This window comes from Vigna unguiculata, chromosome 10, assembly GCF_004118075.2.
Source record: "Vigna unguiculata cultivar IT97K-499-35 chromosome 10, ASM411807v1, whole genome shotgun sequence".
In the NCBI taxonomy this organism is placed as follows: domain Eukaryota; kingdom Viridiplantae; phylum Streptophyta; class Magnoliopsida; order Fabales; family Fabaceae; genus Vigna; species Vigna unguiculata.
The window spans coordinates 5,757,578-5,890,225 of record NC_040288.1 but is presented as its reverse complement, the minus strand read 5'-3'; the positions used below and the strand labels follow the sequence as shown (position 1 = coordinate 5,890,225).

General features: G+C 36.2%; 8 protein-coding genes and 1 non-coding gene across 14 annotated transcripts; 6 read left to right on the top strand and 3 right to left on the bottom strand.

Annotated features, from left to right (window-relative positions):
- Positions 1–39,602: 39,602 nt before the first annotated feature.
- LOC114167537 (TMV resistance protein N-like) lies at positions 39,603–43,598 on the bottom strand. 2 transcript variants are annotated; one of them, XM_028052640.1, is made up of 6 exons: positions 43,035–43,598; positions 42,196–42,945; positions 41,889–42,090; positions 41,465–41,791; positions 40,613–41,341; positions 39,603–40,353 (listed from the first exon to the last, which is right to left on the bottom strand). In XM_028052640.1, exons 1-6 carry the CDS (start codon positions 43,541–43,543, stop codon positions 39,907–39,909), a joined length of 2,964 nt encoding a protein of 987 aa, XP_027908441.1. In that variant the 5' UTR covers positions 43,544–43,598; the 3' UTR covers positions 39,603–39,906. The 2 variants fall into 2 exon arrangements, with proteins under 2 accessions (XP_027908441.1, XP_027908440.1); XM_028052639.1 differs by having other exon boundaries at positions 41,889–42,945.
- Positions 43,599–49,824: 6,226 nt separating this feature from the next.
- On the bottom strand, positions 49,825–51,540 carry LOC114165140. The gene is made up of 3 exons (XM_028049807.1): positions 50,837–51,540; positions 50,527–50,716; positions 49,825–50,439 (listed from the first exon to the last, which is right to left on the bottom strand). The coding sequence occupies exons 1-3, from the start codon at positions 51,538–51,540 to the stop codon at positions 49,825–49,827; spliced, it is 1,509 nt and encodes a 502-aa protein (XP_027905608.1).
- Positions 51,541–52,479: 939 nt separating this feature from the next.
- Positions 52,480–53,681, bottom strand: LOC114165139. The gene is made up of 2 exons (XM_028049806.1): positions 53,146–53,681; positions 52,480–53,062 (listed from the first exon to the last, which is right to left on the bottom strand). Exons 1-2 carry the CDS (start codon positions 53,679–53,681, stop codon positions 52,480–52,482), a joined length of 1,119 nt encoding a protein of 372 aa, XP_027905607.1.
- A 15,985-nt stretch (positions 53,682–69,666) lies between these two features.
- Positions 69,667–73,600, top strand: LOC114165787 (TMV resistance protein N-like). 4 transcript variants are annotated; one of them, XR_003599783.1, is made up of 5 exons: positions 69,667–70,244; positions 70,335–71,421; positions 71,506–71,772; positions 71,897–72,627; positions 73,067–73,305. XR_003599783.1 is itself a non-coding variant. In XM_028050369.1 (4 exons), exons 1-4 carry the CDS (start codon positions 69,748–69,750, stop codon positions 72,185–72,187), a joined length of 2,142 nt encoding a protein of 713 aa, XP_027906170.1. In that variant the 5' UTR covers positions 69,667–69,747; the 3' UTR covers positions 72,188–73,261. The 4 variants fall into 4 exon arrangements, 3 of the variants coding, with proteins under 3 accessions (XP_027906170.1, XP_027906171.1, XP_027906169.1); XM_028050369.1 differs by having other exon boundaries at positions 71,897–73,261; XM_028050368.1 differs by lacking the exon at positions 71,897–72,627 and having other exon boundaries at positions 69,668–70,244; positions 73,067–73,600.
- A 1,949-nt stretch (positions 73,601–75,549) lies between these two features.
- LOC114165789 (TMV resistance protein N-like) lies at positions 75,550–79,501 on the top strand. The gene is made up of 5 exons (XM_028050371.1): positions 75,550–76,107; positions 76,199–77,282; positions 77,364–77,621; positions 77,725–78,452; positions 78,913–79,501. Exons 1-4 carry the CDS (start codon positions 75,623–75,625, stop codon positions 78,175–78,177), a joined length of 2,280 nt encoding a protein of 759 aa, XP_027906172.1. The 5' UTR covers positions 75,550–75,622; the 3' UTR covers positions 78,178–78,452; positions 78,913–79,501.
- Positions 79,502–81,181: 1,680 nt separating this feature from the next.
- On the top strand, positions 81,182–82,898 carry LOC114165138 (disease resistance protein ADR2-like). The gene is made up of 3 exons (XM_028049805.1): positions 81,182–81,901; positions 81,999–82,719; positions 82,854–82,898. The coding sequence occupies exons 1-3, from the start codon at positions 81,417–81,419 to the stop codon at positions 82,896–82,898; spliced, it is 1,251 nt and encodes a 416-aa protein (XP_027905606.1). The 5' UTR covers positions 81,182–81,416.
- A 7,642-nt stretch (positions 82,899–90,540) lies between these two features.
- Positions 90,541–90,649, top strand: LOC114167984. The gene has a single exon (XR_003600583.1). It is a non-coding gene; the product is annotated as a small nucleolar RNA R71 (small nucleolar RNA).
- Positions 90,650–93,343: 2,694 nt separating this feature from the next.
- On the top strand, positions 93,344–95,624 carry LOC114167615 (probable disease resistance protein RPP1). Its single transcript, XM_028052723.1, has 3 exons — positions 93,344–93,808; positions 93,887–94,606; positions 95,089–95,624. The coding sequence occupies exons 1-3, from the start codon at positions 93,617–93,619 to the stop codon at positions 95,536–95,538; spliced, it is 1,362 nt and encodes a 453-aa protein (XP_027908524.1). The 5' UTR covers positions 93,344–93,616; the 3' UTR covers positions 95,539–95,624.
- A 26,537-nt stretch (positions 95,625–122,161) lies between these two features.
- Positions 122,162–126,175, top strand: LOC114167150 (TMV resistance protein N-like). 2 transcript variants are annotated; one of them, XM_028052126.1, is made up of 5 exons: positions 122,162–122,723; positions 122,832–123,915; positions 123,999–124,259; positions 124,367–125,095; positions 125,573–126,175. In XM_028052126.1, the coding sequence occupies exons 1-5, from the start codon at positions 122,656–122,658 to the stop codon at positions 126,026–126,028; spliced, it is 2,598 nt and encodes an 865-aa protein (XP_027907927.1). In that variant the 5' UTR covers positions 122,162–122,655; the 3' UTR covers positions 126,029–126,175. The 2 variants fall into 2 exon arrangements, with proteins under 2 accessions (XP_027907927.1, XP_027907928.1); XM_028052127.1 differs by lacking the exon at positions 123,999–124,259.
- Positions 126,176–132,648: the final 6,473 nt, after the last annotated feature.

Here is a 132,648-nt window from a genome sequence, read left to right as displayed (position 1 = left end):
AGGTGGTGTGTCGCGACATTCGCGTCAATAACGGAGGTCTGTTGTCGTTCGTGTTCTGCTACAGGTTGGTTGATTCCATGGTGGTTGAATGGACTGGCGTGTGTTAGACCCGAGAAATTTAAATAATTAAATAATTAATTATTTAATAAATGCGGGTAGTAGAAGCCTTTAAGGCATTTAATGTGGAGTGCTATGATGTGGAAAAGTACTAGCTTAAATGGTTGATAGTACTTTATTATGTGAGAGGACTTAGGTTCGAGTCCTATGTATGCCAATTGTATATGGTTGTGACTTGTGTTTTTTTGTTGTTATATATTTAATGGGGTTAGTGATAATGTAGTTCTAAGATTAGAGGAATTATCACAAATATGAATTGGTTGTGCAATTGCCTTGTGATTGAGTGATTGTGGGTTCAACCCTTGTTGAGAACAAATTTATCTGCTTATTTTTGTTAAAATACTGGTGGTCTGAATGTGAAAGGGTGAGAAAACACTAGAGGCAAGGGGCAGCCAAGGGAGTTGGGAAAAATAGCCCATAATGGTCTATGAAAGGCAATTATAGACATTAAAAAGGGTATTTTCGTTTTTTTTCATTAACCATAATTAAGGACCATATAAAAAGACAAAATAAGGTAATTATGAGGGTTTTGAGACTGAAAAACCCAGAGTGCTAAGAGGAGGACGAAATTCATAGGAGAAAAGGGAATTGGGTTGAGAGAATAGCTACTTTTTCGTGGGAGAACAAAGGAAGGTTTTGGGTAGCACAAAGCTAAGGCTAAAAGACCAATTGAAGCAAGGAATTTCAGGTTAGGGGAGCTCTGTTGCATGTCTATATGATTACGAATTTCTATGCCCTCTGTAATGCATGTATGAAACTGTTTGGCTATGAATTTTCGTGTTATATGTGATGTGAATTAGGGGTTGGGGTATTTTGATAGGGTTTGATCGGAATTCTTACCAAATTGTATGAATCAGATAGGTTACTGCATTTTATGGGTTGTTACACTAACACAAAAAAAACCCTATAACGTCACCTATATAACGTCTGCCCAAAAAAGTCTCACGTTAAAAATGATCGGTGGCATTTTTGTAAATTAATTGACTTTTTAAACGTCTGCCCATTTCAACACAGACATAATTTAACGTCTGACCCACAGTACCCTGACGTTATGTAAAAATTAATGTATGAGCACTCTGCCCCCGACTTAATTTAACGTCTAACCCACTCTGCCCCGACTTAATTTAACGTCTGACCCCTCTGCACTGACGTTAAGTAACGTCTGACCACGCAGCACCGACGTCAATTTTTGGGTTTTCTCTGCGCGAAACGCAGAAACCCTATCTGTTTCGTCGTGCCACCAATTTTTCGCGAAGCTTCTCCGCCAGTGACCACCATTTCGAGCTCCTCCAAGTAATTTTCGAACGTTTTTCACCACCAAACTTGTTGGGATTTGATTATGGATTGATTTTAGGTGTTTTGAACCGAATATTTTCCGTTTTCATCCCCATTTGCAGTGTTTCGCGATCCTTCCCGTTGACGACCATTATTCTGACCTCCTCTAGGTTAGTTTCGAACATTTTTCACCACCAAACGAGTTGGGATTTTATTGTGGATTGATTTTAGGCATTTTCAACCGAATATTATGTGTTTTCTTCCCTATTTGCATCGTTTTGAGATTATTTTGATTGTTATCTCTTTTTTCATTGTATGTATATAATTGCTTGTATTTTTTTATTTACAATTATAATTTTTATCTTAGACTATTTATTTTTTTAGTTTTTTTGGCCTATTTCTTGTTTTAGTTGAATTTTTATAATAATATTTGTAAAATTACGAAATAAAATTATACTTATTGTTATTTGTAAAATTGGACTAATGGTATTTGATTTTTTAATATTATTGTTGCATTAGTTTTTATTTTATGTATGTAGATTTATTATGGATTCATTGTGGCCCAAGGTCGATCTTCCGTATATGGATTCATTGAACCTCAAACCATTCAACCTTCGGGAAACTCACATGAATGGTTGAGTCAAATAGAGAGATCTATTTTGCGCCATACATTGATGCGTATGTGTTTTTGCTAGTAATATTTTATGAAGTATTATTAATTATTTCTGGTAAGTATTTGTGATTGATGGTAACTATCATTGGCAACTATGTGTCATCATTCCAAGACAATGCACGGTTATATGATTTTATTTATGCCATAGGAAGATTCCACCTGCTTTGAAAAACATGTTACAAGAGTAAGTATTACTTTTTCTCAATCCTAACCTATGTATCTACTTAGTTATAAAAACTAACATATGTTTTATGTTTCCAAAATTTCATTATAACTGTGAGTAAGCCTAGAGGCCAACAACTTAAAGTATTATATCCAAAGGTTAGAACTCATTCAGTTTAAAGTTATTAATTTCTGTATGTCAACTTATGACTTTGATATCTATTGGAAAGATGAAGTTGATACCAATTAGAACTCCTTTCAAAAACTTTTTTGTATAAAAATATCATGTTGAAACTTCTAGATTGGTATTATTTATATTAGTTTAGAATATAGGTTGAAACTTAAGTGTTATTAGATATAATTGTAACTCCAGAATTGTGCTGAAATTATTATGAAACTGTTCTGGAAATTTGCTGATTTTCAGGTGTGGGAATGTTGTAAAACAGCCAAATTTAAAAAAAGTAGTAGTTTGACGTTTGGTGGTGCTCTGACAAACGTTATTGAACGTCTAAGCTTACCATGGCCGACGTTATTTAACGTGTGTCAAAGCCCAACAGAAGTCAAACTGCTTTGTTTTTCGAATCCATATAGCGCAAAAATTGACGTCTGCTACTTTTGGCCCCGACGTTGGATAACGTCGGACCCCTATTTTTCGACGTTATTTTGACGTCACCCAGTACGACTTCGGTGTTTGGGCAAACGTCAAAGGTCGAAAATATCGGACGTTAAAAGGCTTTTTTGTGTTAGTGTTATGGTTTAAACTCAATGAAATTGGAATTGTGTTGGTTTGTATTTATGCCGTAAGTGTTGTGCCTGTTTCCAAATTGCAAGGTATGGGTTTTTGGGATATGAATTAGGCATGGTTTCTGGTTTTTCATGTGCATAATAGTGAAAATGTATGGTATACTCGCTTGAGCGAGCAAGGCTCACCTAGGCGAGAAAACCAGAAATACGAGAATGGTTGTACGCGAGCATCTCGCTCAGGCAAGTGTCTCTCGCCCAAGCGAGAACCCGTAAGAGTTGTGTGATTCTGCTTGAGCACCTCGCTCAGGCAGAGGGTTTTATTATTGGGCGACTGTGACTCTCGCTCAGGCGAGAGGTTCTCGTTTAAGCGAGAAGTCGTGCAGGGTTTTATGGTTTGGATTAACTCGCCACCTAGGCGAGCGTTTTGGTGTTAGGCGAAGGACGAGCTCGCCTAGGCGAGTAGAGGCTCGCTTAAGCGAGGCTTCGCTATGAACCACTATGTCACGCTCGCTCAGGCGATGAAGTTTAGCTTAAGCGAGACAAGCCTGGTCGCTTAAGCTAAGGCTTCTAGCCTAATCGAGTTTAGTGCAATTTGTGTATATAGTTTGTACACATTGATGTGAATGTGGATCAAGAGATGCTGTACCATGAGCGGGTAGGTTAATGGATGGTGGTTAACATGTGATGGTATGAGCGGGGAGGTTCATACTCAATTACTCTCATGTAGGGATACGAGTGAGGTAGGTTCGTATGTTCTGTGCTCACAATAGAGAGATGCTGCACGCGAGGAGGTGCGTAGCTAGTGGATCACATGTGTTGGACTATGGGCGGGCAGATCCGTAGAGAAGGACTACGAGCGAGGAGGTTCGTAAAGGCAGGACCACGAGCGGGCAGGTTCGTCTGAGCATCGTTAATCCTGAGTGCGTGGCTAACTTTGTTGTTAAATTGGAGGTTGAAAAACCTTAGGGGTATTAAGGATGTGACCATGGTCTAGCTATGAGAATATAATTGGGTGCATTCATATTTTTTCATTGATATGTTTCTTATATTCTTTTGAGTTCACCCTTTCTGTTTGTGTATGGTGATGATCGTGTGATTCGTTACACGAGAGCAGATGATGATACAGGTGATGCTGAGGGTGCTCATGCGACGGAGTGTGGGCTAGCTGGGATTAGAGCTAGGGATATTACTATTATTCTTTCATTAAATTTTGAAATTTTGGAATTGCAACGACATTATGATTTAATTTCACATAAATTTTGACGCGTGTTTACACATTTTAAATTTTCCACTTTGGGAATAATAAAACTACAACTTTTGAATTTCACTATATATATTTGTTTATTTTAATTAAGTAATATTTCTTAGGGATGTTACAGCGTGAGGCTGCGGTGGTTGACAAATCTGTATGTGGCGGCAGCGTGAAGAAATTCAGGTTGTGCTTCAGTTTCGGTTCGCACATCTGAGGCCAAAGTCATGCCCTTTTGACCTCGCCCTAATATGCCTCGGTTTTTTAACTGGGACAAAATACCAAAAACAACCAGTGCCAAAAGTCCTTACTACACTAGTGAAAAATATTTTTAAATGAAAGTTAAATTTTATCTTGTTAAAAATAGGCTAATGTTATTTATTAAAAATACACAAATTATGAATGTCTAAAACAAGCTAAATAAAATATAAATATCCTTTTATTAATGAAATCACACAAATTAAGTGAAGTCAATGTGTATTTTTCAATACATTTCCACTCTAATATCAAAAATGGAAGACATAACTTTTCACTCTTGTCTTCTCTTTAACAAAAATGATTGTTTTAATTTTAAATTATCTTGTTGTTCAATAAAAAACTTATCAAATTAATTACATTTATAAAACTAAAAATTAAAATTTCACATTTATGATTTGTGTTAGATATTGTTTGATATTATTAAGATATTGTTAGATATTGATAATCATAATATCAAACAATATCTTCTATTTAATCTTTTATTTTCAGTTAATCTTTTTACTTGTACCTCTCTCTATTATAAATAGATTACCCTATGTGTGGTTTATACACAAGGGAGATTAATCTCAATCCCTATTTTCTTTATTCTCAACATGGTATCAGAGCTTAAGGTATCTGCCTCTGCCTCTACCTTTGCCGCAGGACCTTCGTCGGACCTCCACCAGACTTTCACCGGACCTTCGCCGGACCTTCGTCGGACTTCCGCCGGCCCTCCGCGGGACCCCGTCAGACCACCACTGCCAGACCTCCGTTGCTGGAGTGCCAATTCTGACTGGCAACCTCAAAGTCGTGCCTCCTTCATGGCATCTTCCGCTCCCTCTTCCCATTCTGAAAACTCTTCTGGTGTGTCTGACCCGTCCATCTACACTAACTATGTTAATGTACACTTATCCATTGACAAGTTAATTGGCCATAATTAAGCCACACGGTCATCAGACGTCCGATTATGGCTTAAGAGTCAGAGGTATCTTGATCATCTTGCCCCGAAAGCCCCTACTCTCACTCTTGCTGAGAACGACCGTTGGGAAACTATTGATGCTCAATTATGTGTGGTTCTCAAGGGTACTCTTGATCCTTCGTTAAAGCAACTTTTTCGTTCCTACGAAACATGTGCTCAAATCTGGGAGCATGCCAAGTTATTATACACCAATGATACTCAACGTCTCTATGGTGTCTGTTCTAAATTTGCAACGCTTATTTCTTCTAAACATCAAGACTCTATGACTGATTATATGGGCAAAATTCATGCTCTCTTTCATGAATTCAATGAATTATTGCCTCCTTCCCCCGACCCTGCCACGGAGATCGAACAACGCTCAAAGTTCTTCATGCTCGGAGCATTACACGAGCTTGCTGATAAATATTCACATATTCGTGATCAAATTTTGGGTTCCCCGGTTGTCCCCACCTTAACTTCAACCTGCTCTACTCTTTTGCGTGTACCTGAACAACCTAACACTGATACATCTGTTTCTGTTGATGATTCTTCTGCATTGGTATCTCACCGCGATGACCAAACTCACCCTCGCAAACAGGGAAAAGGGCGTCCTAAGTGTGAACATTGTAGCAAGCTCGATCACAAGATTGACAAGTGTTATGCATTACATGAGTGTGAACATTGTGGCAAGCTAGGTCACAAGATTGACAGGTGTTATGCATTGCATGGATGTTCTCCTCTCTCTGCTGCAGCTATTCAAACTGACCTTTCCCCACCTTCCTCTACTAGGGATACTCCTTCTGTTTCACCTGATACACCTGCTATGTTCAACAAATTTCTCAAATGGTATAAGGATCAAGAGTCTTCTAGTTCCACTACATCTATCGCTCACGCAGGTACATCTTTTGTTGGTCTGACTCGATCTTCTTCTCTTGGTCCTTGGGTGTTGATTCAGGAGCCACTGATCATATTACTGGTAACAAATCTTTGTTCTCTTCTTTATCCTCTCCTAATCATTTACCTTCTGTTACACTGACTGATGGTTCTAGAGTCTCATCTCATGGTGTTGGCACTGTTAGACTTTTTCCTTCTTTGACCATTGATAATGTTCTTTATGTCCCTAGGTCTCCTTTTAACCTGTTATCCATCAGTTGTCTAACTCGTTCTCTTGATTGTGTTGTTTCTTTTACCCATAATTCTGTGTGTTTACAAGACCGGAGTTCAAAACAGGTGATTAGCAGAGGATGTGAGTCTCATGGTCTTTATCATCTTCGTCCCTCTACACAAGTTGGTGCAGTTATGGAGTCTCCCTCTCTTATTCATGCTCAGTTAGGTCATTCAAGCCTTGCCAAGTAACAGCAACTTGTCCCTGCCTTATCCAAGTTATCTCATTTGGTGTGTGATTCATGCCAATTAGGCAAGCATAGTCGTACTTCCTTTCCTCGTAGTGTCATACGTGATGCTTCGTCCCCTTTTGCCTTGGTTCACTCTGACATTTGGGGTCCTAGTCGCGTTAAGTCTACTTTAGGTTTTCTATATTTTGTTACTTTCATTTATGATTATTCTAGATGTACTTGGTTATTTTTAATGAAACATCGTTCGGAATTATTTCATATCTTTCAATCTTTTTTTAATGAAATTAAATCTCAGTTCGGTGTTTCTATTAGAGTTTTGCGCAGTGATAATGGTCGTGAATATCTTTCTCATTCTTTCAAACAATTTATGTCTTCTCATGGTATTCTGCATCAAACTTCTTGTGCTTATACTCCTCAACAAAATGGTGTAGCTGAACGTAAAAATATACATCTTATTGAAACCACTCACACTCTTTTAATTCATGGAGAGGTTCCTGAACATTTTTGGGGTGATGCTATTCTTACTGCATGTTATCTCATTAATCGCATGCCTTCTTCGGTTTTAAAGAATAACATACCTCATTCCATTTTATTTCCTCATGACCCTCTTCATCCCTTACCTCTAAGAGTTTTCGGGTCTACATGTTTTCTTCATAGTTTTAGTCCTGGTCTTGACAAACTTTCTCCTAGATCACATAAGTGTGTTTTCTTAGGGTTTACAAGATCACAAAAAGGATACAAATGTTGTTCTTCTTTTCTTAACCGTTATTTTGTATCTGCAAATGTCACCTTTGATGAGTTCTCCCTTTATTTTAAGAGTCAAACTTCACCTCTAACTCCATCTAGTCCTAACAATTCTTCTAATACCTTTAATGTTCCTCTTGTTTGTGACCCTCTTACTGTGTCTTCTTCACCATCGGTTCTTGCTCCACAGTCCGCTTCTCCACCATCTCTTCAGGTTTATAGTCACCGAAACCGATCACAACTACCACTATGTGACTCCACTCAAGTGCCAACTGCTCTGTCTCCTCCGGCTCTGACACCTTAGCCTGACCTTCCCATTGCCCTCCGAAAAGGTATGCGTTCTACGCATAATCCCTCTCCCCATTATATTCCTTTGAGTTATCATCGCTTGTCATTACCTTTTTATACATGTCTTTCCTCTCTTTCTTCTGTGACCATTCCAAAAACTGTTCGTGAAGCTTTATACCATCCTGGTTGGCGTCAGGCCTTGACAGATGAACTAAGTGCTCTTCATAACAGTGGAACTTGGGAACTGGTCCCGTTACCATCTGGGAAATCTGCTGTTGGTTACAGGTGGGTGTTTGCTATCAAAGTTGGACCTGATGGTACTATTGATCGCCTCAAAGCTCGTCTTGTGGCCAAAGGTTATACTTAAATTTTTGGGTTGGATTATGGAGATACTTTTTCCCCCGTGGCAAAGATGGCTTCTGTTCGTTTATTTATCGCCATGGCTGCTCTTCAACAATGACCTCTCTATCAACTGGATGTTAAAAATGATTTCCTCAATGGTTATTTGCAAGAAGAAATCTATATGGAGCAACCTCCTAGGTTTTTTGCTCAGGGGAGTCTTTTGGGATGGTATGTCATCTTCGCAAATCACTATATGGCCTAAAACAATCTCCTAGGGCCTGGTTTGGAAAGTTTAGCAATGTTGTTCAGCAATTTGGTATGACTCGGTGTGAAGTAGATCATTCTGTCTTTTATCAACACTCGAGTGCTGAATGTGTTTACTTGATAGTATATGTTGATGACATCGTTCTTACAAGGAGTAACAACCATGGCATCTCTCAGTTGAAACAACATATCTGTCACCATTTTTAGACAAAAGATCTTGGCAAACTCAGATATTTCTTGGGTATTGAGGTGGCACAATCCAATGATGGTATTGCTATATCTCAAAGAAAGTATGCCATGGATATTCTAAAGGAAACTGGGTTGGTGAGTTCAAAGTCTGTTGATACACCCATGGATCCCAATACTAAACTTTTACAAAATCAGGGGAAGCCTATATCTGATCCTGAGCAATATAGAAGATTAGTTGGAAAATTGAATTATCTTACTGTTACCCGTCCTGACATTTCCTTTGCAGTCAGTGTGGTAAGCCAATTTCTTAATTCCCCATGTGAAGATCATTGAAATGCAGTCATTCGTATCTTGAAGTATATTAAAAGATCCCCTGGAAAAGGATTGTTATATGGTTCTAATAACCATACAAGTGTTGTTTGCTATTCAGATGCTGATTGGGCAGGATCTCCTTCTGATAGAAGATCTACATCTGGGTATTGTGTCTCCATTGGTGGTAACTTGATCTCGTGGAAAAGTAAGAAACAGAGTGTTGTAGCAAGATCCAGTGCAGAAGCAGAATATATAGTTATGGCCTCAGCTGCCTGTGAACTTGTTTGGCTCAAGCAATTGCTTCAAGAGTTACAATTTGGAGATGTTACTCAAATGACACTTGTGTGTGACAATTAGGCTGCTCTTCATATTAGCTCTGATCCTGTCTTTCATGAGAGGACCAAACACATTGAGATTGATTGTCATTTCATTCGGGAAAAGGTTATGTCTGGAGACATCAAGACTGAGTTTGTTAACTCGAGTGATCAGTTAGCAGATATTTTTACTAAGTCTTTACGGGGGCCTTGAATTGATTATATTTGTAACAAGCTTGGCACATACGACTTGTATGCTCCAGCTTGAGGGGGAGTGTTAGATATTGTTTGATATTATTAAGATATTGTTAGATATTGATAATCACAATATCAAACAATATCTTCTATTTAATCTTTTATTTTCAGTTACTCTTTTTACTTGTACCTCTCTCTATTATAAATAGATTACCCTATGTGTGGTTTATACACAAGGGAGATTAATCTCAATCCCTATTTTCTTTATTCTCAACAATTTGAAAGGGTTAAGTGTAAGATTCTTTTTTTTTGCCCTAAAAAGTTAAAGGGGCCTAGCCTTATCTGTTGGGCCTAACGGCTGGCCCATAGAGTATCCAAGATCCCCTTTCAGTCTCTTCGCTTTCCATTTTGCTCACTTTGCCAAAAACAATCACTTTACTCATATCCTCTTTCCCTCAACAGTGCTCTGCTGGGGTTTGGATCTCATTCGTCTTCAAGTTAGCTTAACCCCATTTTGTGCTCCACATAAGTAGTTTTTCAGCTCATACTATTTCTTCTTCAGCATGATTTTCGTGGTTCCAACTAGGGCTCACTGTAGTAACCTGTCTTTGCTCTGGTGTTATTGTTTCTAGCTCACAAAATTGTTCCTGGAGCTTTGTGCCCTTTTTCTTATGCCTACACCCCTCGCAATAGCTTCTGTTAAGGTAAGGGAAGCTAGAGTTTTTGTGTTTTCTTTCATATCCGTTTGCTTTAGCTTTGTTTTGTGTTTAAAGTGCTTTGGTGCTGTTGTGATTGCCTTGAATATTGATATATGTCGATTGTGCTTCGAATGTTTGGCAGTTGCATGCGTGAACAATGGTCGGAGCTGGTATTCTCGCCCAAACGAACGTGCCTTGCCTAGGCGAGATTAGGAGAAACTTGCTCAAGTTTTCTGCTCGAGTTGTCACTCAAGCAACGAGTCTTCATTTTGAGCGAGTAATCTCGCTCAGGCGGGGAGGTCTCGCCTAAGCGAGAACGCACAGAAGCCACTGTTCCCCTGTTCGAGCTTTCACCTAGGCAAGAAGGGCTCACCTGAGTGAGAAAACCTCTCTCGCATGAGCGAGGACTTCTAGCCTGAGTGACACTAGGGCAGGTTTGTGCTCTAACTCTGATTGGTTTTCTGATGTGGTTGCTTGCTCGCCTGATAGAGTGTTTTACCATAAAAGCCTGATGTATGATTCCATGTATATTGTATGAGATTAAATGGGGATGAGATGTTGTTATGTTAGATATGAAATGGAAAGTATGAATTTATTGGTTGGTTGGTTATAAATATTGGCATGAGATTGGTATGCATGATAACTTTATGTTTAGTTGGTGATACATGATTTTGGTATGGTTTAGGATGTAATTCCATGAATATCTTGGTGAGATCTCATGGTGGTGCCTCATGGTTAGGACGTAATTCCATGACCCTCTTGGTGAGAGCTCATGGTGGTGCCTCATGGTCAGGACGTAATTCCAAGATCCTTTTTGGTGGGAGCTCATGATGGTGCCTCATAGTTAGGACGTAATTCCACGAAGGTTCGTGGTGGTGCCTCATTATATAATCTAGTAAGGATTTAAGTAAGGATTGCATCTTGAAACTCGATAGAGTCAGTTAGTCTAACGTAGAGTGTACTGACTCAAGTGGTAGGAGAAGCAAAAGGCCTTAGTCTTTGGCAAGATAATGGCCTTAAATGTTTGAAGGCTAACCTTGTGCATGGTAGGGTGAAACCCATTGGCAATGGCTCTGCAGAGTAGTAGAGGCCACCACAAGTTCAAGCATCCAGTGAATAAGAATAATTATATGTATCCAGATAATTGAGTCTTAGAGTCTTGCATCATATGCTATCACATGTTTCGTTGATTTACGCATTTTTGACTTCTAAATTTTATGCCATATTGTATGATAAAAACGTTTGTTCACTCTAGCTTACCTTTCTGTTTGTTTGCTTGTCTTGTGTGTGGTTTTCTCCTTTTGCGATGATCATCAATTTATTGATGTGAGCAGATGTGGGAGCTCCTCGTGGTCATCAGAGTGATGGAAACTCTACTACATAGCTTATTTTGGGTCGGATCCTCTTACTCCGAGTGTTCTTTTACGCTTGTGACCTCTGTATTATCTTGCTCATTAAGCGTACTTTTTGGATACTGTTAAACTTTTGTCCCATTTTGTAATGGCATTGTGGTGTGCCTTAGTTTTTCTTTCCAAGTTTTTCGGATAATTGTATGGAGTGACACTTATACTCCATGGTTTCGCTATTTTTAGTATATCCCATGTGATGTTTCATTTAATTAAGCGTATTTATTAAATGGGACGTTACATTTATGGTATCAAAGCGGTCATTTCTTGAGTTTGTGGACTTGTGTGCCTGCTTAACTTTCGTTGTGTCTTCCTAGTATCATTAGCTAAGTTTCTTGCCCAATCAAGTCGGACTGATGATTTTTTGTGTGCCCAGTAATATGGCATCTCCTCGTAGAAATCCTCAACCTCTTTAGGGTGATGCACCAGATATCGCAAGGGCAATGGAGTTGATGGTGGCAGTCTTGACTCAACAAAGTAATAATATGATGTAACAACATGAGGCGTCGATGTAATGCTAGGAAGCATCGATGGAGCAGTAGCAATTGATGATGTAGTAGATGAAGGCTGTAAGGGTGGCTGTTGAGGCTGCTCATCGGCAACACATGGAGGCCCTCCGACAATTGGAGGAGAACAAGACCGTTGCCTCTATTTACAGCCCTGAACCACGACCTCCACCTCGGGAATGGAGTTTGAAAGACATTTTGAAGAACGACCCAATGAAATTCAACGACAAGACCAGTCCTGATGCCGCAGACTAGTGGTTGAAGGATATGGAAAGGATCTTCGAAGCAAAGATGTGTCCATAGGAAAACAGGTTGGCCTTCTCAGTGTACATGCTCACCGGGGAGGCAGAACACTGGTGGGTAGCATGAAGTCAATCATGGAGGAGAGGCAAGAGGCAATCACGTGGGAAGTCTTTAGGAGGAATTTCCTCTATGAGTACTTCCCCGATAGCGTGAGATATGTTAAGGAGGTGAAGTTCCTCCAACTGACCCAGGGGAACAAAACCGTAGCAAAGTATGCATAGAGGTTTAAACACCTTAATCGTTTCTACACCATACCGCTAGATGAAGAGTGGCAATGCAATAAATTCGAGAATGGTCTTAGGGGAGACATTTGCTTGATGGTCTTATAATATGCTTGATCATGTTGAGTGATGATATAATCATAAAATTATATTAAATATCACGAAACATGAATTGGTTGAATGGTTGTACATTAAATTGGCATTACATGGTTATGGGTTCGAACCTTGGTAACTCTAAATTAAACTTCCTTTTTGCTGAAATTAGTTTTGGCATGAAGGTGAAAGGGTAGAGAAAACCCTAGATGAATGAGCAGCCAAGAGAGGCTGGGAAAACAGTCCATAAGTGACTCTGAATGACAATTAAAATCGGTTTTAATCTCATTTTCATTTTCCTTTAATTATTGTTAATTAAGACACCATTAAAAGACATTCGTTGGTGCACGAAATTAAGGAAAAATAATGAATTAGAGGAGCTAAATTGAGGTGGTGCTAAGGAGACCATTGGTGATCAAAGGGAGAGCTCTAGCATTTGCGTTTTAAGCAAGGAAACCAGGTTAGGGGAGCTTTTTGTGTTAATTGTGTGTTTGATTCTGAATGCCATGCTAAATAGAGTAACTTTACGTGTTACCTTTATTTTAAATTCGATTGGCATGCTAAATAAAGTAATTTCATGCGTTGATTATTTTAAGTCTGATTTGCATGCTAAGTATGGTATGATTATGTATGAATTGTTGTATTCCAGTTAAAGTTGTGGTTATGGGAAATTACCAAAAACGAAATTTAATTTTTTAATGGTAATGTTTATTATCATTCATTACTCCTTTATGGTCCGTTTTTCAGCCAACCTTGGCTGCCCATGCATGCAGGTTTTCCTTCAACTCTTCACATTCAAGCCAAAACTAACTTTGGCAACAATAAAGTTTAATTTAGGTTCTCCAAGACTTGAACCCACAACCATGTCAATATCAAGTCATGCTAAACCATCAAGCCAATTCATGTTTCATGATATTTAATATAATTCTATGATTATATTATCACTCAACATGATCAAGCATATTATTAAAAATAATAATAAATTAAATTACACACAATTGGCATACATAGGACTTGACCAAGTCCTCTCACACAATTAAAGTACTCTCAACCACTTGAGCTAGTACTTTTCCACGTCATATAAATCAATAATTAATGCCTTAAAGGCTCTCACTACCCGCATTTATTAATTATTTATTTATTTAATTATTTAATTTTCACGGGTCTTACAAGTGACATTGGCTTCGGTTCCCAATGTGAGTTGTACACATTAGTTGATTATGTATCTCCCCCTCAGTTGGTGTCCCATGGGAAGTGCTTTGAAGGTTCCACCATGTTACATGGTGAATGTCTCCCCTCTCATTTAGTAAAGATTATGGTGGAGACGGTATGTTATGGTGATGTTGCAGTTTCTATACCGACATTAGAGGTGGAATTTACTGCAAGCATGAGTACAAATTCAACTTTGATTCCTTGGGATGCCACTACTTTTGGCAAAGATAGCGAGTTGCCATTGTTCATAAATAAAATTGATTTGATGGAGATCATATTAGGCAATAAGGACATAAATGTGTTTGTTCTATAATTATGGATTATGCAAGTCAATAATTTTTAAATCATTTTTAATCGTTTCCTTCTTAGATATTAAATGTGTGTTTTCATTATCAAATTAGGTCCTTACATGGTTTGAGTGTGGAAGTGGGAAATGATGACACATATGGGTTTATAGACCCTCATTTCATGACTCTAATGGGTAGCAAGAACCCTGGACCAAAAACGTACATCACTAATTCCATAATGTAATGAAAAAAAAATATTTACATTGCTCCATATATAGATTGGTAACTATATCCTTATTTTTCATTGCATAACGTATAGATGTTGTATTTTAAATATATTTCAATTAATTTTCAATGCATTTGTCATTGGCATCTGCTAGTTGTATCAATTCCAAAGCGTACTGCTTTATGGTTTTGCTCGTCATAGACCTCCTCCCCCTTATTTGAATAGCATAATTGATTAGTAAGTCTTTTTTAGGAAACTCCTTCCATTATACACTCAACTAGAATATACAATCCCATGTGTTCTAACATTGTTTATGCTTTAGTGCTTTTAATGGACAAAGTATATTGAGTGGTAAATCGACTGCCAAAAACAAATGGGTCACTTTTAGTATTATCATTTAATTTAAATATAAATAGTTTTACTATGAGTGTAGTGTAATAAACAAACTGGGATTTATATCTAAATTTGATAATCTTCATGCCCTTGTATTAACTTCTCCTATGCTTTTGTAGAAATTCAATGACCCAAGACCATTAGATTCAAGAGCAATAGCTTATGTACAACAAGCATTGACAAAGTATTTCCTACCTAGAATTAGTGAGTTTAATTTAGTGAGAATTAGAGCTAGTTTAGACTAATTTTGTCATATTATTTATTTGTAATTTTGTTGGAACTATTTGGATTGGAATTTTGTTGGAATTATAAGGATTTGAATTCTATTGGATCTTTTTTGCATTACAGGTTCGGGTTAACACGAAAAATCAACATGATATTTAACAAAAATGAGTCACATATAACGATGGTGTTTACCATAATCGTCGTTATATATCTTGTTTCAATGACAGCAAGTGCACAAACCGTTATAGACTACACTATTTTAATTTTCACATACAGCAAATATACAACTATGGTTAGTGTAAAACCGTCATTGATTCTAAGTGCTTTCTATAGTTGAAAAGAGCTTCAATGACAACGGTTTACACCGTCGTGGTTACAGTAACTGTATAACGATGGTTTTTTAGACCCATCGTTGTTTTGAACTATATTTAACGACAGCTACTTCAACGATGACTTTAGAACCGTCTTCACAGGCCTCTTTTAACCATTGCCAAAGGACCTTCCTATAGTAGTGATGGTTTTATTGTATTTAAATTTGTTGTGTGATAAATGAAGTTGTTGAAGATATTTTCAGCCATAAGGGAATCATTAATGAGTTTAAACTTCTTGAAGATGTTGATAGTCCCCAACAATGGCACTTCTTCAAGTTTTATTATATGCTTAGTTCATTATCTCATATTTGGTGTTTAACTCTTTGAGATAAACTTATTTATATGTATTGATATGAAGTAAAAGAACTAAAGTATTTCCATTGCTGTGTGAAATGTGTCTAATGTTAAATAAAATTGCATTGTTTTTAATATTTCCATCATTGAATTCTTGGACAATTTTACAAAAAAAATTAGGCTAAATTGGAAGTAGTGGATAAATATTGTCTTTTATGTTGTTTCTTAGTTACACTAAATCTCAATTAGTCTTGGTTTCTGTTAAATATACAAACTATAATGATAATAGTTTACTTGGACTATAAATGTATTATTTATGTGTTTGTGGTTTATTAATTATATTTTTTTTCATTATAAAAAGGAAGGCCAATGGGTTAGCCCTAGACCATAGGGTTTTGTGGATATTTTGGCCTTACAGGCTTTTTCAATAAGGGATTTTTTAGCTTTGTGAACTATTTTTTGCCCCAGCCCATGTGGGCTAAGGTCAAGTCCTATGAGATGGGCCAAATTGACAAGTCTACACTAGCCTGATAGCCCGTCTAGGGATGGAACGACTGCCTTTTTTGACCCGTGTTATGCTAACATGTAGGCCCGTCCCGACCTATTTTTAACAGGCCGAAAGTGGACTAGGTCAAAACATGTCTGACTAGCTTGTTTTGCTACCCATAGAAAGGAGGGACTAAGTCCATTACTTTTGAGAGTAAGGGAACCAAACATAATTAAATTTTCAAGTAGGTACCAATTGCAATTTTTTGTTATAGTTGAAGGATCAAAAACATATTTAACTCTTGAAAAAAAACTAAAAAAAGATAATAATTTTTAGATATTTTATTAAATAAATATTTGTATAATTGTCGGCTTAGCGGACACTAACTTTATTTCTTTTTGGTATTTATATTTATTTAAGTTAGTTTCGGTTTAGCAGATACTAGTGGTAAAATAAAATATTAAAAATAAATAAAGTTAGTGTTGGTTGAATGGTCACGAATCTCATTTATTTTTAATATTTATATTTATTTAAGTTAATGTTTGCTACATATTCTAAAATTTGTATGCATTTCTTCATATTGAATATGAACGACATACTCAGTGGTGGAATTTGACAAAAAATTTAGGGATACCAAACTATTTTTTATATATAAATTATTTTTTCTAATTAAATAAATTTCCTCTATTTAAACCATTTTCATAAAGTGATTCTCGTATGCATTTTTCAATTTATAATCTTTATAATTCATTGAATTAACGTAACATGAGAATTATAATTTCTACTCAAATTCAGGATTATTAAACTAATTCATTATGTGCAGTGGAATTCGCAATGCAGTCCAAGATACATCCATACAATATTGTTAAATAGTTAAATATGGTAGAAGAACAAAAAATTGTAGAGAAGGAAAAAAATTATTACCTTTTTTGTATTCTTCATAATGCTCATGAATCTGAGAGCAAAACATTCGTCCAACAGAGAAAAACTACAAAAAAATAGCCAAATATGGTAGAAGAACAAAAAACCGCAGAGAAGGAAAAAAGTTGTTACATTTTCGGTGTTCTTCACAGTGCTCATGAATCTTAGAGCAAAACATCTGTCCAATAAAGAAAAACTAAAAAAAACATAGTTAAATATGGTAGAAGAACAAAAAATCACAGAAAAGAAAAAAAGTTGTTACCTTTTTGGTGCTCTTTACAGGTTCTCATGAATCTGAGAGCAAAACATTTATCAAACATTGAAAAACTACAAAGAAAAATAGTTAAATATAGTAGAAGATCAAAAAATTGCAGAGAAGAAAAAAAGTTGTTACCTTATTGGTATTCTTCACAATGCTCATGATTTTGAGGGCAAAACATTTGAGAACAACTACAAAGAAAAATAGTTAAATATGGTAGAAGAACAAAAAATCGTAGCGAATAAAAAAAGTTGTTAATTTTTTGTGTTCTTCACGGTGCTCATAAATCTGAGAGCAAAACATTCATCCAACACAGAGAAACTACAAAAAAATAGTTAAATATGGTAGAAGAATCAAAAATCACAAAGAAGAAAAAAAGTTGTTACCTTTTATGTGTTCTTTACGGTTCTCATGAATCTGAGAACAAAAAAGTCATCCAACCGAGGAAAACTACAAAAAATAGTTAAATATGGTAGAAGAACAAAAAATAGCAAAGATGAAACAAAGTTGTTACTTTTTTCTTTTTCTTCACAATGCTTATGAATCTGAGAGCAAAACATCCAACAGATAAAAACTACAAAGAAAAATAGGTTAAGTATAGTAAAAGAACAAAAAATCGCAGAGAAAAAAAAGTTGTTACCTTTTGTTAGCAAATGTGAATAAATTTGATAAAAGCATAAAATAAAAGGATTTCATGAGGCGTGTAAAAACATTGCCCTTAAAGAATTATCCGCAGTATATGCACAACCCCCCCCCCGGGTACAACAAGAACATCTCAAATATATCCCGAGAATAACAGAAACTAGCAAGATAAACTCTTTAAAGAGTAAGTAACCCATGATATAAGAAAATAGAGAAAAGAAAGAACTAACAAGTGACTTGTTTTTACCCATATGAACCTTATTCATGGGATCTTCAATCACAAAGGTTGGGTTACCATCACTTGTTTGTTTCAAGTGGCTTAAGTCTCATTCCCCTCGATGTTTCTATATTTCTTCTCAAGGTTTTTGTCAAAGGATTCGAAAAATTTCATTCTGACTTCACCTACTCAATGGAAATTATTCCACTCTTTAGCTATAGCTATTAGCGATTGAAAATCAAAATGTCTTTTCATTCATAGTGGAATGTTAGCTAAGAAGTTCGTCAACTACTCAGCTTCACTATCAGCCCTTTCAAGAACAACATACTCACATTTCTTGTTGATCTAACAATAATTGTTTGTCTGGCTAATCTTCATGAAATCACACTACCCCCAAATGTGAACCTATTACCACTAATGGATTTTGTATCATCTGAATCAGAGATTCAGTTAACATCATTATACCCTTCTAGTACAATAAGGAAATCCACTATATTCAATGACATATTCCATTGAATCTCTTAAGCATCTCATAAGTCTCAATATTCCTAATTAGAATATTAAGTGTATCTTCTCAATCTACTTACTACCTAAACAACACCTGGTCTAGAAAAGACCATCACAGGTAGTAAGCTCCCAATTATCTAAGCATATTGAGGTTGAGAAAATAATCTCCTCTATTTTTCTTTAATTAGTATCATAAGAGATATTCACTCATTTATAATTTCCAAACTTCCTAAGAAGTTTCTCAAGAACACTTTTGGGATAGTAATACTATCTTTAAAAAAAATCACATGGCTTCATCTAGAAACAACTTATATTTTAGAATAAAATTCTAAAACAACTTAGTTCTAGAAACTATCAAATTGCATATATAAATTATTATGTGAAAAGCCATATCCCAAATAGTTATTTCCTTTGAAAATGGGTTAAATTCATTCACACATTTTTTTTTATTTTTTTAAATAATTGAGTAAACTTATCTAACCACCACAATCTTAAATATTAATGATTGGCAAAAAAATAAATACTTGATCATATCATTCGTCGTATAGCTTCATCCTTGAAGATGAGCTCTCACGAAAGTCCATTCCAAAAGCCCACTTTGATCTCAAAACATTATGGACCAACCTTGCACCTTAATATTATAGACTTTTAGTTTTGAATATATGCCACTTCCGTAGAATGCACACCCATGGCCCACCACCATTTCTTCAAACAATTAAATTTATTCAACAAAGGGACCACCAGCACCCACCAGCATATGCCTATCTTCATGCATTAAAATCCTTCTTTTTTTTCGTAACTTCTCCTTTTTCTTAGGCACTTCAGTGGCAGTTTATTCTTCATCTAACGAACTCCATGCAGTAACCGTTCATCACGTTGCCATTGGAGACATTGTCCACCGCAAGTACATGAACCATCTCGGGCAAGTCTCCATGTTGCCGCCTCGCGTTTCGTAGTCACTAGTGACGACGCCAGCCAACACCGATCAGCATTAGAAGCTCCATCGGCTTGACGTCGCCCTCTGGTTCACTTCACAAGAAGAAATCTGCATCACCGCCTACAACCGTTGCGTCAACGTCCACCCTTGTCGCTTTAGTCTGTTAGAGTTGTTGTCTTTTTTTCTTACGTGAGAGGTACGAGCGATGGAGTTGAGATCATTGGGTTTGGAGAGAGCAGTGGAAGAGTTGGCATTGGAAGCGGGGAGAATGCGGAGAGTGAGGAGAATAAGAACAAAGAAGTAACAGGTGATGAGCAGCGATAACGTTAGCGTCCACCACGGCCTCGACGATTTCCAAATCCGAGGTTGTTTGGTTTTCATCATTACGAAGATCCTGAATGAGTTTGGCAATGGAAGAGGAGATCATAATTTGATTTGAGGGAAGAGGAGAAAGTTGATTGGTTCAGTTTTTGGGCTATGTAATGTAAGACTCTGTCTTATGTTCTGTTCTCTTACATTTTGTGGGTTGTGCGTCCGTTTTTTTCTTCTTCACATCTTTCATTGAAGAGAAAAGAGAAGTTATGGTATCACAGACTTGCAAACGTGGCAGTGAAAAGAACAAAAATAATAATAAGGAAGGAATTTTTTTGTTCGGTCATGATAAAGTGCGTATTTATACTCGCACCTTGCAGTATCAATGTAATCTTAGCCTTAATTGTAATGAACAATATAAAGGAAGGAATTGGGTATGATAGCAACACATTATGGGAATCAAATCATAGTAAATCAGAGCACAAAATCAATCCCAAATTAGTAATATTGATTCTAACCATTAACAAATCAGAGCACAAAATCAATCTCAATTAGTAATATTGATTATAACTATTTGAAAAATATTTTTTCTAATTATTAGAATCATATCACTAATTTCTCGTCCAGTAACAAGGGTAGAAATGGTAGAAAGCAGGTTGAGTTATTGGGCTCATGAGAAGGAGTGCGATAATTAATAACAAATTGGGCTCTTCCCTCTTTATTCTTTTTTTTTCTTTTTTTTTATCTCTCTTTTTTTCTTTTTTTTTCTAAAATTAAAGTTTGAAACTCTTTGAAGAAAATAATGTTTCACATTTTTTTTATTTTGTTTTGAAAATAAATTTATTTACTCGGACGAAATTGGGTGTTGACAGCTGCCCCTCTTTACTTAGATTTTACTAGATAATATGAAAATTTGATTTTTCCATATTATCGTAATAAAAGATAAGTAAAGATAAAAACACTAATTTCGTTCGAGTTTCCAAAGAAGACGAATTTGAAGATAGACTTGACCATTCAAAAGGAGATGGTCTGCATCTGAAAGGAACTAGGTGACCATTACCAAGTAGAGGGTCCCAATTCGACACACCTTTTTTTTTACTTTTTGAAAAAAGATTATACCAATCCTGAGGAGAGGGTCTATATCTAAAGGATTCAACGACCATTACCATGTAGAGGGTCATCATCTGACAAAGGAATCAATGACCATTGCCTCACAGAGGTTCTTGATGTAAAGAGATCGACGACCATTGCCTTGCAAAGAGTCTTGATGTAAAAAGATCGATGACCATTGCCTCGCAGAGGGCCTCGATGTGACATAAGAAATCAATGACCATTGCTTTGCAGAGGGTCTTGATGTAAAGAGATCGATGACTATTGCCTCGCAGAGGGCCTCAATGTTGAGAAAAACCATGACCATTGCTTTGCAGAGGGTCTTGATGTAAAGAGATCGATAACCATTGCCTCGCAGAGGTCCTCGATGTTGAGAAAAACCATGACCATTGCTTTGTAGAGGGTCTTGATGTGACATAGGAAATCAATGACCATTGCCTCATAGAGGGTCTTGATGTGAACATAAGGAAATCAATGACCTTTGCCTTGCAGAGGGTCTTGATGTATAAAAGGAGAACATGAATTTTTCTTTTGAAGTGTCGACAAACACCACGTGAATGCCTAATGTTTTTTAGACTTAAACAAAAAAAATCATTGCTAACTTTTTTTTAAATGATTTTCAATGATTTTGTGGAGTATGATGGATGATTTGATGATGCGTGACATGTTATGATTTCTTTTTGAACATATATGATGCTGCATACATGGATGCGTGGATGTATGAGTGAAATTTGTTTTTTTTTCATTTTTCCTTTATTTTAATTTGAGAGCAAGGAAAACTAGGCTTTAGAGGCTAGATAAAAAATTGTGAGGCCAGTCAAAACTGGGTTTAGAGGCCAGTGTGGAAACTGAACTTGGGGGCCAGTGTGGAAACTAGGCTTGGGGGCCAGTGTGGAAATTGGGCTTGGGGGTCAGTGTGAAAATTGGGCTTGGTGGCTTATGTGAAAATTGGGTTTGGGGGCCAATGGAAACTGGGCTTGGGGGCTAGTGTTGAAATTGGGCTTGAATGTTGACTATCAAGAAGTTTGAGTTGACCATGTAGTTGCTTATTCATGAAGTTAATGTACTCAATGCATATATGGATGATGGCTTGGTATGATGCATGAAATGCCTTATGTATGAATTTTCCTTTCGCATATTTTTGAAAACAAATTCGAATTAATCCTCATTTCATTGTTATTTCGAATTCATGGAATCATTCTACTTAGAATATTTTTACCTTTTTAAATCATTTCTTTGGTCTAATCAATTTATTAATAAACACTTTTTTAATCATTTCTTTTTGAAACACTATTTGAAATGACATGCATGGAATTACAAAGGGTTGAAAAGGCTTGGATGAGGTGATGAAGATTAACTAGGGAGTTGCCCCAATTTGAATTGGTCTCAGGCACAAAATGTGTTTGGGTTTTCCCTAGTTATTGATGATATGAAGGAAATGATGGGGACTTCAAAAAATTGACCCTAGTGTGAGAGGCTATGATGGTCTTAGGGTGCAAAGGCATGTTTGGTTTTTCCCAATTGAGGAGGTGGAAAAATGACGTGGTCTTTTCACAAGTTGTCCCCAATGTGATCACAGTCTTCAATGTAAATGAATGCCCCAATTCAAAATGAATGATGGGAATATATGAATCACAAACAAAGTGACTGCCCCAGTTTGGGTTTGGGATTGATAAAGATGAATTATGTAAAGGTTGGTCAAGGTTTAGGCTTAGAGCGGAGGATACTCTAGGAACAAAGATGGAGTTTCATGAAGAACGAATTGAAAGAGGACAACCCAAATTTGACCAGATTGCTTGATTGCCTATGCTGATTTTGAAAACATGTAAACCAAACATAAAATGCCCCAGTGTTTAAAAGAAAATCTCTGAACACACTTTTTCAATCCCTTTTTTTATATTTTTTTATAGAACAAACCTGTTAGCAAATCAAAATTTTTCTCTAAATTATAACCTTCGAAAGACAACAATCAATCTTTGATCTGTGTGGACTTTATTAGACTTGTATCGTGGCTAAGGACAGGGGTATGAAAGTAAATATTAGTGAAGGTCCAAAAAGTGATGTGAGGGTTGTTTCGAAAAGGATATTTGAAAAATGTTTCATTCAAAATTTGTTTGACTTCTTTTTGTTACCTTTTGCTTCTCTTCTTCTATTTTTTTTCTTGATATAACAATTTCTTTTTTTTTCTTTTTATATATTTTTGTATTGGGGAACTACCATTTGGATGAAATAAATGCAAACATCATGTCAACCTTTAGTGGAAGGGTGATCCTTGTTTAGGGTAATTTGAAAGAAATTTTTTGGAAGGCTCAAATTGGGTAGCAAAGGATAATTACTTTTATTTTATTTTATTTTTTTTGATAAAGAAACATGGCCACATATCATTTCAAATCATGGTTGTTTTCCTCAACAAAAACTTTAATTCAGAGGAAAATAATTTAGTTCATGTAACCGGATGTCCATTATTTTGTTCTTTTTTTTTCTTTTTGTTTGCCTTATTTTTTGCCTAGACTGTCCTTTAAAGTTGTTAGTCTAGCGAACTTTTCTTCCTTTTTTGTTTTTTTTTGTTTAGGGTAATTAATCTAACACTACAAGAAAATGTCTTATTAGTAACCAATTTTAGTGACTAAAAGTTGTTAGTCACTATAGTGACCAATTTAAATACCAATTTAGAAAATTAAAATTTATTGGTTACTAAAATAGTCACTCATATAAATAAAAAATTATAATTGGTCACTAAATTTGTTACTAATTAATTAGAGAGCAATTTAGTAACTAAGTTATTTTGGTAGCCAAAACTTAGGTAGCTAATTTTTAATGACCAGTTTTCTTTGGTAGCCAAAACTATGGTAGCTAATTTTAAAAACCAATTTAGTGACCGATTATAATTTTTTATTCATAATAGTAACTATTTTAGTAACCAATGATTTTCTTACTTTGTAAACTTGTATCTAAATTAGTAATTATAGTAACTAACAACTTTTGGTCACTAAAACTGGTTACTAATAAAGCATTTTCTTGTAGTGTAAACATATATGATTAATAATTCAGTTATGTAAACATCACCATCATGTCGTTAGGGATATAGAATGCAATTCTGTTTTCGACTCTTTTAGTATATTTCTACGATGTTTGGAAATACATTCGCGAAGCAACAAAAGTAAGAAAGTGTGAAAATAAAAGCAAAATCACTTGGTTCATTGATTATAAAATTCAAAAGCTTATTGATAAGGTCATGTACTGTAACACCCCATTTAATTAATATCCGTAATTAAAGGAAATGTCACAACAAAATAGTAGAGTAGCGTAGTCTTAAAGTTTTCACAAAACGCCTTACGATGAACCAAGGCATACAACGATATCGAACTAAACAAATAAAGAAATTTAACTGAAATGGATTGGAAGTTTAAAGGACAGCCAATACATGGGTCGTGGCCCTAAAAGAAAGCTCAGAGAAAAAGAAAATCCAACCCAGATGGCTAAGCAACGGAATCACCGTTCCCCTGTTGACCGCGAGGACCTCGCACATCTGCTCCCATCAATAAATTGATGATCATCGCAAAAGAGAAGAGCCACACACAAGACAACCAGACAACAAACATAGTAAGCTAGAGTAAAACAATTCATCAAGTAGTTATATGTCAATACACAATCCAAGCATTTCATATATCATCCAAACATGTTCTGACTTTTCGAACAATACACTAGACTCTGACTCGACTCATCCGGATACATATAGTGTAGTCGGATTCAGCGGATGCTTGCACTTATGGTGGGTACCTCTGCTCACCCCCGAGCTATGTGTTACAAGTGTTACAATGAATCAATTTCCCTCACCACAAGGTTAGCCCTTAAGAATTACAGGCCTCTTGTTACTCTCACCACAGGAGTCAGTCCGCTCTAAGTGAGACTACCTTACTCCTTAGAGTGTCAGGATGCAACCTTACCTTGAATCCTTACCAGACCATATAGATGGGGCACCACCATGAACACCCACTAACAGGGGCCACGGAATTACGTCCCGACCACTGAAGCGCGACCCCAGAAGTCTCACCTAGAGACTCCAAGGAATTACACATTGACACTGATCAATCATAATTCAACAATAAGAGAACACTAATCATGCTTATGATTTCATACCAACCTCTGAAAATCAATCCTCATTCGTATCACATGTTGAATCCATACCACTAGGTATTACCACTCCATGAATATAGGGCCTCACCTCATACCAATACCATGCCTCTTTTATTTCCAACCCACTCATTAATTTCGCATGCCAAGATCCCTCAATCACATCTATCCAATTTATAATACAGAGCATACCATGCATTTCATTTCGCAAATTTCATCCATCATACAAAATACATCATAAATCAACAATCCAATTATCAATTGAAGAAAACTATCCAACCGACAGCAGATCTCGCTCAAGCCAAGAGCCCTCGCTCAGGCGATAGGGGTGCTCTCGCTTAGGCGGTAGACCCTCGCTTAGGCGAGATCGCGACAGGTGCTGGGAGTTCTCGCAGGCTCGCTTAGGTGAGCCCTGCCTCGCCTGAGCGAGACGACCCCTCGCCCAAAACTGAGGTCCCTCGCTTGCGCTAAACCATAGTAGCGTCCCAAAGCTTTCACTCCTCCTCGCTTAGGCGAGTGACTCTCGCCTAAGCGAGACAGTGCCTCGCTCAAAACCAGAGCTCTCCGCCTGAGCGAGGGTTCGCGAAATCCCTGGTTTGCTCCTGCAAGTCTCGTCTGGGCGAGTTACTCTCGCCTGGGCGAGAGTAACAGACCTCGCCACTGTTTCACCTGCAACAGTCACATGCTTGCACCCAAATAATAGTACAAGGTCGTTCACACATTCATCACAATCATATAATTCTATCATTTTTTTTTGTTTGGTGGATCTTTTTCTCTGAGTGCTACTTATTTTTGTTATATTTTTTTGTTTGATGAATGTTTTGCTATCAGATCTACTTTTGTTATATGATGAGATTGGTTGGATCGAGGTTTTTTATTAGATCTGGTGTTCGATGTATATTTTGTTTTCATATGTTCTTTTCTTTTGGTTGATGTTTTGCTGTGAGATTTTTCAGCACCTTTACAAATACAACGAAGGTAACAACTTCTCATGTTCATTATTTTCTTTTTTTACCATCTTCTCATATCTATTTTTGACAAGATGTTGGATCGCTATTTTTGTCTCAGAGCTTCTTCATCACCTTCACGAATAAGAATCAAGTAACAAGTTCCCATTTGTTTTCGTTCTTTTACCATCTTCTCAGATATACTCTTTTTTTCTATCATTTTTGTGTTTGATGGTTATTTTTCTCTTAGATCTACTTTTTTTTCTATTATTTTGTTTGAAAAATATTTTGCTTACAGATATACTTTTCTTTGTTCCGACATTGGTTGGATCAAGATTTTTTTCTCAAATTTGTTGTTCGAGGGATATTTTGTACACATATCTATTTTTCTTTTGGGTTATTTTTTGTTCTGACTTCTTCATGACCTTCACGAATAAAAGAAGGTAACAAATTCTTATTTTTTTACGTTCTTTTACCATCTTCTCAGATCATCTTTTCTCATTTGTTTTCGTTCTTCTACCACCTTCTCAGATCTATTTTTTTCTATCATTTTTGTGTTTGATGGTTATTTTTCTGTTAGATCTACCTATTTTTGTTCTATTATTTTCTTTGATGAATATTTAGCTTTCAGATCTACTTTTCTTTGTTGCAGATATTGGTTTGCACGAGTTTTTTTCTCAGATTTGTTGTTCGATGGATATTTTATTCTCATATCTTTTTTTGCTCTGAGATTCTTGATGACCTTCATGAAGATCATTTGTAAAATGTTTGATTTTTACTGGACTAAAATCATTCTTCTCTTTTTTTAAAAGTTTTAATTTTTCTTTTCATTTATGTGTTGTTGTTTTTTATGTGGGGTTTCTTTTCTCACATCTTAACTTTTTTTTTGTTTTCGAGATGAATGAAATCTTCAAGAAGGAGAAAACTGAAGATCTCTTCAAAGCCAAAGGCAAGGCTATCAAGCACGAATAACGTTCTTAAAAGGTTTATTTTTCTTCATTTTTATTTTTTAGATTTCAGTTTCAAAACTTAATATTTTTTCTACCATCTTTTTTTTTCATAGGTAAGATTTTATCAGGATGTGTCTTCAGTTTACCTCTTCTTTTTTTCACATTCATGTCTTCTCGCATCCATGTCTTATGTTTTTTCCAGTTTGATTTTCGATTTTCAGTTTGTTTTTTTATTCATTTTTGTTTAATCCATTTAAGTTTCGGCTTGGATCATACTCAACTCACTGTTTTTGTGTTCTTCTTCATTCATTTGTCAAAGTTGAAGTTTTTCATTATTAAGATTTTTTCTTTGCATTAAAATCAACTTACTATTTTGTATGATTTTCTCCAATCTTTTTATTTATTTATTTTTTTCAACTACGATTTGTTTAAGTTAAGTTTTTGTTTTTTTTTCCATCTTCGAATATGGTACTTTTTGTTTAACCCATTAAAGTTTTATTTTTTATTATTAGGAATTTTCTTTTCTTCAATGTTTTTTTTGTGTTTTTTGCTTTTTTTATTTATTTGTTTTTTGTTTGTTTTAGGTTATGCTTTATGTGTACATCTTCTATGATTTCTATTTTTTGTCTTTTGTTCTTCCAAATTTTCTTCTTCACAGACCACACTTGCAATACTTTTTGGATTTGGATGGATGAATATGGTGGGTGTTTGAGAAGAATGAGGAAGCCCAAAGGTGTTTGTTGAAAATGCAAACATTTATACAATTGCTAAGAACATAAGAGGACATAGACCTATGTGGGAAAATTTAATCTTGGTAGAACATTTATGTTTGACAGATGTCATAAAAGCACACAAACCAATGCAAGAAATTTAATTTTTGAGCAAAACAATTATGGTGACAAAGGTTGGAAATGATGTGTTGGAGAAGACATGTATTGGAAGATACAACATTCATTTATTGTAATAAGAGAGTGTCATGTCCCAAAAAGAACATAATTGGTGGTTTTCATAATTAATGTTTTGGAACAGTAAGTATTATAAGATGATATTTTAGGAACCTTTACAAAGTTTTTTGGAGAAAGTAACTATTGTTTTTAAAATAAATTAAACTAAAAATGGTAATACAATAAATTAATTAGGATTGGTGTGGAATTTACAAAATATTACACGATATTTACTAATATATTTTGCAGTCTTGAGAGTGAATACTTTCAAATATAATTTTCATATTATCTGATACAATAATATTTACTGTTTAAGAATTATAATAGTGAAGTAAATGGAAATCATAAACTACAATTTATTTTTAAAATAAATGCAAATCGAGGTAAAATCTAAATTTTCTAAATTTTTCAACAAATAAAATTGAAATGAAGCTCATGCTTCAGTAAATATTTATTAAAGTTTAATAAGTTAAATCCATGAATGAAATATATTTGTTTGCTTCCTCATTCCAGAACTTTGTCCCATGTTTTAAAAATTTCAGAGTACAAAAAAGATTTATAATTTAAAATTAAAAGAATACATAATGAAAACTAACAATATTTTATATAAATATTAATAGTTTCTCCTTTTTTATAGACAAAATTAGTTATTTTTTAATTTTTGTTTTAAAAATAATATTACATATTACACTTTTTTTTGAATCTGATCAATTAATAATTTCTTATTAATAATAAATGTAAATAAAATTATTTACTTTAAATACATTTATTTACCAAATTAAAAATTAAGACTTTTGTTTTTTTTACTTGGCTTGTTGGATATGCTTTTTATACTTTTCAAAAGATACTTTTCATCTTTCAAAAATTAAAAGATGAGGAGAATAAGAACAAATTTTCAATTTTTTTCAACACTACTTTCAAGATAAAAATTTTGTTAGTATTGATGCACCAATATTTCACAACCAAGAGGGGGTGAATTGGTATTAACAAATTTTGCCCAGTTTTAGCACTTTTGAAATTGTCTTGATAAAATACTTTGCTTTTGAATCAATTGAAATAGTGTGATTTGATGCTTAATGTTTGGAGCATTTATACTATGACAAAATATGGAGAGAAAGAGAGAAACCACACAGAATTTTTATACTGGTTCGATTCTTAAGAATCTACATCTAGTTCATCTAGCAAACCACAGCTAGAGATATTCACTATATCACAAGAATTTCAAGATTTACAAATACACTTGATAAATCTAAATTCTAAGATAAAGGAACACACACGTAAGGCATCCACACACTTGCACAACCACACAACAGCAAGGCTATCACACATACACTTGCTTTAGACAGAAAACAACAGAAACAAACAGTTTTAAACTGTATCAAAACACAAGAACAAAGCCTACAAAATGGATTGAGTACACCTTTTCCAAGACTGAAATTTCTTCTTCTTGCCAAGTCAAAATTGAATGTGTCTTGATAGAATTCTTCAAGAGGACCTTCCAAGATAGCTCCAAGAACCTGTTTCACACTTCTCTTTCTTTCTTTTGATTCAATAGATTCTTTTTCAGAAAGTGCAGAATCTGTTTTTATATAACAGCTGCAATCAGGCACGAACCTAATCGACTACATTAGTTGGCTAGTCGACTACATTAGTTGGCTAGTCAACTATCGGGAAGTGCAGAAACTGTTTTTATATAACAGCTGCTATCAGGCACGAACCTAGTCGACTGCATTAGTTGGCTAGTCAACTATCAGGGCAGCAGATTAACATTTTTAGATTATCACACACATGTCATGTTAACCATTGTCATGCTATTATGGACATCATCAAAAACATTTCAGATACACTTAATCAGCAACAAATTTGTCTCTTCCAATACATCTTTATAATTAATTAGCATTAATTATGAATAAACCAACAACTTTTTTAGTGTCTCAATACAGTGTTATATTTGAATTTATTGTATTATAATTTTAAATGGAAAATGTTTTAAAAAATCTACATACCTTGTTGAAAAAGTTTTATACTGGCTCCAAAAATCTTCTCACATTCCCATAGAGTAAAAGTCATTTTGAATGACCAAAATCTCTAATAGTATCTAATCTAATATATAATTATATACAATTGCAAAGCTAACAATACTGTTTTGAGTTCTCATGTGCATTGTCCCAAAATATACATAATTGGTGATCTTCATAATTAATATTTTGAAGTAAATATGACAAAATAACAACTTTAGAAACTTTTACAAAGTTTCTTGGAGAAGATAGCTAATTTTTATAAAATAAATCTAATTAAAAATTGTAATATAATAAATTAATTAGGATTTTGTGTGAAATTTACGGATATTACACGACTGAAATATTTTGTAGCATCGAGAGTGAATACTTTAAAATATAATATTAAATCTTATTTGAGAATTTTTATAGTGAAGTAAATGCAAATCATAAACTATATTTTATTTTTATAATAAATACAAATTATAAAGGCATAATCCAAGTTTTTAAATTTTTGAACAAACAAAATTAAAATAAAGTTCTGACTCCATGAATTTGTCTCATTAATGATAACATAGACTTTAAAATAATTCAAAGTAGAAGAAAGATTTATAACTAACAAATATTTTTTATATAAGTATTGATATTTTCTCCTCTTCCATAGAAAAATTATGTATTTTATTAATTTATTTTAAAAATAGTCATTACATATTATACTTTTCTTAAAATCTGATCGGTTAATAGTTTCTTAATAATTAGTAACAATATTAATAAATGCAAATAAAATTACTTACCTTAACGATATTTAATTACCAAATTAAAAATTAAGACTTTGTTTTTTTTTACCTAGCTTACTGAAAAATATATTTATATTTTTCAAAATCTACTTTTCATCTTCCAAAAATATAAAGATGTTAAGAAGAATTAAAACAATTGTCCAGTTTTTTCCAACACTACTTCCAAGGTATATTTTTTCAACCTCTCAAAGAACTTTTCAGTTTCTTCCAACGCTACTTCCAAGATATATTTTTACAGCTTTTAAAAGATTATTTTCTTTGTCATTAAATAACATTAAATATTAGAAACCAACAACTTTTTGTTTTTCTCATTGCAATGTTATATATGAATTTATTGTATTAATATTTTAAATGGAAAATATTTTAAAAATCTACCTACCTTTTAAAAGAGTTTTATACAGTTTTCAAAAATCTTCTTAAATTTCAACGTAGCTTGTTGAATAAACTTTATAAATCAACACTTACGTCTTTCACTATAAATGTCAAAAACATAAAGAATAAATGGAAAACTTTTCGTCTTCCAAGAATTTTGCATTTTGAATTATGACAATTTATTATGAACAACAACAATCATGATTTGTGGGACTCAATGATGTTAGGAACAAGGAAATAAATGAAAGAATAAAGGAGAAAAAAATAGACGCAGAGGATTTAACGTGGTTCGGCGTACAATGTGTATGCCTACATCCACGACTGCACTAGGAAGTATTTGTATTTCTGGTATATCTTAAAGCTTTACATAGAGTCTCTTATATAGTAAAATAGAGAACCACATCTCATTATTCTAAGCGATGTGGGACTAAATCAGGCACCATAATACTAACAATTATCCCACATGGGGTTTGATTTACATTACCACCTAGTGTAGTGCCTTCATCATCAATTTTCTCGAAGGCCAGTTGAGGTAATGCAAAGCCTCAACTTAGTTGTTGTGACAGTTTTGTTCAACATATCAGCTGGATTCTTTGCACCTAGAATCTTCAACAAAATTAAATCTCCATCATTTATCAAGTTTCTGATAAAATGATACTTCAATTCAATGTGTTTGCCTCTGGAGTGAAGAATTGGATTTTTAGCAAGACAAATGGCACTTTGACTATCACTGAACAATGAAGGTTCATCTTGCCATTTTCCTAATTCTTTTAGAAGATTCTTCAACCATATCATCTCTTTTGCTGCTTCTGAGATAGCTATAAATTCAGCTTCAATGGTTGAAAGGGAGACTCTTCCTTGAAGTTTGGACTTCCAGCTGATAGTTGTGCCACCCAACGTAAAAATATAACCTGTTGTGCTCTTTCTACCATCCAAATCTACATCAGAAAACCCCTGTAAAGTGAGATTACTTCTTTTAAAGGACAAACGCATCTTTGAAGTGCCCTTCAAATATCTCAATATCCACTCCATGCCTTGCCAATGCTCCTTTCTGGAATTGGATAGAAACCTACTCACAACTCCCACTGCATGTGCTATATCAGGTCTGGTGCAAACCATAGCATACATCAAGCTCCCTACTAAAGATGCATATGTCACTTTAGACATGTGACATATAAGAATAAAGACCCATATACCCATTGCCTTAAGGTTTTGGGTTGAGAGTGGTGTCAATGACTTATGTGGTTAGGCTCAGATCTCATTGGTGTTGTATCTCCCAAGTGAAACCCCCTCCTTGTAAACCTAACAAGTGGTATCAGAGTCGATGGTTAAAACCGGTTCAGACGAGTGCAGTATAGTCCTAGTATCGAAAGTTTTCCTGGCAAGGGTCCCAGGTAAGGGTTCCAGGTAAGCGTGTCCCGTTAAGAAAAACGGCGGTACAGAAAAGGGCAGAAAATGAGTACTTGTGGTTGGGAATGCTTCCGCTGGAGGGGGAGTGTACCAATGTGGTTGAAGGGACTCACCCTTGAGGGGGAGATTGTTAGGAATCCAAGTGTGAGTCTAAGTCCCACATTGACCAGAAATGAGAAAGTAGAGCACTATATAAGAATAAAGACCCATAAACCTATTGCCTTAAGGTTTTGGGTTAAGAGTGGTGTCAATACCTTATATGGTTGGGTTCAGGTCTCATTGGTGTTTTGTTCTCCCCAGTGAAACCCCCTCTATAGTCCTAACAAATGAATCATGAAGTATCAATCAAACATATAATTAGATTTTAAGACATTCACAAAAAATATTATTTATCAATTTTAAGTATATAAAAAATATAAAAATTTTATATCATCATGTTGTTTTTTGAGATATTATATGCTTCTTTATTTATCGTTAATGATTAATACAAAATGCAAAATCTTCTTCTATTAATGTGCTTGAAAACTGATTGATCTAATATTACTTATTATGGTTGTATTCTTAACTTTATATCAATTACAGTTTTAAAATATTGCATTGGAAACCAAAATCTTCTATTAATGTGTTTAAAAACTGATTGATATAATAGTACTGATTATGGTTGTATTCTTAACTTTATATCAATTTATGATTAAATTTAAATATTAATTTAAGAATAAATTTATATTTATGTAGAATTAATGTAATATTATCATTTTATATTTTTATATAATATTACATTACATTGAATTTATATTGGAAACTAATTTTTTTCATTTAATGTCCTTTGAAACCGAACTTTTCTTACAGTTGATTTTTTTAAACACCAAGCAGTGGATAATATTAGAGAATATATTCCTTCCGTGTGTTTTTAGAATAAATTTCAAAATTAATTCATTGAAAATAAAATTCTTTTTAAGTTATGAAAAATTAATCATAATACATATAATAATATTAATAAATTTTAGATTCAAATTTGAAATCGTAATAGACAGTAAAAGAAAAAGAATGTGATAACAAAAATTAAATTTAACATTTAAAATGAAAAATGAAAAATATATATAAAAAGTTAATTTTTGTAATAAATACTTTAATATTTGTGATAAAAATATATAAATTCAAATATTCAAAAAATTTGATAACCCACAATGATATAATAATATATTATAAAATATAATAATATGTAATAATGTAAATATAAAATATAATAATATTAATATAATTAAAATATAAGGTAAAAAATAAAAATTATAAATTTTTAAAACTTTTAAAGATATGGAAATAATTAACTATTTTAAATTCAATATTATTGGAAGATTAAGATTTATATTGTGAAAATTGGAATTTGAAATCTATACAGTAACATTTTCTCTAAAAGCAATTATCAAACTGAAACTTTAGAATGAAAGTGATACTATTTGACTAATTAAACCAAAAATATACCAATAAAATTTGAATTCTAACATTCAAAAAAAATTGTAAAATAGTGTAGGTATTTTAATAGATTCTTAGAATGTCTCTAAACAACTTTCAAATACTTTTAACTTATAAGAAAGGTTCGTATTTAATATATTATCAAAATCTAAAAAATGATAAATTGAAAAACTTTAATGGAAATACATTAATATTCATAATTAAAATCAATAAAAGTTCAAAATATGATATAGAAAATAAACAAGTAATATAATATTTAGGAGCAAAAGCTTCTTAATAATATAATAATATATTAACATATTAGTCCTAATATAATAATAATAATAATAATAGTAAAAATAATTAAAATATGGTGTAAAATAATAAATAAGTAATTGTAAAATTTAAATATGAATTTTTAAATATTTTTAAATAATTTTCACATATTTTTGACATTTTACACAAACTTAAACAATAATTTAAAAAAATAATTTTTATAACATATACATTAGTATATCATTACAAGTTAAAATTATACATTCTTAAAATTTTCAAAGATATAAAAATCACTAATGATCTCGATTTCAATATTTTTTTCTAAATTAGGATATATATTGTCAAATTTGAAATTCAAAATATATAGTAATAAAGTTTGAATTTAAATTCTAAATTTTTAAAGCTATAAAATATGGGAGCAAAGTTAAAATTTGAAATTCAAAATCCAAAAAAAATGTGAAAAAAAGACTCCAATAGAAGAGTCTACCAAATGTCTAACCTTTGTATTTTTGCATAGTGTACTATTTATATTTGTCTACATAGTCTACATTTTGTACGTTTTGATTGTTTACTATTTATATTTTGTTTGCAGTTTAACATTTGTATTTTTAAAGAATCTACTATTTATATTTAGGTGTAATTAGTCGGATAATACTCACTTTTGTTTGGATATGTCAGTTTGATACTCGCTTTTAAAAAGGTGTCAATTAGGTCCTAACTTTGGAAAAGATGTCTCAATCAGATCCTTTTGAGAAAAAAAATATTAATGTCATTAACGGTGTCGATATTTAAAATGACTTACAAGAGTGAAAGGAACCTAATTGAGACATTTTTTCAAAAGTTGGGACTCGATTTACACATTTTTGAAAGCGAGTACCAAACTGACAAGTCTGAAGAGATTGAGTGTTATCTAACTAATTAAACATTACATTTATATGCACGATCTATCATTTGTAGCTTTATATCGTTTACTCTTCACATTTTTTGTATCGTCTAATGTTTGTATCTCTATTAAGTCTACTCACAATTTCTATATCGTCCATCATTTTTATTATAAGAGAATCAACTATTACATTTTTCTACATTTTTTATTCAATATTTCATTCAAAATTAAATTTGATTTCTTAATTTTAATTAACTAAATCTTAATATATTATTTAAAATAGTTATATATAATACATTTTATTAAAAATATATATAAATAACTTAAATATATTTTTATCATAAAATCAATTAAAATATTATTATTGAATTTTATAAAATAAAATTTATATTAAATTTAATTATACTTTTATAATTTCAAATTAATTTAATAAATATACTATAATTTTTAATTTTAAAATTCGATATCACGTGCAATGCACGGGTAGAAATACTAGTGTATATATATATATATATATATATATATATATATATATATATATATATATATATATATATATATATATATATATATATATATATATATATATATATATATATATATATATATATATAAGGTTACTTAATTAATTATGAATATTTTAATAATTTAAACGGATATGGAGATATGGTGGGGACGAGTTTCGCTATCCCATACTCATCCCCATAGAACAAAATTCATCCCCATCCCCATACCCAAATCCAACAGGTATCAAACTTTTGTCCCATCCTCATCTCCATCGGGTAACGAGTATAATCTCGTAACTATACCCGTACCCGTTTTCTTACTACTTCAATATTAATTTTAATTAATATTTATAAAATAATAAAAAATTACGGTGAAGGAAACATGATATTATCAAATATTCAATTTCGATATCAAATGTAACGCCCCATTTAAAATATAATATAATTAAATGAAGCATTACACAAAATTGTAATAGAAGCAAGGTCTTGGAGTATAAACACTACTCCTTACAATATCTAAGGAATACTACGATGCCAAAACAAGACAGGGTACAAAGTCTAACAATAATCAAACTGAGATTAAAATATGAGTCAATACATGGGCCGTAGCACTAAGAGAAAGCCCGATTAAACGGAATCCAGCCCAGACAGGCTATGCAGCGGAATCACCATCTCCCTATTAACCACAAGGATTTATCGCATCTACTCACATGAATAAATTGATGATCATCGCAAAAGGAGAAAACCACACAAACAAAACATACAACAAACAAAAGGGTAAGGTAGAGCAGAAAAATGGTTTATCATACAGTTACATACAATTTCATAGTTCAAGATGCATATGTCAACCAATCATGTTATGACTTGCACACAATACACTAAGACTCAGACACGACTCATCCGGATACATATAATTAGTCAGATTCAGCGGATGCTTGCACCTGTGGTGGCCTTTACTGCTCTACCGAGCTAATTGATCTAGTGTCTCATCCCCCACACACAAGGTTAGCCCTTAATGGGTTTCAGGCCTCCTGCTATTCTCACTACTTGAGTCAGTACGCTCTATGTGAGACTAACTAACTCTTTATAGTGTTAGGATGCAATCCTTACCTTGAATCCTTACTAAATTATATAAATGGGGCACCAACATGAACTCCCACTAAAAGGGGTCATAGAATTATGTCCCGACCAACTGAGGCACCACCATGAGATCTCACCTAGAGATTCATGGAATTACGCCCTAACCAAAATGAGGCACCACCACGAAATTATCATGGAATTACGCCCTAAACATACCAACATGTTCCATTCATCAAAATAACATCCATGCTCATACCAATTCCATGTCACTTTTATAACCAACCATTCCATACTCAATTCATGCCAAAATCATGTTAACTCATCATTCCAACCCATACAATCAGATCTCACATGCATATTCAACCAATTCATGCCTTAACAGGGTAATACAATCATATTAGCAAGCACTAACCAAAGACAGAGGAAGAACAGACACCGAGCAACCACTTACACCAGTCTCGCTCAAGTCATGGACCCTCGCTCAGGCGAAAGGGGTCTTTCGCTCAAGCGACAGGCCCTCGCTTAGGCGAGACTACTAATAGTGAGGGTTATTGATTTCGCAAGTGTGAACCTCGCCACCCCTTGCCCAAAGGTGAGGTTCCTCGCCTGGGCTAAGACTACAGCGACATGTCAAGGTTCCCATGTGTTCTCGCTTAGGCGAGCCCTTCTCGCCTAAGCGAGATGTCACCTCGCTCAAACGAGAGCTCTCCGCTTGAGCGAGAGCTCGAGTGTGAACCTGGCTTGTTTCTGCAAGTCTCGCCTGGGTGAGAGCATCAGTTTCTCGTCACTGTTTCCCTACAAAAACCACACATATGAATCCAGACCAACATACTAAGGCATTCCATGCATTCATAGTATCATACCAACCATAAAATCGTAAAATATCAGCAAGACAAACAGAAAGTCGAAACACACGAGTAAGCCCTAGCTTCCCTTACTTGAAAAGGGTGAGCAAAGGACTTCGACACCAATTGCGGAGCGCAACAGCTCGAGGAACAAACTTAGAAGTTGGAAAAAAATAGTGGAACAGTAAAGGAACAGGGTTACTATGGATCCCTAAATGGAAATATGAAAATATGATTTAGGGAGGATAGGTATGAGCTGGAGAATGACTTACAGAACGAGATCGAGTTTGAGCAGACTTGGTCTAGATTGGGGTTAAACCCTAGCAGAGCACGGTTTTGGGAGAGAATAGGGAAACAAGGTGGTTGTTTTCTGAAAGTGAGAAGAATGAGTGGGGTTAGGGTAGATTAGGATCTTTGGTTCCCTATGGGCCAACCCTAGGTCCAACTGATAATAAAGGCAGAAATGTAAGAGGGCCTTACATCAAATACTTTGAAATAAATTATAATTCTTTACATTATAGATTAGAATACCGATTTGCAAACATTAATGAAACTTAGTTGATAAATTTAAAAATATTTTTAAAAAATATAAAAGGAAAATAAATATTCAAACTAAAATATATTTTAAATGTTTGTTTACTTCAATTTTTTAAATTCTAATGAATCTCTTTTTTATTATCTAATAAAAGTGTTAATACATCACTTGATCAAAATTATGCAAAGAACAAATAATAAACATAATAATGAAATTTTGACATAAATCTTTTATCTTTTAAACTCAATTATATGTTGGATGGTGATAAAAAAATATTCATAGCAATTACATTAAATTTTTATATTGTAGTAAATAAAAGTTATTTATATAATTATAGTAGAAAAATTACAGTATGATTAATAATAAGTTAGAAAATAAAAAATAATTAGATAAAATATATCGAAATAGTATCCTACATGATGAAAATAAACAACAAATAAAAATATTACAAAATTAACAAATGTGTGTCTTTGAAATGATTTGAGAGACTATTAAAAGAAATCGCACAAAGGAAAATAAATGTATAATTAAGGGTATGATAAGATGAAAAATACCTCATACATCTTATAAAACTTTTATAATATCAACATATATACTCAATAGTTGAGAAATAAGAAAAATTGTTTTAACGAAACAAAAAAGTTCTTCAAATGAAACAAAAATTAATAATAATAAATAAATAATTTTATTTTATATTATCTAGTAAGTGAAAGGTTTATGCTATTAAATATTTAAATTGAAAGTATTAAACATTCTCATACGAAAGGAAAATATACAATATATGCTAAGAAAATTATGTAATATATGTCTATTTATACTAATACCTTTTAATATTAAAATAATCATTTCTCACTATTTTTAAACCACTGTCACTTTTTAAAACGTCATTTCCTAGGTTCTTCCAAATAACGCAAGAATGTGTTTGTAGTTTTACTTCTTTTTTTAGTAATGAAATAGAAGATTTGAGAAATAAAAAGAAAGATCATTTTTTTCTTCTTTAAAAGAAAATGAAAGTATTTGAGTTCTTATATTCTAAACATTCTCCACAAATATAAAAGAGAAAATAAAAGATCTTTTTTGCATGAGAGCAATGAAAACTCATTTATAAAAATTTATTATACTATGAAATTAATATATCTTCAAGTTGGTAGGACCTACATATATTTTAATATGGGCAAGTGCCCCCTCTCCCCTCTATTTTTTTTTAAATTATTACCAAATATTAGAAAAATTATTAGTAAAAAAATATAACTAGTTAAAAACTGAAAATTGAAAAATTATAGTGAAACTTATATACAAATTTAAGTGAAAAAAAATGATAAACTTAAATTGAAGAAAAAAAATATTTAAGTGATATACAAACAAATAATAAGTGTAAAAACGTTAAGTGATATATATTAAACTTTGTTACACTTAGTCTTAAGTAAAGGTATGAAGCTACAGTAAAACGAAAACAGAGTCTAACTAGAAGATAGCAAAACAAAAGCCGAACAACATCTGCCTTTATTTCGTAACGCATATCTTTTTCTTTGAGAGGAATTCTTGATGGGAAACACAACGCCAGAGTGAGAAACATGACTAAAATAAACATGAATTTCTTAACTGTAAGCTATACTCTAAAGTAAAACATGGAAAGGATGAGAAAATATAAATAGCAATCAAGAACACCAGGATTAATTCCATAACTAAAGTGATGTTGCTGTTCTGAAGGAAGATAAAAGATTCTCCAAAAGTCACATTACAACTTTCTTTATGAATCTAATGAGAGAATGTTTTGGCTCAGACGCTTTTTCCATGTTCTTTGATTCACCACATATCAGATAAACAGCTGTGTTCTTGACCACCAATCCATTACCAAAATTCACAAAAATCTCCACCGTGTCTCCAGATTCTAAGTTTGACATTATACCATGCCAATCTTCATCATTAAAGCAAATTATTGTGCCATGGTTGTGTATCTGGAATGTGCACTTTGAGTAATTAACAATTAAGACAGTAGTAAATTCAGGTTCAATGATTTTAGGAGTTGATAAATAAACAACACATAAAACCATTCCCTTCATGTCACAATCTTGAGGCACAGTGAAGGAAACAGAGTGTCCCTCACCCATATGCGCCAAACAATAAGGATCATTGACAACTGGGAGAGAAACATCACAAGACTCACTGCTTGCCAATACCTGTACCATAAGATAAAAGGCTTCGTCATTTGTCTAATATTTTCTATTCAAATTGTCTTCTGTAATCATTTTTATTAACATTAAAAATTACAAAGTGGGCATTTATAATCAAACAAAGAACAATGTATGTAGTACATAATCAAAACGTACCAATGGTAATTATTCTAAACAACTCTGATTAATACTTTTGTTCTGTACATATCATTATTATGGCAAATGATAGTGAAGGTAAGAAACAAAGGCAAAGCTAGAGAAGAACCTCATATATGTTATCGCCGACAGCATTGAAGAATTGATGGTATGCTCCAACACCAATCAAAGAACACCTGAAGTGCTGCTTTGAAATTCCTGCTTCTGTAATATTCGCAAAATATTCGACCAAAATATTTTTCACTTGCTCAGATAATTGAAACTCGGTGTCACATGCTACCAAAACACTTCGAAGATTGGCAAGGGTGCTTAGCAATGGTGCCATATCATCCCAACTATTATCCGCCATATCCATGCAAAACGAATGAATACAAGATATGGGATTCATCGTTGGCGACATCCAAGACCCAATGATAGAAGGAAAAAGATTACTTGATAATCCCTCAAATCGATGTAGGGATATGTATCCAATGCTTCTTGAGCTTACAATTGAAAAAGGCACTTCTTTCACAGCTGTATTTTCAGCAATTAGAGTTATCAAGGATTCCATCTGCACTAAATCATTTTCCATTTGGTCAATCATGGAACAACCAGAGAGAATGAGAGTTCTTAAAGATTTCAACTCAAATATCTCTCTTGGGAGATTGCTTAGACTTGTACAGTCTTTCAAATTTAGCAGTATAAGATTGTTGAGTGATCCAATAGATCGGTGTACTTTGCGCAATCTTGAACAATGTTTCAAAATGAGTTGTTCAAGACTTGGTAATCCGGAAAAGTCGGGAGTTTCTTTTAAATACTTGGAGTGACTAAGATTAAGGACTTTTAGCCACCTTAAAACCTACACCAAGATGGTTTTTTTGACAATTATTAGAGAAGAAATAAAAATGAAATGAAACAATAGTAGGTTACTATTTAGTTTTAGTTAGTCTTTGTGTTTTAGGAAATGGCAAGTAATTAAAACCTGTGGTTTTTTCCAGACGAGTCGAAGAAGACTGTGTTTTAAATCAATCCCTATTGCATCATGCACATAAAATTTTCTATGAAGGTATTCTGACGGAAACCCATGCACAATGGTCCATTTCAGTTTCTGTAAAAGGTATTCAGAATTTACAGACATTCCTACTTCATCCCGTTTCGGAGAAAACCTCTTATTGGCTTTTGTCCCCTGTGATGAAAAGAGCAAAGAACTGATCCATCCTAGTTTTTTATGACGGTACTGAGAATTTTCTGTCGGGTGTACTCTTCTGAAGGGATCTTCCACGGGCAACCACTGCATGTTTTGTGTTCCCTGTGATGAAAAGAGCAAAGAAAAAAAAATGTATTGCACAAGAGAAAGCAAACATTTTCAAAAGAAGTTTCAAACGATATATAAACAGAGTTCTTACATATTTTTTATCCTTATCAAACCAGAGTCGCCTGTTCTTCCCAGGTTCCTTTACAGAAATTGTTATTCCCATTTGTTGTAGCAAAGGATGCATTCCCAATTTGTTGTTCTTCTTAATTTTTATGAGGTTGCGCTCCATGAGAACTCTTATTCCAATATCAGCGTTTACTCCCCAGCCATTTAGGATCTTCGTAACATAGCCTCTGCCCTTACCAACAAAGAAACAACATACATCTAGGAATAAATTTTTTTCCATTTCATTGAGTAAAGCGTGGAAGATAACTTCAAATTTCTGTTGAACAGCATACTTGCGAGTGTCCTCTAATCCAAAAATTACACGTTGCCATTCTTCTTTCGTCCTTTCAAATAAACTACTTCCAATGAGTTCAAGAGTTAGAGGTAGTCCTCCACAATAATTAACTACTTGTTTTGCAAGGTCGTCGTATTCTTGTATTGGTTTTGCTTCTCTAAATGCGTGCCAACTAAGAAGCTCAAGGGACTCATTTATGTCCATTTGCTCTACCCAAAAAACAGTTTCAGTTTGATATTCACCCAGTAGCATTTCCTTTTCTGCTGTAATGATTATTACAGTTCCTTCACTGAACGAATGACGATATTTCAGTAGGTTTAAAAGTTCACAAAAGTAATACACATGGTCAAGTACAATTAGCACCCTTTTCCCAGAAAGTCTTTCCTGAATCATAGTTCTCCCCACATCAACGCTAGGTATCTCTACCTTTGTTTTTAGGACATCTAAAAGAAGTTGTTCTTGTAAACGAAGATCCCTTCTTGTTCCGCTAAGTTGTTCAATATCTTCAATGAAACTTTTCATCCTGAATTTACATTGAATTTGATGGTAGATGGCTTTAGCAAGGGTGGTTTTACCAGAGCCTCCCTGTCCACATATCCTTATTGTACAAACTTCCCTGGATTTACTATTTATAGTTCGAATCAGATCTTCCACGTGAGATTGTAATCCAACTGGAAATCTAGTAGCTGACAGGACTGGTAAATTAAGAAGGCTCTTAACAATTTTGTCCACTAGTTCAGCATCACTCCTTCAAGAGTAGCAATTATAGAAGAAGTCATGTATTACGAAAACTAAATCACAAGCTTAAAAAAATGCTTGATTAAGTGAGAGATTTACCTGTGATTATTCTCGTCCCATCCAAAGAAATTTGCAGCTTTGGTGAGTGCATAGCTCCACCTGGACATGGCATCCTCCAGTTGTTGTCCTGAAAATGTTTGTTGTGCAGTTGCCTTCAAGGCTTTTCCAAAATCACCTTTCTGAAGACGTACATCAGATGGCTGGATTTCGTAATATACGGGCAGAACATGTCGGAGATAAGTTTCATGCCATTTGATTATTTGTTGAAGCTGATTAAGACACCAAGCAGATTGAGAATAGGTTTGGGTGAAAACAACAATGGCTACCCGACAGTTCTTGAGAATAGGTTGTTGGATGTGAGTTGCCTTCACTGAATTCTGGTGGTGAAGGAAAGTGGAGATTCCAACAGAAGTGAGGACAGAGTCGAGATGAGAAACAAATTTTCTGTGGATGTCGTCTCCAGTAAAGTTGATGAGCACATCGTACTTCTCTGGGAGTTTGTATGAAGAGGAGGAATTATCCATGGAAAGGAATTGATGAGAGGTCATCAAGAGGCAGAAGAGAACTCAATACTGCAAGACACTGAAGGAGAAGAATGCATCTTATAACAATTATGTTTATTTTCATTCCAAGTTGCGGTTAAATATTTTTCCTTAACTTATCTATTTTTATTTTTGTCCCTGAACTTTTATTCTTACCCTTATAGATACTACATAGTTTTAATCTTTTATTTATAAATGTTGAATACAGTGTTAACACACATAATCAACGGCGGAACTTACCCCCATTTTTTTTTATATTTATATAGTTTCATATAATTTTTCTAAAATTTAAAATTTTAATTTTTTAATATATATTTATATTCTAATAAATTCTCATATATTTATATTTATAGGTGAAGAATAATTTTTTTTTCACATTTTTTTTAATTTTATCTTTTAAATAAAAATAATTATTTGATTAATACTATTTTTTTATTTTATTATTTTTAAACTTAATTATTATAAATGAAAATTAATTATAGTAAAATAAAAATCATTTTATATTTAATTTTATATTTATAATGATAACAATAATTATAATTTTATTATTTTTTATTATCACAAAAAAAGTAAATACAATATTTTTATTAGTTCACATAAAAATTTTGGAATTATTCTTTTGATTTCTATTTTTATTCAAAAATAATAAGTTGGTCATCAAATTTATTTTAGTCTCAATTTGATCGTGATTTTGGAAAAAATAATGCAATTTTATCATTTTTTAAATAAATTTCTTGAATCGGACCAAGTTTTTTCATCAAGATTAAAGTTGTGTATAAGAATGGTTTGTTTCTATGGTGTAATTGACATAATCCTAGCATAAATTTTGGTAAAAAATTCTTGCCCACTTTAAGAAATTTAACAATAAAAGATCCAATTACATCAATTTTTAAAAAAATCAAAACCAAATTGAGACTAAAAAATTAGACGACAAATTTGATATTTTTGGACAGAAAAATTGACCAAAAATTATAATTGAACCAAAATTTAAGCACCACACACATATTGACCGAAGATCCACCATAATCACATTTAAAATTCTCTTTAATTATTGTAATACTGTTAAGTCAACATATATATAATTTTTCTTGGTCAACAAGTCTTGGTCACATTTTTCTTGGACTTATTTTATTGCATTACGTGATACGCTATGGGATTCGTTATTCATTATCAGTCATGATATTGACTTTAACGCGTAGTATTGGCTATTATCTTGACTTTAACAGCTCGCTTCTTTTCTTATCCCATCTTATTTGCTAACCTCTATCAATAAATCTGTCAAAGAATTGAGATACCAGCATTGAAGAGTCTCCATAAATTGCTCACGACAAAATGAAGCATTTTTCTATCAGGTTACTTGCTTTTCAGTAATTTTATTACCCTATTTTTCCTCTGTCAATTCAACTCCAAACACTGCTGTTTCGGGTGTAGAGACCAAGCATCTACTGCGAACCACTTCAATTTTACTCATTTTTCCTTTACGTCTCTTCTCTTCGCAATTTGCTGTAACTTCTTCATCAAGAAACCTTCCTCCTTGCTCGATCGGTTGAACAGACGATCGAGGTACTTGTCTAAAAGGCTCTGATGCTTAAGTCAGTTGATAGACCGATCGGTGTATAAGTATAACTGATGTAATAAATGCGAATTCAAGATTCTCACCAACCTACCTCTAGGCCCTATTTATAGTTTCCGGTGTGGGCCTATAATTAGAATTCCTTAATCATGGCCCAATGATCCCTTAGTCATGATTACTGACTTGTTTAATGTTAATTAATTCAGCTGGCTGGCTCAGATTTTCTGTTTGGCCGATCGACCGATGGCCTCTTGGCTAGGTGGGTTATCTTCTCTGAGTTTAACAACCTTCAGTGAACATTTAATCTATACGGCCGATCGATTGATGATCATATGTAATATACTTCGCGAATCACCTATGGGGCTGCTCGACCGATGGACCTATATAGGGTAATGCGTGGTCTATCTGGGGACCGATCGACCGATGGTATCTTATGAGGTGACGCGTGATTCGTTTGTGGGACCGCTCGATCAATGGTCAATGGGTTCGCATGGTTTTTGTGGGCCGATCGACCGATGGTTCTGTTTCATATGAGCCCTCCTAGCCTAGTTCGATGGACTAGAGGATTGTGCATTGCCGATGGTCCAATGGGACATACAGTACACAAGCCCTCCCAACCTTAAGTGATGGAGAAGGTGAAGCTAGAAGGTTTGCAAAGACTGTTGCACCGATAGGCCGAGGGGGTTCCCTGACAGTTATTTGGCTTCGTAGATCGTGCCTGTCAGTTGGGATGCGAAGCGTTGCGATGTTTGGATTGTTGATCATCACGTGATCGTTTGGCCCAGGTGCTGCCACGTGTCCCTAGACCTTTCTATAAATAGATGTGTGTGGCTGTCGTTATTTTCATGCTTTCTTTTCTTTTTCTACCCGAGTCACCGATCGTCCTTCTCTTTCTACACGTAATAATGGCTTCTAGTGCGTCGAGTTCAGACGGGTCCTCCGGTGGGGCGATCGAGGTATCTGGGGGCGGCGGGTCGGTCTCCGCCCTGTTCAGTTCGTCCGACGAAGGGACGTCGCTCGGCGGGGTGTCGTCTTCAGCAAATTCTCCCATCCAAAGTAATGATGGTCGTCCAACCGAGGAGCCGGCCGATGCAGCGGTAAATCCGACCAACGCTCCAGCAGAGAGTGGAGACGTGATCAGTATCGACGTCGCCGACGAGGGGGAACTGGCCAATCTACCGGTGGTGTAGGGATATGAGTGGGCACCATATGAGCCGCGTTCGCATGAGACGAGTTTTCGATGGGGGAACGACCTCGGGGACTTGGTGGAGCGGACAAAGGATTTTGGAGACGAGGTGGAGGACGGGTTCCTCCGGGTGAAGGTTTGCGCGGGCAACGAGAGGGTGTGCCATGGTAAGGAAGGAGCGAAGCTAGATTTTTTCTATGTCTACGCTTGCTTCTTCCACGATTTGGGCCTGACGGTGTCGTTCGCCGATTGGCAGATGGCGGTGCTAAAGGAGATCAGGTGTGCTCCTACCCAGATACACCCGAACGCCTGGGGGTCAATGCAGGCCTTCGCCGTCCTCTGCCGAGCGGCCGGTCTGACCGCCACCATGCCGCTATTCCTGCATTTCTACAAGACCCGACCCACGACATCCAAGGGTTGGGTCTCTTTCCTTGGCGCGAACAAAAGTTTGTTCAGCCTTTACCTTGCTTCGTACAAGGGTTTTAAGATCAGTTTTTTCAAGGTCTCAATACCTGGTCGGGGCAGGAAGTATATTTTTGATGAGGAGAATCAGTTGAAGTTCCCCCTCTATTGGACGCAGATGCCCTCGCCAGTCGATCCTTGGACAGAGGACCGGTTGACCCCTGCCGAGCGGGCCGACCTCGTCGTTCTCAAGACTCTTCCCGACAAGATTCCACCGAGGCCGCTGATTCAATGTCTCCGCTCTCCGGACTTACCAAGGGCGGTTTATGGTTAGTTGTTCTGATCTTCCCGATCATTTTAGGGGTCGCATTAACTTATCCAAATTTCTTGTTTGTTTGCAGATATCATGGCTCGTACGACGGTCTCCAATGTTGAGTTCATAGCCCGTGCGAAGACTCGGCGAAGGGACGATGATCCAGCGAATGACGTTGCGCCACTCCAGAGCGTCCAAGGCGATCCTTCGACGGCCCCCTTTCCTACAACCAACGCGCCGACCGGAGCCTCGGGTGTCGGGGCTAGGCCTCGAATAGTCGTCATCCCCCCCCCTCAATACCATTCCTGCAACCACAGTGGATAAGGGGAAGAAGACGAAGAAAGACGACTCCCCCGCAGGCCGCTCGTCCAAGAGAAGCAAGAAGGCCGAGGCTTCGGGATCATTGGCCACTACCTTCCTCGGTAGCGAGGTTCGGCTTGATGAGAAGGTCTCCTTCCACTTGGGCCCTCGCGTGAAGGACATGTTGAAAGACGTGTCTGAGGAAGTGGCTTTGCGGACGGTCGGGGAGCTGAGTATGAGGTTGTCTGCGATTTGCACCAAGTTTCCAAGGGCCGACCGAAGCAGGATTGATAGCCTGGAGAAGGAGCTCGCGGTGGCCAAGGTGGAGTTTCAGGAGGTGAAGGCCTCCGCTTCAGACTTGAAGACCCAATTCGATCGGCTGAACGTTATGAAGGCCGAACATGCCAAGTGTGCCGGCCTACTCAAAGCTGTCGACGACCAGGTGAAGGAAGAGCAGCTGAAGGCCAAGGAGGCGGCCGACGAGCTGCGCAAACTTCATAGACGCTTCGACGACTTGTCCTTGGAGCACCTGGCTACCGTTGGATATGCAGAAGAAGGCGAAAGAGTATCAAGCCGAGCTGCGCATCGCCGACGAGCAGGTCTTTGCTCAGTATGAGACGGGTTTCCTGAACGTCGTTGAGCAAGTCGTCTATTTCTATCGCTGCTCCCCCGATCGGTTTGACGTTCACTTGGGGGTTGTTGACGGGAAGCTGGAGAGGGTTTACGAAGCACACGATGAAGCGACCATTCCAGCTCCGACCTCCGCTCCTCCTGCGACCGATTCTTAGTTGTATATCTTAGCTTTTGGATTTTTTGTATATTTTGATATAACCGATCGAGTTCAATCGACCTTGTGGTCGATCGCGCTCGATCGATTATTAGGCCATTTTTTGTCAAACAACTATATGTATATGGCAAGCATGTTTTCCTTTAGCTATATCAGATTTGTTTCTGTTTATTGTTGTCAGTGGCGACCGACCTCTCGTGAATGTTCAAGCGATCGGCCTTGTCTATCCTTATATTGCTTGCGTCGAATACTTAGGGTGGTCGGCCCATTTTATCTTGGTTATATTCGTGTTAATGTGCGGGGCCATCGACCTTTTTCTTTTAAGCTAATTGTTGGGGTGATCGACCCATCTTTTAATAGTTTCGTGTCGAGCAGTGAGGATGATCGGCCCCTTTTCGCGTTTAAAATGTTTGGGCGGTCGGCTCATGCTTACCTTTATTTGATTATAGCACTTTTTGACTTTCGTTGGTTCGGCGTACTTGACTTGGTTTAATTGCTGTGCTTAAGGCCCAAACGGTCCAGCTTCATTCTTATGCATTTATTTTTAACCAGTTTAGATCATTGGCGTTGTGCCTTGATCGTAGCCGACAGCTCGTGTCACTTATTTTACCCGTAGGGTTAGCTAGATCGCTTGGATCGGTGCTGACCGAGCGGGGCTTCCTCATGGAAGCCCGCACCTTGATCGGTCAGGCTTTTGCTCGGGTCCCGTAGGGAGCCCCGTTGGTTAGTTAGTTGGAGTTGCATGAACCGCTTGTTTTATTCATAGTGGCATCAAATGTAGTACATTTTTAAATGCAAAGTGTTTCACGTGTTTGGTATTTCCCTGCCGCTCAGGTATTCTAGCTGGTAGGCTCCGTTCTGTAGCTTTCGGTTACGCGGAACAGCCCTTCCCAGTTCGGCGCCAGCTTTCCTTGTGCTGATTTCTTGCACGCTTCATTGGTCTTCTTCCACACCAGGTCTCCTCGGATGAAGCTCCTCGGTTTCACCTTTGCATTGCTCCTTCTTGCCACCATTCTCTTGCAAGCTTCAGCTCGCACGGCCGCTCTTTCTCACCGCTCGGTCGTCCAGTCCAACTCTTCTCGCATGCGCTCGTAATTCACGTCGAGGTTTTGCATTTCTCGTCGGAGCATCGGTTCTCCTACTTCAACTGGCAGCATAGCTCCGTTCCGTACGTCAGATTGAAGGGGGATTCTCCGGTAGTCCCATGCGGGGTGCACCGATAGGCCCAAAGGATCTGCGGTAGTTCGACCACCCATGCTCCCTTAGCTTCTCCCAATCTTTTCTTCAGCTCTGCCACTATGACCTTGTTCATGGCCTCGGCTTGACCATTAGTTTGAGGATGCTCGACCGAACTGGTTAGATGGTGTATCCCTACTTGCTTATAGAAGTTCCTTAGCTTTTTGTCGATGAATTGCTGGCCGTTGTCGGTGATGATGGTGTGGGCCATGCCAAAACGGCAGACGATGTTCCGCCAAACGAACAAGTGGACCTGCCGAGCGGTGATGTTAGCCAAGGACTCTGCTTCGACCCACTTGGTGAAGTAATCTACGACGACTAGTATGAACTTCTTCTGCACACTACCAATGGGGAATGGCCCGACTATGTCCATACCCCATTGTGCGAACGGCCATGGGGCCGTTAGGTTGTGCAGCTTGGTAGGGGCTCTCTTGATGTCGTTCCCGTGCGCCTGACAACCTTCACATTTTCGTATCATCACCTCGCAGTCCTACTCCATAGTTGGCCAGTAGTACCCCGCCTGGAGTATCCGTGCCTTCATCGTTCTTCTGCTGGTATGCATCCCACAAACGCCGTTGTGGACCTCGTTCATGACGTAGCCTGCTTCTTCCTCTGATAGGCATTTAAGGAGCAGCACAGTGAACCCTCGCTTGTACAAGTCTTCTCCGATTATGACAAATCGGAGCGCCTGACGCCGCTCGATCGGCTTCATATCTTCCCCGGCGTCGCTTCTCCTCAGAAGTTCCCAAAACTGACTTCTCCAGTCCGCCGGCCGGTCGACGGCTGAGCATTCTCCCGCCGAGGGCATCATCAAGGTTTGCCTGATGATGGTCTTGAGATGACCCTTTTCCTTTCCTTCTGCTAGCTTGGATAGCCTATCAGCTCGGGTGTTCTCTGCTCGGGGTATGTGATGAACCGTCACCTCCTCGAACTCTTTCATGGCTTCGACCACCTTGTGGTAATATTGCAGTAGCAGATCATCTTTGACCTGATACTCCCCTTGCACCTGCCCGACCATGAGCCGTGAATCGGTGTTACATTTCAGCCTTCTTGCTCCCAAGTCCTTCGTCAGCCTCAGACCAGCGATCAACGCTTCGTACTCTGCCTGGTTGTTCGACACCTTTAACTTGAATTACAGGGAATGATCGACCGTGAAGTCGCCTGGTCCTTCGATGACTATCCCCGCTCCTACGTTACATTTGTCTGAAGAGCCGTAGACAAAGAGCACCCACGTCTGTTCCTGATGGGAGGCCGATCCATGGAGTTCTGCCGCGAAATCTGCCAAGTGCTGCCCCTTGACGGACCCCCTCGGCTCATACTTGAGGCCGAATTCGGATAACTCTACCGACCAGGCTATCATCCTTCTGGCCAGGTAGGGTTTTCTGAGTATCTTGGCGATGGGATGATCGGTTCAGACGATCAATTGATGGCTCTGGAAATATTGGCGTAACCGACGTGCGACCGTCAATAACGCCAAGTCTATTTTCTCTACGAACAGGTACCTGGTCTCCGCTCCCTGCAATACCCTGCTGATGAAATATATTGGTCGCTGCTTCGGGTTTTCCTGCACCAGCGTCGCGCTGATCGTGTCATCCGAGACAAACAGGTATAACTGCAAAGGCAGTTCCTCCATCGGTCGGCTCATTATTGGAGGGCTACTGATCATCCCCTTTATCTGCTGGAACGCCTCTTCACACCGGTCGTCCCACTTGTCAGCGGTCTGCTTCTTCATGATCTTGAGGATCGACCTTATCCTCTCTGTTAACTTTGGCAGGAAGCGTGCGAGGGACGTCAGACGGCCGACCAACCGTTGGATCTCCTTGAGGATTTTGGGACTCCTCATCTCAGTGATCGCGGTGCACTTATCAGGGTTGGCCTCAATCCCTCGGGCAATCAGCATAAAGCCCAGGAACTTACCGACCGGTACTCCAAATACACATTTCTCCGGATTGAGATGCATGTTATACTTGCGTATTTGGTGGAAGACCTCCTTGAGGTCACGAGCGTGGTCCTCGGCTGTCTGCGATTTTACGACCATGTCGTCTACGTATACCTCCATGGTTCGACTGATCTGGTCTCTGAAAACTTGATCCATGAGCCCATGGTACGTCGCCCTAGCGTTCTTTAGGCCGAACGGCATGACCTCGTAGCAATAATTAACCTTGTCGATGATAAACATCGTCTTTGATCTGTCCGGACTGTACATCGGGATTTGATTATATCCTGAATATGCGTCCAGAAAACTCAAGAAGTTGTGTCTGGACGCTCCATCGACGAGCCGATCGATGCTGGGTAAGGGGTGGCGTCTTTCGGGCACGCTTTATTGAGATCCGTGAAGTCCGTGCACATTCTCCACTTTTCGCTCGCCTTCTTCACCATCACCACGTTCACCAGCCATGTGGTATACTTTATCTCCTTTACGAACCTCGCCCCCACCAGCTTCTCCACCTCTTCTTCGACCGCTCGTCTCCGCTCCTCCCCCATCTTCCTCTTCTTCTGGGTGACCGGTCGTGCCTCTTTGAAGATCGTCAGCTTATGGGAAATAACGTCGAGATGGATGCCCGGCATGTCGGCTGATGACCATGCAAAGAGGTCTCGATTCTCCAGGATGACCGTGCCCAAGAGTTCCTCCTCGTCCGGCTTCAGAGCCCCCTATCTTAGTGACTTGGCCCGGTTGCGTCCCAATCAAAATCTCCTTGGTATCTCCGCCAGGCTGAATCTGATCCTCCGTGTTTGTTCGAGGGTCCAGATCAGTCATGGCGACTTCCGATCGGTGTTGTTTTCTGGGGTGGCTGTAAGGAGCGATCCTTAACCCAGCTGTGTAGCACTGCCTTGCGATCAGTTGGTCCGCGTGCATGGTGCATATCATCCCCTTGTCCGATGGGAACTTCATGGCCAGGTGTAGGGTGGAGACGATCGCTCCGAAGGCGTTCAGACAAGGTCTTCCTAGCAAGACATTGTAGGAAGTGTTAGCTTCAACCAAAAGGAATCTAACCCTTACCTCCTGACCGTCCTTCCGCGAGCCGATCCTGGTGCGGAGATCCAGGTAGCCCCTCGTGTCTACCAGCTCGCTGGGGAATCCGACGATTTGTTCGTTGTAGGGGACGATCAGGTCTTCAGACAAGTTCATCCTCTGGAACATTTTCTAGTACAAAATGTTGACAGAGCTTCCTTGGTCTACCAGAACCTTCCCAATCCCATACTTCGCTACTTCGATGGAGATGACCATCGGGTCATCATGATCGGGGTCTGGGGCTTTGAAGTCCTCATCGGTGAAGGTTATATGGGGCATCGATCGCACCTTCTTCTCCACCAGGTGGACCGATTTGAGCGCTCGGACATGTCTCTTTCGAGCAGACGAGCTCGATCCTCCTTCAGCGAATCCTCCCGAAATGGTATTGATGTAACCCCTTAAGGGTTTATCTCTGCTTCGACTGCGACTCCTCCTCGGGCTTCGGTGGGCTCTAGACGACTCTCTCCTTCGCCTATCGGGCTCCCGCTCTCGCCTCTTTTCCCACTTAGCTGGGGCCTGTCTTCGTGCCAGGCTTCTGTTCCTGATCGGGCTTCGCTGGGGGCGGTCCTGCTGGATGTATTTCTTCAAGTGCCCTTGGCAGATCAGCTCCTCAATCTTATCACGGAGCGTATGGCACTCTTCCGTTGTATGGCTGATTGTCCGATGGTACTGACAATGCTTGCTCCCATCGGCGTCGGGAGGTGGAGGTTTCTTTCTAGACGCTGGAAGTGAGTCGGTACTGAAGGCCTCTTGCAAGATCTTCGCCCGGGGAACGACCAAGGGGTATACGTGGTGAACTTGGGTGTTTTCTTCTCGTTGGGCAGAGCAAGGGGTTTGCTCGGTCGGGGGGCGCTTTTATGTGAAGCTGCATCTTCCTTCTCCCTTTTCTTCACCCTAAACTCCTGCATATCTTCCATCTGGATGAACTTGGTCGCTCGCTCCCTCATCTCCTCCATCGTCTTTGGCTTTTTGTGGCTTATCTTATCCGCGAACACACCCGACTGCAGACCGTACGAGAAGTGATGCCGAGCGATTTTGTCGCTAAGGTCTTTTATCTTGACCGACATGCGATTATACAGATCGAGATAACTTCTCAGTGATTCCCCATCCTCCTGGCGGATGTTGACTAAGTTATCCACCGTCAGTATGGCTGGCCTCAAGGGGGCAAACTGCGTGCTGAACCTGGCTTTCAGAGTGGCGAAGGAGTCGATGCTGTTAGCCGACAGCTCGGAGAACCACTCCAACACCTCTCCCGTTAGAGAGGTTGAGAATACGCGACACCAGATCGGGTCGCTCACTGCATGAAACATCATCTGGTGGGTGAATACCCGCATGTGATTGTCAGGGTTTGTCGTGCCGTCATACTTGTCGAAGGTCGACATCTTCCATCTCTAGGGCAGGGGGTTTCCAGTATGAACTGAGTGAAGGGAAAACTTCCTGAGGCGTGGATCGGCTGCCTGGATGGGTGGCCCCCTTCGTTAGCCCCGAAACTCTCGGCCATTGTGTGGGGAGCATTCCCTCTCGACGCTTGCGTTCTCTCAACCTGCGCGGGCTGCAATTGCTCTGGTCTTGTGGGGGGAGTCGGCTCTCCGCCCGCTCGGCTTCTCGATGCTGCCATACCCTGCTCAAGCGGAGCGGGTCGGGCACAGTGTGGGTTGAAGGGATGGCCTCATCCTTTCGCCGAAGGGCGACATTCTCCTCATGCAGAACTTGCATCTGCACTTCGTAGTTTCTCTGCATCTCATCCATCCTCTGCTGCATCGCCCTGATCATCTCTCTCGTTTCTGCCTGATCGTCCGCCATTCTTCATCCGTCCGCGTTGCTGGTTCAGTTTTTTGTGGTCACCATAAGGGTATAAGGTCTGTAGTATACTGCTTGGCCCCACGGTGGGCGCCAAAATGTTTCGGGTGTAAGGACCAAGCACCTACTGCGAACCACTTCAATTTTACTCCTTTTTCCTTTATGTCTCCTCTCTTCGCAATCTGTTGTAACTTCTTCGTCAAGAAACCTTTCTCCTTGCTCAATCGGTTGAACAGACGATCGGGGTACCTGTCTAAAAGGCTCCGATGCTTAAGTCAGTTGATGGACCGATCGGTGTATAAGTATAACTGCTGTAATAAATGTGAATTCAAGATTCTCACCAACCTACCTCTGGGCTCTATTTATAGTTTCCGGTGTGGGCCTATAATTAGGGTTCCTTAATCACGGCCCAATGATCCCTTAATCATGATTACTGACTTGTTTAATGTTAATTAATTCAGCTGGCTAGCTCATATTTTCCATTTGGCCGATCGACCGATGGTCGCTTGGCTAGGTGGGTTATCTTCTCTGAGTTTAACAACCTTCAGTGAACATTTAATCTATACGGTTGATCGATTGATGATCATATGTAATATATACTTCACGAATCACCTATGGGGCTGCTCTACCGATGGACCTCTATAGGGTAACGCATGGTCTATCTGGGGACCGATCGACCGATGGTCTCTTATAAGGTGACGCGTGATTCATTTGTGGGATCGATCGACCGATGGTCCCTTATGAGGTGACGCGTGATTCGTCTTTGGGACCGCTCGATCGATGGTCAATGGGTTCACATGGTTTCTGTGGGCCGATCGACCGATGGTTCTATTTCATATGAGCCCTCCCAGCCTAGTTCGATGGACTGGAGGACTGTACGTTGTCGATGGTCCGATGGGACATACAGTACAACTGCTTTTGGTTTAGAAACCGAGATCACGAGAGCTCAATTTAGTTTTCGTCAATTTATAACATTGTTTCAATGTCATTTTGTTACGATAAAAGACCCCTATTTACTTACCATAAGACCCTTGTCGGTTTTGTTTTGCCTCAACCCACACATGGGTCGGGGCTGTGGACTAGACTAAATTGATAGTTCTAATTATTGGACCTTTATCTTATTTTCGAATCGATGATTTCAACAATTTCAAAAAATTGAAATATCTAATAATTGAATTATTTTATCTTTATTTTTTAAATAATTAGTTTGAACAAAGTAATTGAAATGTTTTAAATTTCAATTTTCTTGTTTGGAAAAAATAAATTAATTTATATTTTACAATAAATTCAACTCTACCTTTGAGTTTAATTGAACTTAGTTCAATCTTTAATTTGATAGGACTTCGCTTGACTTTCCGTTTAAGTTAACCTTTGGCCTAACTCAACATTCAGCTCGGCTCGACTCGATACGACCTTTGGCCCGGACTGTTCAGGATCGACCTCTAGCCAGGCTGATCCGAATAAACCTTCGGCCTGGCTCGATTCGACCTTTACTTCGACCTAGGCTGACAGTCTTGACCTTTAATCTGAACTAATTTGTTTCAACCTTTTATCCAACTCGACTCGACTCATTTAACCTTTGAACCTTTTTTTATCCTAATCAATGAAACTTTTCACAACTTGAGGAGTTTTGATTTCCTTCTGTTTTGAATGAATTTCAAATTCTACTATTTTAATTATTTGAAATATTTTTTTACAATTTCTAAATTTATAAATGTTATGTTGACTTTAACGTGTAGTATTGGTTATTATCTTCACTTTAACATTACGAGGTTCTTTTCTTATCCCATCTTAGTTTCTTACCTATATGAATAAATCTTGTACTTATAGCACTTCTTTTTGTCACCTCTATTCTTATTCCTCATTATTTTCTTACCTTTATGAATAAATATTGTACTTATAGCACTTCTTTTTGTCAACTCACTTCTTTTTCCCCTAACTTATCTATTTTTATTTTTGAACCCTTATCTTCTATTTTTTATCTTTTCGTCCTGTACTTTTAAAAATGCTCTTTTTAAACATGTTGTATGGTCTTATTATGAATAGTATGTTTCAAGCATTTTCATTAGCAGGTACGTGAAATATTTAATGAGTGTCCCTACAAAAAGAAAATTCCACACCACGCGGTGTGCTGGTCAAAGTAATGTAATTAATATTAATCTTATTAATATCACTTCAGTTTATTGGTATTATATATCCAGTTTTGAGGCCATCTAAATTAGGGATGTCAACGGAGCGGGTAGGATACGAATAGTAGCTCCCCCTTACTTTATCCGCTAGATAAATATTTGTCTCGTACCCGTACCCATATCCGTCGGGTATCCGTTATGCGGGTACCAGCCTATTTTTTTCATATTCGTGGGTAGCCACGGGTATCCGCGGGTATTTAAAAAATTATTAAAAAATAAATATTTAATTATAAATTCAAATAAAATAAAATAAAATAAAATGTGTACATCCTATTTAATAGTTTTTCACACTATCAAACAAAACATTATATCCTGATCAGACATAGCAGATAGTAGGAATAACAGTCATACACACATAGTATGTGAATCTAGTACAGTCCTCAAAAAAGCCACATCTATATATACAAGGTAAGAGTAGGTGGAAAAGATACTAAACTACATAAATCCCAAAATGTACAACATCAACCTATAACTACAGCGGACACTCCCTGCAAGGCTCCAACTCCTACTCAGGAGGGGGTATTTCCATTTAGTTTCTGCTCTGCTCACACCAACCATAGATGATCATTGCAAAAGGATAATATGCAAAAGCAGACAAACACAAACAAGAAGGGTAAGCTAACTGAAATGAGAAACACCAATACATTTCACAATTAGAAATATCATTCATAGCATGTAATTTAATCATAAGTTCTAGACTCGATATCCGGATTGTGTAAGCGACGTTGGAGCTCTTGGTGACTTGCACCTGCAATAGTTCCCAGACTTTGCAGAGTCTGGACACATGGAGTATTCACCCGACCGTTCCCAGGGTAAGTCCCCTTCACGTCTAGGACTGGATCAAGTCCAACGACGAGGACCTCCTGCTACTCCTCACGACATAATCCATTTTGTTCTATCTGAGCTTGAATGATTATTGGAGTTTCAGGATACCAACCATTATAGATTCCTCACATCCTTACACACACTACAATTCCACTGGGATTTCCCTTGAAATTCCATTTCAACCTCAACTTCTAATAATTTATATTCATCCAATTTAATCATATAATACATAAATGGTAGCATTCCAACCACACAGGGTCTAAATTGCACAGGATGCATTGAAACATACATTTCCGCTAATGAAAACAGAATTTGAACACCACTACTGCAGTAGCTCTTGCTCAGGCTAAAAAGTATAGCTTAGGCGAGAGGTCATCTCGCTCAGGCGAGCCAGTCTCGCCTAGGCGAGACACTAACAGTGGCAAAAAAAGAAAACCTAGGCGAACTCTCGCTCAGGCTAGGCTAGTTCGCCTAGACGAGATCGTCTCTCGCTCAGGCGACTCCAGCTCGCCTAGGCGAGACTTCGCGCAGGAATAGAGGTGCGTCTCCTGGTGTTTTCGCTCAGGCGAGCGTCACTCGCCTAGACGAAAATACCAGGTCACGAACCTATTCCCACATGCAGTGGATCAGTTTCCTCAAGCACAAATCAATTATTCACCAAATCATGCAATTCAAACACCAATTCATCAATCAAACACGTAATTCAAGCTCATCTACGGATTTTCTATTCAATTTAAGAAGAGAGGTTAGCTTCCCTTACCTCTATATATTTCTAACTGGCTAGAATCCTCTCACTCAAGAGCACTTCAGTTGTACCACCTAGTGAGCTGGAAATGCAGGTTCAACGTATGAGAATGGTTCCCAAATTAACTCAGCAGGAATGGGGTTCTACAAATTTTGAATTAAAGAGGACTGTAAAGGTTGGGAGTAACTTACTTGGAGGAAAAGGAGGAATTGTAGCTAAGAGGGGAGATCCTGAACTGGCCTCAGGTTTGGATTCTGCAACTGAGGGAGAGTGATTCAGAATTCTTTTGGTAGAGAGAAGGCATAGGAACAGGAGAGGGAGAAGGTGCAAGTGAAGTGTAAGGCAGTTCTGTGGTGTGGGTGGCAAAGAGAAGAGAGATTTAGGGGCTGAAAATTTGGGGTTCTCACAAAATGCATCACTGCCATAAATTTTAAATAAAGTTTAAATAAACTTAAGTTCATATAAGTCCAAATAATTATAAAAGTAGATATAAAATGACTTCAACACAATGAAAATTCTTTAATTAATGTTTTGATCAAAAAGTCCACTTTCTCCAATTGATTCCTAAAAAATAAACAAAATAAACAAATAATAAAGCCCAATTGTCACGTACCAAGTATTCTTATTTTGATTCCATCATTTGACAACAAGCATACCATAAACATTATTATCTATATAAGATTTGATGTATATGCCCAATTTCAAATAAAGGAAAGAGAAGAATGTACGGGTGTACTTGGAAGAAGACAACGTACCAATACTTGAAGTTTGAAGAATGAAGACAGAAGACAAGATGTGCAACTTAGAAAAAATTAGGCCAAAATGTTTTTTTACTAATATATATATATATATATATATATATATATATATATATATATATATATATATATATATATATATATAAGGGTACTTTTGTGAATTAAAGTTTAGCGGGCACGGGTATCCACGGGTACGAATACTATGATACCCGTACCCGCCCCTTTAACATGCGGGTATCAAAAATACCCGTACCCACGGGTAGCGGGTATCCATTTTTAATATCCGTTTTCTACCCATTGCGGGTTTTATCTGCGAATACCCGCAAGTACGAACTTTTTTGACATTCCTAATCTAAACCCTAAATATACACATTTCATTCCACTTTTACGTATTTCTTATTTTTCTCCAGTACATTTTTTTTATTTAAGTTTCTAATTTTATCTTATATGAAAAAAGAAACTATTTAATGGAATTTAGGAAATTATGTGAGATGAAGATGCAAGTGATGTCTAAAATAAAAGAAATAAGGAAAAGAAAGTATTTTAATTGGAATACTTCTATCCTTTGTTCGAATTACCCTATTTAATATGTATTTATAATGAGAAAAAGACAATTATTATAAAAGACTCGATAATAATATTTTAGGGGAAAACCTATCACACTGTGACAAGTATATAAAACTTGAATTATATATATATATATATATATATATATATATATATATATATATATATATATATAATATTTTTCTAGTCAAGGTGTCAGATAATTCTTAACTAAAAATAAAAAGAAAGAAATATTTTTAATCCTAGCTTAAGACTTGCTTAGGTCAAAAACAATATCTCCTTTGACCATGGGAGTAACATTCTTATTTATAATAGAGTAATCAGTTAGAAATATTATAGATATACATAATACATAATAATCTTAAAGATAATCCTCAATATCTTCCTAAATCTCAACCTCAATATCTCATCAACCAAACTAAATAATAACTAAATAATTACATGTCTTATCTTTACAACCTTATTTTAACAAATCGACCCATCCTAAAGACTACCGACTACATAATATCAATCCTCCCTTATCCGACCTTATGACTTCTTCACCACCATGTCGACTTTAAGATGATGCAATTCTTCTACATTGTTTCACCACCATGTCGGCTTTATGACAATGTACACTGCCTCTCTACTATGTTGACTTTATGACAATGCAATTATCCTACACCTCTTCACCACCATATCAACTTTATGTCGACGTACACTTCTTCACCACCACGTCGGCTTTATGATGATGCAATTTCTTTCACATCCCCACCCCTCGCTTTATTAACGTTAGATTATTGACGAGTACATAACTCTCCAACTTCCTGAATTTTCACCTTTCAAAACGAGAAACTCAAAAGTTGTCGCATCATTAACTACTATCACCATTTTCCCACAATTCATCACCACGATTCAACTACCCCTGCCACGTGCCTCAAATCCCATGGCCCCTTTTAAAACCTCAATCTGCACGACCATTTTCCCATTCACTTCATCTTCTCACTCCTTCAGTTCGTCTTTGCCCTAGTTGTCTCTTCCACTTCCTATTTTTGCATTCTCAATCTCCTTCCTCTCTACACCTACTTCTGCTATCACATTTCCCTTCCAGGTATTTCCTTATTCTTTCATGCTCTCCACTTATGTTTTCCACTATCACTTATCAAATACTTTTCTGATTATTCTCCTATGTTATTGGTTGTTTCTCTGTTGTGATTGATTTCGCATTCCCTCCCATGATTCATGCTATAGTTTTGCCTCTTTAAACTATGATTTTGTTATTTCATTTGCCTCACCAGACATTCCCTTTCCAAAAACTACCTTCTTGCATATTTAAGGTTAGAAACCCTCATGACCTCCTACGACCCTTTATACACCCTTGGGCAGCTCTTACCCTCTGCCGGGAAACTTCTTCCATGACCACCTCCACTAGAATTAGGGCGTTTAGTGTAACATCCCTGGCGCACCCCTCCTCGGGCCCCAGAGGCTGTCAGGTTACTACAGCCCAATGCACCCCAACCCCTCACCCTTCTCCGTCCATTCATACTGGGTGGGTTGTTGCCAGTGGGAATCGAACCCCCAACCTGACCTTTAACACCTCTGGCACACCAGCAGATGCTACCAGTTATGCTGCAGCGCAACTGGTAGCATCTGCTGGTGAGCCAGAGGTGTTAAAGGTCAGGTTGGGGGTTCGATTCCCACTGGCAACAACCCACCCAGTATGAATGGACGGAGAAGGGTGAGGGGTTGGGGTGCATTGGGCTGTAGTAACCTGACAGCCTCTGGGGCCCGAGGAGGGGTGCGCCAGGGATGTTACAAAAAAAGTGCACTTTATGATAACCTACAAAATAGGGGTGTTGAGGTAGGCAGCAAAGTTTGTGTCATTTGTCACTGTTGCGATGAAACTGTCACACATTTATTCTTTAGTTGTAGGATAGCTGCACGTTTATGGATAATGTGTGATTCTTGGTTAGGACTCTACTCAGTACATCATAATTTTGCTGAGATTCATTTTCTCCAATTCGAACACCTAGGATTAAGTAAAAGTTGCAATATTGTTTGGAGATGTACGTGGGTGGCAACAATTTGGAGTATTTGGAACCAAAGGAATAATATCATTTTTAGGAATGCAAAAGTAGATGTTGAGGAAATGTTTTCTTTGGCACAAGTTAAAACATGGGCCTGGATCACAAATAAGTACCCAAGAGCATCTTTTTCGTATTCGGACTGGTGCTTATGCCCAACCACGTGTCTAAAATCAATGCGACTCTAATCATAACATCTAAAACTCCATTGATCTCTTATGCATGTTTTGAAAAGCGTAATGAGTGAGTTGTCACCATTATGTGTCTTTATGTGTTTTGTTTTTGCATGATGTTGTGGTTTTTTTGTTGTGGGATTCTTGGATATGGTTTTTTTTCATGGTTGTAGGATTATGTCGACGATCCATTGAAGACCACAAAATCTACAATGAAAAGAATTGAGACTATGTTTGATTCAAGTATGCATGGAGGACTCTTTGAATAGATGCTTTTGGCATTGTTATAGAAAAGGAACTATAATGTAAAACTTAGTCTTCAATGGGATTGTTGTCATGATAATGTTTTTTTCCAGCATCATTTAGAGAAGGAATGGTATATTGTTGCCATTTGTCTTTCTTTTTGTATATATTACGTTATGTATGGGTTGGGACAACCCAATTGTCCCTATTCAATATATTTTTTTGTGCTGATTAAAAAAAAACCCATCAAATACCCATTACACACGCAACCCTTGCCATCTTCATTACGCTCATCACAACATCATCCTTTCTTCTATCCTTCATTCATCTCATATTCATTTCCCCGATTCCACAATTCACGAATACACCTTCTCCGTTTTTTCTCCTCCCAAAGTCCATCGCCAACTCATTCCAGCACCAAACACTCACGCCTCATCTTACACTATTGTTTACACCCAACACTAAATAGTGACACAGAGGAAGGGATAGGAATATTTGCAGACAAGTCTTTTAAAGAATGACGTAATCCTGATTTCTCATTATGAACGAGAATACGTAGGACCTTTGTCAATCTTTGTCGGGCATAAAAAATTACAAAAATATCTGTTTCTTTTTATTATTACTTGTCTATTATTTTTGGGAAAAATTACATCAACTTGCTTGTATAATTAAAGGTACTGTCCTCGGGCAGGCATGGTCGGGTGCTAAGATTTTTCTTATGCGTAATCGACTCCTAGATCCAAAAATCTATTTTTTTTTCGTAGACTTTGCTTTAATCTTAAGGCTTTTCATAATTCTAATAAAAAACTATGGTGACGATTCCAAATCTTTTTTGAACCCGTTTCTTTTTTATTTATTTATTGTCCCATCACGATTCTGATTGTGTGAAGATAATGCATAAATATATATATATATATATATATATATATATATATATATATATATATATATATATATATATATATATATATATATATATATATATATATATATACTACTACTACCTTGATTTTGCATAAGTAGTAGATCAGAAAATTGTCCTTCATCAAATTGAATATTTTTTTGAATCAATTGGGAAATTGAGTTAATTGTTAAGGGCCTCCATTAGGTATGAAGGTCATGCATATTAAAGTTGGTTGGGGATGGTATTTGCATTCAATAGTGAGGCTTTTATTAGAAAATTTTACGTTGCAGGGATTGGTCTTCCAAATACGAACGTTATGGGAAATTTTTAAGAAATTGTTCCTTCTACTCAATCAATAAACTCTTCCAACTTGAATTTTCTTAAACTTAATTTAATAGAAAGATAAACGAATGTTATTATATTTATCATTTTAAATAAATGGTGATAATTATTTCTGGATTTCTATAAAACACTATAACGATTGTCTTTGAATGAAATATATACCCTTGATAAATTTGTTGAATGTTTAAATGATTGTGTTATAGTTCGATTTATTTATTGAAATAACAATAATGATTTTTTATTTATAGCCGTTTAATCTATTTTGTAAACCGCGATTATACCAAAGAAATAGACACTCCACCACTAGCTGCTTAAAAGAGACTTTATCTTTTACTTCTTTCAATTTTCTAATGAAAATTCAATTACAGAATAAAAAGTTTATAAAAACATCCTTTTCTCGGTTTTAGTTTGACTAATTGTAAATGAAAAACATAAAAATGTTCGTTACGTTAAGAGGATTAAAGGATAATATAATCTAAAATTATACCTCTTACTACTATATCAATTTCTCAGAATTTCCCATTCAAAATTTTGAAAGGTGATGTTTACAAACTAAAAACTCTTATTATAATATTATTAAATATTGGTAGCTGGTGTCATTGTTTGTTTGAAATCAAAGCTGCCAAATTTGAGGGTTTTTTTGTTTGGTTTGGTAAGCTTTATTGTGTGTCGTAATCAAAGGCATTCCTAGATTTTAGTATCAACACCCAACTGCCAGATGCCTTGATCACTTCCAAGTTTTGATTTTGCACGGAACAATTCTGATTTCTTACTGTTAATGCAAATTAAGATGCAAGATGAAACCTCATTTCTATGAGACCTAGGGCTTAGGAGACAAAATGTCCAACATAATTAATAAACACTCAATCACCTAGTTCTTTAGCTTTCTCTTGCGTTCTCTATAAATCTATTAATGGAAGGGAAGACATTTCGCCTGGAGTTCTTGTTCCGGTGTTCATTACGGTTATTTAAGAGGTTGACTCTAATGTTGCTGTTTTTTTTTAACATATGTAATGATTAATATCTGAAAATACCTTATACTATGTGTTCAGTTTCTGTTGCTCCTGTTATGCGACTGTGAGTAGAGTTGTAGGTATTATCCTCCGTTGCTGACGTTTCACATTCGCAGGTTCTTAATTTTAGTCCGAGTCTATGATTTTCTTCTTCAATTACTTATAATTCTTCGATTACTTATAATTGTACATTCATTGTAGTCTAATTTACAAACCGGATCATATGAGTGTATTTAATGCAATGGATGCCAACGGTTGTACGTACTCTTATCACAAGTGGTTGAAAAACGGTAATAATTTCACTATATCAAATACTTGTACGCAATTTTGTTTTATTTTATATACTAATTGAAATTATTATCTTGTGTGCAAATATTCAATACCACTACATCAATTCTCGTCAAGTCCATCAAATATTTAAGGATAACTTGTGCAAAGTACATTATACAAATGTACAATAATACTTAGTATATTTGTTTATGGTAGCATATAAGATTGTAATGAATAGTACATTAATATGAATAACATTTAAGTATTTTGCCACATTTTCTATTTGAATTGACTTCTGTTTCTAGCTAGTTTTGGTTTTCTGATTGAAAATTTGCAGGTTTAATGTGTTGGATATGAAAGAAACAAAACTTGTATTTTAAAAAAATGACACCTTTAGCCTCGGTTGTAACCAAAACCGAGGCAGAAGGTTATTTCAATTTTTTATTTTTATTTTTAATAGCTAATATGCCTCAGTTTGGATATAACCGAGGTAGTATATATCTCACTTTCTGCCTCAATTGGACTAGACCCGAGGCAGAAAGTACATTTTATTTTCTTTTTTATATTTCAGATACCCATTAGGCCTTGGTTATGGAGGGAATCGAGGTAGTAACGCTCAAATATGCCTTGGTTTATAACTGAGGCATAAACAATTGCCGTTTTACCTTGCCTGCATATGACTCGGGTGCGAACTCGAAGCCAAAAGTTAAAAATAACCGCGTCCATTTCCTTTCCCTACACTGACAAATACCTATTGGGAGCACGAGATATTCGACCAGATTGTCTTAGTGAAATTAGTATAGATACAAGTGGCAGATTGGAGTCGAAAAGGGGAGTGGAAACTTGTTGTTGTGAGGATAGTGTAGAAAATGTGGGAATAATAGCAAAATCATTTGAAGGAAGAGAAAGACAAGGAAACATAAATTGCCTATCGAAAAATGTCACATTGTTGGAAATGCGAAATGTTGATTAGAAGTATCACAACATACAAAACCTTATGAAAGGGACTATACCCCAAAAAGGCACACTCGACCTGTTATTCCTCAAGCTTATGCCTTTTAAGCGGGGGTTAAATGAACAAAACACACACATCCAAAAGTATGTAAAATACTATAATCAGAGTGAGTTTGAAAAAGGTGAAAAAAAGGAGAGTCAAAATCAATTACCATAGAAGGAAGACGATTGATTAAAAACACAATAGTATATAGAGCTTCCACCCAAAATTTGGATGGAACAAAAGCTTGTACAAATGTGCGACTCACATTAAGCAAGTGACGATTTTTCCATTCAATAATGTAATTTTGCTGAGTATTAGCACAAGAACATTGAGATACAATACCATTTTGTTGAAGGTATTCTTGAAACACATGAGACATGTATTTACCACTAAGATTTGAGCGGAAGGTTTGAATTTTGGTTTGGATTGAGTCTCATCATATGCCATGAATTTCTTAAACATGAAAAATACTTCAGACTTAGAGTAACGAAAATATATCCAAGTGATTGTAATCATCGATAAGTGTGACAAATTATTTATAATGAGCATGAGAAGCAACAAGAGGCATGTCCCAAACATCACTATGAATTATTTCAAAGCAAGACGAAACACGGTGAACACTATTTGGAAAAGGAAAAGTTTTACTTTAAGCCAATTTAAGAACAGAACAATAAAAATGAGTATCAAGAAGAACAATTTTATTTCCCAACAAACTAGTTTTAAATAAGTGAGACAAAAAAATAGAATTTGGATGACCAAATTTTCTATGTCAAACCTCATAGATATTTAGAACATTATTACAAGAGAAAGACAAATGATTATAAATAAATTGGAGTGAAAACAATCATCCCACTTTAGGCCCCTTCACGATCACCTTCCCCGATACTTGCTCTTACACAAGATAACCAGACCGAAAAATTTTAACATCACAATTATTGTCTACTAATTTACCAACAAACAATAAATTTGAAGCAAGTCCAGGCGAGACCAGCACATTCTAAAAATCAAGGTTTAGGTCACCAATATTAATGGTAGAAAGAGTATTTCCATTAGCAATTTGTATTTTCTGGGAACCATTATAAAAATGTACATTGTAACATCCCGACCGGATATTACGGATTTAAAATAATAAAATAATAAATTAATAAATAAACCTCATTTATTAAAATGTCATTTCCCAAAACACGGGAAATTTAAAACATTATTCAATACGACAAAATTCGATTAAAGCTAAAGTAATAATCTTATTACAATTTCCAAAATAAGACAAAACAGAAGAAAACATAATGTATTTCCTAGCTCAAGTCCCCAAGCTAACCCTCTCTCCATCTCTATGCATCGCCAGCATCACCTGTCATATCATCTGCTCCCGTGTAACGAATCACATGATCATCGCCAAACACAAACAGAAAGGGTGAGCTCATAATGAAAATAACACATACATTAATAATATCAATTACCCAACTAATTTAGTCTAGTTAGTTCTTGGCCAAGACCTTAATACCCCAAGGCTTTTCAACCTTCAAATCACACAAATAGTTAACCTTGGACTTAGGATTTATGATGCTCACACGAACACGCCTGAGTTTTGAGCGACTGACACTCTCCTTTAGGCGAGAATGGCTCGCCTAAGCGAGTTCTCGAAGTGCAGGGGTGATGTTTTTGTCGAATACTCGTCTAGGCGAGGTCTGTGTGTTGTTTTGATCGAAGGTGTGACTCGCCCAGGCGAGAGAATCTCGCCTAAGCGAGACAACGTGATGCAGCCACTGTTTTGAGCTCGCTCAGGCGAGGTGAACTAGCTTAAGCGAGGCTGTGGGCTTAGCTTGGGCGAGAGTCCCTGGCTTAAGCGAGTTTATGCGATTTTTCCATGTTTGTATGTGCTTGTGGGTGTGATTTGGATACTTTTTCCTAAGTATAGGATGTATATGCATGTGGTGTGGTGTTTGGGCTTGAAGGACTAAGTCCAATAGGGGTTTGGGATGTGCTTGGTAGTTGAAAACATGATGGGCATGGAACTGGTTGAGTTCCTGTCGGCTACTAATGGGTGAGGAGTCCATAGTATGGTGATTACATGTTACAGATCACACCCTAGTTTCAGAAAACCAAAAAAAAATCAAATATGAACGAAAATCATCCATGAATACCCAAAACATAAACCCAAAACCCATCATAAAAACCTCCATAAGTAAGAGAAATAGGCGTTGCAATACAAATTTTGAGCGCTTACTTTAACAATTAATTTCTCATGAAGGGTTTATGCTTCCCCCAAATTAGGGTTTCTGCTTGTCTAGTACGTGAAGGAGACAAGTCTAGTTGGTGAAGGGGACTGTTTTTGGTTCGTCAAGCTCGTTCTTCTCATTCGAAAAGGGGCATCAAGCTTGTTTGTGAAGGGACCGACCTCAAGCCGGTTCGTGAATGGTCTTGGTTCTGGTTCGTAGGGAATGGTTTGTGAAGCGACGATGATGAAGGGTGAGGACGACTTTGGTGGTCTCAAAATTAAAGCCATGAAACTAAAATTTGAGAGTGAATATTTGGTGGTCTCGTGAAAGTCAATATTTGAGAGGGAAATAGTGTGAAATTTGAGAGGGTAACTTTTGGTAACTTAAAAATATATAGTAACATTATAAATAAATAAAATTGTAATCGATTCTGTTACTGTTATTTTATAAACAAAAAGTCAGTCACTAAATCGGTCACTCATTTAAGAAAATATATTTGGTCATTGATTCGGTTACTAATAATCACTGTCATTTTCAGTCACCGAAAGCGGTCACTATTTCCCACTTTTTTGGTAGTGAGATCTGTAATATTTCTTTCTGACTGGACAAAGTCAATAAAGATAATATCATAATCAGTAATTAAGTTTTTGATAAATGTGTCTCTCATTCTCGTATGTCAATTTTATTTTATTGACATTTTACTATAAACTTTAAATATAACTAATTTAATTCTCAAAAACGTTCAAAATAAGGTGGTAAATCATTATATAATAAAGGGAGCAGCAATAAAGCATCTATCCAAGAATAAAGGTTTGCTCTCAAGAATACCTCCGTCCAAGACATCAATGAATAGGAGTGAAGTAACCCATTTCACCTAGTATCCCGATGGCGGAGTGAAGGCTCTCTCCCTTGAAAGAGAGCCAAGCAGACTGGTTAGGTCTTTTACCATGGCTTAAGCGGTGGCTATAACCTATACTGAAAATAGTTCAAAATGCCAAAAACTAAATCTAAAAGCATTAATAAAAAAGTCTGTTGAGAAGGGTCGGCAGCATTTTGCGAGTGTCGTTCGGGGGCATCGGCTTCAGCATTATCTCCACGTCGGCCGGAATATCGTGAAGAGACTAATGTCATTTTTTCATTTTTATTTTCTTATTTTATGTAATACTTATCTATACTTTTTATTCGATCTTGATTTCAACATTTAATATTTTCTCATGTATTGTATTGTCACTCTCTCTCGATCATCATGCAACTTTATGTTTATTGGTTTCAGTAGAAATTAAATGTTTTCTTGATAGAGGATCTAATAATTGGGAATTGAAATTCAAAATGCTATAACTTCACTCAACTCGACGCAATAACGTCCGTTTTATACCTCTGAGTGGAATTTTTAGAGACGCTGATGGAAGCTTTTTCTTGTAGTTCCCCTCCCAAGAGAAGTGTGCAAAGTAGCAATTTCATTTATGGAGTGAAAGAGAATCATGGGCATGCGGAAAAGGCCAAAAAGATGTCACAGATAATTATCCTCAAAACATAATCCATCTATTATTTCAACCGGAGACCAAGCTAAACTTATCTAAAAAGCTATGAAACAAACTTAAAAACTTAAACAAGATATTTTACCTCTAATTTGTCAAATTGTTATATGTGAAAAGGCAATTCAAATCATTTCATTTCTTAATACTCATGTTCAAATGCAAAATAATAGCAAAACATAAAAAACTAGTTTTCACCCAGTTTTCTCCTTAATTTTAGCTCGTACATGGGTTCAACTATCTCACTATTCTTCCCTTTCTTTTCTCCTATTTCAGCTAGCATAAACCTAAATATACAGTCACGATATGCACTCTTCAATCATCCAGAACAATATTAAAGCATAAACAAGTTTTGAAATACGATACCAGAGCAAGCTAGACTTCAAAGTCAATATAAAGAATTATAATGACCTTTCAAATATTTTTTTTTAAAAGATATGTCTAATGTGAAAAGAGACTGCAATTCTTATGCTTTTAAAACATAAAAAAGGGGTGTGAGCATATAAAAAGAGACACGATGTTGTGCTTTTAAATAAAAAGTAAAGTTAATACGTTATATAAAAAAAGTAATTATTCTGTTGGTATTGTTGAAAGTGGGTGTTGGTCTAATTTCTTAAATGGTTAAAGTAAAAGAGGTTCTGTAATGGTCTAAACGCGCTTCCATGAAAAAATTATTATTAATCGTAGCGTGCCATGAATGATTGTGTCGTTAAAGATGATGTATAAGAATTATTGTGCTCTCTTGTTCTAACAGTTGATGGCCTCATCAATTCCTTCCATGGAATTCGCGTCTTCGTCATCCAAACGCCAACGAAGATATGATGTGCTAATCAACTTTAGTGGAGAAGACATCCGCAAGAAATTTGTCTCTCATCTCGATTCTGCCCTCTCTGCCGTTGGACTCACCACTATCCATCACCACCACAATGCAGTGCATATCCAACAACCTATTCTCAAACTTTGTCGGGTAGCAATTGTTGTTTTCACCCAAACATATTCTGAATCTGCTTGGTGTCTTCATCAACTTCAACAAATCATTCAATGGCACGAAACTTATTGCCAACATGTTCTGCCCGTATATTACGAAATTCGGCCATCTGATGTACGACTTCAGAAGGGTAATTTTGGAGAAACCTTGAAGGCAACTGCACAACAAGCATTTTCAGGACAACAACTGGAGCATGGCATGTCCATGTGGAACCTTGCACTCACCAAAGCTGCAAATTTGTTTGGATGGGATGATAGCAATTACAGGTAAATCACTCACTCAATCAACCATGCTTTTAAGGTTGTACTTTAATTTTGTTAATATGACTTCTCCAATAATTGCAATTGAACTTGAAGGAGTGATGCTGAAGTAGTGGACAATATTGTTAAGACCGTTCTTCATTTACCAGCCTTGTCTGCTACTAAATTTCCTGTTGGATTACAGTCCCACATGGAAGATCTTATTCAAACTATCAAAAACAAATCCTCAGAAGTTTGTATAATAGGGATATATGGAGGGGGAGGATTGGGTAAAACCACCCTTGCCAAAGCCATCTACCATCAAATTCATGGTACATTTAAGGAGAAATGTTTCATTGAAGATGTTGCACAAGTTAGTAAAATAAGAGGGCATGCTCATTTACAAGAACAACTTCTTTCAAATGTTCTAAAAACAAAGGTGGAGATACATAGCGTTGAGATGGGTGGCAGAATGATTCGGGAAAGTCTTTCTGGGAAAAGGGTGCTCATTGTACTTGACGATATGAATGAGTATAGTACTCTTTTAGACTTATGCAGATGTCGTGCAAGGTTCAGTGAAGGAACTGTGATAATTATTACAACAACAAACGAAGGCCTACTGATAAGACATCCAGTTGATTCTGTATTTCGGATAGAGCGAATGAATGCAAAGGAGTCCCTTGAGCTTCTTAGCTGGCACGCATTTAGGGAAGCAAAACCAAAAGAAGATTACAATGACCTTGCAAGAAAAGTAGTTACTTATTCTGGAGAACTACCTCTACTTCTTGAAGTCACTGGAAGTAGTTTATTTGAAAGGACGAAACGAGAATGGAATGGTGTATTGTTTGAATTTGCAAAACGTCCCCAAAACAATGTTCCTCGGAAATTGAAAATAAGCTTCGATGTTTTATGCAATCAAATAGAAAAAGATTTATTCCTTGATGTATGTCGTTTCTTTGTTGGTAAGGGCAGAGTTTATGCTACAAACATCCTAAATGGCTTCGGAGTAGATGTTGATAATGGAATAAGAGTTCTCACAGAGCGTAGCCTCATACAAGTTGAAAAGAATAACAAATTAGGAATGCATTCGTTGCTACGAGAAATGGGAAGAGAAATTATTCGTGAAATTACAGGAAAGGAACCTGGGAAGATTAGTCAACTGTGGCTTGATAAGGATGTAGAATATGTACTGACAGAGAATACTGTAAGAACATTCTTTATCTATGGTTTTGAAACTTTTTTTTTGAAGTGTTTACTTTCTCATGTGCAATATATATGTTTTTCTTAGTTCTTTTCATCGCAACGGACAAAAGTCATTCAGAGATTGCCTGTGAAAATGCTTTTAAACATGAGAGATTTCTTCGATCCTTATCCAGAGGTAAGAGAGCCACTGCTGAAACTCACTGAAAATTCCGAGTACCTTTCTAAGAAACTGAGATGGATCAGTTTGCAAGGATTTTCTTCAAAATACCTACCCAACGACTTTTATCTGCATGACGCAATGGTGATTGATTTAAAGCATAGTCTTCTTCGAGTCGTCTGGAAAGAAACCCAGGTTTTATTATGACCCATTCTTCATTGAAACACAAAGCTAAATTAAAATAAAATTGTAAGTTGCTACTGTTTCCTTTTTTATTTTCGTCTCTAATATTTTGTCAAAAAAAACTATCTTGGTGTAGATTTTGAGGTCGCTAAAAGTCCTTAACTTAAGCCACTCCATGCACTTGATAGAAACACCTGACTTTTCAAGAATACAATGTCTTGAACAGCTTATTCTAAAAGATTGTCCGAGATTGCGCAAAGTACACCAATCTATTGGATGTCTCTACAATCTTATACTGCTAAATTTGAAGGATTGTACAAGTCTAAGAAATCTCCCCGTAGGGATATATATGTTGAAATCTTTAAGAACTCTCATTCTTTCTGGTTGTTCCAAGATTGACCTATCGGAAAAGGATATAGTCCTATGAAATCCCTGGTAACTCTAATTGCTGAAAATACAGTTGTGAAACAAGTCCCTTTTTCAATTGTAAGCTCAAAAAGTTTTGGATACATATCCCTATGTGGATTTGAGGGATTGTCACATAACTTTTTTCCTTCTATCATTCGGTCTTGGATGTTGCCAACAATGAATCCAATATCTTATATTCATCCGTTTTGAATGGATGTGAAGGACAACAGCTGGGATGATATTGTGCCATTGCTTAGCACCCTTGCAAATCTTCGAACTGTTTTGGTGCAATGTGACACTCAGCTTCAACTATGTAATCAAGTAGAAACTATTCCGGTCGAATATGGTATAAATAATCAAGCAGAATCAACAATTTCAAACCATCATTTCAGGTCTTCTTTGATTGGTTTTGGAAGATACAACGAATTCTTAGATACTATTAACAATAACGTATCTCAGGTTCTTCTCTACCTTTCCTTTTGTTTATTAACTTCACCATCATTCTAGCAATTAAGCATAAAATAATTCTATTGCCACACAACTTCATCTAAAATATTCTGGTTTTCGCAAGCAACTAATCAAGTGATTATGCTTTTGTTTCGACTTTCTTGCTTCACAAGTATTATATTCCAGATCATTGTAGGAATATACGAAAAGAGAGGAAAACAGAAGTGCATTCTAAATCCCTAACGGCATGATGGTGATATATATACACATAAAAAATATCAATCATATTTGTTTATATTAATTACCATTGATATGTTTTGCATTTTGTATTGCATTGTTGTTGGGTTATTGATGGCCACATTGTAATTTCTATTGTTAAAATAATGGTTACATAATACAATTTGAATAGCATAATTAGATAAATGAAGAAACTTTTTATCTTATGGTACAGGTATTGGCAAGCAGTGAGTCTTATGATATTTCTCTCCCAGTTGTCAATGATCCTTATTGTTTGGTCCATATGGGCGAGGGACATTCTATTTTTTTCACTGTGCCTCGTGATCTTGAGATGAAGGGAATGACTTTGTGTGTTGTTTATTTATCAACCCCTATGATCTTTGAACCTGAAGTTTCTACTATCTCAATTGTTAATTACACAAAGTGTACATGCCAGATACACAAGCATGACCCAATAATTTCCTTTAATGATGAAGATTGGCATCGAATAGTGTCAAATTTAGGATCTGGAGACAAGGTAGAGATTTTTGTGAGTTTTAGTCATAGATTGGTCGTAAAAAACACAATTGTCTATCTGATATGTGGTGAGTCAAATAACTTAGAAAAAGAGCCTGAACAAATGAAGAATTATCTCAGTAAGTTCATTAGAAAGTTGTAATGTGAGTTGTGATAAGTCATTCATCTTGTTATTAGAACTGCGGGATCACTTTAGTTATGGAATTAATCCAATTTACATTTATAACTATCATTATAGTTTTCAGTTGCAATTTTTAGTTTTCAGCTTTTAACTAGTGTTTTTTTTCTTTTTTCAAATCTATTTAAATATATCAGTTGTTTTCGATTTGCATTTATAAGTTCCATTATAGTTTTTAGTTGTAATTTAAATAGTTTTCACAAATTATTTTAATTTTGTGAAAAAGGCTTTAAACTAAATTCTTATAAATTAATATTCATTTCATATGTCCAAATACAATTTTTTAAATAGATTCAATAAAATAATTATTTAAACAAGTATAAAAACTATTTATACTATCGTGGGCAACATTTTTATTGACATTTTAGACTTCCAGTATTGTAAAATGGACTTATATTATGATAAATTACAATATTTATACTCTGTGTGTCGCTTATATAGAAAGTGTTACTCACTGTGCTGATTAAAACAAGAATAGTCATAAAAAAGTTTATAAAATAATTTCATTACGTAAGATTCATCTACTTCCTATAGCATTAGGTTACTTTAGTGATTCCTTTTCCCACATAATTACAATTCCCAAAAAAAATCTTTTTCAATATCAGCTAATGTTATCATTTAAGAAAAGGTATAATCAATATATATAAGTTAATAAACAACTATTAACCATACAAAGATCCTAACGTTCATAAACAAATTATAAAAGAAGGTTGAGGATGAGATGAGCACGGCTCCACAACTTACATAGGGCAAGATGACCTCGGCCCCCGATGGCAACATTACCTTAATAGATTTAATAGATTCAATTAAGGATAATTGATGGAGGATTAAGGTAACTAATTATCATTAAAGAAATCCAAAATGACACAATCAAGCGAGCGGCCCTGTAGTTCCGCAAAAGAAAATGTAGGATGGGCTGGAACGTTGAACCCGTTAGTCCGCATAGGCTAAAGATAGGACGGGACGTTTGCTTCAATTGGGGTACACTCAATCAAATTCGACCAAATTTTCATTAAGATCGACTCATCCTAACATTCAGCTTCAGCCTGGACCAACCATTTTTTACCTTCTATCCAATTCGATCCATCTTGAATTTTAGTCTGTCTTGACTTTTGACCTGAATCGATCCATCTCAATCCTTTATCCGAGAAAGCTCATTTGAAATTTTCGTCCAAAACTGCCCACTTTAACTTTGACCTAACCCGACCTGTGTGATACAATATATGACCAGAACTAAAAGTATTATTTTTAAATGTTAATTAAAATCACCAAATCCACCTTAACCTGAACTAACCTATCTGAGAGAAGAATTTGAAAGTTAGAACTTTTATTGGACCCCGTTAATTTCACAGTTGTAATAAACTTTACAAAAAGTTGTTGGGATAATCCCATCAATGTGGTATTATTGTATATAAGCTAAATAAATTTCCTTTAGCATAATCCAAGATGCAGTCCACTTAGTTGGGTGGATAAATTTCCCAAAAGAATTTCGCAAATGACCTCCAAAACAATTGTACGAACACGTTAAAATAAAATAATACACGCTAAGGTCAAGCTAATGACTGATAATGCAATAAAATAAGTCCAAGAAAAATGTGACCAAGACCTTTTGAAATTGTTAAACCAAAACCAAACTGTTATAGTCTAATATGCTGACTAATCAGTATTAAAATAATTAGATAAAAATAAATAAATGAGATTATATATATATATATATATATATATATATATATATATATATATATAGCTGTAAACACTGTATTTATCGTTTTATAAATAAAAGCCTAAAACTGTGTAGTATTAATATAAGCGAAACAAGGGTTGTGCAGTTTGAATGTCCAATATAAAATTGATAATATTTGCAACTACTAGATAATAATATTTTCCTCTACGCTAAATAATATTTTGAAAAAGAATTCTTTGTAAAGAGACGTTGAAGTGCCACTAGTGAAAGTAAATATAAGCGAAGCATCCCAGCAGGGGCACTCGTTAAGACATTTCAATAATATTATATAAGACCATTATCATTTTGAATGGTTTTGTGTCTGTGCAGATATCATCTCTTTCACTCCTTCCATGGAATTCGTCTCTTCATCGTCCAAACTCCCACGGAATTACGATGTTTTGATCAACTTTACTGGAGAAGACATCCACAGGAAATTTGTTTCTCATCTCGAATTTGCCTTCTCTACGGTTGGGCTCACCACTTTCCTTCACCACCAGAATGCAGTGAAGTCAACGCACATCCAACAACCTATTCTCAACCTCTGTCGGGTAGCGATTGTTGTTTTCACCAAAACCTATTCTCAATCTGCTTGGTGTCTTAATCAGCTTCAACAAATCATCAAATGGCACCAAACTTATTGCCGACATGTTCTGCCCGTATATTACGAAATCCAACCATCTGATGTACGTCTTCAGAAGGGTGATTTTGGGAAAACCTTGAAGGCTACTGCACGACAAACATTTTTAGGGCAACAACTGGAGGATGGCTTGTCGAGATGGAGCCAAGCACTCACCAAAGCTGCAAATTTCTTTGGATGGGATGAGAGCAATCATTGGTAAATCACTCTCTCAACCAATCATACTTTAAGTTTGTGATTTAATTTTGTTAATACATGACTTCTTGTATAACTGCTGTTGAATTTGAAGGAGCGATGCTGAACTAGTGGACAACATTGTTAAGAGCGTACTTAATTTACCAGTCCTGTCAGTTACTAAATTTCCAGTTGGATTACAATACCGTGTGCAAGATGTGATTCAAACTATCAAAGATAAATCCGAGGAAGTTTGTATAATAGGGATATGGGGAGAGAGAGGATCTGGTAAAACCACTCTTGCCAGAGCCATCTACCATCAAATTCATGGTACATTCACGGAGAAAAGTTTCGTTGAAGATATCTCAGAAGTTAATCTAACGAGAGGGTATGTTAGTTTACAAAGACAACTTCTTTCAGATGTACTAAAAAGAAAGGTGGAGATACATAGCGTTGAGATGGGAAGAAAAATGACTATGGAAAGACTTTCTGGGAAACGAGTGCTCATTGTACTTGATGATATGAATGAGTATGGTCCATTTTTTGACTTATGCAGATATCGTAAAAGACTCAGTGGAGGAACCGTAATAATCATTACAACAACAGATAGAGACCTATTGGTGAATCATTCAGATTCTGTATTTTCGATACAGCTGATGAACGACATGGAGTCCATTGAGCTTCTTAGTTGGCACGCATTTAGAGAAGCAAAACCAAAACAAGAATACGAAGACTTTGCAAGAAGAGTGGTTAGATATTGTGGAGGACTACCTCTAGCTCTTGAAGTCATTGGAAGTACTTTATTTGAAACGACGGAAGAAGAATGGTGTAGTGTATTGTTTGAATTAGAGGAAAATCCCCAGCATTCTGTTATACATAAATTGAAAATAAGTTTCGACTGTTTACGCAATCAAATGGAAAAAGATTTATTCCTTGATGTATGCTGTTTCTTTGTTGGTAAGGACAGAGCCTATGCTATGAAGATTCTAAATGGCTGTGTAGTAGACGCTGATAGTGGAATAAGAGTCTTGATAGAGCGTAGCCTCATAAAAGTTTCCAAGAACAACAAATTTGGAATGCATCCTTTGCTACGAAAAATGGGAAGACAAATTAGTCTGGATATTTTAGGAAACAAACATGGGAAGAACATTGAACTGTGGTTTGATAAGGATGTAGAATATGCACTGCCACATAATACTGTAAGTATATTCTTTATCTATGGTTTTGAAACTTCTTTTGTAAGTGTTTGCTTTCTCATACGCAAATATTTGTTTTCTTAGCTCCTTTCATCACAGAAGACAGAAGTGATTCAGAGATTGGTTTTAACCTTAAGAGATTTCTCCGAACTTAATCCTTTAGATTTAAGAGACCCACAGACAAAATTCACTGAAGATCCTGACTACCTTTATGAGAAACTGAGATGGATAAGATTGCAAGGGTTTTCTTCAGAATACCTACCTAACGACTATGGTCGGGGTGACACAATAGCGATTGATTTAAAACACAGTCTTCTTCAACGCGTCTGGAAACAACCCCAGGTTTTATTTCGAGCCATTCTTCATTTAAACACAAAGCTTGCTAAAAACAATTGTACCATGATATTTGTTATTCGTTTCTAACATTTGTGAGATCTTGGTGCAGGTTTTGAGGTCGCTAAAATTCCTTAATCTTAGTCACTCCATGCACTTGAAAGAAACACCTAACCTTTCAGGGCTACCATGTCTTGAACAGCTCATTCTGAAATGTTGTCCAAAATTGCGAAAAGTACACCAATCTATCGGATGTCTCTGCAATCTTTTACTGCTAAATTTGAAGGACTGTACAAGTCTAAGCAATCTCCCTAGAGGGATATACAAGTCGAAATCTTTAAGAACTCTCATTCTCTCTGGTTGTTCCAAGATTGAGATAATGGATAAAGATATAACGCAGATGGAATCCTTGATAACTCTAATTGCTGAAAATACAGCTGTGAAATCACTTCCTTTTTCAATTGTAAGCTCAAAAAGCATTGGATATATATCAACACATCAATTTGAGGGATTGTCTCGTAGTTTTTTCCTGTTATCATTCGGTCTTGGATGTCGCCAACAATGAATCCCATATCTTACATGCATTCATTTTGCATGGAAATGGATGATAATAGCTGGGATGATATTGCGCCATTGCTTAGCTCCCTTAGAAATCTTCGAAGTGTTTTGGTGCAATGTGAGACCGAGTTTCAACTATCTTTGCAATTTGAAACTATTTTGGCTGAATATGGTGTGAATATTACAGAATCAAGAATTTCGAAGCTTCACTTGAGCTCTTCTTTGATTGGTTTTGGAAGCTACAATGAATTCTTCAGTACTTTCAGCGATACCATATCTGAGGTTCTTCTCTAACTTTCCCTTTGTTTATTACATTCGCTGTATCATTTCAGCTGTTAATTAAGTGAACTTAATAATCGCAATGAAGTATCCGACAGAAACTACACTAATAAACTCTTAGTACCGTTCGCTTTTATTGTCACACAACTTCATCTAAGAGTTTCTGATTTTAAGATTTTAATAATGAACTAACGAACCGATTATGCTTTTATTTTCACATTCTTACTCTACTTGCTTCACAATATTCCCAATCATCGTAGAAATATACTTGAAGAGGCGAAAACAGAAATGCATTGTAAATCCCTAACGACATGATAGTGATATGTACACAACAAAACTACTAATTAGATTTGTTTACATTAATTACCATAGGTATGTTTTTGAATTTGTATTACATTGTGTTTGATTATAAATGCCAGCTTTGCAAAATTTAATGTTAAAATAATGATTTCTTACGGTACAGGTATTGGCAAGGGCAAGCAGTGAGTCTTGTGATGTTTCTCTACCAGCTGTCAATGATCCTTATTGTTTGACCCATATGGGTGATGGACACTCTGTTTCTTTCAGTGTTCGTGACATGCCCGGAACGATTTTGTGTGTTGTTTATTTATCAATCCCTAAAATCATTAAACCTGAATTTAGTACTATTTTAATTGTTAATTACACAAAGTGTACATGCCACATACACAACCATGAAACGGTAATTTCCTTTTGTGATGAAGACTGGCATGGCATAATGTCAAATTTAGAATCTGGAGACAAGGTGGAGATTTTTGTGACTTTTATTCATGGATTGGTGCTCATAAACACAGTTGTCGATCTCATATCAAATAACCAGAAGAAAGAGCTTGAGTCGGAGGAAAATTGTCTCATTGAATTCATAAAGAAAGTTGTAATGTGTGACTTCTGGTAATCCTAGTGTCCTTGATTGCAATTTATTTTTCCCCACCCTTTCCATATTTTTCTTTAGAGTGTAGCTTGTAGTTAAGAATTTCATATTTAGTTTGCCCTGTTTCTCACTATTGGCATTGTGGTTCATTTGCTTTACTTGAGCATTTTTGTATTTGTTACTTTTGTCAAATCTTTTCCATTCGCATAGAATATCTCACCAAGATGTTCTCCTAAAAAAACACATGCATTATGAAATAAAGGCCGATGCTGTTCGGTTTGTGTGATTTGTTTTTGTTTCACCGTAGCCTCATCCCTTTGTTTAAAACTAAATGTATCAAAGGTTAATTTCTCTTATCGTTTTTACACTTATTATTTGTTTTATATTTATCAAATTTCTAGTTCTTAATTAATTATGAGTTCAGGAATTTGAAAAAGGAAATGATTATTCTTTAAATATTTTTACACTTATATTAAATTATATACCGATTATTTCTGTCATATAAAACACAGATAAAGTGTCAAAGTATTTATTTGTATCACTCGCCAATTATATTAAATTTTATTTTGCTAATTTTTTGTACTATTTATAATTTGTAAATATATATCAGTTATGTGAATTCAAGTTTTTAAACAGTACAAATAATACTTGTAACAGTGTATTAGGTTTTTCCTAAAATTTTAAGCTGTATTCTTTTAAGAGGAATGATTAGAGGGAGAGGAAGAGGAAGAGATTGAAAGAATTAGAAGATGAAGTTGGTGCTGTTTTTTTTAAGTGATTCAGAAGTGATTTTAGAGTAAATTAGAAAGTGAAGTATGTAAAAGTTTGTGACGGAATTGACAAATGTGATATATTATAAAAAAACTTTTAATAGAAAAAAAGTTAAATTACTAAAATGTCCTTATTGTTATAGGTAATATAAAATTATATATAAATTTAAAATTATTTTATAAACTTTATTGAATGATTGAAAATATAAAAAAAATATTTATAGAAAATGAATAATACAATATATTTTGTATAAAAATAAATTTAATATATAAGGTGGAAAATAATTAATTTACATGGAATTTTTTTTTCTTTTTAATGTTAATTTTAGAAGTAATAATTTTTTATTATTACTGTTAACATAGAGTAAAGGAAGTCAATTAAAACCATCACGTGTATTGATTTTAACCTTTAAATCATATGTAATAAAAATTAAATAATAAAGGATAATTTGGTAAATCCAACTGTGTCACCCTCTAATCTCACGATAGATGATAAGATTGAATTTTCAGTTCATCCCTCTAATCATCTCCTTCCATCACCTTGTATCACCTAAAAAAAACACATTATTTACCTCGTAATCATCTCTTCCCATTCCTTGTGAATAGTACATGTACCTAAAAAACACAACTTTAATTTCGAGTCTTTTATAAATACATGTATTTAGATAATAATTTTTTGACAAATAAATTTTAACCATTTTTACTTATAGCATATCATGATCTAAACATTAAATAGGGGAAGTTTAAACAAAGGATAGAAGTATTAGGATTAAAATGCTTTCTTTTCCATATTTCTTCATTCTCGCTTTAATAAAATAATAAAATAAAAATCGGAGAAAAAAATAAGAAATGTGTAAAAGTGGGCGTGGAAAGGGTATTTTAGGGCTCAGAAATAAATAGCAATCAGCTGGAGTGGTAACAACAAGATTAATTACAATAGACAAGACTACAGTAATAACCATAAAATCAAAGCTTAATAAGCTATTAAGACATATGCATCAGATTAACTTACCCTAGATCTACTAAGATTAAAAAACCCATCAGTATTTTTTGAATAGTTTGACTTTTCTCAAGTATAAAATTAATTAATTGCGCATTTTTTATTTTCTGCAGCAAACAGGTAACATGGGCATGGAATTATCCTTTTGTAGGGAGACTTATTAAAATATTTCAATAAAAAGCTTTGAGATCTACGCTTAAAAGATACAATACTATTATATACTTTCAATGGATTTGTGTCTGCAGAGATCATCTCTATGACCGTTTTTCTTTGTCTTCTAACTCTTCATCGCCTCATCAATTCCTTCCATGGACTTCCCCTCTTCAACATCCAAACTGCCACGGAAGTACGATGTGCTCATCAACTTTACTGGAGAAGACATTCACAGAAAATTTGTTTCTCATCTTCATTATGCCCTCTCTGCTGTTGGACTCACCACTTTCCTTCACCATCAAGATGCAGTGCAACCAATGAACATCCAACAACCTATTCTCAACCTCTGTCGGATAGCAATTGTTGTTTTCACCAAAACATATTCTGAGTCTGCTTGGTGTCTTCATCAACTTCAACAAATCATCAAATGTCACGAAACTTATTGTCAACATGTTCTGCCCGTATATTACGAAATTCAGCCATCTGATGTACGTCTTCAGCAGGGTCGTTTTGGAAAAGCCTTTAAAGAAACTGCACACCAAACATTCTCAGAACAAGAACTGGAGCATGGCATGTCCAGGTGGAGCCACGCACTCACCAAAGCTGCAAATTGCTTTGGATATGATGAGCGCAATTACAGGTAAATCACTCACTCACTCAATCAAAACCATATTTTAAGCTTGTACTTTAATCTTGTTAATACATGACTTCTTCCATAACTGCTATTAAACTTGAAGGAGTGATGCTGAACTAGTGGAAAAAATTGCTAAGTTCGTTGTTAATTTACCGGTCCTGTCTGCAACTAAATTTCCAGTTGGGTTACAATCCCGAATGGAAGATGTGATTCAAACTATCAAAAATAAATCCACGGAAATTTGTAAAATAGGGATATGCGGAGAGGGAGGATCTGGTAAAACCACTCTTGCCAAAGCCATCTACCATCAAATTCATGATACATTCAAGGAGAAAAGTTTCTTGGAAGATATTAGACAAGTTAGCGGAATAAGAGAAGATCTTCGTCTACAAGAACAACTTCTTTTAGATGTCCTAAAAACAAAGGTGGAGATACCTAGCGTTGATATAGGAAGAAAAATGATTCGAGAAAGACTTTTCGGGAAACGGATGCTCATTGTACTTGATGACTTGCCTGACTTTTGTGAACTTTTAGACATACTGAAATGCAATCATTTGTTCAGTGGAGGAACTGTAATAATCATTACAACAAGAGACGAACACATACTGAGGCAACATGGAATTGATTCTATTTTTCAGAGCAAGCTAATGTATGAAAATGAGTCCCTTGAGCTTCTTAGTTGGCACGCATTTAGGGAAGCAAAACCGAAAAAACCACACTATGAGCATGCAATAGATATAGTTCATTATTGTGGAGGACTACCTCTAGCTCTTGAAGTGATTGGAAGTAGTTTATTTGAAAGAACGGGAAATGAATGGTATTCGGTATGCCTTGAGTTACAGAAAATTCCCTCACAAAATGTTGAACAAATTTTGAGAATAAGCTTCAGAGCTTTACGCAATGAAATGGTACAAGATTTATTCCTTGATGTATGTTGTTTCTTTGTTGGTAAGGGCAGATCCTATGCTACGAAGATCCTAAATGGTTGTGGAGTATACGCTGATAGTGGAATAAGAATTTTGATAGAGCGTAGTGATAGAGGCCGTACCCCATCAAATTAAAACATATTAAATGCAGTACATGAAAGTGAACCAAGTCGTCTCCCAAAGACCAATATTTTCATTCAAAGCGAATTTTCCAGATGAACAAAACAATAAAACACAAGGGGGGGGTTTGGCAGACAGATTCGGAATGCTAATCAATAGATTAATTTAAATGCTACAGTGACTAAAACCGTATTGACATCCCTGATTCAAACGCAATTTCACTTATCATAGGCCATCAAATTAACACCAACTCTGCCTTGTCTCAATCCACTACATAATAATTCACTAAGCGAAAATTACAATCTAGCTTCATTATGCAATTAAGCAATGCACACATCCTTAAATTCGTGACAGCCAAGCTACATACATTAAGCATGAACGTATCTTAAACAAAACACATGCAATTACTCCGTAAATTAAGCATTGACAGATTCACCACATGCATTCCACGAATTCAGAACAAAAACATGGCAGATTTCACAAAACAAGCACAACCTCAAAGCTTCATCGCATTTTTCATCAAGGAGTCAATACACGAATTTAGCTACACATGGAAATGAGTAATTAAACACTTCAAAACTGAAATCACAAAAATCAGAACCAAGAACCCTAACTATCAAATCTGAAAACGCAATTTAAGACCAAAAAATGAGATTTAAAAGCTTAAATGGAATGCAAAACGGTGATATCATATATAAATGCAAAAACCCCATGAATGGGTATTGTTCCAAGTCAATAAACCCACAAAACGAACTGCCCAAGCAAGAAAACGAATCCAAAACGTAAAACCCTCAATGGGTGCTGTCAAATATGCATAAAAACGGTAAAAATGAGCCAAAAACGTGAAAAACCGCAAGGTGAGCGTCCATGGAAGCTTGGAGAACGAAAATGGAGGTTCTGAACAGTGCAGAGGAAGAAGGAGCGGCTGGCCTCCTGGTTTTGCAGACCTAATTCGTCTTTTATATCACCCATGCCACTCAGAATTACAAGACTGCCATTATGGGCCGCAGAATTACAAAAAATGCCACTCTGGGCCTCAAATGTTGACCCATTGACTTTGCTGACGTGGAAATGACATGGAAATGATATGGAAAGTTTCTTCAAGTAATTATTAATGTCCAAGCTCCAAAATTGCTTCACCCAAATACCTAAAAATAATTAAAAACAAAAATCAGGCCAAATAATGTGAAATTAGTCCAAATTCGAAACAGTGGCCCAATAAAGCCCAACAGATGAAAAACACTCTAATGATGAACAATTAAGCACTAATCAACTGTCTAATGGGTACACAAAGGCTAGTGAAATGGAAGAAAATAATGACTCATCAAAATCGACCACACTTACCCTTTTGCACTCCTGGGCAAAATTAAAGAGTAAAGCAAAGCAAGGACATCACAAACATAACAAGAGAGACAAAAAGACACAATACAAACAGACACGACACAGACAAATGGAAACACATCTAACACAAAAGGATTCAAAGCTGCAAGGTATCCATGAACATCATCCAAGCAGTTCAAGACATGTCAAGTACTCAGTTCAGCTCAAGGAGAGAATTGAAAGCAACATAACCTCACGAAATATGCACTGTATCACTCAAATCTCTAGGCTACTGTTTACTCTCAAAGCACCCTTGAAAAACAAACATCAAACAGACTTGGCAAGCCTCTAGAACGAACAACCAAACCAGAAACACATGCAGATCTAGATCAGAAGGACTTTTCAAGGTTGTAATGGGGCTGAGGACAAGGTGTGGAACATATGGATAAGTAGCTAAGCAACCAAGGAAATAGAGGAGCAATGGGGAATAAGTCTCAATCAATCATGAAAGTAATCCCAAACACCAACACTTCCAACTTCGGTTCTCACACAATGCTCAAATCCAAACTCCTTTTTATTTCTTTTCTTTATTCTCTTTTCTTTCTTTTTTGTTTTCTCTCTTTTTTTTCTTTTTTTTTCTTTTTTTTATACAAAAACATGCAGAGAAACAACAATTTGGAAATCCCACTTTGGTGTACAAATGAGCAATTCAAGAACCAACAACAAGTGCGTGCACAACCACACTTAATTGAGCACCCATTCCCAAAACAATTCCAAAGCTCCAAAATTTCCTAAGGTAGGAATAATCATGGTTTTTCAGGCTAAGGGCTTGTAATGAGCTGTAAAACAATGAAAGGGTATGCAGGCTCAAAAAGGGGTATCAATGGAAACAGTTCAAGGTAGGCTCATCTGGTTGTAGGCTCACAGAACAAAATTGCCTAAATCATATCCCAACATGCATGTGAATCAGAAAAGTATTCAGAAAGAGTCAAGCCAAGACCATGTGCAAGCATTCAAGAGGCGGTATCACACAACAAAGAACAGAGAGTGGCTCAAATTCTCACACAGGATAAAACAATTCCAAAAGCAACTTGACATGCAAAGACAAAGCAAGGATATCAGTTCACAGAGTAACAACAACTCATCCTCCAAAAGTGAAGTGAGTGTTCCAAACAGAAAGCAAAAACATAACACTAACTAACACAAATTAACAAAAAGGAATCAAACAAACGGAAACAACAACAGACAGACAGACAGACTGGACAAGTGCAATAAAAGTAAAGAAGAAGGGAAAGAAAACTCCCTGAATCATGGTGAAACAGCAGTGGGGTCAAGCAGGGAAGTTTCCTCCACAACAGTATCCACCAAGGCAGGATTGCTGAGGAATGGCTTAAGACGATGCCCATTCACTTTGAAGCTCTTATCTGTGGACTGGCTTTTGATTTCAACTGCACCATAAGGATAAACATTAGTGACAACAAAAGGACCAATCCACTTTGATCTCAACTTACCCCCCATGAGTCCAAGTCTGGAGTTATACAGTAAAACTTGCTGACCAACAACAAACTCCTTTCTAGCAATGGAGCTATCATGGAATCTCTTGGTCTTCTCCTTGTAGAACATAGAGTTCTGATATGCCTCCAAACGGATCTCATCCAACTCGTTCAACTGCAGCTTCCTTTCCTCCCCAGCTTGATCAAGAGAGAAGTTGCATGACTTGACAGCCCAGTAGGCTCGATGCTCTATCTCCACTGGAAGGTGGCATGGCTTACCAAAGACAACCCGATAAGGAGACATCCCTATAGGTGCCTTGTAAGCAGTCCTGTGAGCCCATAGAGCGTCCTCAAGTCTATTGCTCCAATCCTTCCTGTTGGGCTGCACAATCTTCTCCAAGATCCTCTTGATTTCTCTATTTGAGATCTCGGCTTGCCCATTAGTTTGGGGGTGATATGGTGTAGAAAGTTTATGCACAACCCCGTACTTTTGAAGCAAAACCCCCAAGGATCTGTTGCAAAAATGGGTGCCCTGGTCACTAACAATAGCTCGAGGAACTCCAAACCTGCAAAATATGTGAGACCTAACAAAGTCCACAACAACTCGAGCATCATTAGTTCTAGTGGCTTTGGCTTCCACCCATTTTGAAACATAATCAACAGCAAGTAAGATGTAAGTGAAACCAAAAGAGACAGGGAAAGGGCCCATGAAATCTATACCCCAGACATCAAACACCTCACAAAATAGCATGGGTTGTTGAGGCATCTGTTGTCTCCAAGAAATGGCTCCTCCTGCTCGTTGGCATTCCTCACATGTGCTACAAATCCTCCACGCATCTTTGAAGATGGTGGGCCAATAAAATCCGCAATCTAGCACCTTACGAGCTGTCCTTTGTGTGCCAAGGTGACCACCAGGTGCAGATGAATGACAAAATTTGAGGACCGAGTCAATCTCATGGTCCGGAATGCATCTCCTGGTAACCTGATCACTGCACATTTTCCACAGATAGGGGTCATCCCAAATGTAATACCTAGCATCGCTCTTGAGTTTATCACATTGAGCTCTGGATGCTAGGGGAGGAAAAACAGAAGCAGCAAGATAATTAACAATGTTAGCAAACCAAGGTGAGGAAGAAGTAGAGAGTGTCAACAAACTTTCATCGGGAAAGTCATCCCGGATCGGTGTAGCATCATCAGTAGACCTCTCAATCCTGCTTAGGTGGTCTGCAACCAGGTTTTGTGCTCCGCTCCTATCACGGATCTCCAAATCGAATTCTTGGAGCCAGAGCATCCATCTTATCAGCCGAGGTTTTGATTCTGCCTTCTTCAACAGGTACTTAAGAGCTGCATGGTCAGTAAACACAACAACAGGAGAACCAAGCAGATAAGATCGAAACTTTTCAAGTGCAAAAACTACCGCAAGGAGCTCTTTTCTGTTGTGGTATAGTTTGTTGGGCAGCATCTAATGTCCTGGAGGCGTAGTAGATTACCCTCGGCTGCTTATCAATCCTTTGAGCTAGAACAGCCCCTAATGCATAGTTGGATGCATCACACATAAGCTCAAATGGGGCTGTCCAGTCGGGCGCCTGAATGATTGGAGTTGTGGTCAGGGCCTTCTTGAGGCAATCAAAAGCCTCTTTGCATCCTTCATCAAAGATGAAGTCAACATCCTTTTGCAATAGGTTGGACAGTGGGAGGGCCTTCTTACTGAAGTCTTGAATGAAGCGCCTGTAAAACCCTGCATGGCCAAGAAAAGAACGAACCTCTCGCACAGAAGAGGGGTAAGGCAATTGTGAAATAATTGAGATCTTGGCAGGGTCAACTTCAATGCCCTTTTTTGAAATTATGTGCCCCAATACTATGCCTTGTTCTACCATGAAATGACATTTCTCAAAATTGAGAACAAGGTTAGATTGGATGCACCTGTTTAAAACTCTGTCCAAACTATCCAAACATGCATCAAATGAGGACCCATATACAGTAAAGTCGTCCATAAACACCTCTATGCATTTTTCAAGAAAATCACTAAAAATGCTAAGCATGCACCGCTGGAATGTGCCAGGGGCATTGCATAGGCCAAACGGCATCCTCCTATAGGCAAAAGTGCCAAAGGGGCAGGTGAATGTGGTTTTCTCTTGGTCCTCAGGTGCAATGTGAATTTGAAAATAACCAGAAAACCCATCAAGAAAGCAATAATGGGACTTACCTGCCAAGCGCTCAAGCATCTGATCAATAAAAGGCAGGGGGAAGTGGTCTTTTCTGGTTTCTTGATTTAGCCTTCTGTAGTCAATGCAAACCCTCCAACTGTTTTGCACTCTTGTTGGAATTAGCTCCTCTTTTTCGTTCTTGACTACAGTGAGGCCAGTCTTCTTTGGAACAACATGGATGGGGCTAACCCACTGACTGTCAGAAATGGGGTAGATGATCCCAGCTTGTAGAAGCTTGGTCACCTCCTTCTTTACAACATCCGAGATGACAGGGTTGAGTCGCCTCTGTGGCTGTCTCACTGGCTTTGCTCCATCTTCCAACAATATCCTATGCATGCATGTTGATGGGCTAATACCAGGGATGTCAGCCAATGTCCATCCAATTGCCTTCTTATGCTTCTTAAGAACTTGCAACAACCTCTGCTCTTGTTCAGCAGTGAGGGAGGTGGAAATGATGACAGGCAGTTTGTCCTCCTCCTCTAAGTAGACATACTTGAGGTTGTCTGGCAGTGGTTTCAACTCTAGAGTACTGGATGCTGGCTGAATATCAGGAACCAGAGGGGAGGGAGAAATGGGTTCCACAGCCTGTACCTGAGCATAACAATCAGATGCATATGTACTTCCTGCAACATGGTTAGTGCAACCTGATTGTATAACATCAAAGTGAATAGGTACAACATCCAGAGAGTCAAACTCTGTACATTCAACATTATCCACATCATATTCAGCATCATCAGAATCAAAATAAGAATCAAGAACATCAATGCATGCAAATTCAGATAACTCAGACATGGATGAATGTTTTAATGTATGCAAAGAGTGGAAATCAGAAATCAATCCATCAACAGCATCATCAATAATATCCACGTGAAAAACAGAATGATCCTCAGAAGGATGTTTCATGGCATCCAGAATGTTGAATCGCACAACAATATCATCAAACTCCATGGACAAAGTACCTGCATGGACATCAATTTTGGTTCGTGCAGTTTTCAAAAATGGTCTGCCTAAAATGATTGGTGCAGAACCATGTGAAAATCCCTCTTCCATATCAAGAATGTAAAAATCAGCAGGGAAAATCAATTCACCAACACGAACCAAAACATCATCAACCAAACCTGCGGGGTGGGCAACACTTCTATTTGCCAACTGAATCACCACACCCGTAGGTTGCAGGGGTCCAAGAGAAAGAGATTTAAAAATAGATAGAGGCATTACATTTATTGAAGCACCAAGATCAAGCATTGCATTTTCAAATTTATTGTTACCTATGATGCAAGGTACACAAAATGTACCTGGGTCCTTGCACTTCTCAGGAATCTGAGGAACAGATTTACCTATCAATGCTGACACGTTTCTGCCCATGCTGATCTTTTCGTTTCCCTTTAGCCTCCTCTTGTGCGTGCATAGCTCCTTCAAGAACTTTGCATATCTGGGAATCTGTTTAATGGCATCCAACAGAGGTATGTTGACCTCCACCTTCCTAAAAGTTTCCAAGATCTCCCTGTCAACCTCTTCCATCTTTTTGCTTGGAATGGCTCTTGGAGGGAAAGGAAGAGGTATGGAAGGTGCAGCAGTAGAGGTGGAAGGTGTAGAAGTCGCACTAGATGTGGAAGGACCAGCTGCATGAGCATCACGCTTTCTCTGAAGTGTGGCAGGGTCGGCTTCCTTTGGAGGTGTAGGCTCGGAAGTGGGAACTTCAATGTTCTTCCCAGATCTCAAAGTAATGGCACTCACATTCCTCGGATTTTCCACCGTCTGTGATGGAAGCTTGTCAGAATTCTGAGCCTGTGCCTGGTTTAGCTGAGTGGCCATCTGCCCCATTTGATTTGTCAAACTCTGGATTGAGGCCCTAGTCTCCTGCTGAAATTGCATATTTTGAAGGGTCATCATCCTGACTAACTCCTCCAATGAAGTAGAAGAAGAAGGTGCAGGTGCTGCAGCAGGAGCTGGTGTGGGTACAGGTGGAACAGGAGCAGCTTGTGGTGCAGGTGCAACTCTTTGTTGTGGAGGTGGTTGCACATTTTGAAATTGTTGGGGCTGCTGGTTACCCTGGTTTCCCCATCTCAAATTAGGGTGATTCCTCCATCCTGGATTATATCTGTTGGTTGACAAATCATGGTGGTTTTGTTGTTGCTGTTGGGGCCTATTGTTGTTGAAAATATTTGCTGCATAGGCCTGAGGGGTATCCACTGGTGTAGAAGAAGAAGAAGCAGAAGCCTGTTGTTGCAATGCTGGGCAAGAGTCTGTAAAATGATCAACAGATGTACAAAGGCCACAAACTCTTGCAGCTGGAGCTCTCTGATTGGAAGCAAGTTGGTTGACCATGTGGTAAGAGCATCAATCTTACTCTCCAACTTCTTCGTGTACTCGGCTGCTCCTACATCATGAACACCTCTAACAACTATGGCATCACTCCTTGTGCCAAATTGTTGAGAATTTGAAGCCATGTTCTCTATTAATTGTCTGGCTGCAGCTGGGGTTATGTTACCAAGGGCACCACCACTTGCGGCATCAATCATATTTCGATCCATGTGGTGCAAGCCTTCATAAAAATACTGCAGGAGGAGATGTTCAGAAATCTGATGGTGTGGACAGCTTGAACAGAGATTCTTGAACCTCTCCCAGTACTCATAAAGGGTCTCCCCAGATTGCTGCTTGATGCCAGAAATCTCCTTTCGTATGGCTGTTGTCCTTGAAGCAGGAAAGAACTTGGCAAGGAACAATCTCTTCAGGTCATCCCAGCTTGTGATGGACCTGGGTGCTAGGTAGTACAGCCAGTCTTTCGCATTACCCTCCAAAGAATGAGGGAAAGCCTTCAAGTATACATGGTCCTCTTGTACATCTGCAGGCTTCATGGTGGAACAGACGACATGAAACTGCTTCAAGTGTTTGCACGGGTCCTCACCTGCAAGACCATGAAACTTTGGCAACAAGTGTATCAAACCAGTTTTCAGCACATATGGAACCTCCTCCTCAGGGTATTGTATGCATAAACTATCATAAGTGAACTCTGGTGCAGTGAGCTCACTCATGGTTCTCTCATGAGGTGGAGGAGGTTGAGCCATGTTATCAGTATGAAATGCTCAGAATGTACAGTATGCTCAGAATGCAAAGAATGAGGAGTGTCAGGAATGTGATGAGAATCAGAAGAATCAGGAAATGTCACTGAATATTCAGCATGCAAAGATGGATTCCTAGGATGCCTACTTCCTCTATGGAATGTCCTATCAATCTCAGGGTCAAATGGTTGTAATTCACTTGGGTTTCCCCTAGTCATGCACTAAAAAGCATTAATTGTGGTGATATTGGCATAACAAAGGGTATAACTACAAGTATACTCAAACGACCTCCAAATGACTTGAAAATTGGTAGGATATCCTTTGAGTGGTCAAACAGAAGCACAAAAAAAATCAGATGAAAACTCAAAGCACAAGTATTTTTAACAATTTTTCAAAAGTGGAAAAAATGAAGAAAAATCACAAAAAACATTGCTGAAATGTAGAAAATGGCATTTTCTGGAGAATCGGATGGGGCAAACCGGCGATGCTGGTTACGACAAGGTAGGAAATCAAATTCTACCCCAAATCCATATAAAATAATAGTGAATCTGATAACCAGAGCAAAAGTTATGGTCCTCTGAAGTTTCACTAAAAATCAGTCCAAAATTTTTTTGAATCTCTTAACTCAGACCATACCGACTGCTCTAGCTATTTTTCTATCAAGTTCAACGTCTTAGAAGTGGGGGAAAAAAAATTTCAAGTCAAAACAAGCTTCGTAGCTACCAAAACAAAAATCCAGAAGTTAAATGCCAGATTCAGACACTATTCAAACACTATTTACTACTACAAATGACACTATTCATGCGCGCCGCGACACTATTCACTACACTACACAGAAACACACAGGAATGGAAACAGACACTGAACTTAACACAACATTAACATCACAATGAACATATACCAACTCAACCACACTTGAACTACACACACACACACCAAAACACAGAACACAAACACACTGGAAATTTTACTTTGAACGAAACGATTGGTCCCCGGCAACGGCGCCAAATTTGATAGAGGCCGTACCCCATCAAATTAAAACATATTAAATGCAGTACATGAAAGTGAACCAAGTCGTCTCCCAAAGACCAATATTTTCATTCAAAGCGAATTTTCCAGATGAACAAAACAATAAAACACAAGGGGGGGTTTGGCAGACAGATTCGGAATGCTAATCAATAGATTAATTTAAATGCTACAGTGACTAAAACCGTATTGACATCCCTGATTCAAACGCAATTTCACTTATCATAGGCCATCAAATTAACACCAACTCTGCCTTGTCTCAATCCACTACATAATAATTCACTAAGCGAAAATTACAATCTAGCTTCATTATGCAATTAAGCAATGCACACATCCTTAAATTCGTGACAGCCAAGCTACATACATTAAGCATGAACGTATCTTAAACAAAACACATGCAATTACTCCGTAAATTAAGCATTGACAGATTCACCACATGCATTCCACGAATTCAGAACAAAAACATGGCAGATTTCACAAAACAAGCACAACCTCAAAGCTTCATCGCATTTTTCATCAAGGAGTCAATACACGAATTTAGCTACACATGGAAATGAGTAATTAAACACTTCAAAACTGAAATCACAAAAATCAGAACCAAGAACCCTAACTATCAAATCTGAAAACGCAATTTAAGACCAAAAAATGAGATTTAAAAGCTTAAATGGAATGCAAAACGGTGATATCATATATAAATGCAAAAACCCCATGAATGGGTATTGTTCCAAGTCAATAAACCCACAAAACGAACTGCCCAAGCAAGAAAACGAATCCAAAACGTAAAACCCTCAATGGGTGCTGTCAAATATGCATAAAAACGGTAAAAATGAGCCAAAAACGTGAAAAACCGCAAGGTGAGCGTCCATGGAAGCTTGGAGAACGAAAATGGAGGTTCTGAACAGTGCAGAGGAAGAAGGAGCGGCTGGCCTCCTGGTTTTGCAGACCTAATTCGTCTTTTATATCACCCATGCCACTCAGAATTACAAGACTGCCATTATGGGCCGCAGAATTACAAAAAATGCCACTCTGGGCCTCAAATGTTGACCCATTGACTTTGCTGACGTGGAAATGACATGGAAATGATATGGAAAGTTTCTTCAAGTAATTATTAATGTCCAAGCTCCAAAATTGCTTCACCCAAATACCTAAAAATAATTAAAAACAAAAATCAGGCCAAATAATGTGAAATTAGTCCAAATTCGAAACAGTGGCCCAATAAAGCCCAACAGATGAAAAACACTCTAATGATGAACAATTAAGCACTAATCAACTGTCTAATGGGTACACAAAGGCTAGTGAAATGGAAGAAAATAATGACTCATCACGTAGCCTTGTAAAAGTTAAGAAGAACAACAAATTTGGAATGCATCCTTTGCTTCAAGAAATGGGAATAACAATTATTCGTGAAATTTCAGTAAAGGAACCTTGGCCGAACAGGCGACTGTTGTTTGATAAGGATACAAAATATGTAAGAACATTTTTTTTATACGTAGTTTGAAAGTGTTTGTTTTGTCCTGTGCAATATATTTGTTTTTTTTTGTTCTTTTCATTACAGGAGACAAAAGCCATGCAGTGGTTGCCTCTGAAACTACATCAAGTAGAAATAGCAATAAATTCTGAGTACCTTTTACAGAAACTAAGATGGATCAGTTCGAATGGGTATTCTTCAGAATACTTTCATAGCAAATTTTGTGTGGACGATGCAATAGCGATTGATTTAAAGCGCAGTCTTCTTGGACGCCTCTGGAAAGCACCTCAGGTTTTATTACGAGCCATTTTTCATTAAAACACAAAACTTAATTAAAATAGGTTACTAACTTGTACTATCTTGGTGTAGGTTTTGAAGTCGCTAAAAGTCCTTAACCTCAGTCACTCCAAGTATTTAACAACAACCCCTGACTTTAACGGACTACCAAGTCTTGAACAACTCATTCTGAAATGTTGTCCAAGATTGCGCAAAGTACACCCATCAATTGGATGTCTCTGCAATCTTTTACTGCTAAATTTGAAAGACTGTACAAGTCTAAGCAATCTCCCCAGAAGGATATATAAGTTGAAATCTTTAAGAACTCTGATTCTCTCTGGTTGTTCGGAGATTGACATAATGGATAAAGATGTAGCACATTTGGAATCCTTGATAACTCTAATTACTGAAAATACAGCTGTGAAACAAGTGCCTTTTTCAATTGTAAGCTCAAAAGGCATTGGATACATATCCCTACGTCCATTTGAGAGTAATTTTTTTTCTTCTATCATTCGATCTTGGATGTCGCCAACAATGAATCCCCTATCTTACATACATTCGTTTTGCATGGATATAGATGATAATAGATGGGATGATATTGGGCCATTACTTAGCCACCTTAGAAATCTTCGAAGTGTTGTGGTGCAATGTAACACCGAGTTTCAACTATCTAAACAAGTTAAAGATATTCTGGTTGAATATTTTGCAAATATTACAGAATCAGGAACTTCAAAGCATCACATCAGGTCTTCTTTGATTGGTGTTGGAAGATGCAATGAATTCTTGAATACTGTCGGCTACAGCATATCTAAGGTTCTTTTCTAGCTTTCCCTTTTGTTTATTACCTTCACTATCATGTAACCTATTAAGAGAACATAAAATAATCCTAATGAAGTATCTAACTGAATCAACAATAGCAAATTTTAATACTCTTCGCATTTATTGGCACACAACCTTATCTACAAGTTTCTGATTTTGGTAATCAACTAACCAAGTGATTTTGGTTTTATTTCAACACTTTTTTATTGTAACTCCAACCATCATAGAAATAAAATTAGAAGAGAGGAAAACACTATTAATGCATTCTAAATCCTAAACGACATGATGGTGATATATATGTACACAATAAAACTACTAATTAGATTTGTTTATATTAATTATTGGTATGTTTTTCATTATGTTTGATTATAAATGCCCGCTTTGTAATTTTTCATGTTAAAATAATGATTTCAAAAGACAATTTGAATAGCCAGCGAAATTAGATATATGACTAACCATTTTATCTTATGGTACAGGTATTGGCAAGGAACGAGTCTTGTGATGTTTCTCTCCCAGCTATTAATGATCCTTATTGTTTGCCCCATATGGGTGAGGGACACTCTGTTTCTTTCACTGTGCCTTCAGATAGTGACATGAAGGGAATGACTCTGTGTGTTGTTTATTTATCAAACCCTAAAATCATAGAACCTGAATTTACTACGGTCTTAATTGTTAATTACACAAAGTGTACATGCCACATACACAATCATGGCACAGTAATTTCTTTTAATGATGATGATTGGCATGGCATAGTGTCAAATTTAGAATCTGGAGACAAGGTGGAAATTTTTGTGAATTTTGGTGATGGATTGGTGGTTAAGAATACAGCGGTGTATCTGATATGTGGTGAATCAAAGAACTTGGAAGAAACGTCTGAGCCAAAGAAATTTTCTCTCATTAGATTCATAAAGAAAGTTGTAATGTGAGTTCTGGTGAGTCATTTATTTATCTTCTTTGAGAACAGTAGCATCACTTTAGGCATTATATTTTCCCATACTTTACATGTTTTACTTTATAGTATACCATAGATTTAAGAAATTCATGTTTATATTAGTCCTGTTTCTCACTCCTGAAGTTGTGTTTGTTTGGTTTCACTTGAGTTGTTTATTATATTTGTTTTCTCCTTTCTTTTGTCAATTGTTTTGCCTTTCAGCATATAATATCTCATCAAGAATTCCTCCTAAAGAAAAAAGACATGCTTTATGAAATAAAGGCTGATATTGTTGGATTATTTTTTATTTTGTTTTATTTCCTTTCTTTTATAAATCACTTAAAAATGTTTTCTTTTTCAATTTTCATTTTTTAACTAGTTTTATTTTTTTACAAAATAACGAGAACAAATTAGAAGGATTTCAATTTATTTTAAAACCCACATCAATTAATACTAATAATATTAAAAACATAAAATTAAATAAAATAAAGAATACAAAACTAATAAAAAAGTATAAAATGTTATAAAATAAAGCTAATAATGGAGAAAATAAATAAAAGAAGAATACAGGATGAAAAATGGGGAACAACTTTTTTTTGTGTGTGTCTTATTACATATAGGGAGAGTTCTAATAGATAAAACATGTAACCCATAAATGATACAAATCAAATAATTAATACAAATATTTACATAACACCTTAATTCATATGAGTAAATGCATCAAATCAATGGATGACCATTAATTCATAACACTTCCTCTTGAATGTCCATTGAAAAGATGTACCTCGTTAAAACTTTACTAGGATAAAAAGCTAATGAAGAAAAAAGAATACATCATTCTATATTTTTGAATATAATATTATTCTTTATATCTTCTATTTCTCTCCCTCGTGTAAACTTACATCATTAAAATGACGAAGTCCAAAGTTGCCAAGTTTTCACATGAATGAATCTTTTGGATATTCATATCATTCTTTCAATTGAACAATACACTATTGTCTTCATATATGGTTGTTGATTCCATTTTTGTCGGGGATAGCCAGAAGTTTCTTGCACATGTTGAATTATAGACCTTAACCAAACACATTTACAACTTACCTTGCGTAATAATAAAAATTTTGTATGATTAGACGATGTTGCTACTATGGTTTGTTTCATAGACTGCCATGAAATCATTGTGCTACTACATGTGAACAAATATCCTATTTGTGCTCAACCATTGTGGCATGTGAGGATATGATAAATAACATCTATATATATACAAATGAGAACTAACAAATAGCAACTTTTTCAATTAAATACTATATATCACACACTTCAATTCAAAATTTTTTATCTACAAAAAGTAAAAAAGCTAACGTGTCACACTCTCATCATTTTGACACTTCGAAAAAAAATTAAAAAAAAATTCTCTCTCTTTCCACTTTCTCCACGTATCCCACCGCTTATTTTTCTTCTCTTTCCACTTTCAAAATACAAATTCAATTCTCTCTCTTAAACTTCTTCTCTCTCTTTTTTATTTTTCGTCTCTCATTCTCACTTTCACAGATTCAAACGCTTCATCTTCTCACTTCTCCTCAGTCTTCTCACCTTCCTCCTTCTCACTTCTTTCTCTCTCTTTCTCTGTTTCTCTGCGTTCATCATGGTTTCTCTGCCTTTCTTAGCTTCTTCTCTAACATCTTCTTCTGTTCATCTTCTTCTTTTCATCGAGTTGTTTTTAAATCGCAAAAAAACGACTATGGAGATGGTTTATATTTTGTGAGATCTAACTTTTTCATGCCTTTTTTACAGGTTTTAACCCAGAAGTCGAATTTATTTTGAGTTTTCTCAACCGAACAACTCATCTTCTTCTTATATTTTCTGATATCTAACTTTTTGATGCGTTTTTTTTACAGGTTTAAAACAAGAAGTCGATTTTATTTAGAGTTTTCTCAACCGAACAACTCATTTCTTCTTATCTTTTGTCAGATCTATTTTTTTCATTCGTTTTTTCAGAGGTTTAAACCCAGAAGTCGTATTTATTTTGATTTTTCTCAAGCAAGCATCTCATTTTCTTCTTATATTTTGTCATATCTAACTTTTTCATGCGTTTTTTTTACAGGTAAGAACCCAGAAGTCGATTTTATTTTGAGTTTCTCAAGCGAACAACTCATTTTCTTCTTATATTTTGTCAGATCTAACTTTTTCATGCGCTTTTTTACAGGTAAGAACACAGAAGTCGATTTTATTTTGAGTTTTCTAAAGCGAACAACTCATTTTCTTCTTATTTTTTGTCAGATCTATCTTTTTCATGCGTTTTTTTACAGGTTTAAACCCAGAAGTCATTTTTATTTTGAGTTTTCTCAAGCGAACATCTATTTTTCTTCTTATATTTTGTCAGATCTAACTTTTTCATGCGTTTTTTTACAGGTTTAAACCCAGAAGTCGATTTTATTTTGAGTTTTCTCAACCGAACAACTCATTTTCTTCTTATATTTTGTCAGATCTAACTATTTGTTTCATTTTTGTACAAGACTAATATGGTTCACTGCGAGATATGGTTTTATTACGCAGATTTCGTTTTCATTTTGACCTTTCTCAAGCGAACAACTCATATTCTTCTTTTATTTTCTCAGATCTAACTATTTTTTTCCGATGATGGTATTTTCTAGGGTTGCTACATGTCTAATATGGTTCACTGCGACAGATTTAACATCAGGTTTATAAAAACTTTTTATCTAACTATTTTTGGCATTTATGTACTTTGATCTAACTGTTTCTTATATTTTTCTTCTGTTTACAGGCTTCAAATCAAGATTTCAAACTGATTCAAGAGTCTTTTTCGCTGTACAACTTAACTGGTAAGTAATTTGTATCAAAATCTACCTTTTTATTTACCAATTTATTTGTATTTTTCCACCTTTTACAAGCAACCCGTTCATCTTCTTCATTTTTCTACCTTCATCTCTCTTGGTGTCATTTTTTTTTCGTTCATGGTATTTTTTTAATAATGCATTCTATCAGTAGATCTCTTTATTGTTACCCGATTTACGTTTTTATTAAAGTTTAATAAGTTAAATCCATGAATGAAATATATTTGTTTGCTTCCTCATTCCAGTCCCACGTCTTAAAAATTTCAGAGTACAAAAAATATTTATAATTTAAAATTAAAAGAATACATAATGATAACTACCAAATATTTTTATATAAATATTAATAGTTTCTCCTTTTTTATAGACAAAATTAGTTATTTTTTTAATTTTTGTTTTAAAAATAATATTACATTTTACACTTTTTTGAATCTGATTAATTAATAATTTCTTATTAATAAAAAATGCAAATAAAATTATTTACTTTAAATACATTTATTTACCAAATTAAAAATTAAAACTTTTTTTTACTTGGCTTGCTAGATATGCTTTTAATACTTTTCAAAAAATACTTTTCATCTTCCAGAAATTAAAAGATGTTTAGGAGAATAAAAACAACTTTTCAGTTTCTTTCAACACTACTTTCAAGATAAAAATTTGTCTCTTCCAACACATTTTTATAATCAATTAGCATTAATTATGAAGAAACCAACAACTTTTTTAGTGTCTCAATACAATGTTATATTTGAATTTATTGTATTATAATTTTAAATGGAAAATATTTTAAAAAATCTACATACCTTCTTGAAAAACTTTTATACGGGGTCCAAAAATCTTCTCACATTCCCATAGAGTAAAAGTCATTTTGAATGACCAAAATCTCTAATAGTATATAATCTAATATATAATTATATACAATTGCAAAGCTAACAATACTGTTTTGAGTTCTAATGTGCATTATCCCAAAATATACATCATTGGTGGTCTTCATAATTAATATTTTGAAGTAAATATGATAAAATAACAACTTTAGAAACTTTTACAAAGTTTCTTGGAGAAGGTAGCTAAATTTTATAAAATAAATCTAATTAAAGAATGTAATATAATAAATTAATTAGGATTTTGTGTGGAATTTACGGATATTACATGACTGAAATGTTTTGTAGAATCGAGAGTGTATACTTTAAAATATAATATTAAATCTTATTTGATAAGATAATATTTACTATTTCAGAATTTTTATAGTGAAGTAAATGCAAATCATAAACTACATTTTATTTTTATAATAAATACAAATTATAAAGGCATAAGAACAAACAAAATTAAAATAAAGTTCTGACTCCATGAATTTGTCTCATTAATGATAACATAGACTTTTAAAAAGTTCAAAGTAGAAGAAAGATTTATAACTAACAAATATTTTTTATATAAGTATTAATATTTTCTCCTCTTCTACAGAAAAATTATGTATTTTATTAATTTATTTTAAAAATAGTCATTACATATTACACTTTTCTTAAAATCTGATCAGTTAATAATTTCTTAAAATTACTTACCTTAAATATATTTAATTACCAAATTAAAAATTAAGACTTTGTTTTTTTTACCTAGCTTACTTAAAAATATATTTATATTTTTCAAAATCTACTTTTCATCTTCCAAAAATATAAAGATGTTAAGAATTAAAACAATTTTCCAGTTTTTTCCAACACTACTTCCAAGCTATATTTTTTCAACCTCTTAAAGAACTTTTCAGTTTCTTCCAACCTACTTCCAAGATATATTTTTACGGCTTCTCAAAGATGAATGTCTTTGTCATTAAATAACATTAAATATTAGAAACCAACAACTTTTTGTGTTTCTCATTTCAATTTTATATATGAATTTATTGTATTAAAATTTTAAATGGAAAATATTTTAAAAATCTACCTACCTTTTTAAGAGAGCTTTATACAGTTTTCAAAAATCTTCTTAAATTTTAACGTAGCTTATTAAATAAACTTTATAAATCAACACTTATGTCTTTCAATATAAATGTCAAAAATATAGAGAATAAATGGAAAACTTTTCGTCTTCCAAGAATTTTTCAATTTGAATTATGACTATTTATTATGAACAACAACAATCATGATTTGTGGGACTCAATGAATCATGGAGTATCAATCAAACACATAATTAGAGTTTAAGACATTCACGAAAAATATTATTTATCAATTTTAAGTATATAAAAAATATAAAATTTTTATATCATCATGTTGTTTTTTGAGATCTTATATGCTTCTTTATTTATCGTTAATGATTAATACAAAATGCAAAATCTTCTTCTATTAATGTGCTTGAAAACCGATTGATCTAATATTACTTATTATGGTTATATTCTTAACTTTATATCAATTATGGTTTTAAAATATTGCATTGGAAACCAAAATCTTCTTCTATTAACGTGTTTGAAAACTGATTGATCTAATAATACTGATTATGGTTGTATTCTTAACTTTATATCAATTTATGATTAAATTTAAATATTAATTTAAGAATAAATTTATATTTATGTAGGATTAATGTAATATTATCATTTTATATTTTTATATAATATTACATTACATTGAATTTACATTGGAAACTATTTTTTTTCATTTAATGTCCTTCGAAACTGAACTTTTCTTATAGTTGATTTTTGTAAACATCAAGCAGTAGATAATATTAGGTAATATATTCCTTCAGTGTGTTTTTAGAATAAATTTCAAAATTAATTCATTGAAAATAATATCGTTTTTAAGTTGTAAAAAATTAATCATAATACATATAATAATATTAATAAATTTTGGATTCAAATTTGAAATCGTAACGGACAGTAAAAGAAATAGAATGTGATAAAAAAATTAAATTTAACATTTAAAATGAAAAATATATACAAAAAGTTAATTTTTGTAATAAATATTTTAATATTTTGATAAAAATATATAAATTCAAATATTCAAAAAATTTGATGACCCATAATGATATAATAATATATTATAAAATATAATAACATGTAACAATGTAAATATAAAATATAATAATATTAATATAATTAAAATATAAGGTAAAAATTAAAAATTAAAATTTTTTAAACTTTTAAAGATATGGAAATAATTAACTATTTCAATTTCAATATTATTGCAAGATTAAAATTCATATATTGTGAAAATTGGAATTCGAAGTATATACAGTAACATCTTCTCTAAAAGCAATTACCAAATTGAAACTTTAGAATGAAAATGGTACTATTTGACTAATTAAACAAAAAATATACCAATAAAATTTAAATTTTAACATTAAAAAAAATTGTAAAATAGTGTAGGTTTTTCAATAGATTCTTATAATGTCTCTAAACAACTTTCAAATATTTTTAACTTTTGAGAAAGGTTCGTATTTTATATATTATCAAAATCTGAAAAATGATAAATTAAAAAAATTTAATGGAAATACATTAATATTCACAATTAAAAACAATAAAAGTTAAAAATATGATATAGAAAATAAACAAGTAATATAATATTTAGGAACAAAAGATCTATGGTTCTTAATAATATAACAATATATTAACATATTAGTCCTAATATAATAATAGTAAAAATAATTAAAATATAGTGTAAAATAATAAATAAATAATTGTAAAATTTAAATATGATTTTTAAATATTTTTAAATATTTTTCACATATTTTTTGACATTTTACACAAACTTAAACAATAATTTAAAAAATAATTTTTATAACATAGACATTGGTATATCATTACAAGTTAAAATTATACATTCTTAAAATTTTTAAAGATATAAAAATCACTAATAATGTCGATTTCAATATTTTTTTTCTAAATTAGGATATATATTGTCAAATTTGAAATTCAAAATATATAGTAATAAAGTTTGAATTTAAATTCTAAATTTTAAAAGCTATGAAATATGGGAGCAAAGTTAAAATTTGAAATTCAAAATCCAAAAAAATTGTAAAAAAAGGACTCCAATAGAAGAGTCTATCAACGTCTAACCTTTGTATTTTTGCATAGTCTACATTTTGTAAGTTTTGATTGTTTACTATTTATATTTTGTTTGCAGTCTAACATTTGTATCTTTAAAGAATCTACTATTTATATTTAGGTGTAATTAGTCAGATAATACTCACTTTTGTTTGGATATGTCAGTTTCATACCCACTTTTACAAAGGTGTCAATTGGGTCCTAACTTTGGAAAATAGGTCTCAATCAGGTCCCTTTGAGAAAAAAATATTAACGCCATTAATGGTATCGATATTTAAAATGACTTACAAGAGTGGAACGAACCTAATTGAGACATTTTTTCAAAAGTTGGGATTCGATTGACACATTTTTAAAAGCGAGTATCAAACTGACACATCTGAAGAGAGTGAGTACTATCTGACTAATTAAACATTACATTTATATGCACGATCTATCATTTGTAGCTTTATATCACTTACTCTTCACATCTTTTGTATCGTCTAATGTTTGTATCTTTATTAAGTGTACTCAACAATTTCTATATTGTCTATCATTTTTATTATTAGAGAAACAACTATTATATTTTTCTACATTTTTTACTCAATATTTCATTTAAAATTAAATTTGATTTCTTAATTTTAATTATCTAAATCTTAATATATTATTTAAAATAATTATATATAATACATTTTATTAAAAATATATATAAATAACTTAAATACATTTTTATTATAAAATCAATTAAAATATTATTATTGAATTTTATAAAATAAAATTTATATTAAATTTAAAATATAATTTCAAATTAATTTAATAAATACACTGTAATTTTTAATTTTAAAATTCGATATCCCGTGCGTTGCACGGGTAAAAATACTAGTACATTTACAATACCCATTAGATCTTATTTTTGTTAGATATGAAATGGTGATTTAAGTCAAGAAGGGTGTGTGTGTGTGTGGGGGGGGGGAGGGGTTGAATTGGCTATTTATAACTTTTTTGAAAGCTCAAACCCCTTTTAATTGAATCAAATAAACCACAAAATTCGAATGTAAATGCTCCAAGACAAAACACTTTCAACTGGTCAAAAATAAAAACAGCAAACTAATCTATTCATAATCCTATGAATTAATTGATTAAAAATTTCAGAACAATCAGCTCATTGCCAAAGCATCCCCTATACAAGTCATCTGGTCTACAAATTTTTCAAAATTGTCAAATGTAGTTTGAACCAAGGGATTCAAAACAACAATTGTTTGACTTTGATACCACATTCACCATTTCACGCTATCATCGATTTGTTTTCTTATGATATCTAAATACGTTTTTGATAATCTTATCCTTATCATGCTTCCACGAACCTACCCGCTCGTGGTCCTAATCTATGGACCTTCCCGTCCGTAGTCCAAATCTATGAACCTACTCGCTCGTAGTTCAAAATGCGTGAACATCTACTATGAGCCTCCCCTTTCATAGCAGCCACAAGTGTGAGCACGAAACATACGAACTTCCCCGCTCATATCCCGACACAAGAGTACAAAAGATATGGACCTCCCCGCCCGCATCAATCACACATCTCACATCTCCGGTACGAACCTCCCTGCTCATAACTAATCCAGCATATCACTGGCTAAGCCATCAAGATCATCTATGCAAATACATCTGCAACAGACCCCTCTATTTGTGGCGATAACTCCCTACTGCCAGGCGCAACGCGCCCGGTGACCCCTCTATTTGTGGCTTATCGCCTGGCGGAGCATCCCCTACCGCCAGACGCCACACCAGTAATTCAGATCAAAAATGCATCAAACTATGCGATTCGAGTGCGTGTTGCCTGACGGTTCTTCATTGTCGCTAGGCGATTTAGCACAGAACCCAGAGAACCACTCTTGTTAACCAAGATTCGAACCTACATTCCACCACTTACCACGCATATGCATAACCTTCAAGCTATCACGTTAATTCATGTTAATTCACTCATACATAACATGTTAAATTATACTTCCTCATTCATAATATATTTGTAAGACAAAACATAATTAAAATATCAGACTAATGCACACACATAAAACTCAAACCCAAGTCCTTTCCACATCACTCCACACACTCAACCATTTGAGCTAGAATGTTTAAAATTGTATCTAATATTTCTCACCCCTAATGTACATTTCAACTACCTATTTATATTTTTCCCTTTTTCTGCCAATTACACGACAAATAAATTAAAAGCAAAATTACATAAATGAAGTAATTGCCTAAAAATCACCCACGTTGTGACACGTGTACCAATTCTTTGCATGATTCACACTGATTATTGGAAATAACTTCTTTCCCAATCCACTTGAGTCCATGTCTCAATTGCACTATTCTTGAATGTTTTTTTGTCTCACTCATTGCTCTCGTTGTCCTCTTGATGTCTTGAAAACTCTTTCTTTCGATCCCTTTTCTTGAATCTACTGAAAAGATCTTTACTGCTATGTTGTTGCTGCATAAAGCCTAGTTTCTAGGAGTGTTTTCTGTTACTACATAATAAAGCCTAGCTTTTAGGAGCATTTTATGTTTCACTATTATCACATAGCTATTTTTATGTATTCAGTTATTATTCCAATGTATTCGGTTACTGGCTATTTAATAGCCTCTTTGAATTCAATAAAAGCACTCAATTGGCAGTAGTTGCAATATACATTCTATTCCTTACAAACTGGTATTAGAGAGCCCCCACTGGGCCTGATACATAAGTCGCAACTTACCTGTGAGAAAAGAAACTTACGACAATGAACAACGACAAACTCTCTTCAAAAATTCCTTACTTTGATGGCCAACATTATAACCATTGGAGTGAATTGATGGAGAATCTTCTACGTGCCAAGGGTCTATGGAATTAATTCAAAATGGTGTTGGGAAGCCTATCGAAGGTACTGTTTTGACTGCTACACAATTAGAGCAGTTGGAGAAATCCATAACTGAAGATCACAAAGTCAAACATTACCTTTTCAGGGCCATTGATAGATCAATTTTCGAACAAATTCTGGATAGGAGCACATCCCAGATTGTTTGGGAATCCCTGAAAAAGAAATTTGGGGGAAATGATCGTGTGAAGAAATCAATGCATAATGCATTGAGAAGGGAGTTTGAGGTGCTTGAAATGATAGAAACAGAAACCATCACGGAGTATTTTGCTAGAGTCATGACAGTGGCAAATAAAATGCGAAGCAATGGAGAGCTTATGCCCGATGCAAAGGTGGTTGAAAAAATCCTTCGAACTTTGACATCACGATTCACATATGTCGTAGTTTCGATTGAAGAATCCAAGGACATAGAGTCAATGTCTATTGACGAACTTCAAAGCTCTTTGGTGGTCCATGAGCAGAAGTTTAAAAAGGCCTGTCGAGATAATGAGCAAGTACTTACATTGGAGGGAAGAGGCAGAGGAAGAGGAAGAGGCACACATCGAGGTCGTGGACTAGGTCGTGGACGGGGAAGAGGAAGACAATATTTCTCAAAGGCCACTGTGGAATGCTTCAAGTGCCACAACTTGGGACATTTCCAATATGAATGTCCCCAATGGAACAAAGAAGAAGCAAATTATGCAGAGTTAGATGAAACAGAAGAGCTTCTTTTGATGGCTACGGTTGAAAAGGGGTCCAAAAGGAATGGCGCATGGTTTCTGGATTCAGGGTATTCTAATCATATGTGTGGTGATAAAGGTATGTTTGTAGAAATGGTATCAGGAGATCAACACTTTGTCAAATGTGGAAACAACTCTCGAATGACGGTTGTTGGTAGAGGAAGTGTGCGATTGATTGTTAATGGCACTACCTTTCTTATTCGAGATGTATACTACGTCCCAGAGCTTCATAAAAATTTGTTGAGCATGGGACAGTAGCAAGAAAAGGGTCTTGCTATTCTTATACAAAATGGAATATGCAACATCTATCATCCCTCTAAAGGATTAATTGCACATACAAAAATGAGTATCAATCGTATGTTTATTCTCTTTAATGAAAGCTCTAACCCTAATGTCATTGAAGAATGTCTACATACCTCCTCTGACCTGACTTACCTTTGGCATCAAAGGTTTGGCCATTTAAACTACAAAGGCTTGAAGACACTACAAACACGACAAATGGTTCATGGATTGCCTGAACTCAGCGCCTCAAGTATTACGTGTGTTAATTGTTTCACTCGTAAACAACATCGTAATCCAATTCCTAAGGTGAGTGAATGGCGTGCTAGCAAGGTCTTGGGACTCATACATGCAGATATTTGCGGTCCAATAGAACCCATTTCAAGTAGTTGGAAAAGGTATTTCTTAAGCTTTGTTGATGATTATAGTCGTAAAGGTTGGGTGTATTTGCTATCTGAAAAATCTGAAGCTTTGGAGTGCTTTAAATCCTACAAGAAAATGGTGGAAAAAGAAGTTGAAGCATCCATCAAATGCTTACGAACAGATAGAGGAGGAGAATTTACCTCTCTTCAATTCAAGCTGTTTTGTAAAGAACATGGAATAAAAAGGCAGCTTACCACGGCTTATACACCGCATCAAAATGGAGTCGCAGAACGCAAGAACAGAACTGTTATGAATATGGTACGTTTCCTAAATTTTTTTGGCCTGAAGCCGTCAATTGGACATTTTATTTGTTGAACCGTTGTCCAACACATGCTGTGAGGAACATCACTCCACAAGAAGCTTTGAGTGGAATCAAACCTTCAGTAAAACATCTTCGAGTTTGGGGATGCCTCGCTCACGTGCACATACCAGAGGCAAAAAGAGGTAAGCTTGATGATAAAAGTTTTCCTTGTATTTTATTGGGTGTTAGTGATGAGTCAAAGGGTTATCGATTATTTAATCCGAAGACAAAGAGAATTGTTGTTAGTAAAGATGTTATATTTGAAGAAGAGGAAAGTTGGGATTGGGGTTCAACTTATAAAGAGCAAATAGAAACTAAATTGGTGTGGGGTGATGATGAGTTACATAGTGATGACTCTACGAAGGAAAACATCCGTGAAAATGGTGAAAATGGGTTTGCGGAAGATGTGGAAGATGATAGTGATGGTGCGAATAGTGAGCATAATGAGGGCAATGGGGATAGAAATGAAGCAACAGTGAGTTCACAAGAACACATGATTCAAAGGAGAGAAAGAAGGAGGCCAAGTTGGATGGGAGAATTTGTCACTGGAGAAGGATAAAGTGAAGAAGAAGAAGTTGATATAGCAGCATACATAGTACAAGATGTCATAAGTGATGATCCAATTCTATTTGAGGAAGCTGTCAAACACGAGAAGTGGAGAAAGGCTATGGATAGCGAAATAAATTCAATTGAAAAGAATCAAACATGGGAACTAATGGACCTACCAGCTGGAAACAGAACCATCGGAGTCAAATGGATTTATAAGACAAAATTGAATGAGTTAGGTGAGGTTGATAAATATAAGGCAAGGTTGGTCGCTAAGGGGTATTCTCAGCAATATGGAATTGATTTTTCTGAGGTTTTTGCTCCCGTTGCACGCATGGATACAGTACGGTTGATTATGGCACTTGCAGCATGTAATATCCCGGCAGGATATTACTGGTTTAAAATAAATAAAACAATTAAATATTTAAAGTCATCGCATTTATGAATAACCTCATTTCCCAAAAACACGGGAAATTTAAACTTTATTAAATGATCGCATAAGGTTTATAAATATCCATTCCATAAACCAAAACAACAATGTTATAGTTTCACCCATCAGGGTTTACAACAGTTTCCAAAAACAAATAAAGTAAATATAAGAAGTTCCCCCAGTAGAACCCCCGCTCGCGACTAAGCATCACCGGCTCCACCTGCATCAACATCCTCTGCTCACGTGTACCGCGTACACGATCATCGCCAAACACAAGCAGATAGGGTGAGCTTATGAAAACAACATACATCATCATAGATATAATATAATCAATTTAACAGATATAAGCCCCACAAATATCAAAGTACCATCTCTTAAACAATTCTCTAACGTTTGGCCACAACCAGACCATTCGGGTTCTACCTCTTCTAGTGATTACCTCAAGGTAATTTGCTACCAAACCTATCGGCCACAACCGAAAGAGCACGTGCGAGAACCAATGCCACAGATCACACACGGTAACGTCGGCTGGAGTTCCCAATTACGAACATAATCCGTAATGTCCTAAGACTACCAAACTCCTCAGTCAACAACTGAGGATGGCAATCTAACTAGACCAATCCGTACTGGCCACAACCAGCACACTCACACCGGCAACACTCGCTAACCCGAGCTCAACTCAAGAGTTCCTCGTGTTCATCCGCCATCACGAGCTCAACTCGAGGGATGTCATTCCGAGCTCAACTCGAGGGATGTACGTGCTTAACCCCTATCCCGAGCTCAACTCAAGGGATACGTTCCGAGCTCAACTCAAGGAACCCAGCAATCTTACCTTTAAAGCACCACCAAAAGCCTTGTAGAACACCCTACAAAGTCCAACAACTAGGACTTACAGCAGCCAAATTGCCTAGCGGGGGACACGTACCGCTAGGCGCCACAACTTTCAGACCGCCTGGCGGGGGACAAGTACCGCCAGGCGCCAAGCGCCTCAAAACCCTCAAACCCAGCAGCCATCGCCCGGCGGGACAATCCCCACCGCCAGGCGGACGTTCTCCCGTGGTTTACTGTTTCCGCCGTTATCACCTGGTGGGACCTTCCCTTCCGCCAGGCGCCACCTGCACCAGAACCCCTTTGTTTCGTTGCTATCGCCTGGCGGGTGCTGCTACGTCGCCAAGCGCTACACCAGCGACCTGCATTGTACTGTCATCCAGGCAACCCGACCAGATTACGCTCTGATTTAATTACCGGACCTCCCTACATAATTTTCTCCTATTTCTCTTACATTCTCCCCTAGTGGTTAACTTATTACCCACAGTTTGAATTTCCATTTAGATTCAACTATCTAAGTGCTTCAAAATTTGTTTGCTTAAGTAACCCCATTCGTTGTTGCATAACACAAGGTGCTCACAGTACCTATTTCTTAATGTCCCTATTGCCTCAACACCAGAGTCACACTCGTGCTCATTCCAAATCCAGATTTGTATTACACCATACTTAAGCTTGGCAAAGTGTTGAATCCCTAATATCAAAACAGTTTACATATCAGTCATTCCCAATCTATTTTAAATGCTATCTTTATCCCCTGAACTGATTTTCCACCTAGTTATACTCTTTCTTAATCCAATCGTCAATTTCTTATATATCATTACTAAGCCTGAATAAGAATTATGTTAAATGTTCTCACCTGAATGCACCTCCCAATCCATCCCTCATTCTATGACTATCCACTACTAATCCCAATTAAATTTTCCACAATACATTGCCCATCAGAAACCTCAACAACAAAATTACCCCTCGCAACCAAGCAAAATTGCCAACACTGCGCTGGCGCCTGGCGGCAAACCCTGTGCCGCTAGGCGGTGCATCAGCCCTCTGGTAAATTTTCAGAATTTCCACACCTGCGCAGCCCCAACTTTTCCCTGTTTTTCATTCTAGATTAATCTCCATCACTACTCGCGCAATCTCACTTATATATTATATTCCTCGCAGTCTACACCCACATCCATTAGAAATTTTCCAAAGCATTTCAATCGCTGGCAATGCTCACGGCATCAAAAACCCCAATTGTTCAGCCCTAAACACTTGGTCACTGTTCCATTGAATTTCACTATCAATTACACTCGAAATCAAAGCATTACTACACCACATCAACTCCTAAGACCCACCCCTTGCTTCCCTCCAAACAACTCACGCCAACGCATAGGAAAAACCCTAAAACGAGTATCGGACCCGCGCTGCCTGGCGATCACAACAAATCCCGCTAGGCGGTTCATGCAGAACCACCCAGAAGAGTCACAGGCTTTGAGTCGCCTGGCGGTACAGGGATTCACCGCCAGGCGCTGCACCCAGAAACACAACAGTATACGCAAAATTAGATGAGCCACCTTGCGGCTATGTATAACCCGTCAGGCGGTGTCTGGAAAATTTCCAGAATTCAACAGGATCTCAGAACAATCACAGATCATGCATAATGTACGTGTATTTTCACACAATTCATACCAAAACAACAGTTTAACGTAGTAAAACTCCCCTAACCTCATGGTCCTCCGCTTAAAGCTTGACGCGTAAATATCCTCCCTTCACCAATTGGCTCCTTAGCCTTCTCTCAATTCAGTCCCGAAAATCACACTACAACCTCTCCCACTCTCTGATTTTCGCTCTTTCTTTAGGTATAGTTTCCCAGCTGGCCAAAATCCTTCCCTTTACCTCACTTTTTCCTTTTAAAGGGTGCCTAAAAACTAGCCAAATGCTTTAAAACGAAAAATTACTTATTAAGTGGTGTTTATTGTCATTTACCAACTCATTATGGCCATTTTCCAGCCACCCCTCAGTTGCCATACCACTAGGGTTTCCTTCCAACCCTTTCATATTCAACCCAAATCCAAAACACCAAAAAAATAAAGTTTCATGTAAGTTCTCCAAGACTTGAACCCACCACCATGCAATTCCCCAAATCAATATCCAACCACCTAACCAATTCCGATTTCATGCTAACAGTGATAATTCAATTATCATATTATTTCACAACATGATTATCACATTTTAAAAATTACAACGAATAATAACACAAAAGGGCATACATAGGACTCGAACCCAAGTCCTCTCACACAATCGAAGTACTCTCAACCACTTGAGCTAGTACTTTTCCACATCATTCCACTCATAATTAATGTCATAATTAATTCTCCTACCCGCATTTATTAATTAATTATTTATTTTATTAATTAAATTTCACGACATTACTCCCACCTTTAAAATTTTTCGTCCTCGAAAAAGAGAACTTACCAGAGAACAGATGAGGATCAGACCTCCTCATGACATCTTCCATCTCCCATGTCATTTCCTGAGTTGCCTCATCCCATAGCACCTTCACCATTCTGATCTCTTTCCCTCTGAGCTGCTTTACTTGAGAATCCAAGATTCTCACTAGTCCAGCACCAACGGTCAAGTCCTCTCGTATTTGTACATCATCCTCCTCCAGAATGTGCGTAGGATCTACTATGTATTTCCTCAGCTGCGACACATGGAAAACGTTATGTAAGTTTGCCAAGTGTGGTGGCAAAGCAACCTCATATGCAGCCGGTCCGATTCGCCTCGTGGTCTGTTATGGCCCGATGAATTAAGGAGTCAACTTCCTCGATCGAAGAGCTCTCCCAATGCCTGTTGTGGGAGTCACACGGAGAAATACATGATCACCCGCCTCAAACTCAAGCGGCCTCCTCCTCTTATCTGCATAGGATTTCTGACGACTCTGAGTCGCCTTCATGCGGTCCTGTATCATCTTCACTTTCTTGGTGGTCTGCTGCAAGAATTCTGGACCAAGCACTATCGACTCTCCGTCCTGTTGCCAGCACAAGGGTGTTCGGCATCTCCTACCATACAATGCCTCGTAAGGTGCCATACCGATGCTGGAGTGATAACTATTATTATACGTGAACTCCACCAATGACAGCATATAACTCCATATGCCTAGATGATCTAACACACACGTCCTCAGCAGATCCTCCAACGAATGGATAGTCCTCTCAGACTGTCCATCGGTCTGAGGATGGTACGCCGAACTCATCCTCAGTTGAGTACCCAAGGCCTTCTGCAAAGACTGCCAAAACCTCGATGTGAACCTTGGGTCTCTATCAGATACAACACTGGCAGGCACTCCATGTAGTCAAACCACCTCCCTGACATACAATTCTGCCAACTTATCTAAGGACATCTTCTGATTTATGGGCAAGAAGTGTGCACACTTCGTCAACCGATCTACAATTACCCATATGGAGTCGTGTCCTCTCACTGATCTCGGTAAATGTGTGACGAAGTCCATGGAAATGTTGTCCCATTTCCACTGAGGAATATCCAGAGGCTCCAACATATCACCCGGCCTTTGATGCTCAATCTTCACTTTCTAACATACCAAGCAGGAAGCGACATAATCAGCTACATCGGTCTTCATACCTGTCCACCAGAAAGTAGCTTTCAAATCTTTATACATCTTAGTAATACCTGGGTGTATGCTAAGACAGCTCTTATGCCCTTCATCTAAGAGCATCTTCCTCAAAACTCTACTACTAGGAATACACACCCTCTCTCTGAACCGTAGAATACCGTCCCTGTCCATTCTGAAGTCCTTCCTCTTCTCAGTCCCCAACTCACTAATGATCTGTTGCAGTTCCTGATCATTACCCTGCTCCACCCGAACCTCGTCTAGAAACTCGTTGGTGATCCTCAGCATATTGCACCGTATCTGACCTTCACCCATATCCAATCCCAGGTTCATATCCCTTAACTGTTCTAGCAACTCCAGCTCTCTAATCATCATAGCTGCCACATGAACTCTCTTCCGACTCAGAGCATCGGCAACGACATTGGCTTTACCAGGATGGTACAAAAGCTCAAAGTCGTAGTCTTTCAAGTACTCCATCCAGCGTCTCTGCCTCATATTCAGCTCCTTCTGATCAAACAAATATCTCAGACTTTTATGGTCGCTGAATACCTGGAACTAAGCCCCATACAAGTAATGTCGCCAGGTCTTGAGGGCAAAAAACACTACAGCCAATGCTAAATCATGAGTTGGGTAATTCTTCTCATGCACCTTCAACTGTCTCGATGCATAGGCCACAGGTCGTTTATCCTGAATCAGCACACATCCCAATCCCTGATAAGAGGCGTCACAATATACCTCAAACATTTTAGTCATATCAGGAATTGCCAATACTGGTACAGTAGTCAAACTCCTCTTCATATCCTCGAAGCAAGCCTCACATTCATCAGTCTAGGAGAAAGGCTGATCCTTCCTGGTAAGCTGTGTCAATGGGCTTACCATCTTGGAGAAGCCCTCTACAAAACGCATGTAATACCCGGCTAAGCCCAGAAAACTCCGTACCTCAGTGACTATTTGTGGCCTCTCCCATTTCACCACTGTCTCGATTTTGGCCGGATCTACTGCTATTCCTTGGACTAAAATCACATGACCCAGGAACTGTACCTCTTCCAACCAAAACTCGCATCTCGACAGTTTCCCATACACCTGATGCTCTCTGAGAATCCCCAAGACCACTCTCAGATGTTCTGCATGTTCTTCTCGGCTCTCAGAATAGATTAGGATGTCATCAATAAACACTACTACAAACTGATCCAAATATGGCCGGAAGATCCGATTCATATAATCCATGAATATGGCCGGCGCATTAGTCACCCCAAATGGCATCACTACATACTCGTAGTGGTCATAGCGCGACCGAAAAGCTGTCTTCTGAACATCCTCCGGCCTAACTAGAATCTGATGGTACCCAGATCTCAAGTCAATTTTTGAGAACACTGCAGCTCCCCTCAACTGGTCTAGCAAATCGTCAATCCTCGACAGTGGATACTTGTTCTTAATAGTTAACTTATTTAACTGCTGGTAATCGACACACAATCTGGAGCTGCTGTCTTTCTTCTTCACTAACAACACAGGCGCACCCCAAGGCGATGCACTCGGACGTATAAACTTTTTCTCAAGCAAATCTTCAATCTGCTTCTTCAGCTCAGATAACTCGGCTGGTGCCATCCGATAAGGTGCCATGGACACTGGATCGGCCTAGGGATGAGATCTATAGTGAAATCCACATCCCAGGTCGGTGGCAATTCCGAAATCTCATCCGGAAAGACCTCTGCGTACTCTTCCACCATAGGAATTCTGCTAATTCTCTCTGCACTACTCAACTTCTCGGCATGAGCCACTATCATGAAACATGTGGCGCCATCCTCTATCTCCTTCACAGCCTGATTAGAAGAGATGAGCTCCAACCCTACTGTCTCAGGGAATACCACCCTGCGTCGTCCGCAATCGATCACCACATGGTTGCTCGATAACCAGTCCATACCCAGAATGACATCTAGACCCTCCATGGGCAAGCAAATCAGATTCACCTTGAATCTGCGACCCGCCACCTCCATAGGGCATCCCACGCAAACAGAACTGGTGGACACCTCGCCTGACGCTAGGGTGGCGACTATTAACTCGCACCCCAGCTCCCGTATCACAAGCCCAAGCCTCCTCACACATTCATTATATATGAATGAATGGGTAGCTCGTGAATCATACAACACTACCACATGGTTACCAAACAACAAACAAGTATCATGTACTAGGTTACCTGACTGAGTCGCCTCTGTGGTCGTCAGTGCAAAGACACGCCCTGGTGCTCGGGGCCTATCACCCACTGGTTTCTTGACTGGTGCACCTCCAGCTGGTTTCTTATTAGGACAATGTCTGGCATAATGTCCTGTCTGGTCACACACATAGCACTTGCCAGTGCTAATGCTGCCTCCAGCACTGCCAGGGGGTTTTGGACAGTCCCTCCTCAAGTGCTCACCACCACAGTTAAAACACTGCAGTTTCCTGGATGAAGATGATGGTCTGGTGTATGGCTTCTTCTGCTGACGAGGGTCGGTCGTGGTCCTCTGTGGTCAAGTCCCACCACTGGGTCCCATCTCTAGCTACTCCACCACCTTGGCCTGCTCCACCAAGATCGGGAACTCCCTGATGCGGAGTGGTACTATGAACCGGCGCAGCTCATGTTTCATCCCGCCCTCATACTTTCGGCACCTCCACTCCTCAGTGACTGCAGGTGAATAAAATTGAGTCAGATACTCAAACATGTCTGTGTATGCCTGCACAGTCAGGTTCCCCTGCTAGAAAGTGAGGAATTCAGCCTCCCTCTCGTGTCTCGCCGAGTCTGGAAAATACTTCTCCAAGAATTTGGTCCTGAAGGAAGTCCAGGTGATCTCCTCATCGCGAGTCTGCATCAACTGCTGCATGCCAACCCACCAATACTCCGCATCTGCCACTAAGAGGAAAGTGACAACCGACAGCTTCTGCGCATCAGTGCAGTCTATCACCCTACAGATCTTCTCGCACTCTCTAAGCCATGCGTCTGCCTCGTTAGGGGTGGATTTTCCAAAGAATTTCGAGGGCTTATACCTAATGAAATCCTTCATTGTCACCGGGCGTACGGGTGCCACCACGGCTCTGGGCTGAGTAGCAATAGGATGCATCGCATCCACCATGCGATGAATCGCTTGAGCGATCTCGTCAGCTCCAGCAGTGTTCCTCCTCCTATTAGCCATGGCCTGAGCACGCCACATTTTTGCAGCTGATTAAATTACACAGCTTAAATCAGAATTCTACATCCAAGATTAAATCAACATGAACGCACACAATCAATTTGTCACACAATTTGTGACACGATGAGCTCACTCCCCTCAGCCCCAAAAATCATTTTGAAAACAATGCTCTGATACCAAATGTAATATCCCGTCAGGATATTACTGGTTTAAAATAAATAAAACAATTAAATATTTAAAGTCATCGCATTTATGAATAACCTCATTTCCCAAAAACGCGGGAAATTTAAACTTTATTAAATGATCGCATAAGGTTTATAAATATCCATTCCATAAACCAAAACAACAATGTTATAGTTTCACCCATCAGGGTTTACAACAGTTTCCAAAAACAAATAAAGTAAATATAAGAAGTTCCCCCAGTAGGACCCCCGCTCGCGACTAAGCATCACCGGCTCCACCTGCATCAACATCCTCTGCTCACGTGTATCGCGTACACGATCATCGCCAAACACAAGCAGATAAGGTGAGCTTATGAAAACAACATACATCATCATAGATATAATATAATCAATTTAACAGATATAAGCCCCACAAATATCAAAGTACCATCTCTTAAACAATTCTCTAACGTTTGGCCACAACCAAACCATTCGGGTTCTACCTCTTCTAGTGATTACCTCAAGGTAATTTGCTGCCAAACCTATCGGCCACAAACGACAGAGCACGTGCGGGAACCAATGCCACGGATAACACATCGTAACAACGGGTGGAGTTCCCAATTACGAACATAATCCGTAATCTCTAAAGACTACCAAACTCGTCAGTTAACAACTGAGGAGGGCAATCTAACTGGACCCATCCGTACTGGCCACAACCAGCACACTCACACCTGCAACACTCGCCAACCCGAGCTCAACTCAAGAGTTCCTCGTGTTCATCCGCCATCCCGAGCTCAACTCGAGGGATGCCATTCCAAGCTCAACTCGAGGAATGTACGTGCTTAACCCCTATCCCGAGCTCAACACAAGGGATACATTCCGAGCTCAACTCAAGGAATCCAGCAATCTTACCTTTAAACCACCACCAAAAGCCTTGTAGAACACCCTACAAAGTCCAACAACTAGGACTTACAGCAGCCAAATCGCCTAGCGGGGGACACGTACCGCTAGGCTCCAAGCGCCTCAAAACCCTCAAACCCAGCAGCCATCGCCCAGCGGGACAATCCCCACCGCTAGGCAGACGTGCTCCCATGGTTTATTTTTTTCGCCGTTATCGCCTGGTGGGACCTTCCCTTCCACCAGGCGCCACCTGCACCAGAACCCCTCTGTTTCCTTGCTATCGCCTGGCGGGTGCTCCTACGTCGCCAAGCGCTGCACCAGCGACCTGCATTGTACTGTCATCCAGGCAACCCGACCAGATTACGCTCTGATTTAATTACCGGACCTCCCTACATAATTTTCTCCTATTTCTCTTACATTCTCCCTTAGTGGTTAACTTATTACCCACAGTTTGAATTTCCATTTAGATTCAACTATCTAAGTGCTTCAAAATTTGTTTGCTTAAGTAACCCCATTGGTTGCTGCATAACACAAAGTGCTCACAGTACCTATTTTTTAATGTCCCTATTGCCTCAACACCAGAGTCACACTCGTGCTCATTCCAAATCCAGATTTGTATTACACTATACTTAAGCTTGGCAAAGTGTTGAATCCCTAATATCAAAACAGTTTACATATCAGTCATTCCCAATCTATTTTAAATGTTATCTTTATCCCTTGAACTGATTTTCCACCTGGTTATACTCTTTCTTAATCCAATCGTCAATTTCTTATATATCATTACTAAGCCTGAATAAGAATTATGTTAAATGTTCTCACCGGAATGCACCTCCCAATCCATCCCTCACTCTCTGACTATCCACTACTAATCCCAATTAAATTTTCCACAATACATTGCCAATCAAAAACCTCCACAACAGAATTACCCCTCGCAACCAAGCAAAAATGCCAACACTGCGCTGGCGCCTAGCGGCAAACCCCGTGCCGCTAGGCGGTGCATCAGCCCTCTGGTAAATTTCTAGAATTTCCACACCTGCGCAGCCCCAACTTTTCCTTGTTTTTCATTCCAGATTAATCTCCATCACTACTCGCGCAATCTCACTTATATATTATATTCCTCGCAGTCTACACCCATATCCATCAGAAATTTTCCAAAGCATTTCAATCGCTGGCAATGCTCACGACATCAAAAACCCCAATTGTTCAGCCCTAAACACTTGGTCACTGTTCCATTGAATTTCACTATCAATTACACTCGAAATCAAAGCATTACTACACCACATCAACTCCTAAGACCCACCCATTGCTTCCCTCCAAACAACTCACGCCAACGCACAGGAAAAACCCTAAAACGAGTATCGGACCCGTGCTGCCTGGCGATCACAACCAATCCCGCCAGGCGGTTCATGCAGAACCACCCAGAAGAGTCACAGGCTTTGAGTCGCCTGGCGGTACAGGGATTCACCACCAGGCGCTGCACCCAGAAACACAACAGTATACGCAAAATTAGATGAGTCGCCTGGCGGCTACATAGCCGCCATGCGGTGTCTGGAAAATTTCCAGAATTCAACAGGATCTCAGAACAATCACAGATCATGCATAATGTACGTGTATTTTCACACAATTCATACCAAAACAACAGTTTACCGTAGTAAAACTCCCCCAACCTCATGGTCCTCCGCTTAAAGCTTGACGCGTAAATATCCTCCCTTCACCAATTGGCTCCTTAGCCTTCTCTCAATTCAGTCCCGAAAATCAAACTAGAACCTCTCCCACTCTCTGATTTTCGCTCTCTCTTTAGGTATAGTTTCCCAGCTGGCCAAAACCCTTCCCTTTACCTCATTTTTTCCTTTTAAAGGGTGCCTAAAAACTAGCCAAATGCTTTAAAACGAAAAATTACTTATTAAGTGGTGTTTATTGTCATTTACCAACTCATTATGGCCATTTTCCAGCCACCCCTCAGCTGCCATACCACTAGGGTTTCCTTCCAACCCTTTCATATTCAACCCAAATCCAAAACACCAAAAAAATAAAGTTTCATGTAAGTTCTCCAAGACTTGAACCCACCACCATGCAATTCCCCAAATCAATATCCAACCACCTAACCAATTTCGATTTCATGCTAATAGTCATAATTCAATTATTATATTATTTCACAACATGATTATCACATTTTAAAAATAACAACGAATGATAACACAAAAGGGCATACATAGGACTCGAACCCAAGTCCTCTCACACAATCGAAGTACTCTCAACCACTTGAGCTAGTACTTTTCCACATCATTCCACTCATAATTAATGTCATAATTAATTCTCCTACCCGCATTTATTAATTAATTATTTATTTAATTAATTAAATTTCACGAGTCTTACACAACATGCAAAGGATGGGACATATTTCAGCTAGATGTAAAATCTGCATTCTTACACGGAGAGTTAAGCGAAGATGTATATGTAGAACAACCAAAAGGGTATGTCAAAAAGGGGAAGGAGCATAAAGTTTACAAGTTACATAAAGCCTTGTATGGTCTAAGGCAAGCACCAAGGGCTTGGTTCAGCCGCATAGAAGCACATTTCACACAAGAAAGCTTTCAAAAATGTCCAAGTGAGCAAACTTTATTCATCAAACGAAGCGTTGGAGAAGGCGTATTAATTGTTAGCATATACGTTGATGATTTGATTTATACTGGCAATGACATAAGTATGATGCTTAAATTCAAGAAGTCTATGATGCATGCCTTTGATATGACTGACTTAGGAAAGATGAGATTCTTCCTTAGCATTGAGGTCTTACAAAAACCAGAAGGAATTTTTGTTTGTCAACGGAAATATACCAAAGATGTGTTGAAGAAGTTTACAATGTTAGAGAGCAAACCTGTACAAAGTCCAATTGTTCCAGGTAGTAAGCTTAACAAAGATGTGGAGGGTACAGTTGTGGATGACACTTACTTCAAGCAAATTGTGGGAAGTCTACTATATCTGACAGCTACACGGCCAGATATCATGTTCAGTGTAAGCTTAATTAGCAGATACATGTCAAAGCCAACAGAGATGCACTTACAAGCTGCTAAAAGAATCTTGAGGTATTTAAAAGGAACTACTAGTTATGGGATATTCTACAAAAAAGGGGGAGAGGAAAATCTGCTTGCTTTCACAGATTCTGATTATGCAGGAGATGAGGATTATTCTAAAAGCACTTCTGGTTATGTATTTTTGCTAAGTTCAGGAGCAGTGTCATGGATGTCCAAGAAACAACCAATTGTTACCCTCTCAAGTACAGAGGCAGAGTTTGTGGCTACTGCTGCCTGTGCTTGTCAAGCAATGTGGATGAAAAGAGTTTTGAGAAACTTAACGCATACTCAAGACAGTAGCACAATTATTATGTGTGACAATAGTTCAACAATTAAACTTTCCAAAAATCCAGTAATGCATGGTAGGAGCAAACATATTAGAGTGCGTTTTCATTTTTTAAGAGATCTTGTGCAAGATGGAGAAATCGAGTTGGAGCACTGCGGAACTAAAGAACAAGTTGCAGATTTAATGACCAAGGCTTTAAAACTCGAGACTTTCCAGACTCTCAGGAAAAAGATGGGAATGGTTGATTTTTCTGAAATAAACTAACTGCATACTGCTGTCAGTTTAAGGGAGGGAATGAAAAGATCTTTACTACTGTGTTGTTGTTGCATAAAGCCTAGTTTCTATGAGTGTTTTCTGTTACTGCATAATAAAGCCTAGCTTTTAGGAGCATTTTATGTTTCACTGTTATCACGTAGCTATTTTTATGTATTCAGTTATTATTCCAATGTATTCTGGCTATTTAATAACCTCTTTGAATTCAATAAAAGCACTCAATTGGCAGTAGTTGCAATATAATTTCTATTCCTTACATCTACATGCCTCGGTACGTTTATCTTCACCATTTTACCCCTTCAACCTCTACATGTCAATTCACTTTTTTTTTATTGATATATTTTTCAATGACTTCAGCAAAATGATAGAAGTATTCTAATTAGAATGTTTTCTTCCCTATTTTTGTTAGATTAAATATCATTTGCATCTTGATTCTCATCTAATTTCCCAAATTCCATAAAACATTTTCTCTTGTCATACAAGACAAAATTAGAAACTTTAATAAAAGTAATTAAATCGGAGAAAAAATAAGAACTATGTAAAAGTGAAATGAAAAATCTAGGGCTGAGATGACCTCAAAATTGACTAAATACAAATCAACTGAAGTGATAATAATAAGATTAATTGCACTAAACAAGATTGTACTGATAACCATAAAATCAAATATTAATAAGCTATTAAGACATATAGATTATATTAACCTAACATATATTTATTAAGATAAAAAAATCCATCAATACCTTGATATTTCTCAAATACACACATTTATTATTTTCAACATCACACTACACACGTGGTGTGGAAATGTTCTTTAGGATGACAAAACTGGCCTGTGTGCGGGTTGAAGTTTTTAACCTACTATTATCATCTGGTTTGTCCGTCTTGACTTGTCAATTTGGCGGATCAGAGGTAAGATGGAATAGATCTATTAAAAAAATATAAAATTAAATAATTAAAAAAAAATTAAGTTTTGTGTATTATATTATTTGAAGGACGAAAAATATATAATAATATTATAATTTAAATTATTAATACTTATAAATTAATCTTTAATTATTAATTATAATATAACAATTTAACATGTCAAAAATAATATTTATTTTTATTTATTTCATTAGAGACATTAATTAATAAGTTAAAATTTTAAAAATATTTATAATGTAGTTTTAATATATACATTAATATATAATTAAAAAAAATTTAAAATAAATAAAGTTGGCAGGTCAATCCAACTTTTTGTGGACAGGATCAAAACATATTAGAATAACTCATCTTGTCACTCCTAATTGTTTTTATGTAGAAACACTGACCAAGACATTTGAACTAAAGAGTAACTCCTAATAAAAATGCTTTGAAATATAATATTTGTAAGACCATGTCAACATGTATAAAAACAACCCCTATTTATAAGATATTGATAAATAAAAGGAAAAAAGAAAAGGAAGTACTTTTGATAATTATAACAAAATGATACTGAAATAATGTTATAAATTGCCTAAAACTAAATTGAGCTCTCCTGATCTCAGTTTCTAAAACAAAAACAGTACTTAGTTGAATGCAAAGTGAAAAAATAGGGGAATGTATAAACCAAAAACTTGAATGTTTATTTTTTATTTTTTAACAATTTATGGAGACTCTTCAATGGTTGTATGTCAATTCTTAGACAGATTTAGTTGTAGAGGTTAGTAAATGAGATGGAATAAGAAAAGAAGCTCTTGCTGTTGAAGTGAAGATAATAACCAGTACAACACATTAAAGTCAACATAATGACCGATACGACACGCTAAAGATCCAGTCAATAACCAAAACCTGCAATTAAATAAGTCGAAGAAAAATGTGACCAACACTATTTGAAGCTATTAAACCAAAACCAAACATTAAATATGGTGGCATTATTGCTTTCTCTTCCGACTCTTGATGACCTCTCATCAATTCCTTTCCATGGATAACGCCTCTTCATTATACAAACTCCCACAGAAGTACGATGTGCTGATCAACTTTACTGGAGAAGAAATCCACACAAAATTTGTTTCTCACCTCAATTCTGCCCTCTCTACTGTTGGTCTTTCCACTTACCTTCACCACCACAATGCTGTGAAATCAACTCACATCCAAAAAGCTACTCTCAACTTCTGTCGGGTAGCAATTGTTGTTTTCACCCAACCTATTCTCAATCTTCTTGGTGTCTTAATCAGCTTCAACAAATCATCAAAGGCCATGAAACTTACTCCCGACATGTTCTACCCGTATACTACGAAATCCAGGCATCTGATGTACGTCTTCAAAAGGGTGATTTTGGAAAAGCCTTCAAAGCAACTGCGCACCAAACATTTTCAGGACAAGAACTGGAGCATGGCATGTCCAGGTGGAGTCATGCACTCACCAAAGCTGCAAATTTCTTTGGATGGGATGAGAGCAATTACAGGTAAATCACTAACTCACTCAATCGAACATATATTTCCAGCTTGTGATTGTGTTGTGATTTAGTTTTGGTAATACATGACTTCTTCTATAATTGCTATTGAACTTGAAGGAGTGATGCTGAACTAGTGGACAAAATTGTTCAAGGAGTTCTTAATTTACCAGTCTTGTCTGCAACTAAATTCCCAGTTGGATTACAATCCCACGTGGAAGATCTGATTCGAATTATAAAAAGTAAATCCATGACAGTTTGTAAAATAGGGATATGTGGAGCGGGAGGATCTGGTAAAACCACCCTTGCTAAAGCCATCTACCATCAAATTCAAGGTACATTCAGGAACAAAAGTTTCATTGAAGATGTTGGACAAGTTGGCGGAATAAGAGGGGATATTCATGTACAAGAAAAACTTCTTTTAGATATTCTGAAAACAAAGGTGAAGATTCCTAGCGATGATGTGGGAAGAACTATGATTTGGGAAAGACTTTATGGGAAAAGGGTGCTCATTGTTGTTGATGATGTGCCTAACTATTTTGAAATTTTAGCACTACGAAATTGTAGTCGTTGGTTCAGTGGAGGATCTGTAATAATGTTTACAGTAAGAGATGAAAGCCTACTGAAGCATTATTTACTTGATTCTGTATATCGGATAGAGCTAATGAACGCAAACAAGTCCCTTGAGCTTCTTAGTTGGCATGCATTTAGAGAAGCAAAACCAAAAGAAGAATACAATGACCTTGCAAAAGCAGTAGTTGCTTATTGCGGAGGATTACCTCTGGCTCTTGAAGTCATTGGAAATAGTTTATTTGAAAGGACGAAAGAAAAATGGAATACTGTTTTATTTGAATTAAAGAAAATTCCTCCGCACAATGTTATAGAGAAATTGAAAATAAGCTTCAATGGTTTACGCAATGAGATGGAAAAAGAATTTTTCCTTGATGTATGTTGTTTCTTTATTGGCAAGGGCATAGCCTATGCTACGAAGATCCTAAATGGTTGTGGAGTAGACGTTGATACTGGAATAAGAGTTCTCATAGAACGTGGCCTCATAAAAGTTAAGAACAACAAATTTGGAATGCATCCTTTGCTACGAGAAATGGGAAGAGAAATTATTTGCGAAATTTCAGGAAAGGAATCTGGGAAGAACAGTGAACTGTGGTTTGATAAGGATGTAGAATATGCACTACCGGATAATACTGTAAGAAACATTCTTTATCTATGGTTTTGAAACTTATTTTGGAAGTGTTTGTTTTCTCATGTGCAAATATTTGTTTTTCCTAGCTCTTTTCATCAAAACAAACAAAAGTCATTCAGAGATTGCCTGTGAAAATGGTTTTAACCACAAAAGATTTCTTCGAACCTTATCTAAGTGACCGACAGCTGAAACTCGCTGAAAATCCTGAATACCTTTCTCAGAAACTGAGATGGATCACTTGGCAAGGGTTTTCTTCAGAATACCTACCTAACGACTTTTATTTGCATGACGCAATTGCGGTTGATTTAAAACACAGTCTTCTTCGACTTGTCTGGAAAGAACCCCAGGTTTTATTTCGAGCCATCCTTCATTAAAACATAAAGCTTAATCAAAAAGTTATTATTTCGTTTTTTATTCGTCTCTAGTATTTGTCAGAAAAACTATCTTGGTGCAGGTTTTGAGGTCTCTAAAATTCCTTAACCTTAGCCACTCCATGCACTTGACAGAAACACCTGACTTTTCAGGACTACCAACTCTTGAACACCTCATTCTAAAAGATTGTCCGAGATTGTGCAAAGTACACCAATCTATTGGATGTCTACGTAATCTTATACTGCTAAATTTGAAGGACTGTGAATGTTTAAACAATCTCCCCCGTGAGATATATAAGTTGAAATCTTCAAGAACTTTCATTCTCTCTGGTTGTTCCATAATTGACCTAATGGAAAAAGATACAGTGCGAATGAAATCCTTGATAACTGTAATTACAGAAAATACAGTTGTGAAAGAAGTGCCTTTTTCAATGGTAAGCTCAAAACGCATTGGATATATATCTCTACGTGGATTGGAGGGATTGTCACATAATATTTTTCCTTCTATCATTCGGTCTTGGATGTCGCCAACAATGAATTCCATATCTTATGTTCATTCGTTTTGCATGGATATGGAGGATAATAGTTGGGATGATATTGTGCCATTGCTTAGCTCCCTTAAAAATCTTAGAAGTATTCTTGTGCAATGTGACACCGAGTTTCAACTATCTTTGCAATTGGAAACTATTTTGGCTGAATATGGTGTAAATATTATAGAATCAGGAATTTCAAAGCAGCACTTCAGGTCTTCTTTGATTGGTGTTGGAAGATACAATGAATTCTTCAGCACTGTCAGCGATAGCATATCTGAGGTTTTTCTCTAGCTTTCACTTTGTTTATTACATTCACTATCATTTCAGCTATTAATTAAGTGAACTTAAAATAATCTCAATGAAGTATCTGACAGAAGCAATAATAAACTTTTAGCACCCTTGGCTTCTATTGTAACTCAACTTCATCTAAAAGTTTCTAATTTTAATAATCAACTAACCAAGCAATTATGCTTTTATTTCCTCCTTCTTACTTGCTTCATAATTGTTATATTAGCAATAATCGTAGAAACATACTTGAAGAGATCAAAACAGAAATGCATTCTAAATCCCTAACGACATGATGCTGATATGTACACAACAAAACTACTAATTAGATTTGATTAGTATGTTTTTGATTATGTATTACATTGTTGTTTGATTATAAATACCCGCTTTTATTGTTAAAATAATGATTTCAGAAAACAAATTGAATATCTAAGTTAGATATATGACTAATCATTTTATCTTATGGTACAGGTATTAGTAAGTAGTGAGTCTTGTGATGTTTCTCTCGCAGCTGTCAACAATTGTTTGGCGCATATGGGTGAGGGACACTCTGTTTCTTTCACTGTTCCTCGAGATCGTAACTTGAAGGGAATGGCTTTTTGTGTTGTTTATTTATCAACTCCTAAAATCATTGAACCTGAATTTACTACTGTCGTAATTGTTAATTACACAAAGTGTACATGCCACATACACAACCATGGCACAATAATTTCCTTTAGTGATGAAGACTGGCGTGGAATAATGTCAAATTTAGAATATGGAGACAAGGTGGAGATTTTTGTGACTTTTGGTCATGGATTGGTGCTCAAGAACACAGTTGTCTATCTGATATGTGGTAAATCACATAACTTGAAAAAAGAGCCTGAGTCAAAGAAAAATTGTCTCATTAGATTCATAAAGAAAGTTGTAATGTGTGACTTCTGGTAATCCTAATGTCCTTGATTGCTACTTATTTTCCCCTATCCATTGCTTGTTTCTCTTTAGAGTATAGCTTGTAGTTAAGTAATTGATGTATAGTTTACCCTGTTTCTCAATAATCGCAATGTGGTTCTTTGGATTTACTTAAGCTGTTAAGATATTTTGTGATGTGTTTTTGTTTTTCCATCTTCTATGTCTTAATTGTTAATTATCCGAAGTGTACATTCCAAATACACAACCATAGCACAGTACTTCCTTTAATGATGAAGATTGATATGGATTAATGTCAAATTTATGATATGGAGACAAGGTGGAGATTTTGTGAGTTTCGGCGATGGATTAGTGGTCAAGAACACAGTGGTATATCTAATATGTGATGAATCTCGTAACTTTGTAAAAGAGTCTGAGCCAAAGAAAAATCCTGTCCATAGATTCATAAACAAAATTGTAAGGTGACTTCTTGAAAATCATTTATCATCTTTGAGAAGAGCGTAATCACTTTCGGTATGGAATTAATCTTGATTGCTATTTGTTTTTTCCGATCCTTTCCTTGTTTTTCTTTGAAGTATAGCTTATAGATAAGAAATTCATGTTTAGTTTACCGTGTTTCTCACTTTTCACATTGTGCTTCTTTGGCTTTAGTTGTTGAGCTGTTTATTCTATTTGTTTTCTTGTGCTTACTTTTTGTCAATTATTTTCCCTTTTAGCATATAATATTGCATCAAGAAATCCTCTTATAAAAAGGCATGAATCACGAAATAAAGATAGTGTTTTGGTTGAAATTTTGATGTGTTTAATGGATAACATTTTCATCAATATTCCCGAATGTAAAATTGACATACGTTGTGATAATTTAAAATGTTCACTATGTTACATAAAAAATTTATGTTTTTTAGGTAAACTTAAATGGAATAAATTAAATGTATTATTCTTTGTGGATAGTTAATATATTAGCTATTGTGGATAGTTAATGTATTACTCATTCTGGGTAGTTAATGTATTAATCGTTGTAGTTTTACGGTATGTGTTAGCCATTTTTAGTTGTTTTTGTCTATTTCAAGTATAATTGTCAAAGATATGAGTCTATAAATTTTATTTTTTATTACATTAATGGAACAACAACACAGAAACCTGAGTGAAGTTATTCACAAAAGCTCAATTTGTTAACAAAGTGATATCAAGTAGGGTTGGGCAAAATATACCGAACTGCACTGCATTATTAATAACTGCACTGAACTAAAAAATAGTTTGTCTAAACTGCACTGAACTGGAAAATAGTTCAAACGAACTGAACTGCACTTCTATTTTTCCTAATAAACTGAACTACACTATTTTTTAATTGCACTATTTTTTAATTGCACTACACTACTCTTGAACTTAACTACACTATTTTTGACCCGTTTTTGAATTGAATTGCATTGATTTTGAACCGAATTGCACTATTTTTGAACCAAATTACACTGATTTTAAATCAACTGCGCTATTTTTGAACCGAATTGCCCTAATTTTAAATTGAATTGCACTGTTTTATAATTTAAAAGTGCTTAGGAAATAATACTTGAAATATGCATCATATTTCAATACACTAAAATCAAAATATTAATACATCTTCAATCATCTAAATTAATTACACTTGAAGGTCTCACTTCGTCTTGAGAGATTATATCTAAAAAACAAATATTTCATCATTTTTGAAAACTTAAAATAAATTTAAAAATATCAACTAAAACGTATATAAAGTTTTCATATAAAATCATATAAAGTATATAAAATAAAAAAATAACTATTTTATTTAAATGAAAGTATTACACATCAATGCTCTCGTATCATAGTTGTTGTTATTAAGAACCATTCCAGAATTAAAATCACTTAAAATATTAATGACATTATAAGACAAGTTAAATATGCAGTCATTTTATTTATTAAGAGTTATATATTATAATTACTTAATTAATAAGCTATTATAAATTATTTATAGTTAAAAAAATGAACAAACCAATGTATAGCTTGATAATTTATATGATACATATGCCTTGCACAACGTCATGACATCATAAATTCAGAAATGGAGAAAGCAAAGCAAAAGATCAAAGATGGATTTCAGTTCAGTTTTTAATTAACTTATCAAAGTACATTTTCTTCAAACTAAATTGTTTTACGGTTTAGATCAATTATTAGTATAATTAGTTCAATTATTTTTAGTTTTTAATAGTTCAGTTAATTGTAGTTTAGTACAGTTAAACTAACTTTGCCCAACCCTAGTATCAAGAGCTAGAGAGTTTGGGTGTTTAAGTGTTTAAAAAAAAAGAGTAAATGACCAAAGTTACAAACAATGTGTCTCAACCCAAGTTGACAAAGGTAATCAATATGACAATTGGAGCCATAAAATGAAGGCTCTTCTTAGCTCTTAAAAAATAAGGGGGGTGGTGGAAAATGGTCACGTAGAACAAAAAACATCACGAATTAGTCGAATGCCCAGATATATGTGTTGAGGGCATATAAAGGACAGGGTAGCTATGTACATCCTATACCAAGTTCTGTCGAGTTCGGCTTTGAAAAGATTGCAAGTGCAAAATCTTCAAAAGAAGTATGGGATATATTGGAGAATGTGTATAAGGGATGACCAAGTGAAGCATGTTCACACTAGTGCAGGAATGACTTTTGGCAGCGGTTATTTTTGTCGTTTTACCCCGGTTCTGGAACCGAGGCATATTAGCACGAGGCCAAAAATGTTAGCTTTTTGCCTCGGGTCTCAACCAAAGCAAAAGCTCCATATTCTGCCTCGGGTCTCAACCAAAGCAGAAGCTCCATATTCTGGCTCGATTTTGCTGAGAACCGAGGCCATATGTGCCTCTCTGCATTTTCAACATCCCATCTTCTCCACCAGAAACCCTAGGCAGCCACCATGGTTCCACCACAGCTTTGTCAGCCACCACCACGTTCGAAACTCACAACCAAAGATCCGCAGCCACTGCAATCTTCTCCTTCATCGTAAGAGCAATTCGTGAATCATGTCACCACCATGGAACCTTCATGTTCTTCATACACGAAAATGTGAACACCACACTTGCATAAATGGAAACAAAAATCAACCATCTACAGCAAATCACAAACCCTACCCAAATCGCGAAACCAGCTCTGTTGCAACGACAAGTTTCTTCACGCTGCCACCACCTACACGTCTCACCACCATCAACGAAAGATCTCCATCCACGCACAACACCAGTCTGCCATGCACTTGCAACATAACAAACTCACGCCCATTTCGCGAGCCCCAAATCGCACTTTGCCAAGCCAGAATATGAATGAGCCAAATGTCAAGTAGTCATGAATGGTTAGAGCGACACAGTAGCAGCAGAGGTGGGTGGCTGAGAGAGAGAACACGCACGCAAGGAAGAAGAAGAAAAAAAGTGATTCCCGATTTTTGAACCCTAACGAACCTTTTGGCCTTGGTTCAATTTTTAACCGAGGCATAAAACAGTTTTTGGCACCGGTTCAATTCCACGACAAAAAACAATTTTTGGCCTCCATTCAATTTTTAACCGAGGCAGAAAACAGTTTTTGGCACCGGTTCAATTCCACCCGAGCCCAAATATCACTACCGTAGTGGCATTTTTGTAATATTAGCCAACTTTTAGGCTTCAGATCTTCAAAACTGAGGCATATCAGACCTTTTAGACCATGAATGGAGGATAAGACCCAAGAAGGAGTGGGAAAGCTTACCAACACCCCTAACAACCTTCAAGAGGCTCTCCAAGCACCCCAAAAGTGTTTCTCTATCGTGCAAAATGAGGAATGGTCCAAACTCTCGCGAGAAACAAGATTAAAAACTCATTTTATTACATGTTAGTGACGCCACCGCTCAGCCTTGTCTCAGCAACGCTCAATGCTAGCTTTTATGAATTGAATGACGCTCAGCCCCACTTTCCACCACTCCACCTTGTGGCGCTCAGCCCCAATTCCTAACCACTCAGCCTTATGGCGCTAAGCTTCAGTTTTCCACCGCTCAGCCTTGGGCTATTTGACAACATTATGTATTTGAAGCACTAAGAGTGATTCTAGTCGCGCCCAATGCAGGTATTTGCTTCAAAATCAATATTTTCTTGTCGAATCGTGCTCCATTGAGTTCTTGCTTGTTTTCTTCCACCACAATTTTTTCCTATTAACTTATTTAACAAACTTAAAAGAGATATTAGAAACAAAACAAGCATAAAACAAAACAAAACAAAACACACTAAACTTGAGGATATAACAAGATGAAAGCTAGGAAAGAGTTTATTTATTCTTGACAATAAACACACAAAAGAGGTAAAAATGGACGTTATCAACTATCCACACTAGAAATTCCACTATAACATCAAAAGTTAGGACAATACAAGATCCGCCTATGTACTTCCTACACCCTAGATACACACTCTTGAAAAACCCTTCAAGAAATGCATACCATTACGCAGTTCCCAACACCTATCATAGTCATAGTGATAGAACAAAAAAGTTTCAATAACAAGAAACCATAAATTCAGTAACTAAAAATCAATATTTCAATGGAAGACTAATGATAGAAAGAATACACTTGATTCTATGTAAGGCTTGATATCACAGTCACATAATCTTCTTGAATTCTTGATGAACAACTTGAGGAACAATGAAGAACTAATGCAAATTTCCTCCAAGAACTCTTCAGTAATCTTTATCTTCTCTTTGGTATCTCAAAAACGTCACTCCAAACTGGTGCAGTAATCTATTTTTAAAGCAGAGTTGTTTTTCTGGTTTATCTAGTTGATTAGGTTATCTAGCTAATAAACTAGGTTATGATAGTGCTCAAGTTCATGTTCGAGAATTAATCTAATCGACTAGATTAATATTCTAATCAAATAGTGTGATTATAAAACAACAAATTTAACCATCACACACATCAGACGTGACATAATAGATTAGATTAACATTCTAATCAACTAAGTGTGAAGGATTTAACACATTTAGCTTGGCACACATCAAGTTCATACAAACATATATGTCCTGTTTGAATTTCAGTTATTATAGGCTATCATTTTCTTATGGACATCATCAAAAACAACATAAGTTCTCTTTGAAAAATAGAAATAGAAATATATATATATATATATATATATATATATATATATAGTAGAATGGGTTCTGTGGTGACAGTAGCAAGAGCTCCTGGTCTAAGGAATTTTCCTTGGCGTAAAACGTGAAGGGGATTAATCTTGTAAGTGGTAGGGTGAAACTCATTGATAATGGCTCTATAGAGTCGTCGAGACCACCACAAGTGCATGTCTCTAGTGACTCTGATATCAGTGCATGTATCTGGATAATTGAGTAAGAATAATCTTTGATTATGTGATTTATAATGATGTGATTGTTTGGAGAGCATTGTATTGTGATACAACATGTTTTATTAATATATGTTGTTCCTTTTTCAAATTAGTTTACTCTCTTGTGTTTATTTGTCTTGTTTGTGCAATAATCACATGCTTTGTGTGAGTAGATGAAAATGCATATATGGAGACACCTACGATTAAAGAGTCAGCAATTAAAGTTGTGGGATACTTTGAAAGCATGAGTAGTTAATTTTGATATAGAAATTTTATTGGTTTAGTTTGATTTTATAAATATCATATTTTTATAATTTTATCTCTTCAAAAATTATATTAATATATTTTATATTCTGAATTATCTATTTTAAATATTATTATGAAATGTCTTTATTTTATTATTAGTTTTATGCTAGAATGTTAGAATACATAGACATAAAATCCCTTCATCGTTTATGAGCAACTAAAGATTAATTTCATTTGGTGAAACTTTCACAAACCTCGATGCAAAGCACCAATCAAAGAAAAAGATTCTCGACAACCCCTTGATAAAATATCTCTCGCTCTTGAAATCACCAATTTTGAGTTTCTTTTTTACATTATTTAATATTTAATTCTTCAAACGGTAGTTTCATACAAATTAAGAATAAAATTTAAATATACTAGCGTAACATAGGTGTTATCGCGCCTGTACATATATATTTTTTAAATATGCGTAATATTATATTAGTAGGTGATAATATTATAATGTTATTAAGTTAATATCTATAACTATATATAAAGGGGATTCCCTCTTTTGTGTCCACATTTCATAATTCCAACTTTACCCTTTACAATTTAATTATTTATTAAATTTTTAAAAATTAACGGTTACTTTTACAAGTTTTTATAAAAGTATTTACTTATCTCCTTCTTCTTTTCTCTCCTACTATCCATCAACAGTTATTTTTCTCATATTTTCTCCATATATTTCACTTTAATTTTTATAAATATACTTTTATTTTGTTCATTAACTTAATAACATTACAATATCATCAATTATTAATATAATTCAAAAAATGCGTACATACAGACGCGATAGCGCCTGTGTTTACGCTAGTATATATATATATATATATATATATATATATATATATATATATTAAAACTATATTTATTAAAAATAAAGTGAAATATATTAGAGAAGAATAACCATTGATAAATAAAGAAGAAGATAAGAAGCAGAGACATCTGATTTTATAAAAAGTTTGTAAAAGTAACGGTCAATTTTTAAAAATTTAATAAATTATTATA

Coding starts and splice junctions, on each gene's coding strand:
- LOC114167537 (XM_028052639.1), bottom strand. CDS start 43,543: ATGACCTCTCATCAATTCCTTTCCATGGATAATTCCTCCTCTTCATAC. Junction 41,792..41,888: donor TTGATAAGGATAAAAAATAT/GTAAGAACTCTG, acceptor TTTTCATCACAG/GGAACACAAAACATGCAGTG. Junction 41,342..41,464: donor TCGTCTGGAAAAAACCACAG/GTTTTAATTACT, acceptor ATCTTGGTGTAG/GTTTTAAGGTGGCTAAAAGT.
- LOC114165140 (XM_028049807.1), bottom strand. CDS start 51,540: ATGTACAGTCCGGACAGATCAAAGACGATGTTTATCATCGACAAGGTT. Junction 50,717..50,836: donor TTGCAGGGAGCGGAGACCAG/GTACCTGTTCGT, acceptor CAAGATACTCAG/AAAACCCTACCTGGCCAGAA. Junction 50,440..50,526: donor GCTCTTCAGACAAATGTAAC/GTAGGAGCGGGG, acceptor TCGAACAACCAG/GCAGAGTACGAAGCGTTGAT.
- LOC114165139 (XM_028049806.1), bottom strand. CDS start 53,681: ATGCGGGTATTCACCCACCAGATGATGTTTCATGCAGTGAGCGACCCG. Junction 53,063..53,145: donor AACGAGAAGAAAACACCCAA/GTTCACCACGTA, acceptor TCCAGCGTCTAG/AAAGAAACCTCCACCTCCCG.
- LOC114165787 (XM_028050368.1), top strand. CDS start 69,748: ATGGCCTCATCAATTCCTTCCATGGAATTCGCGTCTTCGTCATCCAAA. Junction 70,245..70,334: donor TGGGATGATAGCAATTACAG/GTAAATCACTCA, acceptor TTGAACTTGAAG/GAGTGATGCTGAAGTAGTGG. Junction 71,773..73,066: donor TCGTCTGGAAAGAAACCCAG/GTTTTATTATGA, acceptor CTTATGGTACAG/GTATTGGCAAGCAGTGAGTC.
- LOC114165789 (XM_028050371.1), top strand. CDS start 75,623: ATGGAATTCGTCTCTTCATCGTCCAAACTCCCACGGAATTACGATGTT. Junction 77,283..77,363: donor ATGCACTGCCACATAATACT/GTAAGTATATTC, acceptor TTGTTTTCTTAG/CTCCTTTCATCACAGAAGAC. Junction 77,622..77,724: donor GCGTCTGGAAACAACCCCAG/GTTTTATTTCGA, acceptor ATCTTGGTGCAG/GTTTTGAGGTCGCTAAAATT.
- LOC114165138 (XM_028049805.1), top strand. CDS start 81,417: ATGGACTTCCCCTCTTCAACATCCAAACTGCCACGGAAGTACGATGTG. Junction 81,902..81,998: donor TATGATGAGCGCAATTACAG/GTAAATCACTCA, acceptor TTAAACTTGAAG/GAGTGATGCTGAACTAGTGG. Junction 82,720..82,853: donor CGGGAAATGAATGGTATTCG/GTATGCCTTGAG, acceptor TGGTAAGGGCAG/ATCCTATGCTACGAAGATCC.
- LOC114167615 (XM_028052723.1), top strand. CDS start 93,617: ATGCAGTGGTTGCCTCTGAAACTACATCAAGTAGAAATAGCAATAAAT. Junction 93,809..93,886: donor GCCTCTGGAAAGCACCTCAG/GTTTTATTACGA, acceptor ATCTTGGTGTAG/GTTTTGAAGTCGCTAAAAGT. Junction 94,607..95,088: donor TCGGCTACAGCATATCTAAG/GTTCTTTTCTAG, acceptor CTTATGGTACAG/GTATTGGCAAGGAACGAGTC.
- LOC114167150 (XM_028052126.1), top strand. CDS start 122,656: ATGTCCAGGTGGAGTCATGCACTCACCAAAGCTGCAAATTTCTTTGGA. Junction 122,724..122,831: donor TGGGATGAGAGCAATTACAG/GTAAATCACTAA, acceptor TTGAACTTGAAG/GAGTGATGCTGAACTAGTGG. Junction 125,096..125,572: donor TCAGCGATAGCATATCTGAG/GTTTTTCTCTAG, acceptor CTTATGGTACAG/GTATTAGTAAGTAGTGAGTC.